This window comes from Oncorhynchus keta, chromosome 19 (assembly GCF_023373465.1).
Source record: "Oncorhynchus keta strain PuntledgeMale-10-30-2019 chromosome 19, Oket_V2, whole genome shotgun sequence".
Classification (NCBI taxonomy): domain Eukaryota; kingdom Metazoa; phylum Chordata; class Actinopteri; order Salmoniformes; family Salmonidae; genus Oncorhynchus; species Oncorhynchus keta.
In genome coordinates, this window is record NC_068439.1 from 47,234,876 (window position 1) to 47,361,572 (window position 126,697).

Here is a 126,697-nt window from a genome sequence, read left to right on the forward strand (position 1 = left end):
CCTCTGACGAAGAGGTAGAACAAGTATCGGACCAAAATGCAGCGTGATGATGATTCATGATATTTTAATGAAGGAAAAACTATACATACAGAAACTACAAAAATAACGAAATGAAAATAACGAAAACCGAAACAGCCCTATCTGGTGCAAACACAAAGACAGGGACAATCACCCACGAAACACTCACAGAATATGGCTGCCTAAATATAGCTCCCAATCAGAGACAACGATAATCACCTGACTCTGATTGAGAACCGCCTCAGGTAGCCATAGACTACGTAGACACCCCACAAAACCCCAGGCCAAAAAACACACCACAATAACCCATGTCACACCCTGGCCTGACCAAATAAATAAAGAAAACACAAAATACTAAGACCAAGGCGTGACAGCCCAGGTGGAAATTCTGTCAGAGTAATATATATGTTCATTATTTGATGGTCTGACTGTAATTCTATCCCCAATCAACACTTTTAAAACTTTTGGTGCCAGAGAGAATGACATAAAAAAGCAGCCAAGATGACTAGCTTGATTGAGCCTCCACCATGTATACCTCACTAGGTCAGGATATTTAAGCCTCCATATATCCCCCAGGTCCAATATATCCATGAAATTCGTGATTTCCTTAAGTGTGATTTCCCTTAAGGTCCATAGATGTATTTCAAACTGTATTATTGTTGCTTGTAGAATTGATCAATTATTAGATATATTTTCAAAGATGAGTAGATCATAGTTATTTGGACCATATAGGTTAACAAGCCATATCTTTTTATGGTCCAATAACACATTTAAAATCATCCATCTACTGTACCTTGAGGATCTGTTTGACCATTTGACCACATTCTGATAAAATGACTGTTTATTAATATCATCACCCCTTTTGAATTTCTTTGCCCATGGGAGCAATTTATTTCCCCCCCCCCCCAGTCCTTTTTCCACACAACTTCATCTAAAATAGTTGAGTTTCCTGTAAACAATATATATTATATCCATTCTCTTTTAGCCAGGTAAATACTGATCGTCTTTTCTTATCATCTGCTATGCCATTACAATTACAACTGGCTATACTTATTTCACCATTTACGTTAAATCCTCTTAGGGCTAGGGGGCAGTATTCTTAATTCAGGATGACTGACGTGCCCAAAGTAAACTGCCTGTTACTCAGGCCCAGAAGCTAGGATATGCATATTGGTAGCATTGGATAGAAAACACTCTGAAGTTTCTAAAAATGTTAGAATAATGTTAGAACTAATAACAGAACTGATATGGCAGGCACAAATCAGAGGAAAATCCATCCAGAATGATTTTTCTTGAGGTCACAGACCATTTCAATGGAAGCCTATGGGATATACAAAAAAATAGGACCCAGATTGCAGTTCCTATGGCTTCCACTAGATGTCAATAGTCTTTAGATAGGGTTTCAGGCTTGTTTCTTGAAAAACGAGTTGTAGTTTATCCAAGGTGTCCCTCATTAGAAAAGTGGTCTTTTGCCCCTGTGAATGAGGTGCACGCTCTTCGTTATTTATCTTCCCTATTGTACATACTATTCTCCGTTTTAAATATTACAATTTATTTAGATATTGGAGTACCTGAGGATTAATTAGAAACATCGTTTGACTTGTTTGGATGAACTTTAACGGAAACTTTTTGATTCCTTTGTATGCATGTTGAACGAGTGGATTACTGAAATCAATGGCGCCAACTAAACTAACTTTTTGGATATAAAGGACTTTCTCGAAACATAACGACCATTCATTGTGAGGCTGCATCCCTTGGGATTGCAAACAGAGGAAGATCTTCAAAGGTAAGTGATGTATTTTAGCGCTATATCAATTGTTCACCTAACACCACACTTTTACTTAAACATTTCACTGTTGGTTAGGGCCTGTAAATAAGTATTTCACTGTAAGGTCTACACCTGTTTTATTCAGGGAATGTGACAAATTAACTTTGATTTCACCCTCAGCAGGGACACTGCAGCGAGAGAGTGAGAGTCGCACCCGATGCGTGGATTCTCCATCACTTATTCCTGCTTGCTATATTATTGCTGGTCAAGTTGATTATTCACAGCAGGCCAAAACGACCCTCAGGCCACCGGGAAATGTCCCTACGGCCAGTCCGACACCTTTTGCTTGTGTGTGTGATCAGCACGGGTGTGTAGAGGGAAAAGTCCTAATGCAGTTGAGGGAGTGAGACACAGAGGGGAAAGGGAATCTAGGGAGAATAACTGTGTGATGCTTGGCTTCTTTTTTTGTTGTGCCCTGCAAATGCACATGTAAAAATGGAACACTAGAGCCAAAGAAAATTAATGTATTCCTCAAGACAAAAATATAGTTTTACAGTATTTGAAAAATATATATTTTTGGTTAAAGATACTCGATGACTCATTATTCCCTTCCCTATTCTTAAAGCTGCAATATGTTTATTTTTGGGGGGACCTGACCAAATCCACATAGAAATGTAAGATATAGATTTGTCATTGAAATTAACTCTTAGAAGTGGTTCACTTTTTGTATGCTTCCTGTGCTTAAGTTTAATTTTTGCGTCTTTTACTTTCAGTTTTGTACACCAGCTGAAATGGAAAAGATATTTCACAGCAGTTTAGATGGTACTCTACACTATACTTGCTTGTTTTTTCAAATAAACTATTTGAACTATTAGCAACCAGGCTGAGAGATTTCTGCATAGTGCACCTTTTAACGTATACTACTTCCCATCTATAACTCTGATGTTGACTCCAGACCCCTTCTCTCCTCTCCTCTCTCTCTACAGAGTCACTGAGGCTGGTTTCGTGACAGACAAGTTCTTCAACATCAAGTGCAGGGCCTCCGTGCCTCGGCCCAACATGATCATCCTGTGGATAGCTATACTTTGTCTGAATAAAAAGTATAATAGTAATATTTAAAATTACAAAATCGGTTAATTATGTATTAATTAATTAAAATTAGCATTGTGCTGCTTCTGGGGGATTCTAGTAAGATCCCGTCAAAGTCGTCTGAATTCCGATAGATGGAAAGGGCCCGATGTACTTGGGCCGATTCTGGGCAGTCATTCATTTTGATCCCGGGCCCAGTCCGACACCCGATTCCAGGCCGATTCAATCAGTTCTGGGGGGCTGCTTCTGGGCCGATTTGTCATTGCTAGCTGGGTTTGATACTGTTGATCATGCTATTTTATTGAATAAGTTGTCTACGATAGGCCAGAGTTCTCAATCCTGTTCATGGTTTCATGATTATCTTAGTGACAGAAATCAGGACATCGTGATTCATGGGGTTAAGTCTGAATTTCTTGAAATACATAAAGGAGCCACCACAGGGGTCGATTTTGGGACCTGTTCTCTTCACCATCTGTTAAAATCTACAGGTTTACATAATTTCTAGCTGCAGACTAGTAATTAGTATCTAAGATTTGCTCTTATTCCGTCGGTTCAACTCTGAGACTATTGATCCAATTTCCACCTGTGTAGCCAATGCTCTATGTGGTATGGTTAGGAATTCAACAACCATACCAACCTTAGCTTACGCTGAGGTTTTTGTGGTCTAAACTCAACCTGTGCCCCCTCGGTGTCCATCGAGGTATGCGGGGTCTGAAGAGGATTTCCTCAGGAGGTAGTTTATTTATAACAGTAGAAAAGGGCTGTTCCATGACGCCAGATCATGTCTCTGCTCACAGGGGCGGACCAAAGACTTAGTTCAACTTTAATAGCGAATACAATTCTTACACATTTAAAGATTAACATCATATTTCATCATTTCACAAAGAGTTCTTCACAAAGAGATATCTTTACTAATTAATTTTATACAACAAATTGCAAACCCCATAATTGAGAAATGTACATATTCAGAGATATAGTCATGTGTGTTTTCTGTCCTCTCTGAGGTCACCAATTGAAGCACACTCATCATACCCGTCCCTTAAGTGTCCACGGACAATCCCCACCTTCTCACAAGACATTTTGAGGATTTAGGAGTTCACCATGTGAAATCCTTTGTTCTCTCTATGTGTCTCTTTCTGCATGGCCAGGGGGAGAGCATCTCCTCCGTGAATGTACGACCTGAGATAACAGAACCTGGGTGTAGGAGAGAGAGAGAGAGAGGGGGAAGCCACTAGCTATACCCAAAAAGGGCCACGCCAGGACACAGGGCAAATAGAACCTTGGCCTGGGTCAAGGAGGGGGGTTAAATGGAGACGAAGGAAGGTGGGGTGTATGTTCAAACCCGACTCCTGGTTTAAATCACTGCCCTCTCAGACAGCTCCTCAGCTGAGCAAATAATGAAGTGGGTTAGCTAAGTTAATTGTGAGGGCTGTGACGAGAAGCAGAAGGGCGGGGGAGAATAGCCATCTCTTGCATACAAACACACACACCGTGTCATACTGTATGAGTAAGAATTCCTGAGTCATTGGTCAAGCTTCTTGTAATCAGTGTAATCAGGTAGTTAGCTTCCCCTTGTTGAAATGATACAGATGAATACCTACCCATTCTCTGTGCCTGACATCCAACAACACTGCATTTCTGACCATGATGAGTTAATTTACATTTAGCATTGAGTTTCACATTGACTTACTATGTTTCCATTAGGTTGGAATGAATCTCTATCTCTCTCTCTGTCTCTTTCCCTTGAGTATCGTAGAACCTGAGTATGGTGGCGGAGGGCTCCATCAGTAACCTGAAGAAGCAGATCTATATAGCCCACCTGTTTGGAGTCCTTGTGGTCGTGGCTCTCAACATCTTCAAGTAAGAATTTCAGTCTGAGCAGCTCAACAGCTGTATCCTCAGCTGGACTGGGTCTCTTCCTCTCTCTCTCTGACCCCAGATTTCTTAAAAGCATGCAATGCACTTATGTAGACACAACATGTATGGTCTTAGAATTTAGATCAGTTTGCGACAAAGATACACAAACACATATGAGCGTCCGTGACCACACACACGTGTAATGTAGTTGAGGTCAGTGTTCAGAGAGCTGAATTTGTTTGACCTAGCATTAGTCTGTCAGTGTAACTGAGGAGTTTACACAGGAACTGTGGCCTGTCAGCAGCTATTAGAGTGTGGTTACATTTCTCCAGGTCCATCCCTCAGCTTTTTACCAAAAGAAATGCGGGGAGATGGTTTTGTTTCAATGAAGGATTCAAGCTTTAAATACCTCAAGGTCGCCCTCTCATTTAAATACATCATGTGTCCCAATGGCTGTGTCACACCACACCATTCATTGCTCTACGTTTGTTCCTCTGGTTGCCTCTAAGGTTACGGTATTCTTGGTTACTCCACAGGACAAATACCCAGGCAGAGATTGACCTGGTGTGCAAGATCGCCAACGAGTCTGAGGCGTCGGATGCCATGCTATATCATCATGGAAGTATGTGAAAGGAAGTAGGCTAAATAGACGGGCTTGTCACGTTTCTGCAAAGCCTTCTGGCTTGTGATGTGAGAGTGTGCAGGAATTAGGTTGCTATGTCCGGTCATTATAAAATTCCCCAATATAACACACTTTGTTTATACACCAGTTGGAGAAGTTATTCATTTCTCCAACAATTCTAGCATTACAGTATATGGGGTTTTATGTGAACCTATGGCAATGAGACACAGTGCTATCTTATTTATGTGTAAGCACTTGGTGGTTGTTAGCATTAGCATGGTGTAGTACTGGCCTGTGACATTGTTTGGAGCAGGCCAAGACTGGGCCTGCTTTGGGCCAACCATACAGCTAGTAGAGAGGTGGCTACTCAAGTGATGATTAACCTTGCCTGGCACTTGAAGACTTGAGCTCCCCTAGTCAGTCCCACGATGATAACTGAGGTTCTCAGTCATAGACATTTACGTTCAGCCTGTGCACATTGTCCCTGTAATACCTTTATAGCGGTACAGTGTGAAATATGTTGACCCAGAGTTAAAGTCTTAAAACTAATCTAGGCTCATGTGGATGAAGCCTCTTCTAACCACAAGATTATTAAAGATCAGTGACTGGTGACTAACTGGACAGATACAGACAAACAGCCAACGGTCTGATTCACAGTCGATGCTTTTGCAGACTCTGCCATTCAGATTTGCCACATAGGTGTGTTCAGTATGGAGTAAAAAATACATAGCTGACTAAAGTATAGATCTGGGGAGCCACCATCATGCTTCTTCATTATAACCATGCTGCTTACAATTTTCAAGTCATTTTAAGATCGGTGAGACATAGTTATTGTGGGCAGGGCTGTTTAGGTATAAGGTCATTACAGTAATGGATGGAAGGAAAGAGTGAATTAGATTAACACTGAGCTGGAGCCTGGGATGGGTCAAAGTCACAGCAGTGGGAAATGGTATCTGGTACCACAGGAACCTACATAGAATAAGATCCAACAAGACATGACTGGTTGATTGCAGATCTCATCCAGATGGAATAGGAACACAACAACAATATCTGCTTGTTTTTATCAAATTTTAATGCAATTATTTGTTTGTGGGAATTTTATAAAACAAAACATCAACAATATCCAAGGTCTGAGGAATCATTTATTTAATTGACCCTAATAAATCTGATTAGAATTAAAGACAAAGCAAATATTGATGAGATTGTGTAGCTTTGAGAGAAGGAGTGGGCATTCTCTCCATGGCTGAGGAGACTGTTTTGCAAGCCTGTTCTATAATAGCATTTTGTGGGGGAGAGAAAATCAAGATGATTATGTCCGTGTCTGCTTTGGAGGGCAAGGGTTGACTGTTATTTGTAGTTTTTGGAGGTGCAATTATATTACCTACCTGAGAGACTGGATTGCTCACGTGCATGCGCTGGTGTGTGTAGGTCAATGGAGCCATTGCTTGTCTGTTTGATTAGCGGTGGTATCATGTAGCTGTCCTCAGATGTCTGGCCAGGCATGGTTTACAACCCGAGCTAAGGACTGTCAACAAGCACAAGACATACTGCAATCCATAGGTTGTTTAACTTTTGTCTCCTGAGTAAATGTGACAGACACCTCATCTTTTGAGATTAAACATTTAGATTAGAATCAGAATCACTTTCATTTGTCATGTACATTTACATACGTGTCTTCACTGACATTTTCAACCTTTCCCTGACCGAGTCTGTAATTCCCTACATGTTTCAAGCAGATCACCATAATCCCTGTGCCCAAGAAAGTGGAGGTAACCTCCCCATGTGATAAGGGTAGGCAACAACACATCTGGCACACTGATCCTCAACATGGGGGTGGGTGATTAGTCCCCTCCTGTACTCCCTGTTCACCCACGACTGTGTGGCCAAGCACGACTTCAACATCATTAATTTTGCTGATGACACAACGGTCAACTGATCTCCGACAAGGATGAGCCTACAGGGAGATGTCAGAGACATGGCATTTTGGTGCCAGGACAACAACCTCTCCCTCAATGTGAGCAAGACAAATAAGATGCTCATGAACAACAGAAAAAGGATAGCTGAACACCCCCCCCCCCCATTCACATCGATGGGGCTGTAGTGGAGCGGGTCGTGAGTTTCAAGTTTCTTGGTGTCCACATCACCAACAAACTATCATGGTCCAGGCACACCAAGAAAGTTGTGAAGAGGACACAAGACTAAAAAGATTTGGCATGGGACCCCAGATCCTCAAAAATGTATTCAGCTGCACCAACAAAAGCATCCTGACCCTTTGCATCACCGCCTGGCATGGCAACTGCTCAGCATCCGAACATAAGACGCTACAGAGGGTAGTTCGTATGGCCCACTGCATCACTGGGGCCAAGCGTCCTGCCATCCAGGACCTACATGCTAGGCGGTGTCAGAGGAATGCCATCATGCTGCTGCTCGCTGTTTGTTGTCTATGTATAGTCACCTCAAAAACTACCTGGACTAACCTTTACCCCTGCGCATTGACTTTATTTGATTTCTTTACTTTAGTTTATTTCTGAAATATTTTCTTAACTCTATCTCTTGAACTGCATTGTTGGTTAATTAAGGGCTTAGAAGTAAGCATTTTACTGCAAGGTCTGACCCTGTGGTTTTCGACGCATGTGACAAATAAAGTTTGATTTGACTTGAACCTGATCGAACGTCTTTGGAGAGACCTGAAAATAGCATTCAATGCATTTTAGAATAAGCCTGTAACATAACAAAATGTGGAAAAAGTAAAGGGGTCTGAATACTTTCCGAAGGCTGCAGACCACGAAGACACTTCTCTTATAAATGCCTACAGACAGCTGTCAGCAGGGTTTTCCATGGTACCGTTATGCCCTCACTCTAGTCTTCTCATAAGACTAGTGAATAGCCTTCTCCTATAAGACTATGGATACCATTTTATGCGTTACTTTACTTAATTCTATTGGTTTTATCATTTATTTTTTATACCAATGAATTTAATTGACTTCCTGAAATTGAGAAGACATGTCCCTCAATTGTTCACAGATGATGTGTCTCCTCCTGGGCAGCTCACAGTGAGTGTTTGGTCTGAGTGGGTCCTCGTCCTCTTTTGGTCAGATGAGAATTTCCCTCACGCTTCATAAAATACGCCACCCGTTTTCCTCGCAGACCCCCACTGGATAGCTCCGCAGACAGATTCAATAATCCTGTTTGTTGATGCCAAATTGTTGTGGAAATTCTACACATGGGACAGTCGAAGTCAATCTAATAGCCTCTACAGGATCGGAGGGTCCCCCGTGGGATGGTTGAGCTAATGTAACATAATGTGATGTAAGTATGTAAGTAATGTAAGTAACAAAAACAATTCCCAGGACATAGACATGTCTGATATTGGCAGAAAGCTTAAAATCTTGTTAATCTAACTGCACAGTCCAATTTACAGTAGCTATTACAGTGAAATAATACCATGCTATTGTTTGAGGAGAGTACACAGTTAATAACTTGGAAATGTATTAATAAAAAGATTAGGCACATTTATACAGTCTTGATACAACATTTTGATCAGAAATGCAACGTTCATTGGATCAGATCCAACTTTGCACATACACTGCTGCCATCTAGTGGCCAAAATCTAAATTGCGCCTGGGCTGGAATAATAAATTATGGTCTTTCTCTTGCATTTCAAAGATGGTGTTACAAAAAAATTGAGGACACACAAACAGACACACACACCCACCCCTCTGCGCGTTGCTCCTAATCTGCAGCTTTTTCAGTGAGAATGTGCAGGGAGGTATTTTGCCACATAAAACACATTTAAACACTTCAGTTTTTCCCGATCACGAGCATCATCTGATCCGACTATCAACTGTCAATTTACGGATACGATCGCGAGCATGGCCATGTCAGCACAAATCTTGTTTACATGACACATCTAAAATCAGGCTGCCTGATGAGATTTTGATAAACGCACAAAATCACCAATCAAAATAAACGTTCTACCATGTTCTTTTGGGGAAGCCTATTTGATTCTGTTCGGACATAAAAAATGTGTATGTGAAAACTATTTCTAAGATGCATAGACCTACTTTCAGTTTTTCTGAACTTCACTCACACATAGCATTGAGAAAGGCTTGCGCTGCTGGTGCAGTCACAAGCCCAGATCAAATACACTGCTGCAGTTAATGTAGCCTAAGTCAGTTGACGTAGCCCTGCAAACCAATTACAGAATGTGACGACAAAACTGAAGCTAATTGTATAATCTGCTGGGTTGATATTCAAGATTGTAATTTAGTACAGTCTGCAAAGTTCCTTAGCATCACTAACATTGAGTTGTACTGTAGAATAAGGTCATAATGACAGATGACATGCTTACTTACCTCTATTGTGCCTTGCTGTGCCTCTAATCTTTGTAAAAAAAAAATATATGTTCTGGTTCCTACTGCTGAAAGAAAGATTTTATTGGACTCCATTGAACAGCAAGGCAGACCGGTCTTTTATATTTCCCTCCAGTAGTTTCTAATAATATTCACATATTTGTACCATACACTACTGTCATACAGTCTGCTATATGAGTTTGAAACACTGTTCACTACATTAGACAAACTAACATAGGGGCTGGAATCATCCCATATTAGAGTACACTCCATTAGGCCCCATTAACTGCCATTAGCCCGCCATGTGTGTGTTGCACCTGGAACTGAGGCTGGTCTGTGGGTATTCTTCCATCAGCACAGTTTGTCCCACTCATTGATGGCCATGAGCGCATTGTGGAGCTCATTATGCACAGTCTTCACACTGGGAGAGAGGAGAGAGGGAGAAAAGGGGAAAGAGAAGGATAGAAATGGGAGGGAGAAAGGGGAAATGAGAGATCAGGGCATGACAGAAAGTATCCGTGAGAGATGTGATAAAGAAAAAACAATCCCAATCTCTACACACCCTCCTCGTAACAGTCTGACTGCAGGTGTAGCCATCCTCTCATTGTTGATGACGTTCATTGTGGATCATTGCTGATCCTCTTCCTCTCCTCCTCCTGGGATTGGTCAAAGATAGAATCCATCTCCTCCATGTAGCGGGTCACCTCCTCCAGACCCTTCTCAAAGCAGGGATCGCATCTAGGGGTGTTACATTTGCGGGAGATATAGACATTGTTACACACACCCACTTACATATGCAGTATATAGGCAAGTTTCCAGTAGAACATCTTGTAATTACAATATTACAATATTGAGCAAAGGGTAACTGTAAAAGAAAAGTATTCTGTACTTAATTGGGGTTGTACTGTATTTTCAAATGTGTTGGTGGATTACAGGTGGATATCCTTGATGTAGACTGTTTTTTTTTTGTTTTTTTTTTACATCATATCAGGTATGACTGCCAGAAACAAATAAAGCTTTGTAAATTATAGGTATTTAAATGGACTAGATGGTTTCAAATAATAACATTGATTAGCTAGTTATTCTACTCATCAAGGCCTTTTAAAATAGGAAGTCAACTCGGCTGTTTACAGCTAGCATTAGACATCTAGCTAGGAATCGTAGCTAGGTAATACCTGAATGTATCTCTGGTTAATAACATTAACTAGATAGCTAGATCAAGACAATGCATAGCCAGATTATTTGTATTTCTGGAATAGTCATAAATAGCTAGCAAAATAACTGGCTAGGTAGCTAACATTCAGGAGCTATCAATGTTCAAATGTTACTTAACCTAGCTAGATATCTAGCTAATGTAGCTAGCTAACGTTAGCAAGCTGGGTGGCTAGCTAGTACCTATGTTCAACATCTAACGTTGTGATACACAAACAGAACAATGCATGGAATAATCTGCAGAAAAAGGCACATATAAGAACTTTTAACCAAGCTAACTAGCTAACCCCCATTGGTTTGTTTTAACTAATGTTAACTAGCAAGCTGTTTGGGCTCCTTGTGGTCAATTTACAGTGTACAAATTGCTAAACAACCAACCCGTCTGCCGCAACATGACCAACAGAGCTAACAACCAGATTTTTGTCTGGACTATATTTTCTGGTGGAAGAATTGAATTGTATGAAGCGATGTTTGCAATATGCAAAATTTGAATAGTTCACCGAACTTTGGTTTATGTGACAAATCAAGCAATGTATAGTGTAGGGAATCATCATTGTCACGTAAATTGATGTGAAATTGTATTTTCAGCTGTTTGAAGATGGTGTACAAAAAAAGGTTATTAACAGGAAGCATGGCAATTGCTCAAAAACCAACAACTTCTTAGATTTGCTTCAATGAGAATGACAGACCTATAACTCACATTTCTATTTGAATTTGGTCAGGTGGCCAAAAAAGGTACATATTTCAGCTTTACTTTAATATGTTGGTAACTGTTTAATAAAATCAAGGCATGTGAAGCAGTCACATTTACCTGTGACTATTCAGAAAATACATAATGTGGAAGTTATGTACTGTGGTAAATGTTTTCCTTTCATGCAAATGTGGGCACTTTTAAATCATTGTAATCGTAAGACCTTTTTACAGTTGATCTAGTGTCTGTAGCTTAAACTGTTAAAGAGCTGTAAACATTTTGAAAATCAACAACAATTTCAACTTCCTGCTACTCATGCCAAGAATATAAGATATGCATATTATTCATAGATTTGGATAGAAAACACTCTGAAGTTTCTAAACTGTTTGAATCATGTCTGTGAGTATAACAGAACTTATGTACCAGGGGACTAACTGTTCAGAATTATTTAAAAAAAATTCCCCATCTCTCTTCCCTATATTGTCTTTGCCATTGGACATTTAATAGGAACATACTTTTAGTTCCTACATCTTACACACGATGTCGCCAGTGTTTGGAATATGGCTGAGTTGCACAGGAGTTGCTGAGTTGCACAAGTCTACAATTTGATTGATTATTAACATTTAAAAATACCTAACGTAGCATTACAAAAGTATTTTGAAATATTTTTGGCAATGTTTATAGGCAACTTTTTAAATATTTTGTAGTGAATTTGCGTTTTTCTAAGCTGTTTTTTTATGGATCAAACGGGCTTTATAAATGGACATTTTCAATATATATGGACGGAATTAATCGTACAAAATGGCTGGATTCACAACGAGTTTCTTACATGTGTGATTTAATGAAAGTTTGAATTTTATAGCATTTTTTTTTATCTGGCGCGCTGCATTTCCCCTGGAAATTGGCCAGTTGAGACGCTAGTAATATGGCTACAGGTTCACCTGCCTCACCTGAAGCCCTTTCTTGTGGAGAGTTGCTATAGACCACCAAGTGCTAACAGTCAGTCTGGATAATATTTGTGAAATGATAATGTATGTGATATCAACAGAGAGATATACACAGATAGTGACCTTAATATTTCCTTTGACCTCATGGCTTGGTTTTTGCTCTGACATGCAAAGTCAAATGTGGAACCTTATAAATACAGGAGTGTGCCTTTCTAAATCATGTCCAATCAATTGAATTTCCTACAGGTGGACTCCAATCAAGTTGCAGAAACATCTCAAGGATGATCAATGGAAACAGGATGCACCTGAGCTCAATTTCGAGTCTCATAGCAAAGGGTCTGTTTTTTATTTTTAATACATTTGCAAACATTTCTAAAACCTGTTTTTGCTTTGTCATTATGTGCTATTGTGTGTAGATTGATGAGGACATTTTATTTTATTTAATCCATTTCAGAATAAGGCTGTAACATAACAAAATGTGGAAAAAGTAATGGGGTCTGAATGCTTTCCGAATGCACTGTATATTTAGCAATAACAAACAAGAAAAAACATTTCTAGAATAATAACGTTAGAAAACCAGAGATTCTCTGAAGCTGACCTTGGGAGTTAGGCTAATTAACACTGCAAGCTCGTGCTAGCTGTGACGTCATCAGTCACTCTTAAAGGAACATGCTTTCTTACAGGTAAATTGATACAGATTGGGGGGCTGGAGATAGGGATGTGAGCAGGTGGGCCTGGGCAAGGTTGATGTTGTGGATGTTTGAATATGTTGACGTTTATATGTGTATGTTTTGTATTGTTGCGACAAAAATAATAAAAAATTAAATAACCATAAGATTCAATCAAATTACTTTGATTTCCAGTAGGAACAAAAGTAGTCCTATAGGAGTCTGATATAGGTGATACAAAATCCTATCATATATGGAACAATATAATTACTTTTGATTTCCAATCGGGGGAGAAAGTTGTCAAATATGATACCATTTGGATTCTGATACATGTGACACAAAATACTTTAGGACTGCGAGAATCCTATAGGCAGTGGCAACCTTTCATTCAGGGCAGGTGGGGCTTTCCTGTTTTGCATTTTATTTAGGTATTAATACATGTCACATATCAGTTTGCAAACAATGTAAATAATATATATGTATATTTAATTGAGTTAAGAAAGTAATTTTCTTGAATAAAGCAGCTCCAAAATGCAGGTGTTTCAGCCTAGCTCAGTGTTTTCTGTGGTGGTGGGGAAAGCCAGCAGAAAATATTGAGTTGCGCCGTGATTGGCTCAGTGTTCTATCACTCGTGGGGACACTAAATCACCGCCACGTCTAAGGGTAGAGCTAGAAAATTCAAGCTCCTTGGGTGCTGCCATAGAGTTACATTAGAAGTGCCCATTCAAGAAGGGCCAAGGTCAGTGGCCACAGATAACATTACGTCAAATCACATATCTACAGTAGCTTTGATTGGACTGATCATGTCAACATCATACTTTCAAAATCTTAGCTCACAGTCATCATCATGAATGAAGTCGACAATCTACTGGCAAATCCTTTTTAATCCTTGTATATGAAGAGTATTAATGAAGATAAATTATAGATAAAATGTATCGGTGCCCATCGTCCATTGGACATAAACATTACAGTGGAATCAGTGTGGCTAACTGCAAGCATTGCAAAGCAACCATTAGCCTGCTATTCAGTGGAGTGGCTGTGTGGTCCCAAGTCTAAGATTAAGGCTCTCTTTAACTATTTTAAAATGATAACACATTCAACATTGGCCAAGGTGTCAATAAAGCATGATTTGTTCAGCGCTCAGAACAACTGTTAACTCGTAACTGCAGACTTTAGTGAGTTCAAGACTACTGGGAACTAGGGAAAAAATGAGCTACGACTGGGAAAATACGTTTGTCTATGGACAGACGCTGGGAGATGCGAAGCAAGCACAGGGAGGGAATATTTAATAAATAACAGACATGAAACAAAACCCGGACAGCTTCTGGACAAGGGAAACATAACATTAATGCTGACACAGGGATCAAACTGAGGAATAGACAAATATACTCTGGAGGAGGCAATCAACAAAGTAATGGAGTCCAGGTGAGTCCAATGAAGCGCTGATGCAAGTAATTATGGTGACAGTTTTGCGTAATGATGGGCGGCCTTCGAGCGTAAGAGAGGGGGAGCGGGAGCAGGCGTGACAGTTTGGAACTTTCATCCAACTCGGAATTGTACATTCGGAACTCGGGCCTCTTTCTCGATCTACGCCCTGAAGATCACTGATGTCATCATGATTCAACTGTTTTTTCCCCCCAGTTGTCTTGAAAGCACCATAAATCCAGAGAATGCCAGACTTTGATGGCAAAGTTTGCCTACGTATTGCCGCCACGCCACCTTCCTGTTCAAGTGAGCACAGCACAACAAGGTGAGTCCAAAAATGTGTTGTATGCTGCTGCATAAATGATGTCATATGCCAAGGGGATATGTATACTGTAGCTAAGAAAGTAATACTAAGTGTATGTTGTGTAGCCCAGGTGCCTCACTCTAATAATTTGGTCTATTTTGACCTCTTAATTTCGCCTACTGTTCTGACTTGATGGTGCACATGTAGCCTAAAACCTGTTTTTGAGAAATGTAATCATTGAATATTGTAAGTGCTTTCATTGTCTGCTTATATGCAGCATTTATTTATCCTACCGTTCTGACTTTGTGTACAGGGAGAGCACTGTAAGAACGGCCCATGTTCTGAATTCTGTCACTGTACATTTCAAAAGTGCTGAACAAATAGTTATTGACTAAGTCCGTCCTAGATTGCTTATTGTCTTAATTGAAATTACGGATGGCCTCTTATCCGCTTGTCGTCCCCTTATGCCATAGTTTCTACATCTCAATTGTCAGTAGAAACCACATTTGTTTAAGCAAGTCAGCCATGTCAGCAATGTTTTTTTTAAAGGCCGTAAATGAGGCTGAATGAACTGTTTTGCTGCCAACAAGGCTCCGCTGATCACCAGGTGTCGCAGTGGTAAGGTGTTGAGCCTGCTGTTGGGACAGCTTTATGTAGGCCCTAACAGTTTGTGGGCAGCGTTTGTCACCATTATAGTGCAATTCATGCATTGTTTAGTTTTGTGTTGTGTAGTGGCTTTGCTGGCATGTTGTTTTTTTTGCCTGTCAAGATGTACATGCCAAAATCGACACTGCCTATAGGATCCAAATTATATGTATTTTTTCAAATACTTGAAAATGTAGGCATAAACAATTACATATGGTACAGTACAATAGGGAAAATAGAATAAAGATGCTCCTCCCCTTTGATCTGAAAACAACACGCTCTGTGTAGCAGGTAGAAAGTCACAGTGAAACGACGCTGCTACCAAATTAAGTTATTATGCAACGCTTGCTATTGCACACTGGCCTTGGCCATGTTGTAGGGAGGGGAGGAGCGGGGTCCTAAAAGAGTTCGCTGCCTCTCACGTTTCATCACTTGAGCGCTCGACTACCCGGTCTCGGTCCTAGGACGCATTTTAGGTGCGTGGATGCATACTTGCTATCACTGACTACCTTTTTTTATTGCTTTTATCGCATTTGCTGTGGTTTCCGGACGAGCAGGAGCCAAAAAGGTGAAATAAGTGCGGTTTTCGCGATGGGAGCACAGACCTCATCGCATCGGGACGGGAAGAGCCAAGAGGATGCTTCAGCCAAGAATCTGAGATCAGCGGTGAACGCGATTTTGGAGGTAGATAGCGTCGTCGAAACCAAGGTAAAACAACGGTACCCAGTAATGGCCACTTTACAGCTGACAATGTCAATATCTACTACCCTCGGGCTTAGCCTACACCCCATGTTTATAAACATATTTTAGTTTATTTTGATAGAAAAACAAAGTATAAAATATTGGGCATCAATGTTGAATATTTTTAAGAAATTATAAACTCACGATGCTGCGATGCAGTGCAACTTATTTTTGCTGAGTAATGCTATGAGGTGCCTGTGGTCGCTGCAGTTAGCCTGTCTGTAGTAGGCTGTAGTAGCGGACTAAACTCTACTCCCGCAGTAATAAAAACGCCAACTGTGGTCTGCGTGGTCACGATTTACGGCTCAATACCATGGGCTCACGGCATCAACAGTTCCTGTGTGCGTTTCAATAGCCTATAGCAGCCTAACATGGATCTGTTGCTGCTGATGATGGAGAATGATAAGAAGAAGAATAAAACAGAGATGTATTAAACATTTATATTCATAACACACATGCAGGCACAATACAGGCTGCAATATTTTGTAGTTTGTAATCAATGGCACTCCCCACATTGATTGACAGCCGCATGTCTTGGTCTTCAGATTTAGCCTCCACATCTAGATAGTTTCCTGCACTTTTTGAAACATATTCAAAGATACCCTAGATAATGATGAAAATCATAAAAAAGGCATTGGCCAGTAATAACCTTTTAGCTTTTTGTGTCACATGATAATTCCATGTTTTGATTCCAATGTGCTTGTCCCAGCTCATACATAGCTGTCAAATCAAACAATTTGCTGGTCCCATGTTAGTATGTAGGGTACATAACTGCCACATCTGTGTTATATTATGAACAATGAACCATGTTGACAACAAGGTCCATATGACTGACACGGATTCTGCTGTGGTGGACAGTGCAGTGCCCCGAGACTCAGCAGCGCTGGGAAGGCATGTCTCAATTTGCACCATGTGAAAAGAAAAATAACAAGAGCCTGGGGGTGCCTGGCTGGTTCTGACTTAAGATCCAGACGCACTGACACACACACACACACACACACACACACACACACACACACACACACACACACACACACACACACACACACACACACACACACACACACACACACACACACACACACACACACACACACACACACACACACACAGTGGGTGTCCAACACGATACACTCTGCAGCTGGGAGCTGTGGATAGGCATCAGTGATGTTTTTGTTCTACTGTAAGATAAGAGGAGATAGGCCCACTGACTCCAGATGGGTTATGGATATATTGCCTCTGTGTGAACGCTTCTGTAGGTTATGCGTGAATAATTCAGCTTTAGGAGGACTTCAGTTAATGGCTTGGTACATTTGGCCACCTGCTGTTTTTGAAGCACCATTAAACATAATGCATTTCTTGTCCTTTTAGTAGCCAGAAGGTGTAAAATCTAGTTGATCTTTATTTCGTTGTATTTTAAAGGTCAACAGCTACATCAAAGAGTATTTTAATATTACCATTCTATGCTGAACAGCAAATGAATAGTAAATATTAGAGACTTTCAAATATCCATTTCCCTTGTATTTTGATGCAGCTGTATAGCACAAACTAAGCATTCCCTCAAGCTTGTTTTTCTGTGTGCTGTGTTTGCTCCTGATGTCATGGTGTGTAATAGTGAGGGTATTGTGATTTGTGATTTGAGCAAGAACAGAGAAATAGGCATGTATGTATTTTAGATGACAATATGTTCCCCACTGTAGCAGCTTTGTAGGACTATTCAAGCAACTTGCTACTTTGCTACTTCAAACATTTTTGCTTTCTCACCAATCTCAAATTTTAGTAACTTCTTGCATTTTTACCCAACTAAGTTGGAGGATTGGATACAGGAGCCAACTTTATGCAATGACGATGAAGGTCGTGATTTTGATGGTTTCCAATCTAAAATGTTTCCCATCTGATTGGTTTAATATCCACCTATCGAACTGGAGAGCATTCTAAACTTGATAAGACCAGGAAGAGATCAAATCCTCACTGAAGTAGCTATGAGTTGCATACACACCTATTCAATGCATGTTTATGGCAGAGTCTTTGTCATTTGGACTAGGACCTTCTCTCTCAGGGCCATCATGTGTTAAGAGTTTTGGTCGGGATGCAAATCCAGCCAGCTTTAGACGTTTGCCGTTGTCTTTAAGCCTACCTTATGGTTTGAGATTTTGCTTACCTCATATGTCATATAATCCAGCCCATCTGACTGATTAGACCCCCATGAACTGTTATAACATAGTTATACCATCTTTATGATATTGAAATGTAGGATTGTCACCCAGTGGCAATGAGAAGCCAGACCATCTCAGGAATGATGGGGTTACAGCTCTAACAGATCCACAGATGATGCAATCTCTATTGCACTCCACACTGTCCTTTCCCACCTGGACAAAAGGAACACCTACGTGGTCACTGACAACAAAGAGACAGCCCATAGGGAGGAGGTCAGAGACCTGGCCGGGTGGTGCCAGAATAACAATATCCCTCAATATAATCAAGACAGAGGAGATGATTGTGGACTACAGGAAAAGAAGGACCGAGCATGCCCCCATTCTCTTCGACGGGGCTGTAGTGGAGCAGGTTGAGAGCTTCAGGTTCCTTGGTGTTCACATCACCAACAAACTAGAATGGTCCAAACACACCAAGACAGTCGTGAAGGGCGCAAGACAAAACCTATTCCCCCTCAGGAGACTGAAAATATTTGGCATGGGTCCTCAGAACCTCATAAGGTTCTACAGCTGCAACATCGAGAGCATCCTTGTCACGCCTTGGTCATTGTATTTTGTGTTTTTGGTATATGTTTGGGTAGGCCAGGGTGTGACATGGGTTTATATGTTGGGTTTCGTATTGGGGTTTGTATTAATTGGGATTGTGTATGATTAGGGGTGTGTCTAGTTAGGCTTGGCTGCCTGAAGCGATTCTCAATTGGAGTCAGGTGATTCTCGTTGTCTCGGATTGGGAACCGTATTTAGGTAGCCTGAGTTCGCGTTGTATTTTGTGGGTGTTTGTTCCTGTCTCTGTGTTGTAGTCACCAGATAGGCTGTAATTCGTTTCACGTTTCGTTTGTTGTTATCAGTTATTTCATGTACCGCGATACTTTCATTAAAGTCATGAGTAACCTACACGCTGCATTTCGGTCTGACTCTCTTCATTCAACAGACGAACGACGTTACAATCCTGACTGGTTGCATCGCTGCCTGTTACGGCATCTGCTTAGTTTAGAGTGTTGTAGAGTGTTCAAGCAGAGGAGTTGTTGCCTTCATCGACTCGGAAATTAGTGACTAATACGTGCACCCCTTCTACGGGCATGTGAGGAGGGTTCTTGAAATGTAACATCCATCAAAATGTAGCTGCTGGAATCCAGCGGTCCGTTCTAGCCGTTTCAAAAGGAGGCGTGACAACATCGTGATTTTGATATATGGTTACGTGAGAATAGGCAGGATCCTAAATACTAGTAATTGGGGGGGGATCTATATTTACTTATCACAATATTATTTTTGGAAGAATATCGATATTTGACTCCTAGTATCGATTTGTAAAAAGGCGACTAGCCAATATAGCTACCGCTAGTCGGCACTACTTGCACCAAAACTCGGTTATTTTTCATCCTATAGCTTGTTCTCCATCTTCTTTTTAAGTAATGAGCCAACATGTTTTCAGTACTTTTATTTCCTGACTGATAAAAACGTATTTTCTCATGCTCTCTCATCTCTCTGTAGCAGACATATAGTGAGCAATATGTTTGGACCATCAAATTGCAAAAGAATCGCCGTATCGTCTCGCAATACATTTCGATTTGTGAGAATCGCAATACATATCGTATTGGCACCTAAGAATTGTGACAATATTGTATCGTGAGGTCGCTGGCAATTCCCAGCCCTACTAAATACATCGTTTTGCTCCTGACACACAATACCTGTGTCAATCAAGAAATGTATGTAACATTAACACCATCCATCCATAAGCACATACGGCACATGCATTCATACAAACACTGTTTACACATGCCTGTGTCATGCTACATGCAGTTCACAATAGAGGGCCATTCACTTGCTGTAAGCAGAACACAGTAACGGGTGATTATAAACATTGACATGGGTAATGTAATGTAATGAGTAGATCGCTTAAAGGCCCATACATTCTTTTATAATGAGCTTTGGCTGGTCTAGCTCCATTATGACTCTTATTATCCTGTTTAGGACTGAAGGACGAGGCAGGCATAGAGGGATGGGAGTGGGTGAGGGGGGGGGAGGAGGGGAGGGCGTAAAGCCAAATTGAGGAGCCATTGAGGATTGGCTGAGGGAGACAGGCTTGAGTGTGCACAAGCCCAAAACAGCCAGGAAGGAGAGTGTTTTGGGGGGATGGAGGGATGAGAGACAGAGAGTGGGAGAGAGAGGGGAGGAGAGAGGTAGAGAGAGAGCCCGAGAGGTGGAGTGAAATGGGGACCTGCCAGGGTGACATAAAGACTGATGAATCGGGTGATTGTTCTTGGTCCCCTTGGTTAAAAGGACCCTGATGACAGCAGGGGTAGAGAGTGAAACGGACTCAGGTAAAGAAAGAGTCTAATGGGGAGATCTAGGCAGCCAGGCAACCCGTGATACAAGTGAGTATTCGACGTCCATCCATGTCTGAACAAGTTGGAAGATGACGTGGAAACTGGCCACTAGGGGCAACAATGAGCGGTGTTACCTTCAAGTAGATTTTAATTTTTGATAATAGATGGGGTTGGCAGATGGGCATAAGCATCTGCCTCTGATTCCAAAAGTTGCAGGTTCAAATCCAGCAATAGAAAGTTGTTTTTTAAATTTTCTGTTCTAAGCATATCCCAAACCTTAACCCTTACCTTGACCATTTGGAGTTAATGCCTAAACTTTATATTTATTTAACAAGGCAAGTCAGTTAAGAACAAATTCTTATTTACAATGACGGCCTACCCTGGCGGCGCTGGGCCACTTGTGACTAGGGGACACCCAATCACGGCCGGTTGTGATTCAGCCTAGAGTCGTACCAGGATCTGTAGTGATGCCTCTAGCGTTGAGATGCAGTGCCTTAGACCGCTGCATCACTTGCGAGCCCGAACTTAACCCTTACAATTTCAGAGTTATTGCCTTAACTTAAATACTTCAAAATGTTTGAGAAACATAGATGAACGTCTAATTCTGACATGAGACTGAGAGAGCTAATTGGATCGAGTACCTCTTCTCTCATCTGCAGCTATGGGTTAATGGGAGAGTTTGGACTAAGTAGGAGTCTGTAGCTAGGTCCCAATACTCTCACAAGGCCTCCCTCCGTTCCCCAACTTCTTCTCTTCATGACAACTGAGGGGTGGAAGGACTGGATAGGATGCAACAATATAGCATTAACCTATCCAGTCCTGTCAGATCTTTGATCACAAAGGAAAGACAATGAGAGTTTGCTATTGAAGACTGGGACATGCATGCCTTAGATTCAGACCTTTCATTGACTAGGTTCATGTTATAGGAGCCTCACCTGATTACATAATTCAGTTAAACAATAATGGAAGAGGCTTCTGGAGGTCAATCACATTTATTTATAAAGCCCTTTTTTACATCAGCCGATGTCAAAGTTCTGTACAGAAACCCAGACTAAAACCCCAAACAATGCAGATGTAGAAGCACAGTGGCTAGGAAAAACTCCCTAGAGAAGGCAGGAACCTAGGAAGAAACAAAGAGGCTCTGAGGAGTGGCCAGTTCTCTTCTGGCTCTGCTGGGTGGAGATAACAGAAGATGTTCAAATGTTCATAGATGACCAGCAGGATCAAATAATAATAATCATAGTGGTTGTAGAGGGTGCCAAAAGGTCAGAACCTTAGGACTAAATGCCAGTTGACAACAGGTGCGGTAGAGAGAGGGAGAGAGAGAGAAAGTCGAAAACAGCAGGTCCGGGACATGTAGCATGTCTGGTGAACAGGTCAGGGATCCATAGCCGCAGGCAGAAAAGCTGAAACTGGAGCAGCAGCACGAGCAGGTGAACTGGGGACAGCAAGGAGTCATCAGGCCAGGTAGTTCTGAGGCATGGTCCTCCGAGAGAGGGAGAACAATAATTAGATGGAGGATACTTAAATTCATACAGGACACCGAATAAGACAGAAATACTCGATATACTATACTGTCTACTGATATGGACAGCTCCATCAAGAGGATCCTCCTGGATGATGTATTTTGGGAGAGGTAAGCAGCCTGAAACTCCTGAAATCTAAATAGCAGTAGCCATTGCACAGATTGAGGGAGAAAATGCCATCCTGTCTGATGTTCAGACTCTGCTTGCAGATGTAAGAGAATAAATATTTACTACCCTGCCCACTTCCCTGTTGCGCCAAGCAGAGGAAACTGCAGTTCTGAAATAAATAAAAAAGCGTGAAGACTTCTGCCTGAAGCCCATACACGCCACAGCGTCCATGTTGGACCCCAAGTATACTAGCAAGAGCATCCTGTCTGGTGCAGAGATCAACAAGGCCTATGGTGTCATCACTACCGTGTCTCGCCAACTTGGCTTGGATGAGGGAAAGGTTCTTGGTTGTCTGGCGAAGTACATTTCCAAGCAAGGGCTTTGGGTTGGAGATGCAATATGGCAGTTGTGCCAACATATCTCATCAGCCACCTGGTGGAAGGGACTTCGTGGATCTGAGGCCTTTTCTCATTTTCCTCCATCATCCTCCAATTCCCACCAACAGACACCAAAACCCGCAACAGGCGCAACAGACAAGGGTTAAAAAACTGGTGGCCATCCGGGCAAATGTGAGGCTTTTTGAACCTGACAACCTGCCTTCCACAACAAGGTTGGAAAGTGACAGTGAAGATGAGGACTCAGAGTCTGATGTTCAAGTGGTGGACATTGTTGTGGTCCAGGGAGAAGACATGAATGCCTGAGAGGAAGACAACCAAAGCGATAGTTTCTAGACTATCATTTTACAGAATTGAATAATTCTGTCTTCTTATGATAAGGTCAAATGTTTATGTTTTTCTCTCCATGTGATATGGCAAATATATCCAATGCAAAAAAATCTACATTGAAATGGGATTCATATTCATTTGCATATATTTCCGTTAATTCCCACGGATGTTTCCACCTCTGAATATAACCCAAAATATGCAACCCTACTAGTAACGCTACAATGTTCTCTTCCCAGAGTGTGTACTTTGTTTGTTGTTTTGGTCTTTATGTCTCACTGCTCTGTACGAGCTCTCTTCTCCTGCCTCTCTTTCTCTCTTAATGGAGGAGAAATGGGAAGAAGCTTGTGTGTAATTAGAGTTTGTCCTCCATCCCCCCATTTCGGCCATGTCAGATCCACCGCCAGCTCAGCTCTGAAAATAATGGACTTGTGTATTTGGGCTTTTAAAAAGGAGAGGAGGCTCTTGTTCTTTTGTAAGTTTCTCACCCCTCGATCCCTCTGACGGGGAGTTCAATCCCGTTACATGATAATGAGTTTCAGGGAATTACATAAATTATATTATGATTATCTTAAAATGTTCCTGAAATAGGCTTACCCCCTCTTTGGAGGCCATCCTTGAGACAGCATTAGTGTCTGTCTGTGTTTCTCTGTTAGTTATTTTGCGTTATAGGGATAAGGGAAACATCACATGGAGAGCCGTCTGGTCTGTGGCTCTCTAATCTAACAGGTTGTCTTTTATTCTAGTCCTGTTATATTTTACACACAGCACCGGACAGGTTTATTCCACTGTGTCTGTGGATTCTCCAGTTCAGATGTCTGGTTATTCATCTGGTTATTATTGACAGATTAATCAGAATATTTTAAATTGTTGTATTGTCACTGTGATAAACGTGCATTAGAAAGTGTGGCATGACCCAACATAGTTACAATAAACGGCTTTGACTTGAAGTAGGCCTAAAGATTGGCTTGTAATGAATTATTATTTTATGTACAGTAGTACCATTTTCAAGTAGGCCTTAGGGACAAGTGCACCTCTGGATCGGCACTCAGAGCTGGTTTTTCCACCGGACGCTGGAACGCTTTCTATTAAAATCCTATGGAAAACAAACACATTGCTATCTGCTTTCATTCTTGGGAAAAGGGAATTTAGGTGGGTGCTGGTTTTTTCTATCTTGGCAGCAGAATCCTGTTAACTCATGCAATGTTCCCACATTTATGTCTGTATGGAAAATACCCTGTCCCCCATTCCATCAGTCATGCCATTGTTATTTAGTTTACATTAATTTGATTATAATATACCCCAGCTAGATATGGTATACCCTAACCTTTGGGGTTTAACATACAGTATTGGAAAACAGCCATTTACAGCCATATATCTCATGCATAAATGGTATCCCAGTGAACACATAGATGCAGAATGACACAGCAGAAGCAGCATGCCCGCATGAAGAGAGTCATACTGGAGAGACATGCTCATCATCTCTATTTTGCCGGAAGGATGTGTGTGGGATCTGATGGGAAAATGTTTCCCTCCGCCCAGCTATGGTTCCAGTCAACTTAATGCTGTAAGTAGGAAGATTTCTTTGGATTGATACACTTAAACACACATTCAAATATGAATCTACTCCCTCCTCCTCCCCAACACACGTGCATTCTCTACCTCTCTTTTCAAATGACGGATGGCATCCCTTCGAAGAATCGAATTGATTTGTCTCCCATGTTTTAATCTCAAAAGTAATGAGACCAGATGCTGAGGTATTGGGCAGTGGGGGCGATTTGCCTGCTCTGGACCTTTGGGAGACATTGTCCTGTGATGAGGATGCGCACAGGTCTGGCCAGCAAGGGGTGCACCCTTTGCTGTTTCCTGAAGTCCACGATCATCTCCTTTGTTTTGTTGACGTTGAGTGAGAGGTTGTTTTCCAGGCACCACATTCCCAGAGCCCTCACCTCCTCCCTGTAGGCTGTCTCGTCATTGTTGGTATTCAAGCCTACTACTGTTGTGTCGTCTGCAAACGTGATGATTGAGTTCGAGACGTGCTTGGCCACGCAGTCATGGGTGAACAGGGAGTACAGGAGGGGGCTTAGAACGCACCCTTTTGTGGCCCCAGTGTTGACAATCAGCGGAGTGGAGGTGATGTTTCCTACCTTCACCACCTGAGGGCTGCCCATCAGGAAGTCCAGGACCCAGTTGCACAGGGCTCAGACACAGGGCCTCGAGCTTAATGATGAGCTTGGAGGGTACTATGGTGTTGAATGCTGAGCTATAGTTAATAAACAGCATTCTTACATAGGTATTCCACTTGCTCAGATGGGATAGGGCAGTGTGCAGAGCGATGGCGCTTGCAACATCTGTGGATCTATTGGGGCAGTAAGCAAATTGAAGTGGGTCTAGGGTGACAGGTGAGGTAGAGGTGATATGATCCTTGACTAGTCTCAAAGCACTTCATGATGCCAGAGGTGAGTGCTACTGGGCTATAGTCATTTACCTGTGCCTTCTTGGGTACAGGAATAATGGTGGCCATCTTGAAACATGTGGGGACAGCAGACGGGGATAGGGAGATATTAAAGATGCCCGTAAACACACCAGCAAGCTGGTCTGCGCATGCTTTGAGGACGAGGCTAGGGGTGCCGTCTTTACCTTGTAGCCTTGTGTGGGTTAACACGTTTACATTTTTTCTCACATCGGACAGGGAGAAGCAGAGCCCACAGTCCTTGGTAGCGGGCCGCGTTGGTTGCACTGTGCTATCCTCACAGCGTGTGAAGAATGTGTTTAGCCTGTCCGGAAGCAAGACATCGGTCTCGGCGACGTGGCTGGTTTTCCTTTTATAGTCCATGATTGTCTGTTGTCCCTGCCACAAACGACTCGTGTCTGAGCCGTTGAATTGCGACTCCATTTAGAGATATTCATCTTTAAGTAAAACACATACATTTGTTTCCAACTTTTGTCTACAACCAAACTCGATCGTATAGCTAGTGGAAAGAGGAGGAAGGGAAGCGCTACTAAGGTACACAATAGTGCATTTTGGTAGATAGGTGTTCTTTGGTAAAAGGGGTAAATTGGTCATCAAAAAGAAAGGAGGCCCAAAGCACTCTTCATATAATTGATTAAAATGCCTTTATTTTTTATTTACCTTTATTTAACTAGGCAAGTCAGTTATGAACAAATTCTTATTTTCAATGGCGGCCTAAGAACAGTTCAGGGGCAGACGGACAGATTTGTACCTTGTCAACTCAGGGGTTTTGAACTTGTAACCTTCCGGTTACTAGTCCAACGCTCTAACCACTAAGCTACCCTGCCGCATGTTCAATAGAAACAAAGTTTTTAAAAACCGACATGTTTCGGTTGCATGGCCTTCGTCAGGGAGCCCAAAAAAAGGAATACAATGTCCTCTTTTGAACAGCTTTTCAATTAGCCCTAATTGGAAGAGGGAGTGGTTACACAATTGATTGGACGCGCCTAGTAAGCAGTACTATACACATTAAAAGGTGAAATACTGTAGCTATGCTATCATAAAAATACAACTACAAGATAGAAGTATCAGAACACTAAACGGTACTTCTAACCTTAAATATGACTAGGAGAAGTGTCAATAATAAGAAAGCAATATATTTCATAGTACACTAGAACACAGCAAAACATTAACAACAGTCTAACCATAGCTGAGGGCAATTGAGCAAAATGTCCACTAGATGACAGCAAATGGACCCATCACGACCCTACAGGAAGGGTGAGAAATCCATATCTTCATTTATACCAGGGTATTTAGTGGCCTGTAGTTTGTAAATCCAAAAACTTTCCCTTTGGTTTAACTGTTTAAGACAAGTCTCCTTTTCTAATAGAGGCCGGAATATGATCAATACCCATAGCTTGTAGGGAGGTGTAGGGACTTTAGTGCCTTGCCATGGGGTAGTCTTCATTGCCTACCCGCTAAGCGCAACATGAAGGCGTCTCTTTGTCCATCCAATGTAGAACACCTTGCACTGTGGACATTCCAATCTATAGATAACATGAGTGGTTTTGCAGTTAATGAAATGCTTGACTTAAAACTCAATTTTGGAAGCTGTGTCAACAAAATACTACTTCTGTGCAATATTTCTGCAATGGTTGCAATGGTTACATTTAAAAGAGCCCTTGGGTTTGTGGTCAAGCCAAGTTTTTTTTGAGAGTCACCCGGAAGATAACTGTGGACTAATTTGTCATTTAGGGTCAGACATCTCTTAAAGCTTATGACTAGTGGCTCAGTAAAGACTTGGCGTAGTAGCGTATCACTTTGTATGATTCCCCAATTATTTTTAATGATTCTTTTAATGTTCTCTGCTTCAGTGCTGTATTTTGTAACAAAATACACTCTCTCCGATGTGTCACGAGGCACTCCCCTTCGCAACAAGTTCTCTCTGTCAAGTAATCCAGCCCTGATACCGGCATCTTCAGGACCTGAACGCTGTAGCCCCGATTCAAGAAGCGATTCTCAAATTAACCAGATTTGACACTGTAGTCTGTTTCCTGATCACAAATTCTGCGGACTGTTTGTAATTGGCCATATGGAATATTCTCTTTTGACTTTTGGGGTGAAAGCAGTCTGCCCTCAGAATGGTATTCCCACCTGTAGGCTTTCCTAAAGATTGAAGTGTGCAAACAACATTCGTCATTTTTACTCATGTCGAGATCCATAAAATGAATGACATCCTTGCTGTACTCCATAGTTAGTTTGATGTTAGGGTTAATGTTGTTAAGGTATTGGTGGAAGGAAATAAGTTCATCTTCTGAGCCGGACCAAAACAGGCAAACATCATCAGTATAACGTATAACTGTTGGGATTGGCTGAAAACATGCCCTCTTTTCCAGCCATGTCTTTAATACATAAAATGCTGCTTGTCCAGTAGATTGGTCAGACCATCGTTTAATAGTAAGAAGCACGGGCACTTCCTGTTTGAGTTTCTTCGTATAGGATGGGAAGAGCAAGATGGAGTCGTGGTTAGATTTGCCTAAAGGATGACTCGGAAGGCCTTGTAAGCATCCCGGAAGTATGAATAGCAATGTTCGAGAGTCTTAGTAGACCGAGTAGGTCAGTCAATATGTTGATCGAATTTCGGCAGCCTAGTCCTCAGATTTGCTTTGTTAAAATCCCCAGATACAATAAATGCAGTCTCAGGATATGTGGTTTCCAGTTTGCATAAATCCAGTGTTCTTTGAGGGCCATTGAGGTTTTGGCTATAGATGGGATGTAAATGGCCGTGGCGATGACGGAGGAGGATTCTCTTGGGAGATAATATGGTCGCCATTTAATAGTGAGGTATTCTAGGTCAGGTGAACAAAATTACTTTAGTTCCTGCATGTTCCCAGAATTACACCATGAGTCGTTAATCATGAAACCCCCACCCCTGCCCTTCTGCTTCCCGGAGAGACATTGTTTCCTGTCTAAACGAATCCTGCTGGCTTTACCGACTCCTACAGAGTATTAAGAGAGAGCCATATTTCCGTGAAACAAAGTACATTACAGGCCCTCCTGGATACCTACAGCACCCGATGTCACAAGAAGGCCAAAAAGATCATCAAGGACAACGACCACCCGAGCCACTGCCTGTTCACCCTGCCGAGGTCAGAACAGCTGCATCAAAGCTGGGCCCGAGAGACTAAAATCAGCTTCTGTCTCAAGGCCATCAGACTGTTAAAGAAGAAGTTACAGGTCTGTAGGAGCCAGAAATCTTGCTTGTTTGTAGGTGACCAAATACTTATTTTCCACCATAATTTGCAAATAAATTGAAAGTTGAAAGTCCGTGTTGCCCAGAAACAGCCCCAAAACATCACTGCTCTAGAGGAGATCTGCATGGAGGAATGGGCCAAAATACCAGCAACAGTGTGTGAAAACCTTGTGAAGACTTACAGACCTCTGTTTGACCTCTGTCATTTGCCAACAAAGGTTATATAACAAAGTATTGAGAAACTTTTGTTATTCACCAAATACTTATTTTCCAACATAATTTGCAAATAAATTCATTAAAAATCCTACAATGTGATTTTCTGGATTTATTTTCCCATTTTGACTGTCATAGTTGAAGTGTACTTATGATGAAAATAACAGGCCTCTCTCATCTTTTTTAAGTGGGAGAACATGCACAATTGGTGGCTGACTAAATACTTTTTTGCCCCACTGTTTGCATATTCTAGCATCTGGTCCTGAGAAATAGGCGGTTTACTTTGAGAACGTTATTTTTCCAAAAATGAAAATAGTGCCCCTAGTTTCAAGAGGTTAAGACACTCCTCGTCTACAATCCAATCCTTACATTTTATGGTTCTAGAGGAAGCTAATAAAGAGGGTAACAGGATACCAAACCTTTATTGCTCATTTAAGTGAATCTGTCCTCACCTCAAATCCTCCTTCATCTAATCCACAGAGGTCCATCTGTCTCTCCTGTTTCACACGTTGCTCTCCTGTCATAGGACACATTCCACAGCTATGTCTTTCTACAGAGACCCAGTCTCTTTCACTCCTTCTAATATACTATGCGTCTGATCTATCATGTCTTTAATATCCCAGTGTTCCAAATGTCGAACCCAACAGTCCCTCCTCTTGAACAATAGCATCCTAATGTTCAATTCATATAAACATGGACATTACTAATACATGTATAAACAATGAAAATAAAACATAAAAACTAACAAACAAACAAATGAACCAATTCAGACACTTATGGCCTCCAGCTTATGGCCTCCAGACACTTATGGCCTCCAAATGCCATTCCAGCTGAATCTGCGGTCTCATTCAATGGCACATGGAGCAGCTTCCCTTTCTGGTTCCTAAGAGAGTGATGGCACAAGACTTGGAAAGCAATAAAAGACACACAAATCATAACATTATTAACGATGTGATAAGCAAATGCATAAATATATATGCATGACAACCAAAGTCTAAGACCATGACAATTCCCGCCTCTCTTCACCTGACTCTATGCCTCCAGGATACTTTCCTGCTGGGTTCCACAGAAATGAAAGCTCTAAAAGCTTCCTCATGCTTTTGCCCTGTCTTTAGGACCCAGGTCCCAAGAGGTGTTCCCAAGTCATGTTGCCACTTTGTTGCCCATCTTCTCGATTTCACCTGATAGGCACAACACCTGATATGCAAGTGCGTATCCGTAATCCATGTTCCATCCTCTTGAGGTAAAACACCATTGTATATGCTTTCACATCAATGCCTTCAACATTTTGTTCACAGTACAATGGACAATCCTCTATCATATGATGCGTTAACCCATAAAGCAGTTAAACCCCAAACCAACTATGATTTTTATAGTAGTTCCCAGAACTAATCTATTCATATGTCTTACAGTGGAATCTCTCTCTCGCTCCACTTCCTCTGTCATGGTGTCTTCACTCACCCATTATGCAGTTGGACCTCACTTCATGTGAGAACTATGCACCCCAAGGAGAGACATGACGATCTTAACCACTGCAGGTACTATTCGCAGTAGTGTGTCTCTCAAACCAAGGCTGTTCCAACAACCCCGCCTGGTGTCTCTTGATGAAGTTGATCATTCTTCATTAGAATTTTTCATATTCAGGGCTTTCGACCCCATTAAGATGTTTCCGTTCCCTTTCTTTCCTGTCCTTCGGAAACCCATTGAAATACCTCTTCAAAACAGTTCATCCTCTTCTCTGTAACCATCATACCACATAAAAAAATAAAGTTCATTTTAGGTTTGGTAACCCCAATGCTATTTCCTCGTGACGCTCCACCCTTTCGTCCATTCTAGAATCCCATTCCAGAATAAGACGACATCAAACATGAATGTATTTAAAAATAAAACCACACAAAATGCCTAATGACTTAAACCAACCCTAAAAACTTCTGAATTTGCAAGGAGTGTTTGGCCATTTAATTTAAATGTGTTCCTTTAGAATCCATTCCCCTGGCATTTCGCCTAAAATCTTCAACCCATAATAAGTTTTCGTGTGGCAAATTTAGCCAATTTCTCATTGTAGGAATAGGCACGTTCTATAACACTTTCTCTCACCAAGGCAGCCGCCTTAACCATTTTGTCTGCTTTACGATTGCCGATGGCGATTGTATCTGTACGACTGTCACATTTCACCACTGCTAATTTACTGGTTAACTGACATTCTTCTGTCGCTGTTAACATGCCCCGTGATGGCCACAATGTACCGAAATCATGAACTACTCCAAATGCATACCACACACAGCCTACCCCGTTACTCTATTCTCATCCGTGTTCATGTAACTAGAGCCATCTTTATACAATATTTTTCCCTCTTGCAAATCAGGTCTAGGTTTTGGAGTAATTTGATCTGGGTCATGCTGTTCACTATGGTTGCTACTGCGTGTGGTATATACATATCTACTTTTTGACCCATTGTCATGGAAGCCGTGTTATGCAACACCATTTCAGTCACCTGTATCGCTCTAAGGCACAGTGTGACATTATTTTGCCACCGAGTCTAGCGATTTACTCCAGTACATTACTGGTCTTTCTCTACCCCCATGATTTTGCATAACCACCGCTCTACAATGTCCCTCTTGTTCATGAACACATTTTTTAAAATGTCATTTTAGGTTTAGCAATCCTAATGCTGGCGCTTGACACAATTGCTTCTTTACCTCGACCAACACTTCATCTTCTCATGTGGACCCTTCCCTTACGTCAACTCTGTAAGCGGCTCCGCAATTTCAGAGAATGATGGAATAAAATTTTGAACAAAATTGAAAACTCCTAAAGTTTTCCTGAGAAAAATGGAAAACCCCAAAATATGTTACCTTTTAATTTGGTAGTTGTGCTTTGTCATACGATGCTTTATGACCCCGTTCCACCAAATTGTCTACCAATGTCGTGCGGTCTCGCATGTGAGTTTCTTTCATCCACATATTATACCAACACAGAACCTACAATTGACACCCTTTAACGATTGTTTCAATGCAAAATGATACCACGTGGGACTGTTTTTAAATCTCATCAGTACTCTACTAAAAATGAGGTAAAACATGATCTTATAAGTCTTCCATCACATAGAAACCGTAATCTCTAATCTCTTTGAAAAAGATGCAAACTCTTGTATAGCTGCATTTCCTGCTAATGCCAATGCCTGATTGTCCCACATCTAAAACAGGGAGCCATCTCCTTACACTTTGTTTTTTTCGCTACGTTTCTTAGTTTTATCCTGGCCATTGAAACTATAGTTAGTGATTTCCTCTATGGCTCTACTAACCCTTCACATGTCTGTGAGGCGAGTGGAGTCATATTCCACTCTCAAAACATTGTCTCTAATTAAATTTACTACCCCGCAATTATCGTTTTGATCACAGGGTTCAACCCCGTCATTAAAGCAGAAGCGCAAATTCTATTCAATTCACTCCCGTTCCCACTTTCTGGGTTTATCACTATGCATTTTCTGTTAATAGAATGCTGACATTAAAACTCTGGTATATTGAGTTTTTGATTCTGGTTTTATGTCCTTGTGCCAAGTCATAATTTCTTCCCAGAATTCTTTATTTGATTTTGAATTCACCGTCAGCAGGAAAATATTGTCCAATTTTATCTAATTTGCTAAATTTCTCCCATATTCCAGCCGAAATGGTATAATGCTCGTGCACTTCTTTTAGCGCTCCATGGATTTATTACATTTCGCTATTGTAACGGGTGTCGTCGCCGGATGAGGAGGAATCGGACCAAAGCGCAGCGTGGTAAGTGTTCTTGACTTTATTTAACTGAACACTGAAACAAAAAGAACAAAGTGCAAAACGAAACCGAAACAGTGCTGTCAGGTGCAGAAAATACTAAACAGAAAACTTCCCACAAAACATAGGTGGGAAAAAGTTTAAGTATGGTTCCCAATCAGAGACAACGATAGTCAGCTGTCCCTGATTGAGAACCATACCCGGCCAAAACAAAGAAATACAAAACATAGAAAAAGGAACATAGAATGCCCACCCAAATCACACCCTAACCAAACCAAAATAGAGATATAAAAGCTCTCTAAGGTCAGGGCGTGACAGCTATCTCTATATTACAGGGAGAAACAAGTTTGTTTGTCGCCATATCAATAGTTATTATTCCGTGAACACGCCCGACGGTGTTCAGGGTATTTTAGATTTCTTCACTCCCGTCTATAATACCCACCTTCTATTAACTATTTTCTAAGATAGCACAAGACACTTCTCCGGATAATAATTAGTTGCTCACGGCACTTAATACCTTGTATTATAACCGATACCACAGTTTCTGCAACTTTATTATTGAGAACACGGACAATACTTTGTCCTATTCCAGTACTTCCTCAAATATCACTATTGATAACACACATCATCAAAATGATTCACAATTGTCTTCCTATTTCCACATACTCTGCCATGGTTCATCACCCCAACAGGGCTATGCAGGGAACCAACCCCACTGGTATTTACCCCTAGGGACTCACCCTTCGCAGGTTCCAGCCTGCTCGGGTTTACCTTCCGGGACTCACCATTTACTATAAAGCTAGGACCGGTCGTCACACAATGGGCCTATAGAATTAAATTTAGGCTCTCCAGGTCCAAATCCCATAATTAGTTCAGCCAACGATTCTCATCTACCCAAGATGTCAAAATGAGTGGAAACAGATATAGGAACTAGCCTACCTTGCTTGTTGCCAGCTCTGCTCCACTGATCTGGACTCTTTGGTTTGACTACAAATTGTGGTGAACTCCTGGCTAGCTGTTAGCCATCTGTTAGATTCTTATTTTTCAGAGCTGATAACCCACGGACTCTAGAGAAGCTTGAACCAAGTTTAATTCTTCCCAACGGTTCTGTACAGCTCTAATCAGACAACCCAACATTTGTCACATCCAGATATTTATATCCCACTTAAGGCACTCCTTCTCTCCAATCCTTACATGTTATGGCTCTACAGGAAGATAATAAAGAAGGTAACAGGATACCAAACCTTTATTGCTCCTTTACACATTCCACAGCTATCTGTCTTTCTACAGAGACCCAGTCTCTTTCACTCATTAATATACTATGTGTCTGATCTATCAAGTCTTTAACCTTTCTGGCGCAGGCGTTCAGCTAGCGACCCACCTCGACAACATCCGGTGAAATTGCAGCACGCGAAATTCAAAATACAATAAACGCAATATTAAACATTCATGATAATACAAGTGTCATACATGATTCTTTAGCTTAGAATCTTGGCAATCTTACCGCATCATCTGATTGCAAAAAGGCTTTACGGCGAAAGCACAGCATTCGATTATCTGAGGTCAGCACCCCACAACATCATAATATCCAAACAGGCATCACAAAATCCCATATATCGACAAAATAAGTCACTTCCCTTTGAAGACCTTCCTCTGATCGCGATCACAAGAGTCCCAGGAACACAATGAATGGTAATTTTGTTCGATAAATTCCTTCTTTATATCCCAAACAGTCCGTTTAGTAGGCGTCATTGAGTTCAGTAATCCACCCGTTCAGAATGCAGACATAGGAGTTCCAAAAGTTACCTGTAAAGTTAGTCCAAACAAATGAAACAAAGTTTCTAATCCATTATTAGGTACTCTAATATCTAAATAAACAATATTTAATACGAAGCAAACTATTTTCAAGAGGAAAGGAAAAGAACGGAGCGCGCTCCCTCGGTCACGCGCGCAATGAGACTAGTTTTGCCATAGGACTCCCTGAGGATAAACAACTATTCTTCGTTGGTTTTTCAGAATACAAGTCAGAAACCATATATAATGACTGTTGACATCTAGTGAAAGCCATAGGAACTGCAATTTGGGCAAATTGCTTAGAGTTACAACCAACCACATATTCACCCCAATTCTAATTGGTGCTTGGTGTGTGGATGTGCCCAGAAATCTGGAAAGAGTTAAAGGTCATTCCACTACCAAAGGAAAACAAATCTGCCTTCACAGCATGCTGCCTGTGTTAAGATGTGTTAGGATTCGGCATGGGCCTTCAGATCCTCAAAAGTTCTACAGCTGCACCATTGAGAGCATCTTGAATGGCTGCATTGCCGCTAATTGAGGGCCTGATGATTAGTTGACAAGTTGAATGACGTATGCTTCAATAAAACTGTGTACTGTTGGGGGTACTGAGGACCAGTTGGTAAGCACTGGCCTAAAGTATGATGGCATTAGCATTATGGGCATTTGCAAGGCACATTGTTTACATATTGTTGAACCTCCAAAGACTTAAATGTAAATGAGTAACGGACATTCCTTCATCGATAAACTCGAAGCTGACCATCACCCCTGGTGAGACAAAACCGCAACTCGTCAGTGAAGGGCAGCGATGGTGGGTTTGTTGTTGCCGGTGATGTCTGGTGAGGACCTGCCTTACAACAGGCCTATCAGTCCTCAATTCAGCCTCTCTCAGCCTATTGCAGACAGTCACAGCACTGATTGAGGGATTGTGCGTTCCTGGTGTAACTCGGGCAATAGTTGTTGCCATCCTGTACCTGTCCCACAGGTGTGATGTTCAGCTGTACCGATCCCGTGCAGGTGTTGTTACACGTGATCTGCCACTGCGAGGACGATCAGCGGTCCGTCCTGTCTCCCTGTAGCGCTGTCTTAGGCGTCTCACATTGCAATCTATTGCCCTGGCCACATCCGCAGTCCTCTTGCTTCCTTGCAGCAAGCCTAAGACATGTTCACGCAGATGAGCAGGGACCCTGGTCATCTTTCTTTTGCTGTTTTTCCAGATTCAGTAGAAAGGACTCTTTAATGTCCTAAGGTTTCTTAACTGTGACCTTAATTGCCTAATTCCCTATCGTCTGTAAGCTGTTAGTGTCTCTAAGACCGTTCCACAGGTGCATGTTCGTTAATTGTTTATGGTTCATTGAACAAGCACATGAAACAGTGTTTAAACCCTTTACAATGAAGGTCTGTGAAGTTATTTGGATTTTTACGAATTATTTTGAACGACAGAGTCCTGAAAAGGGAAGTTTATTTTTTTGCTGAGTTTTTATATCCCGAAGTATTCAGACTCCTTGACTTTTCCCACATTTTGTTACGTTACAGCCTTATTCTAAAATGGATTATATTAGTGTTTCTCCTCATCAATCTATATATAATACACCATAATGACGAAGCGAAAACAGGTTTAACACTTTTTTTTGCAGATGTATCAAAAACAGAAGTACCTTATTGACATAAGTATTCAGACCATATGCTATGAGATCTCAGGTGCATCCTGTTTCCACTGATCATCCTTGAGATGTTTCCATAACTTGATACACCGGTGGTAAATTCTATTGATTGGACATGATTTGGAAAGTGTCACGTTCGTCGTATTGATGATACCAAGGCACAGCGTGATTTCAATACATACTTCTTTTAATAAAGAAAGAACACTAAACAAAATAACCGTGACGCTATATAACCCGAGTGCTGACAGGCAACTACACAGACAATAACCCACCAAACCAAATGGGAAATGGCAACCTAAATAGGATCCCCAATCAGAGACAACGATAAACAGCTGCCTCTGATTGGGAACCAATTCAGGCCACCATAGACCTACATTTACCTAGACAAACCAAAACCCCATAGATGTACAAAAACCCTAGACAAGATGAAAACACACATACCACCCTTGTCACACCCTGACCTAACCAAAATAATAAATAAAACAAAGATACCTAAGGTCAAGGGCGTGACAGAAAGGCACAAACCTGTCTTTACAAGGTCCCACAGTTACATTTACATTACATTTAAGTCATTTAGCAGAAGCTCTTATCCAGAGCGACTTACAAATTGGTGCATACACCTTATGACATCCAGTGGAGCAGCCACTTACAATAGTGCATCTAAATCTTTTTAGGGGGGTGAGAAGGATTACTTACCCTATCCTAGGTATTCCTTGAAGAGGGGTTTCAGGTGTCTCCGGAAGGTGGTGATTGACTCCGCTGTCCTGGCGTCGTGAGGGAGTTTGTTCCACCATTGGGGGCCAGAGCAGCGAACAGTTTTGACTGGGCTGAGCGGGAACTGTACTTCCTCAGTGGTAGGGAGGCGAGCAGGCCAGAGGTGGATGAACGCAGTGCCCTTGTTTGGGTGTAGGGCCTGATCAGAGCCTGGAGGTACTGAGGTGCCGTTCCCCTCACAGCTCCGTAGGCAAGCACCATGGTCTTGTAGCGGATGCGAGCTTCAACTGGAAGCCAGTGGAGAGAGCGGAGGAGCGGGGTGACGTGAGAGAACTTGGGAAGGTTGAACACCAGACGGGCTGCGGCGTTCTGGATGAGTTGTAGGGGTTTAATGGCACAGGCAGGGAGCCCAGCCAACAGCGAGTTGCAGTAATCAAGACGGGAGATGACAAGTGCCTGGATTAGGACCTGCGCCGCTTCCTGTGTGAGGCAGGGTCGTACTCTGCAGATGTTGTAGAGCATGAACCTACAGGAACGGGACACCGCCTTGATGTTAGTTGAGAACGACAGGGTGTTGTCCAGGATCACGCCAAGGTTCTTAGCGCTCTGGGAGGAGGACACAATGGAGTTGTCAACCGTGATGGCGAGATCATGGAACGGGCAGTCCTTCCCCGGGAGGAAGAGGAGCTCCGTCTTGCTGAGGTTCAGCTTGAGGTGGTGATCCGTCATCCACACTGATATGTCTGCCAGACATGCAGAGATGCGATTCGCCACCTGGTCATCAGAAGGGGGAAAGGAGAAGATTAATTGTGTGTCGTCTGCATAGCAATGATAGGAGAGACCATGTGAGGTTATGACAGAGCCAAGTGACTTGGTGTATAGCGAGAATAAGAGAGGGCCTAGAACAGAGCCCTGGGGGACACCAGTGGTGAGAGCGCGTGGTGAGGAGACAGATTCTCGCCACGCCACCTGGTAGGAGCGACCTGTCAGGTAGGACGCAATCCAAGTGTGGGCCGCGCCGGAGATGCCCAACTCGGAGAGGGTGGAGAGGAGGATCTGATGGTTCACAGTATCGAAGGCAGCCATTAGGTCTAGAAGGATGAGAGCAGAGGAGAGAGAGTTAGCTTTAGCAGTGCGGAGCGCCTCCGTGATACAGAGAAGAGCAGTCTCAGTTGAATGACTAGTCTTGAAACCTGACTGATTTGGATCAAGAAGGTCATTCTGAGAGAGATAGCGGTAGAGCTGGCCAAGGACGGCACGCTCAAGAGTTTTGGAGAGAAAAGAGAGAAGGGATACTGGTCTGTAGTTGTTGACATCGGAGGGATCGAGTGTAGGTTTTTTCAGAAGGGGTGCAACTCTCGCTCTCTTGAAGACGGGAGGGACGTAGCCAGCGGTCAGGGATGAGTTGATGAGCGAGGTATGACAGTGCATGTCAGAGCAAAAACCAAGCCATGGCTTGGACAAAAATATTTGTCCGTAGAGCGCCAAGACAGGATTGTGTCGTGGCACAGGTATTATTACTGCACTGTTTTAAGTCTGAGATGGCACTTACCCTTGTGCACCCTATGGGCATGACACCTCTGGGAGGTGTATAGCTACTTTGTTATGAATTTGACATTATATGTCATTGTTGGATGGAGGAATATTATTATGATACATGTTTCTTTATTTTGAAACCTTGTTGAAAACCATTAGTTTTTTCTGCTCTCTTGACATGACAATTTGTGGATTGAATACTGTGCAGATGCTGTGCTTTTACTGATGAGTATCTCTGCTGTGTTGTTGAAGTTATCTTTCAGTGCTCTCTCTCTCTCTCCTCTCCTCTCCCCCCTTCCTCATCAGTTCCAGCAGAAGAATGGACAGATCTCCATCACCAGTCTGAATGGGAAGGCAGATGAACAGACAGAGCTCAATGACCACTCAGAGGACAACACCCTAGCAGAGGAAGGTTAGAGAGACAGTTGTTTATTTATCTATATGATTGTGATTGTCTGTGAGCTTGTGTTTATGTATGGATGTGTCTGTTTGAGTTTGTCCCTGATCGTATTTGTGCATTCGATGTGCAGGTGGGTGGGGGGGGTGTGAGAGAGTGTGTGTGTGTGAGTGTGGTATGGCCCCTGACTGACACAAAATACAATGCCACCCATGTTCAGCCTCTGGTCCTTTGTGTGTGGGTGTGGGTGTCTGTGTGATCTGTAGATCCCTGCAACTATGTCCCTCGAGAGCCTCTTGATCCTTCACTAATCTTTCTGTCAACGCTGAAGGGACACCTACAGTTTCCTATTGGAGCTTTGAAACAGGTCCCTCACACGGTGACCAGACCGTCCATGTGCAACATCGCGCACATAATTTTGTTCACCCACACCAGACGCAATCAGGACACGCAGGTTGAAATTTCAAAATTAAATCTGAACCAACTATATTAATTTGGGGACAGGTCAAAAAGCATTAAACATAAATGGAAATGTAGCTTGCTAGCTTGCTGTTGCTAGCTAATTTGTCCTTGGATATAAACATTGGGTTGTTATTTTACCTGAAATGCACAAGGTCCTCTACTCCGACAATAATCCACAGATTATAATCCACAGAAACCGAGGTTGATTCTAGTAATCTCTCCTCTTTCAGCATTCTTCTTCTTCTCTGGACTTTATATGGCGGTTAGCAACCAACTTTAAGGTGCATTACCAACTGGACTGGAGTGAAGAACTCAGTTCACCTTTCAATCACCCACATGGGTATATGCTCCTAAAAACGAATGAGGAGATGGGAGAGGCGGGACTTGCAGTGCGTCAAGCGTCACAAATAGATCCAAGTTCTATTTTAGCGCCTGGCTACGCAGACGCTTGTTGACGCGCGCTAGCAGTGTGGTGCAATGATTGAATAACATTTATGTGTACATTTATTTTGCATCCCTCGTGCATGCGAGCCATGTGGTCAGCATGTCACACACTCACATAGCCAACACACACCTGGACTGCATGGAGGCTTAGTTGTTCTAGGTAATCGGGTGTAAGACTGTGTGTAGACACCTGCCCATTAACTTGAACTAACTTGAAAGTACTTTGTTTGTGGGGTCTTAACTAAAGCCAGGTAGAATTCCTTACGACCCTGCCCACTCTGTGTATGCGTGTTTGTTTATTTACATTAACGTTCCTAACAGGGTCTCCATCTTGGGAGGAAAGTGCCCGTGCAGCCCTCCCAGATAAATATTTAGCAGGCTGCGACCCGACTCGAACAAAAGTGACCATCGCCGTTTAATAACTCTGTTCTGCCAGGGGAAGGAGTAACGCTATACTTCTTTAAACAGAGGGATATGTCACATACTACACTGTCAAAAAGCCTATTTAATGAAGTGATGCACTGTATGTAGAGAAAGATCTGGTGAGATTAGACATACAGTACATTAGGAAAGTATTCAGACCCTTTCACTTTTTTTCACATTTTGTTACGTTACAGCCTTATTCTAAAATGGATTAAATAAATAAAAAATCTGAGAAAGCGAAAACAAGTTTTTGCAAATTTTAAATCAGAAATAACTTATTTATATAAGTATTCAGACCCTTTGCTCTGGGCCTCAAAATTGAGCTGAGGTGCATCCTGTTTCCATTGATCGCCCTTGAGATGTTTCTACAACTTGAATGGAGTCCACCTGTGGTAAATTCAATTGATTGTACGTGATTTGGAAAGGCACACTCCTGTCTATATAAGGTCAAAGGAATTGTCCGTAGAGCTCAGTGAGAGGATGGTGTCGAGGCACAGATCTGAGGAAGGGTAGCAAAACACTTCTGCAGCATTGAAGGTCCCCAAGAACACAGTGGCCTCCATCATTCTTAAAAGGAAGAAGTTTGGAACCAACAAGACTTTTCCTTGAGCTGGTCGCCCGGCCAAACTGAGCAATCGGGGGAGAAGGGCCATGGTCATGAAGGTGACCAAGAACCCGATGGTCACTCTGACAGAGCTCTAGAGTTCGTCTGTGGAGATGGGAGAACCTTCCAGAAGGACAACCATCTCTGCAGCACTGCACCAATCATCAAACATAGACTTGGAATCACTTGCCACTTTAATAATTGGAACGCTAGTCACTTTACTCATCTCATATGTATATACTGTATTCTATTGTACTCTATTTTAGTCAATGCCACTCCGACATTGATGAATCTTAATATTTATATAATTCCATTTCTTTACTTTTAGATGTGTGAATTGTTAGATAATACTGCACTGTTGGAGCTAGGAACACAAGCATTTCACTACACCTTCAATAACATGTTAAATATGTGTATGTAACCAATACAATTTATTTAATATTGTAGAGTGGCCAGACAGAAGCCACTCCTCAGTAAAAGGCACATGACCGCTGGCTTGGAGTTTGCCTAAAGGACTCTCAGAACTTGAGAAACTAGATTCTCTGTTCTGATGAAACCAAAATTGAACTATTTTTGGCCTGACTGCCAAGCGTCACATCTGGAGGAAACCTGGCACCATCCCTAAGGTGAAACATGGTGGTGGCAGCATCATTCTGTGGAGATGTTTTTCAGACTAGTCCAGAGCGCTCAGGACCTCAGACTGGGGTGACGGTTCACCTTCCAACAGGAAAATGGTCCTCAGCTTCGGGACAAGTCTCTGAATGTCCTTGAGTGGCCCAGCCAGAGCCCGGATTTGAACCTGATCGAATATATCTGGAGAGACCTGAAAATAGTTGTGCATGGGCCGCAGGATCTCGTCATGGTTTCTATGTGCATTCAAATTGCCATCGATGAAAGGCAATTGTGTTGCCAATACCATAACCCCACCGCCACCATGGGGGACTCGGTTCACAACGTTGACATCAGCAAACCAATCGCCAACACGGCACCACACATGCTGTCTGCCATCTGCCCGTTAACAGTTGATGCCATACACGTGGTCTGCAGTTGTGAGACCATTTGGACTTACTGCTCTATCAACCCCATCACCCTCTTGTGTTAAAATCCCCACTTCAACATTCCAGTATTAAATTGGCAGTGCAAATAAAGTGATTTTCCAGTTTTTTTAAATACTGGACAAAAATATAAACGCAACATGTGAAGTTTTGGTCTCATGTTTCATGAGCTGAAGTAAAAGATCCCAGAAATGTTCCATACCCACAAAAAGCTTATTTCTCTCAAACGTTGTGGACAAATGTATTTACACCCCTGTTAGTGAGCGTTTCTCCTTTGCCAAGATAATTAATCCACATGACAGGTGTGGCATTTCAAGAAGCTGGTTAAACAGAATGATCATTACACAGGTGCAGCTTGTGCTGGTGACAATAAAAGGCCACTCTAAAATGTGCAGTTTTGTCACACAACACAATGCCACAGATGTCTCAAGTTTTGAGGGAGCGTGCAATTGGCATGCTGACTACAGGAATGTCAAACAGAGCGGTTGCCAAATATTTGAATCCGAATTTCTCTACCATAAGCAGCCTCCAATGTCGTTTGAGAGAATTTGGCAGTATGTCCAACCAGGCTCACAACCGCAGATCACTTGTGACCACGCCAGCCCAGGACCTCCACATCCGGTTTCTTCACCTGCAGGATTGTCTGAGGAGGGCGGGGGTGGTGCTGAGGAGTATTTCTGTCTGTATTAAAGCCCTTTTGTGGGGGAAAACTCTGATTGGCTGGGCCTGGCTCCCCAGTGGGTGGGCCTGGCTCCTCAGCCCATTCAAGTGAAGTCCATAAATTAGGGCCTAATTTATTGATTTCAATTGACTGATTTCCTTCTATGAACTGTAAATCAAATCAAATGTATTTATAAAGCCCTTCTTACATCAGCTGATATCTCAAAGTGCTGTACAGAAACGCAGCCTAAAACCCCAAAAAGTAAGCAATGCAGGTATAGAAGCACTGTGGCTAGGAAAAACTCCCTAGAAAGGCCAGAACCTAGGAAGAAACCTAGAGAGGAACCAGGCTATGAGGGGTGGCCAGTCCTCTTCTGGCTGTGCTGGGTGGAGATTATAACAGAACATGGCCAAGATGTTTAAATGTTCATAGGTGACCAGCAGGGTCAAATAATAATAATCACAGTGGATGTCGAGGGTGCAACTGAAACGGCGTTCTTCGTTTGTCGAAAGAGAGGCGGACCGAAATGCAGCGTGGTTGTTACTCATGATCTTTAATGAAGGAAAACGGAACGATACATGAAATAACTCAATACAAAAACAACAAACGGAACGTGAAACCTATTACAGCCTATCTGGTGAAACTACACAGAGACAGGAACAATCACCCACGAAATACAAAGCGAAACCAGGCTACCTAAATACGGTTCCCAATCAGAGACAACGAGAATCACCTGACTCTGATTGAGAACCGCCTCAGGCAGCCAAGCCCATACAACACCCCTACTCAGCCGCAATCCCAATAATACAAAAACCCCAATACGAAATACAACAACATAAACCCATGTCACACCCTGGCCTGACCAAATAATTAAAGAAAACACAAAATACTAAGACCAAGGCGTGACAGCAACAAGTCAGCACCTCAGGAGTAAATGTCAGTTGGATTTTCATAGCTGATCATTCAGAGTATCTCTGCTGCTCCTGCTGTCTCTAGAGGTAGCCGCAGGCAGAACAGTTGAAACTGGAGCAGCAGCGCGGCCAGGTGGACTGGGGACAGCAAGGAGTCATCAGGCCAGATAGTCCTGAGGTATGGTCCTAGGGCTCAGGTCCTCCGAGAGAGAGAAAGAAAGAGTTAGAGAGAGCATACTTAAATTCATACAGGACACCGGATAAGACAGGAGAAATACTCCAGATATAACAGACTGGCCCCCTGACACAAAATACTGCAGCATAGAGACAGGAGTGGTCGTGAGACACTGTGGCCCCATCCGACGAGACCCCCGGACAAGGCCAAACAGGCAGGATATAACCCCACCCACTTTGCCAAAGCACAGCCCCCACACCACTAGAGGGATATCTTCAACCACCAACGTACAATCCTGAGACAAGGCTGAGTATAGCCCACAAAGATCTCCACCACAGCACGACTCAAGGGGGGGCGCCAACCCAGACAGGAAGATCACGTCTATGACTCAACCCACTCAAGTAACACACCCCTCCAAGGAACGGCATGGAAGAGCACCAGTAAGCCAGTGACTCAGCCCCTATAACAGGGTTAGAGGCAGCGAATTCCTGTGGAGAGAGGGGAACCGGCCAGGCAGAGACAGCAAGGATGGTTCGTTGCTCCAGTGCCTTTCCGTTCACCTTTACACTCCTGGGCAAGACTACACTCTATCATAGGACCTACTGAAGAGATGAGTCTTCAATAAAGACTTAAATGTTGAGACCGAGTCTGCGTTTCTCACATGGGTAGGCAGACCATTCCATAAAAATGGAGCTCTATAGGAGAAAGCCCTGCCTTCAGCTGTTTGTTTAGAAATTTTAGGGACAGTAAAGAGGCCTGCGTCTTGTGACCTTAGCGTATGTGTAGATATGAACAGCAGGACCAAATCGGAAAGATAGGTAGGAGCAAGCCCATGTAATGCTTTGTAGGTTAGCGGTAAAACCTTGAAATCAGCCCTTGCCTTAACAGGAAGCCAGTGTAGAGAGTCTAGTCCTGGAGTAATATGATCAAGTTTTGGGGTTCTAGTCAAGATTCTAGCAGCTGTGTTTAGCACTAACTGAAGTTTACTTAGTGCTTTATCCGAGTAGCCGGAAAGTAGAGCATTGCAGTCTAACCTAGAAGTAACAAAAGCATGGATACATTTTTATGCATCATTTTTGGACAGAAAGTTTCAGATTTTTGCAATGTTACGTAGATGGAAAAAAGCTGTCTTTGAAACAGTCTTGATATGTTCGTCAAAAGAGAGATCAGGGTCCAGAGTAACGCCGATGTCCGTCACAGTTTAATTTAGAGACGACTGTACAACCATCAAGATTAAATGTCAGAAGATCTCTTTGTTTCTTGGGACCTAGAACAAGCATCTCCGTTTTGTCCGAGTTTAAAAGTAAAACATTATCAGCCATCCACTTCCTTATGTCTGAAACAAAGGCTTCCACAGCGAGGGCAATTTTGGGGCTTCACCATGTTTCATCGAAATGTACAGCTGTGTCATCCGCATAATAGTGAAAGTTAACATTATGTTTCCGAATTACATCACCAAGAGGTAAAATATATAGTGAAAATAATAGTGGTCCTAAAACGGGACCTTGAGGAACACCGAAATTTACAGTTGATTTGTCAGAGGACAAACCATCCACAGAGACAAACTGATATCTTTCCAACAGATAAGATCTAAACCAGGCCAGAACTTGTCTGTGTAGATTTGACGTTTCCAATCTCTCCAAAAGAATGTGGTGATCGATGTTATCAAAAGCAGCACTAAGGTCTATGAACACGAGGACAGATGCAGAGCCTCGGTCTGACGCCATTAAAATGTCATTTACCACCTTCATAAGTGCAGTCTCAGTGCTATAATGGGGCCTAAAACCAGACTGAAGCATTTCATATACATTGTTTGTTTTCAGGAAGGCAGTGAGTTGCTGTGCAACAGCTTTTTCTAATATTTTTGAGAGGAATGGGAGATTCGATATAGGCCGATAGTTCTTCATATTTTCTGGGTCAAGGTTTGGCTTTATCAAGAGAGGCTTTATTACTGCCACTTTTAGTGAGTTTGGTACACATCCGGTGGATAGAGAGCCGTTTATTATGTTCAACATAGGAGGGCCAAGCACAGGAAGCAGCTTTTTCAGTAGTTTAGTTGGAATTAGGGTCCAGTATGCAGCTTGAAGGTTTAGAGGCCATGATTATTTTCATCATTGTTTCAAGAGATATAGTACTAAAACACTTGAGTGTCTCCCTTGATCCTAGGTCCTGGCAGTTGTTTAGACTCTGGGCAACTGAGGTTTGGAGGAATACGCAGATTTAAAGAGGAGTCCGTAATTTGCTTTCTAATGATCATGATCTTTTCCTCAAAGAAGTTCATGAATTTATCACTGCTGAAGTGAAAGCCATCCTCTCTTGGGGAATCCAGCTTTTTAGGTAGCTGTGCGACAGTTCTTATTTTCCTCAATTAAGTTGGAACAATAGGATGATCGAGCAGCAGTGAGAGCTCTTCGATACTGCACGGTACTGTCTTTCCAAGCTAGTCGGAAGACTTCTAGTTTGGCGTGGCGCCATTTCCGTTCCAATTTTCTGGAGGCTTGCTTCAGAGCTCGTGACTTTTCTGTATACCAGAGAGCTAGTTTCTTATGACAAATGTTTTTAGGGGTGTGACTGCATCTAGGGTATTGTGCAAGGTTAAATTGAGTTCACCAGTTAGGTGGTTAACTGATTTTTGTACTTTGACGTCCTTGGGTCGGCGGAGGGAATCTGGTAGGGCTTTGGGTTGTCCAAGAATTTATAGCTTGGACAACCCAAAGCCCTTTTTTTTATAACTTTTGATGATCCTTGGTTTGGATCTGAGCAGATTATTTGTTTCGATTGCATACGTAATTAAATGGTGGTCTGGTGGTCCAGGATTATGAGGAAAAACATTAAGATCCACAACATTGATTCCACGGGACAAAACTAGGTCCAGAGTATGACTGGGTAGTGAGTAGGTCCGGAGACATTCTGGACAAAACCCACTGAGTCGATGTCGTCGATGATGGCTCCAAAAAATTAAAATATTATCTGCCATGACTACAAGGTCCAATAGCAATTCAGGGAACTCCGTGAGGAAATCTGTATATGGCCCAGGAGGCCTGTAAACAGTAGCTATAAAAAGTGATTGAGTTGGCTGCATAGATTTCATGACTAGAAGCTTTTTTGGTCAATTGAAATTTGCTTTCATAAATGTTAGCAACACCTCTGCCTTTGCAGGATGTACAGGGGATATGGTCACTAGTGTAACCAGGAGGTGAGGCCTCATTTAACACAGTAAATTCATCAGGCTTAAGCCATGTTTCAGTCAGCCCAATCACATTAAGATTATGATCAGTTATTAGTTCATTGACCATAACTGCCTTGGAAGTCAGGGATCTAACATTAAGTAGCCCTATTTTGAAATGTGAGGTATCCCAATCTCTTTCAATAATGGCAGATATGGAGGTCTTTATTCCAGTGAGATTGCTAAGGCGAACACCGCCATGTTTAGTTTTGCCCAACCTAAGTCGAGGCACAGACACGGTCTCAATGGGGATAGCTGAGCTGACTACACTGACTGTGCAAATGGCAGCTGGCAGGCTGGCTAATAGCCTGCTGCCTGGCCTGCACTCTATTTCATTGTGGAGCTAGGGGAGTTAAAGCCCTGTCTATGTTCGTAGATCAGATGAGAGCACCCCTCCAGCTAGGATGGAGTCCGTCACTCCTCAACAGGCCAGGCTTGGTCCTGTTTGTGGGCGAGTCCCAGAAAGAGGGCCAATTATCTACAAATTCTATATTTTGGGAGGGGCAGAAAACAGTTTTCAACCAGCGATTGAGTTGTGAGACTCTGCTGTAGAGCTCATCAAACTTTGAGGGGCCCAAACTTCGATGCCGACACATCTTTCTAGCTGATTTACACGTTGAAGCTATGTTGAGCTTGGTGACCTCTGACTGTTTCATCCTAACATTGTTGGTGCCAACGTGGATAACAATATCCCAATACTCTACACTCGCCAGTTTTAGTTTTAGCCAGAACCATCTTCAGATTAGCACTAAAGTCAGTAGCCCTGCACCCTGGTAAACAGTATGATCGCTGAATTATTCATTTTAAGTCTAATACTACGTGTAATGGAGTCGCCAATGACTAGGGTTTTGAAGGTGTCAGAGCTAATGGTGCGAGGCTTCGGCGTCTCAGAGCCCGTAACGGGAAGAGTAGAGACCCGGGAAGGCTCGGCCTCTGTGGAGAGAACCGTTTGAAAGTTTATGTCGGATGAATGAGCGACACAGGTTGAGCATTCCTACAGCATTTCCCTCCAGAAGCCATGAGAAATTTGTCCAGCTGCAGGGACTGTGCGAGGGGATTTATACTACTATCTGTACTTACTGGTGGCACAGACGCTATTTTATCCTTTCCTACTCTGAAATTACCCTTGCCTAACGATTGCGTCTGAAGCACAGCTATCCTCGCCGTAAGGCAATCGTTCTCCAGTATATTATTAGTACAATGACTGAAATTAGAAGGCATCATGTTAATGTTACTACTTAGCTTCGGCTAGTGGATGTCCTGACGAACCACGTCCAGATAAAGCGTCCGGAGTGAAAAGGTTTAATGAAAAAAAAAAGTTGAGCGAGGGATAAACTAAAAATATAAACGTAATTAAAAAGTAAAAACCGTCAAATTGTCAGGTAGCAAAGTAAGGTTAGCAACAAAACGCACAGCAGCACATAAACAGGTCTGGAAGTTGTGACCGGAAGTGACACACACTAACAGTCCGTTGAGGTCGGTGTAACTCTAGAGATGCGCCTGACAATTATCGTCCGAACCCTTTTTCATGATGAAGTGGGGAAAACTATTAGGCATCGTCCCATCATTTATGGGAGTACCATCTACGACCTGCACATCTGCTCTGGCTTGTTGCAGGGTTAGATCCTGGTTTTGGGCCGTCCCGAAATTAGTCAAGGACCCTGCCAGATCTGCTGGTTCTAGATAGTTGTCCTCTGGATTGAGATCGACCCCAGCCCCACTAGTACCGGCAGTTCGTTATCATCAAGGTCTGCCATTTCATCCTCATCCTCCCCTACTGGTACCTGTGACGTTGGCCCCTGGGAGACCTCTTTTCTTGGCTTTGGTTAAAGGCCCCATGCTTCTTCCTGCTTGGTCAGGGTTGTTGACTTCTCAAATTAATCCTACAGACGAAGAATCATATATGTGACATAAAAAATATATATTTTTAAATATATATATATATATATATATATATCATTATTGGACACCCTTTTTCTACAGTGAACCGGTTTCACAAGCTTTCCACACGCTAATTAACAATCATTTTAAATTTAAAGATAGGCTCTCGTGGAATAACCATTTATGCGCTCCACTCAGAATGGACGGACAAGCACACAACTTTTCTGTTGCTGATGATAATCGCCAAAATGTAGGAAAGAAACGTAAAACAAAACTAAAAGAATGGAAAGACAGGCAAAGGAAGATCTTACGGGATATGGGAAAACCCTATACACATCGTGGGTCAAGTAAAAAAACAATCAAGCTAGCTAGGTATAGAGTACAGTAACTAAAATGTACAGTGGGGCAAAAAAGTATTTTGCAAATAAATTCATTAAAAATCTTACAATTTGATTTTCTGGATTTTTTTTTCTCATTTTGTCTGTCATAGTTGAATGGTACTTATGATGAAAATTACAGGCCTCTCATCTTTTTAAGTGGGAGAACTTGCACAATTGGTGGCTGACTAAATACCTTTTTGCCCCACTGTAATACTTATTTACTGCCGTCCCCTCAGTACAGAAGGACATTTCTTGCCTTTAGCATGAGTTTAACGCGATTCAAAACTTAATTGCTGATCATAGTGTTAAAGGCAAAGAGAATGGTTTTCTGAACGTTTTATAATGTTGACCTTAGGGACCTGCATAATGGACATGCATATTGGTACATCACATTGATCCATATTTGATATGTACAAGTTGTGCTTGTTTTGATCAAATTAATTGAATTGTATTCTATTTTTGTAGTTATTCTATGGTATGTTCACATTGAGGGCTTAATTTTAAATGTGACTAAGATTTCATAACTCAACTTTTAAGAAAAGTCATCAGTGCTACAGTTGATAGACCACCTTTAAATGAACCCCCATAGAAATGAATTAACTACATATTGCATTTAAGTTATTTACATGCAGGGCATCTGTACTTGAAAGTACTTAAAACATCATATCAGGTGTTAAAAAAGGACATCTTACAAGAGTCATGCAAAATGTCACATATACTGTTCTTCCACAAACGGAAATCATCACTAGAGATATACGGTTCTTCCACATTCTAAAAATTAAAACGGCAATAAAAAAAATACCTAATGTGGTAACACACAATTAATAATATAAAAAGAACTGATTATCTTAAAAAATTGAAAAATTGTCACATAAATGGTTCTTCGTCTGTATGATTCAAATATGCAATTTCTTTTAACTTTGCAAAGGATCTACCCAATATTACATCATATGGTATCTTTGGGACCACGCCGACCTCATAATCCAGCAGACCGTCCTCGGTTTGTATGCTCACTAAGGCTGTGGGGTACAGATGGGTATCCCCATAAATGCATGTAACACTGATATCCTGACTTGTATCCAGTTTATGAGTCGGCATTAGGTTTGCAACGACCAGGGTTAGCATACTGCCGGAATCCAGCAGTGCTTCAACCTCTTTCCCTTCAACCTTCCCCCTGCACATACGTTTGTTTCTTGATCTTTCAACTACAGTGGGTACCACAGGACATGCATACCATATATCATCTTCTTCTTCACCGAGGTTACATTGCATTCACCCTTCTTTTATAGGGCAGGAGGCTGCAATATGTCCCGGGCGATTACAATTGTAACAGAGAATATTTTTTTTTTTTTTTTGGGGGGGGTGAGACCCCCTTGACCCCCGGTCCCGGTTTTCAGTTTTTTCCTTAGTGTCTTGGCCCGATACTGATTCTTTCCTCATGGCCCACCGCTGCTCTCTTCCCCCTCCACATGTTGGGACAGTTTTACCCTGTCCGCTGGTTTGCCTGGGGAATGGGAATCTTTCCTCCTGTGCCTGCTCAACTGTTCCTGCCGTACAATACCATTGAAAAAGGCCCACAAGATGGTCGGCAGAAAGTACCTTGTTCTGGCCAACCCATCGTTGCACTTCATGGGGTAGACCTCGCTGAAACTGGTCGAGTACGATGGCCTCGACGATCTCGGCGGATGAACGGATCTCCAGTCGCAACCATTTCCGTGCCAGGTGAATCAAGTCAAACATCTATATTCGGGGGGTTGGCCAGGTCAGTACGAACTCTGGTGGAAGCGGTGTGCCCTCACGGTATCGGTCACTCCCAGTCTAGTCAGAATGTCTCCCTTTAGTTTATCATAATCCTGTGCATCTTTCAACTCCATGTCGAAATACGCTTTTTGAGCATCCCCTGACAGGTATGGTGCCAGAAGTCCTGCCCATTCTTCTTTCACTTCTCCCTCTCTGCCGTCCTTTCAAAGGTGGTAAGATATGCTTCCACATCCTGCTTTGTCATTTTTTTTAAAGAAAATGATTAGCACGCCTATGGCTATTTGCAGCTGGTAACTGAGCCCCAATTTGGTCCGCTAGCTCCTTTAGGCCTTCTCTTAACTTCCGGGTGTTTCTCTTTTGCTCTTCTCTGAGCAGCTGGTTGGTGCGGTGCTGGATCTGTAACGTGTCCTGATACATTCGCATTGCATCCTGATGAACTATTTGTTGAGCTCTAGTTGCCTCTTGTTGGGTGGACACCGCTTGTAACAGGGCCTGTATGGCTCTCTCAATACTCATTTTCCTGAGAAACGGTCCTAACCAAACAAAGCCACAAAAAAAAACCTAACTCCCCTTTGGAGTGCTAACTGAACAATTTTTTTCTTCTACCTAACCAGCGGTATGGTTAGTCCATTGCCCGCATTCTCCACCACGTGTGAAAAACCTCTTCAATGTTAGGAGTGTTTATAATAATAATAATAATAATAATATAAGTGTTTGTCGCAAATTAAGTAGGAAACTGTCACCAAAATCACCCCAGAATGAGAGTTTTCCCAAACAGGACAGTACCTGTGTGTTTGTTTCTCAATCCGGGTCCACCCAGGCCGCAGGCAAGATTAAGGATAGCAGGGTTCGGTACACGAATCGTGTTCTCAGAGGGTCCAGTTCCAAATTCCAACAGTTAAATCCAAAACAGTCTAGCTCATACACGGTAAATCCAGCCAATAAATATTGTCTCTTTCTCTATGGTTCACAGATCCTCTCTCTCTCTCTTCCTGGTTTGTCTTGACCCTTTACCTGTGAGCCGGACCCACCTTCTGAGGGTTCCCCTTGCTTCTGGGATTTGTAGTTTTGGCAGTCAGCCATTTTGTGATTTGTAGTTCTGATCAGGGTGGCCATTTTAGTGATCGGGAAGAGCCCGTTTATTAGTTCTGCTCTCAAATATCTGCCATTTATCACTCGACCCCCTTCTTTGCCACAATATATACCTATATATACACACACACACACACACACACACACACACACACACACACACACACACACACACACACACACACACACACAGTCATGGCCAAAAGTTTTGAGAATGACACAAATATTAATTTCCACAAAGTTTGCTGCTTCAGATGTTACTATGGAATAATGAAGTATAATTACAAGCATTTCATATGTGTCAAAGACTTTTATTGACAATTACATGAAGTTGATGCAAAGAGTCAATATTTGCAGGGTTGACCCCTTTTCAAGACCTCTGCAATCCGCCCTGGCATGCTGTCAATTAACTTCTGGGCCACATCCTGACTGATGGCAGCCCATTCTTGCATAATCAATGCTTGGAGTTTGTCAGCATTTGTGGGGTTTTGTTTGTACACCCGCCTCTTGAGGATTGACCACAAGTTCTCAATGGGATTAAGGTCTGGGGAGTTTCCTGGCCATGGACCCAACATATCGATGTTTGTTCCCCGAGCCACTTAGTTATCATGTTTGCCTTATGGCAAGGAGCCCCATCATGCTGGAAAAGGCATTGTTCATCACCAAACTGTTCCTGGACGGTTGGGAGAAGTTGCTCTCGGAGGATGTGTTTGTACCATTCTTTATTCATGTCTGTGTTCTTAGACAAAATTGTGAGTGAGCCCACTCCCTTGGCTAAGAAGCAACCCCACACATGAATGGTCTCAGGATGCTTTACTGTTGGCATGACACAGGACTGATGGTATCGTTCACCTTGTCTTCTCCAGACAAGCTTTTTTCCAAGGTCCCCAAACAATCGGAAAGGGGATTCATCAGAGAAAATTACTTTACCCCAGTCCTCAGCTTTGCAGAATATCAGTCTGTCCCTGGTGTTTGTCCTGGAGAGAAGTGGCTTCTTTGCTGCCCTTTTTGACGCCAGGCCATCCTCCAAAAGTCTTCGCCTCACTGTGCGTGCAGATGCACTCACACCTGCCTGCTGCCATTCCTGAGCAAGCTCTGTACTGGTGGTGCCCCGATCCCGCAGCTGAATCAACTTTAGGAGACGGTCCTGGCGCTTGCTGGACTCCTGAAGCATTCGCCACAACAATTGACCCGCTCTCCTTGAAGTTCTTGATGATCCAATAAATGGTTGATTTAGGTGCAATCTTACTGGCAGCAATATCCTTGCCTGTGAAGCCCTTTTTTTGCAAATCAATGATGACGGCACATGTTTCCTTGCAGGTAAACATGGTGACAGAGGAAGAACAATGATTCCAAGCACCACCCTCCTTTTGAAGCTTCCAGTCTGTTATTTGAACTCAATCAGTATGACAGAGTGATCTCCAGCCTTGTCCTCGTAAACACTCACACCTGTGTTAACGAGAGTATCACTGACATGATGTCAGCTGGTCCTTTTGTGGCAGGGCTGAAATGCAGTGGAAATGTTTTTGGGGGATTCAGCTCATTTGCATGGCAAAGAGGGACTTTGCAATGAATTGCAATTCATCTGATCAGTTTTCATAAAATTCTGGAGTATATGCAAATTGCAATCATACAAACTGAGGCAGCAGACTTTGTGAAAATTAATATTTGTGTCATTCTCAAAACTTTTGGCCACGACTGTATACACTACCGTTCAAATGTTTGGGGTCAGTTAGAAATGTCCTTGCTTTTGAAAGAAAAGCATTGTTTTTTTGTCCATTAAAATAACATCAAATTGATCAGAAATAGTGTGGACATTGTTCATTTTGAAAATGACTATTGTAGCTGGAAACGGCGTACAGAGGCCCATTATCAGTAACCATCGCTCCTGTGTTCCAATGGCACCTTGTGTGAGCTAATCCAAGTTAATCATTTTAAAAGGCTAATTGATCATTAGAAAACCCTTTTGCAATTGTGTTAGCACAGATGAAAACTTGTGCTGGTTAAAGAAGAAATAAACTGGGCATTCTTTAGACGAGTTGAGTATCTCGATCATCAGCGTCTGTGGGTTCAATTACAGACTCAAAAAAAAAATACCTTTCTTATGAAACTCGTCAGTCTATTCTTGTCCTGAGAAATTAAGGCTATTCCACACAAGAAATTGCCAAGACACTGAAGATCTCGTACAACGCTGTGTACTACTCTCTTCACAGAACATCGCAAACTGCCTCTAACTAGAATAGAAAGAGGAGTGGGAGGCCCGGGTAGACAACTGAGCAAGGGGACAAGTACATTAGTGTTTAGTTTGAGAAACAGACGCCTCACAAGTCTTCAACTGCCAGATTCATTAAATAGTACCCGCAAAACACCAGTCTCAACGTCAACAGTGAAGAGGCTACTCCGAGATGCTGGCCTTCTAAGCAGAGTTGCAAAGAAAAAGCCATATATCAGACTGGCCAATAAAAATAAAAGATCAAGATGGGCAAAAGAACACAGACAAACCGTAGCAAGTATTCAACCACAGGAGGTTGGTGGCACCTTAATTGGGGAGAGCAGGCTTGTAGTATTGGCTGGAGCGGAATAGGTGGAATCGTATCAAGTATATCACAAGGTTTCCTCCGCTGTTTTGTCTCCACTCAGGCCACTGACTGGAGCAAGTTCCTCGTCTGGTGAGCAAGATGCTCACAACACAATGCCGAACTCGTCCACTGGAATGTCTCCATTCAAGTGTCAGTTCGGGTTCATTGTGTTTTTTGTTTTCACAAACTTTGTACCTTCTGTGGCAGACCCGGAGGTTTGGTCAAGATGTTTACATAGATCAGACATGGATAGAGTATGATTAGCTCAGTTTGAAGGGTGTTTATTAAATAATAAATAAAAAATAAAAGAACAGGTCTCCCCCATGGGACCCTCTCCGGGATACCTTCTCCTGGGCTCTGGTCTTCCTGTATCCTGTCGGGCACACAAACTCAACTCCCTCGTCTTAGCTCGGGTAACCGTATCCAACCACATGGAAGTCGCCTCACTTCCCCCAGTCCTCCTGTGTGCTGCCCTTCTGGCAGCTTTATGGACCTTGCACAGCTGATGAGCAATCCACCCTTGATTACTCACTAGCTCCCAATCAGCCCCAATTAGTCCTGGCTGGAGAACCCGTCGAGACCTGGCATGTCCAGCGGATGGAGCCATCGTCTCGTGATGTATACACCATCTGTTACCAGGCCTCGACGAGTCTCCCCATCATGGCTGACCTCCTGTACGCCACACTACTGTTGAACTTTTTCCCAGTAAAGTGTTTATGTCTATCCTAACCACTGGTTACTCGTCTGGTCTCTTCTCAGATTCAAACACAAAGACCAGGGAGATTTTCCAATGCCTCTCAAAGGACACCTATTTGTAGATGGGTAAAACAATGAAATAAACAGTCATTGAATATCCCTTTGAGCATGGTGGAGTTATTATTTAGACTTCGGGTGGTGTATCAATACACCCATTCACTACAAATATACAGGCGTCCTTCCTAACCCAGTTACCGGAAGTGGAAGGAAACCGCTCAGGGATTTCACCATGAGGCAAATGGGGACTCTACAACAGTTAGTTTAACCTTTTTGGGATAGGGGGCAGCATTTTCACTTTTTTTAATTAAGTTTTATGTTAAAAACATCCTAAAGATTGATTCCATACGTAGTTTGGCATGTTTCTACGGGCTGTAATGGAACTTTTTGAACTTTTCGTCCGACGTTCAGCGCGACTTGATCGCGCTTTTGGATTTGTTACCAAACGCCCTAACAAAAGAAGATATTTGGACATAACTGATGGACATTATCGAACAAATTAAACATTTATGGTGGAACTGGGATTCATGGGAGTGCATTCTGATGAAGATCATCAAAGGTAAGTGAATATTTAAAATGCTATTTCTGAGTAATGTTGACTACCCAATATGGCGGGTATCTTTTTGGCTGCTTTGTTGTCTAAAGGCTGTACTCAGATTATTGCATGGTTTGCTTTCTCTGTAAAGTTTTTTTGAAATCTGAAGTTTATCTAAAGTTCCATGTATAATAGTCGTATCTTTATCAATGTTTATTATGAGTATTTCTGTAAATTGATGTGGCTCTCTGCACAATCACCGCATGTTTTAGAACTACTGAACGTAACGTGCCAATGTAAACTCAGATTTTTTGATATAAATATGAACTTTATCAAACAAAACATACATATTTTGTGTAACATGAAGTCCTATGAGTGTCATCTGATGAAGATCATCAAAGGTTAGTGATTAATTTTATCTCTATTTTTGCTTTTTGTGACTCCTTCCTCTCTTTGGCTGGAAACATGTTTTTCTGTGGCTTGGTGGTGACCTAACATAATCGTTTGTGGTGCTTTCGCTGTAAATCCTTTTTGAAATAAGACACTGTGGCTGCATTAACCTATTATTGCTGCGATCCCTTTACAGGGAACAACATCAGGGGAAATTTCAGAGTGACAACTAAAAATACAACGTTGTAACATTAACCTGTTGATCCTACCCCCTACTTTTTCGAACATTCTGTTAAAAATTGCGCAACATTTCAGCGCCCTGCTACTCATACCAGGAATATAGTATATGCATATGATTAGTATGTGTGGATAGAAAACACTCAATACGTTTCTAAAACTGGTTAAATCACGGCTGTGACTATAACAGAACGGGCGTTTCATCGAAAAGCGCAGGAAAATCTGATAACTGAAAATTGGAAAATATATCAATGCGCCACTTGAATGTATTGTTGAATGGGATCCACATTACCTGGAGCCGAGATTGCAATTCCTACAGCTTCCACACGATGTCACCAGTCTTGTCAATTGCCTAGGCTTTGTTTCTTGGTCAAACGAAGAAGAGACAGCCCATTTCTTCCGGTCTCCGACCGGATATTTTGGTTGAGATTTATCCGGACATTATTTCAAGACGTAGAGCTATAGAATATACATCGCCCCGTGATCAATTTGATCGATATTAACGTTTACTAATACCTAAAGTTGCATTACAAAAGTATTTCGAAGTGTTTTGTGAAAGTTTATCGTCAACTTTTTTAATTTAAAAAAAATGACGTTGCGTTATAAAACGCTGTTTTTTTCCTTGATCACACAGTCTTCATAGATCGATATCTAGGCTATATATGGACCGATTTAATCGAAAAAAAGACCCAATAGTGATGTTTATGGGACATCTAGGAGTGCCAACAAAGAAGCTCGTCGAAGGGAATGAATGGTTTATATTTTATTTCTGCGTTGTGTAGTGCCGGCTATGCTAATTATTTTGTTTACGTCCCCTTCAGGTATTTCGGGGTGTTGCATGCTATCAGATAATAGCTTCTCATGCTTTTGCCAAAAAGCATTTTTAAAAATCTGACTTGTTGGCTGGATTCACAATGAGTGTAGCTTTAATTCAGGCCCTGCATGTGTGTTTTAATGAACGTTTGAGTTTTAACGAGTGCTATTAGCATTTAGCGTAGCGCATTTGCATTTCCAGATGTCTAGATGAGACGCCTGCGTGTCGGGTCGACCTAAGAGGTTAAACATTCTTGAAAATGCAAGTGTCTTACATCCTTCAAAATATTAGAATCTTGGTAATCAAACTACGTTTTCCGATTTAAAATAGCTATTACAGAGAACAAATACCATGCTTTTGTTTGAGAAGAGCAATCAACAACAGAAACATTTTCCACCATGACAGTTTTTACACATTCACATCTGAAGGTAAGATTATGACATACATTCTGATATCCTGCTCTTATTTGTCTTCCTGAGGGTCCCAGTGATCAAATGAAGTGCTGTTTTCTTTGATAAAATACATTTTTATAGCCAAAATCTAAACATTTTGTAAACCGTTTGTGCCGTGAATTCCATCTCTATCAATTTTTTACAGAGCATTAGATGTGATTACACACCGTAAACAATCGTTTATCTAGTCATGGTTGGTTTCAGTGCATTCCTCTGGATGTTTGCACCACAGCCAAACGTCATTGTTTTTTTTGCCGTGAGTATTGACCGAAGTGAACTGATTTGAAGACAACGAGCAATTACTTCCTTGCTCACCAATCATTTTTGCGAATCTTCATTGAATGACTGTATTTCTGCCCAATGACTACTGATCTTTTTGAAATCTAGCTGGGTAGATAGCCAATGAGCTGAGGTAAACGCCAGTATGTAATGGTTTTGGGTTGGACCACCATTCCTTGTTTGTAAATACACGTGTAAGGAACTCCATTCTCGCCTTGACTATCACAGGACTTGCTGTGATGCTTGTTACGCGCAGCAGTATTTCGGAAAGTTGTATTTTCAACGATTTCATTGAAGATATCATGGCAAATAAATCAGGAAAAGCGAAGTCCAAGTCTAAAGTGAAAGTGAAAAAGTGGAAGTGAGACAAACAGGAACTGAGGAGCTGTTTCTGCAAGGACAAGACGTACTTCTGGACGGGTAAGTGCTAATGCCGTTTTATGAAAAAAAATATATATATATATTTTGCAATGAAGTGTGTGTGTGTGTGTATATATGTATGTTTGTGTGTGTGTGTGTGTGTGTGTCTGTGTGTGTGTCTGTGTGTGTATGTGTATATATATATATATATATATATATATATTCCATGTCAGATTATATTTTCCATTTTTTTATTCAAATGATATGGAGTAGAACAGAAAACACACACATGGCCACTGTGCCTGCTACTCCTCTCCATTTCCATATGAAATAGCCATTGAGTGCTGTTCAGGGGAAGGCAGGCCCACAACAATGGCCGGAGTTGAATGGAACAGCACTTCACCTTAGTGACTGTTCCCTCTGCTCTATACAATACATATCTGTTTATTTTATGTGATGATAAAAGGCTCATACAATACAAATATTTGTTTTATGTTTTCTTTCAGAGTGATAGCGACTCCGACTGTGCCAAGCTGCCCGCTCTACCTCTGCCCCCAGTTCATTACTGCAGGCATGACTGTGCCTCAGGGCCAAAAGGGCACAGCATGGCGGCGTCGTTGTGTTCTGTGTCGCATGAACTGCACCACTTGTTCAGTTTGCCTCTGCTTTACATCAGAAAGAGACTGCTATGGGACATGGCACAGGCAGCAAAATATTGTGTAGAGGACTTCCAAAGGGTGTACTGTTTTTTTTTTAAATATTTATTTTCTAATATTTTTTTAAACATCCGCTAGCAGTCCTAGGCAGGTTAATAGCTGTAATGGGAGAAAACTGAGGATGGATCAACATTGTAGTTACTCAACAATACTAACCTAAATGACAGAGTGAAAAGAAGGAAGCCTGTACAGAATACAAATATTCCAAAATGTATCCTGTTTGCAATAAGGCACTAAAGTGAGACTGCAAAAAATGTCAAAGAAATGGTTTGAGGCAAAACCACATAATACATCACTGAGTATCATTCTTCATATGTTCAAGCATTTTGAACAATTTCATAAAAACATGTTTCCATTGAGATATTGTGTGTAGATTGGTGAGAGACATTTTCTAATTCAGGCCAACACATCAATGTGGAATAAGTCAAGGGTTATGAAAGACACAACGCAGCACTCCGGGTCACATTAGGCATGGATTTGTTTAGGGTGCATTACGGCCACGAAGGGGATGCCGCCGAGAAACTCGAGGCATTATCAAGTGCTTGTCAAATTGTGAATGAGAGACTATTCACAAACAAAGCAGAGCTCATGCCTTTCAAGCAACTTTTTTAATATCAACAGTCTCATCATGCAGCCTAATCCAAACATATAACCCAATTTTTGTAGAACAATTAAAGCTACATTAATAACTCTAAATTAAGCATATACGTAGGAGTACCGATTTCTTAACCGCTCAAGACAGAATAGCCGTTTAGAGGAAATTTATATTTTATTCAGCTTTGTTTAATTGTATTCTTCATACTATAAAATAATGCACGGAATATTAAACAAATATTGTCTGCTAAATTAACCAGTGGAGCCCACAGCCATTTGGCATAGCCACATCAGGATCTAACATAAGGACAGCTCAGCTCAGTATGTTGGGTTCTGAGAATAGGAAATATACTTATTCACGTCACTAAGGTAGAGAGGGTAATGGATAATGCTTATATTATGTCAGGATATGTTATTGCTAGCCATCAGGGATACTCTGGGAGTAGACGAGATATTGTCTGGTACCAGTCCCTTTGAGCATGGTGAAGTTATTATTTACACTTCGAATGGTGTATCAATACACCCATTCACTACAGGTATACAGGCATCCTTCATGTGAGTTGGGGAGGAGTGAGCACTTTGGAGCAGAGGTCAGGTCAGATGAAGTGAGGAAGAACAGATATCACTACAGGTTCTGTCTAGCAACAGAGATGTATTGGCTGTTCAGATGTGTACGGGGAGACTCGGCATACGAGAAAGGGTTAAATACAAGTGCTCGTGTGAATATGTTTTCGTCGATTCAGCTGATTGATCCTTTGGGAAGAATAAACTTGCTTTAAGCTTTCAGTGTCCGAGTTCTTAATATAATAATTAGAACCTCACAATATGCTTTAATTTTTTTCTAAAATGGACTACATTTTCTACATATCATGCTTCTTTTAGACCGGTCTAAAATAAATAATGGATTTATTGTGAAGGTGTAGGCTATATTACATGAATTTATTAGACTTTTTAACATGGTTTGTAGGCTGTGTGGAAGCCAGGAGATGATACATGTGTTTGTTAATTAACGGTCAATTACTGTGAGACCGACAGTTAATTGTTTGACAATCACCAGCTGATGACATTTCATATCTCTCTTAAAATATAAATGTTTTTAGGGATATACGGTGCATTCTGAAAAGTATTCAGATCTCTTCCCCTTTTCCATATTTTGTTATTATTATTCTAAAATTGATTAACAGGTTTTTGGGATTTTTTAAATGTATTACTAATAAAAAACAAATACCTTATTTTCATGAGGTTGAAGGAGTTGTACGTAGAGCTCAGATCTGGGGAAGGGTTCTAAAAAAATGTCTGCAGCATTGAAGGTCCCCAAGAACACAGTGGCCTCCATCATTCTTAAATGGACATAGATTGGAAACACCAAGCGCTGGGCGCCTGGCCAAACATAGCAATCGAGGAAACACTACACTCGATCCCTCCGATGTCAATAACTACAGACCAGTATCCCTTCTTTCTTTTCTCTCCAAAACTCTTGAACGTGCCGTCCTTGGCCAGCTCTCCCGCTATCTCTCTCAGAATGACCTTCTTGATCCAAATCAGTCAGGTTTCAAGACTAGTCATTCAACTGAGACTGCTCTTCTCTGTATCACGGAGGCGCTCCGCACTGCTAAAGCTAACTCTCTCTCCTCTGCTCTCATCCTTCTAGACCTATCGGCTGCCTTCGATACTGTGAACCATCAGATCCTCCTCTCCACCCTCTCCGAGTTGGGCATCTCCGGCGCGGCCCACGCTTGGATTGCGTCCTACCTGACAGGTCGCTCCTACCAGGTGGCGTGGCGAGAATCTGTCTCCTCACCACGCGCTCTCACCACTGGTGTCCCCCAGGGCTCTGTTCTAGGCCCTCTCCTATTCTCGCTATACACCAAGTCACTTGGCTCTGTCATAACCTCACATGGTCTCTCCTATCATTGCTATGCAGACGACACACAATTAATCTTCTCCTTTCCCCCTTCTGATGACCAGGTGGCGAATCGCATCTCTGCATGTCTGGCAGACATATCAGTGTGGATGACGGATCACCACCTCAAGCTGAACCTCGGCAAGACGGAGCTGCTCTTCCTCCCGGGGAAGGACTGCCCGTTCCATGATCTCGCCATCACGGTTGACAACTCCATTGTGTCCTCCTCCCAGAGCGCTAAGAACCTTGGCGTGATCCTGGACAACACCCTGTCGTTCTCAACTAACATCAAGGCGGTGGCCCGTTCCTGTAGGTTCATGCTCTACAACATCCGCAGAGTACGACCCTGCCTCACACAGGAAGCGGCGCAGGTCCTAATCCAGGCACTTGTCATCTCCCGTCTGGATTACTGCAACTCGCTGTTGGCTGGGCTCCCTGCCTGTGCCATTAAACCCCTACAACTCATCCAGAACGCCGCAGCCCGTCTGGTGTTCAACCTTCCCAAGTTCTCTCACGTCACCCCGCTCCTCCGCTCTCTCCACTGGCTTCCAGTTGAAGCTCGCATCCGCTACAAGACCATGGTGCTTGCCTACGGAGCTGTGAGGGGAACGGCACCTCAGTACCTCCAGGCTCTGATCAGGCCCTACACCCAAACAAGGGCACTGCGTTCATCCACCTCTTGCCTGCTCGCCTCCCTACCACTGAGGAAGTACAGTTCCCGCTCAGCCCAGTCAAAACTGTTCGCTGCTCTGGCTCCCCAATGGTGGAACACACTCCCTCACGACGCCAGGACTGCGGAGTCAATCACCACCTTCCGGAGACACCTGAAACCCCACCTCTTTAAGGAATACCTAGGATAGGATAAAGTAATCCTTCTCACCCCCCGCCTTAAAATATTTAGATGCACTATTGTAAAGTGGCTGTTCCACTGGATGTCATAAGATGAATGCACCAATTTGTAAGTCGCTCTGGATAAGAGCGTCTGCTAAATGACTTAAATGTAAATGTAAATGAGGAAAAGGGCCTTTGTCATGGAGGTGACCAAGAACCTGATGGTCACTGACAGAGCTCCAGAGTTCCTCTGTGGAGATGGGAGCACTCCACCAATCTGCAGCACTCCACCAATCAGGCCTTTTTGGTAGAGTGGCCAGACGGAAGCCACTACTCAGTAAAAGGCACATGACACACCACTTAGAATTTGACAAAAGGCACCTAAAGGACTCTGACCATGAGAAAAGAGATTCTCTGATCTGATGAAACCAAGATTAAACTCTTTGGCTTGAATGCCAAGCGTCAAATCTGAAGGAAACCAAGCACTATCCCTACGGTGAAGCATGGTGATGGCTGCATCATGCTGTATGGATGTTTTTCAGCGGCAGGGACTGGGAGGAGGGAAAGGTACTTGATGAAAACCTGCTCCAGAGCGCTCAGAACCTCAGACTGGAGTGAAGGTTCACCTTCCAACAGGAAAATGACCGTAAGCACACAGCCAAGACAACGAAGGAGTAGCTTCAGGATAAGTCTCTGAATGTCCTTGAGTGGCCCAGCCAGAGCCTGGACTTGAACCCGATCGAACATCTCTGGAGAGACCTGAAAATAGCTGTGCAGAAACACTCCCCATCCAACCAGACAGAGCTTGAGAGGATCTGCAGAGAAGAATGGGAGAAACTCTCCAAATATATGTGTGCCAATCTTGTAGCGTCATACCCAAGAACACTTCGAGGATGTACTGAGTAAAGAGTGTGAATACTTTATTTATTTATACATTTGCAAAACATTTATAAACCTGTTTTTTCTTTGTCATGATGGGGTATTGTGTAGAGATTGAGAAAAATATTTTATTAATTTTAGAATAAGGCTATAACATAACAAAATGTGGAAAAAGTCAAGGGGTCTGAATACTTTCTGAATGCACGGTATATACTTTGTTTGTTCAATGTAAATTGAAACTTTATGCTCCAATGTCTTATGTCTTAGTTTAACGTTTCTTTTGAGATATTACATTGTGTATTTCACATTCTTTAATTGAATTGATGAGATTTTTCATTAGTTGGCTCTAAAAAGATAGGATTATCTGTGTATTAAAAACTAAAATTAGCAGGGTTGTCAGAGGGATAATTATTCATATTGAACTGTATTCTAATACTGTTGTTTTATGGGTAAATTGCGTGTGTGTGTGTGGTGGGGGGTTAGGGGCCTGTGTGTGTGAGTGTTGATCTGGCAGATAGACAGTCAGAAGAGAGAGTGACATGGTCACCATGAGGATATGAGCATGTTTGTCTGATTAAGAGACTGTGTGTGTCTCCCAGTCTGGGTGTGTATCTAGGTAAGGTGATATCCATTAATTAAAAATGCTGGGAGTTTGTTTTGAGAGTCCCAGCACCAGATGTGAGCTTTCCCCTGCTGTAGGGGGATGTCACAGGAAAGAGGGCCTCAGAGGTTTACAGAACCTGTGAACTTATTCCACCGCCAGCCCACTACCTCCACCCCACTTCTGTCAAAACACAGATACACATGGCAGGAATTTCAGGCAGCGTGTGTGTATGTTTCTTTTTATCTCACTTGTCACTAGTTCAACAGCCACATTTTCTTCCTGTCAAATCAAAGTTTATTTGTCGCATGCGCAGAATATAACAGGTGTAGACCTTACAATGAAATGCTTACTTACAGGCTCTAACCAATAGTGCAGAAAATGTATTAGGTGAACAATAGGTAAGTAAAGAAATAAAAACAACAACATGTTGATAGAAATTAGGTAGAACTGATTTAAGTTTCCCTGCATTAAAGGGAAACTTTCCGGCCACTAGGAGCGCCGCCTCTGGGTGAGTGGTTTCCTGTTTACTTGTTTCCTTATACAGCTGACTCAGTGCAGTCTTAGTGCCAGCATCTGTCTGTGGTGGTAAATAAACAGCCGCGAAAAGTATAGCTCTCTAGGCAAGTAGTACGGCCTGCAATGTATCACAATATACTCTACTTCAGGCAAGCAAAATCTAGAGACTTCCTTAGTTTTCGTGCACCAGCTGTTGTTTACAAATATGCACAGACCAATTTTTTGCTGTAAGATACGGTTGCAGAAACACGTTGTCAAAATAAGTTACAAATAACGCAAAAAAACAAAAACATTGGTGAGACGCCCGTAAGACTGCTGCCTTTTCTTTTGGCGTCATTTTATAACCTAAACAATAGAGAAAATATGTCTTACGGTAGATGCATGAGTGGATGAAGTCAGCTATAGTTTTGGAAAAAGCAACACAGCCGAGAGGTTTACAGTATACCCTTGTCTGTAAGCTTTCTTTGTTTTGAGACTGAATCTTTGTTCAAGCGATGGCAATGGAATTGCTTTCATTGTGAAACATGCTGCAGTCTCCTCCAGGGCTTGTTGTTGGCTGGTGTCAATGATCAAACCATTCTTTTTTTTACTTAATCTGACTGCTGGTCTGGTTCATCCTTGGGAGAAATTTCCAAATGCCTGAAGGTACCTCATTCATCTGTACAAACAATAGTACGAAAGTATAAACACCATGGGACCACGCAGCCATCATACCACTCAGGAAGGAGACACGTTCTGTCTCCTAGAGATGAACGTACTTTGTTGCGAAAAGTGCAAATCAATCCCAGAACAACAGCAAAGGACCTTGTGAAGATGCTGGATGAATTAGTTACAAAATAATCTATATCCACAGTAAAACGAGTCCTATATCGACATAACCTAAAAGGCCGCTCAGCAAGGAAGAAGCCACTGCACCAAAACCACCATAAATAGCCAGACTACTGTTTGCAACTGCACATGGGGACAAATATCATATTTTTGTGAGAAATGTCCTCTGGTCTGATGAAACAAAAATAGAACTGTTTGGCGATAATGACCATCATTATGTTTGGAGGAAAAAGGGGGATGCTTGCAAGCCGAAGAACACCATCCCAACCATGAAGAACAGGTGTGGCAGCATCATGTTGTGGGGGTGCTTTGCTGCAGGAGGGACTGGTGCACTTCACAAAATAGATGGCATCACGAGGCAGGAAAATTATGTGGAGATATTGACGCAACATCTCAAGACATCAGTCAGGAAGTTAAAGCTTGGTCGCAAATGCGTCTTCCAAATGGACAATGGCCCCAAGCATGCTTCCAAAGTTGTGGCAAAATGGTTTAAGGACAACAAAGTCAAGGTATTGGAGAGGCCATCATAAAGCCCTGACCTCAACCCTATAGAAAATGTGTGGGCAGAACTGAAAGTGTGTGTGTGAGCATTGAGGCCTACAAACCTGACTCAGTTACACCAGCTCTGTCAGGAGAAATGGGCCAAAATTCACCCAACTTATTGTGGGATGCTTGTGCAAGGCTACCTGAAATGTTTGACCCAAGTTATACAGTTTAAAGGCAATGCTACCAAATACTAATTGAGTGTATGTAAACTTCTGACCCACTGGGAATGTTGAAATAAATCGTTATCTTTTTGTTTGTGGGAATGTGTATTACCTCAACCTAAAGATGAATACTTATCTCTGTCATTTCAGTTGATGGCGTGTCCGTGTCTCGGAAGGAGGAGGTTCTTGAGACGATGGACTCCCTCCAGGCTGTGGTGGCCTCTCAGGTGAACAGAGAGGAGGAGGAGAACGAGTCTTCTGATGCCAACAACATCACCAAGCCTGAAGAGAAGGTTGTTGAGGAGAAACCGGGCGAGGCCAATGAGGTGGGCTTCAAGAAGATCTTCAATTTCATCGGCTTCAAGTTCACTCTGAAGAAGGACAAGAATGAGAAGACTGACCCGGTGCAGATGCTGAAGTTGATGGACAAGGAAGTGGAAGGAGGGACAAAGGGGTCTGAGGAAACTAAGGAGGAAGCCGCCACTGCAGAGGAGGGGAAGGCAGCGGAGCCAGAGACCGCCACTGTTGAGGCTGACTTCTCTGAAACCACAACTGAGGCTGCAACTCCAATGGATTCCCCATCTCAGACTGTGGATGGAGAGGCTGCAGAAAAAGTGCCCTCGGACCCAGCTGCAGCTGCAACTACCCCACATGGCCAGGAGGCCCCCCTATCCCCCTTCAGAAGGTTCTTTACACAGGGAATCTTCTCCAATCAGCGCAAGAAGGCAAGTATCAAAAGTGCCAAAGAGAAGGAACCAAAAGAGAAAGCTGCTGAGGAGATGATAAAGGAGGGAGAGGAGAAAGCAGAGGCTGGGGTGGAGGAGGAGCGAGAGAAAGCAAAGGAAGGGGTGAAGGAGGTGGAGCCAGTGACAACACCAGAAACTAAGACACCTGAAGTATCTGCGGAAGAGATCAAAGAGGAGATCCAAGCCGAATTTGCCATGGAAACCTCAGAAGCTGCTGTTACTGATGATGCCAAACAAGCGGAGGAGAATGTTGAAGAAGCTGTGGAATCAGACAAGGCCCCAGTTGAGGTCACCACCGAGGCTGAGCTTTTCTCATCCCAGAAGAAGGTCAAGGCCCAGGGTAGCCCACTGAAAAAGCTGTTTACAGGGGCTGGCCTGAAGAAGCACTCTACCAAGAAACAGAAGAAAGACAAGAAAGATACGGAGACCAAGCTGACTGAGTCTGGGGAACAGGCGGCTGAACAGCTCCAGTCCTCTACAGAGTCGGCAGAGGTCCAGAAACCTGACAGTGGGGCATCATCTCCAGAGGAGTCTGGTGAGCATGCCATCGGGGTGAAAGCCACCCAAGCTGAGGCCAGCCAAGAGGCTGATGAGGAGGTAACATGCTCAGACGAAGGGAAGAAGAAAGAAGGTATAATGCCCTGGTCCTCCTTCAAGAAGCTGGTGACACCCAAGAAACGAGTCAAGAGGCCCTCTGAGAGCGAGGACGAGGCAACTGTTGAGAAGGCCATGTCGGCCACCCTGTTCTCCACTGACAGTGGCGTGTTTGTGGAGAAAAAGAAAGAGGAGCCGGAACTCCCTGAAGAGGAGCCAAAAGCCGAAACCACAGAGGACCTGGAAGGCACCACAGAGGACCCCAAAAAGATGAAGATGGACACCTCACTCTCCTGGGAGGCCCTGATGTGTATGGGCGGAAACAAGAAGAGGACCAGGAAGACCTCTGACTCTGAAGATGAGGAGACCAAAATCGAAGAGGAGGCACCATCAACTGGGGAAGAGCAGGTTAAGACAGCAGTCTCTCCTTTTGGCAGCTCTGGAGAGGCAGATCAGGAAAACACAGTGTCATCCCCCGAACCATCCACTAGCCCCGCCGCAGGAGACTCCACATGGGATACTCTCAAGCGTCTTGTCACCCATAGAAAGAAGCCCAAAAATGAGGAGAGGACAGATGAATCTGGTGGCGAACAGGTAATCTCAGACAGTGAAATTCCCAAAGAAGATTCCTCCTTCTCTCTGAGGAAACTCATTCCCGGACGCAGAAAGAAGAAGCTGCTTTCCTCCAATCTGGGGTCTGGTGAGGAAGATTCCGACACACCAGCCGTGGTCCCTCTCTCAGAGTACGACAATGAGCACGCCGAGAGTAAAGAAGAGGCTGAAGCCGAAATGACAGTAGAGACAAAGGACTCTGAGGAAGCAGCACCAATCACTCAGGTCCAATTGTCCATTGAAGAGAGATCCCCCTCTTGGATCTCAGCCAGGGCTGTCATGGAAAACCTCCAGGAGATCCCACATGATCATCTGAGTGACATCCCAGAAGAGGGTGCCGCCACCCCCAAATCTGCTGACACCACCATCGCAGAGGACATTGCAGAACAGACCTTAGAGGCAGTCCCATGCCAAGAGCAGGAACCTGAGTTGTCTGTTGCCGAGGTGACTGCAAATTCTGATGCCAAGAACATTTTAGAGCAGATCCCAGAAACAGTCACTTGCCAGGAGCCTGAGCTGTCTGTTTTTGAGGTAACTGAAGAGATGATCCCAGCCACGTATGGCGAAAGCACCCCTCTGCCCAATGAGCCTGAGACAGAGTCTTTGGAGGTCCCGCAGGAGGCTGTGGAGCTGCTCAGTGATCTTCCAAGCCTGACTTCTATGGAAATCATAGAGATCCAACTGGAGGAGGCTGCTTCCATCCCAGAACCCACACCGCCGATCAAGTTCACCGAAACCAAATCAAAGGTTGTCTTGATGGTGCATGAAGAAATTGAGGGTTCTGCCATCTGCACTGACCTGGGCACCAAGGAGATCACCAAGGTGGCTGTGGAGAAGCTTGTAATTCCCAACATGGAATGTCTACCTGAGATCAGCAATGGTCTGTCCGCTGAGATGCCGGTGGAAGATAAGGCTGATCCAACTGAGGTGGCTGACGCTAATGAAGACCCAATATTCAAGGCTCAAGTGGAGCAGGTCAAAAGCATATTCCTGGAGCCGCCCCTAGAGGAAACTATTGAAGACATCCCAGATCCTGATATATCCACTGAGGGTAAAGAGCATGAAGATGAAAAGGTCGCCACGATCAATAATATCAAGATGGAGGTTGAAATTGTTGAGGCCCCTGCGGTGAATGAGAATATCGTGGACCCCATTGTACCAACTGTTGAAGACTCCATTGCTGCTAACATTGTGGATGGCTCTGAGGCACCTGTCATTGAGGTCAAAAGTAAAGAAGAGATGGCCGCTGTCGAAGAGATTGCTGCTGTAGAGGAGGTGAATGAGCCTGCTGCCCAAGAAATGGTCACTTCACTAACTGATGCCAACCAGCCCACAGTCACTGAAGTGTGCGAGGCAGCCAGTGTTGCCCCTGCTTTAGAGTTTGCCATTGTAAAGAAGACCACGTACCTCGTCTGCCCACTGTCCGAGTCCTTGGAAACCCAGCAAGTGGAGGTTACAGAGGCTGTGGCAGTGGAAAAGCTCTCAGTGGCAGTTGCAGAGCCCACTGGCGATGACCAAATTCAAGTGCAGGTGACTGAGGTTGGCATTACAGAGGCTGAAGAGACAAAGGAGTCAGAGGCCATGGAGGAGACGGGCTTGGTCATCACTCAGGTGGTTATCCAGAGTGCTGTGAAGAAAGTGTCTGAAGCAGAGTTTGAACCCAAAGCGCCTGCCTCTGCCACTGCTACCATCACAACTGAAGATGCACTACCAGTCCAGGCGGTAGCAACGATAGAGAAAGAGATTGAACTAGTAGCAGAGGAGAAACCTGTCATTGCTGAAACACCTGTAGTCCAAGTTGAGGAACCAGCACCAGAAACCCCAGCAGAGGTGTCTACTACTCCAGAGGCACCAGCCGAGGCTGAAAAACCACCAAAGGAAGTCCACGAGGCTGTCCAGGTCATTGAGACCATTCCAGTCACAATTGAAATCACAAAGAGTATCATGGAAGAGTTTACCAAGGAGGTGGAGTATGTTCTCAAAGAGGAAGTAGAGGAAATTAAACATGAAGTGGAATTAAAGCAAGCAATGGAGGTCAATGTAAGTGTGGAGAAAGTTGTTGAAGTTGTAACAGAGGTGGAACAGACAGAGAGTGAGACAGATGGAAAGGCAGAGGAGGAGATCAAAGAGGTAGAGGGCAACATTGAGGCATTAGAGGTTCAGGAAGTTCCACAATCTGAGGTAGAGGAAGTAGTTAAGGAATTCCAACTTGAGGTTCAACAAGCTGAGGTAATAACAGTGGTTCAGGAAGTGTTAGCAGATGTTCCCACTCCAGAGACAGCTGAAGAGAAGTCAGAAGCAACAATTGTGACAGAAGAGACCCCAGTCCCAGATGCCCCCACAGATACTGCTGAAGTCCCAGCCCAGCCAGAGGGGACAACTGCAGAGGTCGTAGTCCCACATACCACACAGGTGGTCATACAGGCAACAGAGATCATTGAAGAGGCAGAGGAGGAAATCATGGTGGAGGTGGTAGAAAAAGATGCCATTGTAAGCTCACCAGAGACAAAGGAAGCTCCGGCCAAAGAAGACACAACAGACCCTGAACAAATGCCAGACATCCCCACCCCTGAACCCACCCCAGATACCCCCGCCCCTGCTCCAACTGTTGCCGATGTTGTCGAAACAAACATGAAATACGACAGTGCCGCAGTTCTGGGACAGGTATCGGATGGCCCCCAGACAGCACTGGAAGAGCATCAAATGTATGTTTCAATAGAGGCTGTGGCTACCATCCAAGATGCCCCCGTTAACAGCATGGAAGAGGAGGTTGCTGTTGCCATGGCTGTGACAGTTGCCAGCCCAGTGGAGGCAGCGGCAGAGAAGGCGACGTCGGTGAAGTGTGCGGAGGTGATGGTGCAGGTGATTGAGGAGGTGGTGAAGGAGATCAAACCTGTCTCCTAAGAGCTTAAGGCAGCATTGTGAGCAGGTGAGCAGTCTATATTATACAATTACCTGTTTTAAGCAATGAGTGGATGTTGTCAAATAGTTCCAAAAATATTTCCCCATAATTACTGTAAATGCATTTAGTTAATGTTAGTCATCTGATCATACCCTCTGCCTTGTCTTCTACCACAAGAAAGTGAAAGAAAGCGTTTTCTTGTGTTTTACCAAGATATCAATTCTAGATATGTTATTATGGTTATTTCATTCCACTAGCAAAGAAAGAGTGATAGAAAAGAGTACCCACATTTATTTTGTTGTTTCCAGAATTCCTTTGTCGGGTATTACACAATATTCTCATGGTGGCTTTTTAAAAATAACAATGGGCCCTATTTTTATTAGGGGGAAGGGAGAGTGAGAGAGAGAGCGAGAGATGTAATCTACAATATATCCCAAAAAACATTCTCCACTCAGACACGAGTCATAAAGTTATTCTGTTTTGAACTACTCAAAGAGTGCTCAAAGTATAACATCTTAGAAAGATCTATTAGAAGAAAATTCAATCACTGAATGGACTTTTCTAGATAACTCAATTGCCTAATTGCTATCCACAGGATGGGAGATGGATACCAGTTCCCTTTCAGTCAGCACTCTCGGTACAACACAACTTTGGGGAGTCAGACTCTCACGACTTTGACAAGTGTAAGCGTTGGGCTCAAATTCATTAGTAGAATTGTCCCACTCTTCACCTCGATGTGAGCAATAACGGTTCACTCTACTAAAAACTACATTTTTGGGAACACAAGACTATCTAACTTTGCGCCATCCAAACTAGCCATCCAAAAAGTATTGTGTATCCCACATGTGATTTCAATCATTCATGTCCCTCCTCTACATTCAGACAGTTGTCTTCCGTGTCTTGTCACATAAACTGAAATTAGGTGAACTATTAAAATTTTTGCAACCAGGAAATGGCGGAGCGATTTCTGCATAGTGCATCCTTCAGGGATGGTTCTTCTGTCGGAGGCCCAGAACGACTGGTACCGTCAATATTCTGAAAAGGGAAGGGTCTACGTTCCATTCTAGACCTTCGTACCCTAAACAAGCAACTCCGGGTTTGCACATTCAGGATGCTCACAAACCGGAGGCTGTTATGGTCCATGCGTCCCGGCGATTGGATCACCACAATCAACCTGAAGGAGGCATATTTTAATGTGCCCATGTACCCCAGTCACAGGAAATGTTGGAGGTTCCATTATGAGGCAATAGCCTACGGGTTTTTGGTCCTGTTGTGCGGTCTGTCCCTCTCGCTTCGTTCCTTTTTAAAGGTAGTGGAGGCAGCTCTGGCACCCATGAGGGGCCAGGGGCTGAGTGTGTTGGCCTATCTGGACGATTGGCTGATAGCAGCAGAGTCAAGGGAACAAGCGATGTTGCACACATCCAGGCTAGTGTTCCATATTCAGTCTCTAGGTTTTATTGTAAACCAGAAAAAGAGCTGTCGGACCCCATTGCAGTGCATTCTGTTCCTGGGTCTCGAGTTAGACTTGCACGTGAATCACAATTTTTATATCCATGCAGAGGCCTTCCTCACCTGGCATAATACAGGTATGGAAGGCTCTTAGAGATTTACCCAGAAAGACTCACAGCTGTAATCTCTGCCAAAGGGGATTCTAACATGTAATGATTTAGGGGGTTGAATACTTATCTAATCAAGACCTGTTTTTTGTGTGTTTTTTTAATCTTCTACAAATGTTACTATTTTTCTAAGGGGTTGATTACTTTCGGAACGCACTGGAGCATCAACAAATCAACATAATTTAGTTGAGAGGGCCGGGCCCAGACTATTCAGTCTGCAAGGGCACCCTCCATGAGAGGGCTGTATGTGTATAAGTGACAGGCGTTTGAGCTCTGGTGCCAAGATAAAGGACTTGTTCATTTTCAGTTCTTTGTGAGAGACATCCTAGTGTTCCTACAGGAGCTCGGTCGGGCATTCTCCACACTGGGGGCCCAACCCCTGGTTGTTAGGTTCCTTAAAGGTGTGTGCTGTCTCAGAGCGGTCTCTGAACCTATTGCGCCAACATGGGATTTGGCTATGGTTTTGGAGGCGCCTTTTGAGACTCTGAAGTCGGTGGATCTTAAGATTCTCTCCTACATGACCTTTCAGCTCATGGCTTTGGCCTCAGCTAAATGTGTTGGGGACCTGCACACGTCACCCATATACCCTTCCTGTACTCAGTTCGCCCCTGGCAACGGTAAGGGGACGTTGCATCCGAATGCTGCCTTCTTCCTGAAAGTCATGGTTGTCCCACAGGTCTTTAGATTGAGCAATTTCCCTTTGCGCACGTACATTGAGCGGACCTGGGACTTCCGGTTAGGTGACCAGCTTTTTTTCTGTTTTACCAGCTCACGGCAGGGCACTCTCTAAGCGTCTCTCCCACTGTATTGTGGAGGCTATCTCCCTGGCAAATTCCAGAAAGGGCCAAGGGTTACATAGCGGTGTTTTGCGCCCACTCCACCAGGTGTCTGGCAGCGTCTTGGACATTATTTAAAGGGTTGACTGTGGGGCATATTTGTGCTGAGGTGAGCATCACCACTCACATTTGTGAGGTTTTATTGCTTGGATGTCACTGCTCCCAGCGTAGCCCACAGCATGTATACAGCTAGGACAGGAGAGGGTCATTAGGCAGCATGTCCCATGTGCACAATACCCAACTACTGCATCTTGAGGGGTGGAGGTCTGGGTGGTCTGCCATGGGCCATTTTATTTGGTATCCGTTGGGGCCAGCTTGGGGCGGGATTCTAGTTCCCCATAGTTGTGTTGTACCACGAGTACTGACTGAAAGGGAACGTAATGTTATGAATATAACTACTGTTCCCTGAAGGAGGGAAATGAGGTACAACACCTGTTTGGCCCCGCACCGCCCATTCCTAGGCTCTGTGAAGTGCAGTACTGAATTGAAGGAATGAATCCGAGCATCACGCTTATCACCTGTGGGTTTTTTTATCACCCATGATTTTTGTTCTTCAATCGAAGTCGCTAGAGTGCAACTGCCCATAGTTGTGTTGAACCTTGTTTCCCACCTTCAGGGAACAGTAGTTATAGTTATAACGTGTGTTTCCAAGGATAATGGTATCCATTTACTAATAACATGTATTTCTCTCTACCTCAGCTGTAGATGCAAGATGGTTGACTGGAAGACCGACTGTCCTGACCAGGAAGGGAGTGATAGTGAAAAAGGGAGCGAATGCTCTATGGAGAAACACACTGAGACTCAGCTCCAACAAACCCTGCCAAGAGTGACAACTTCACCCCTCTCCTTCCCCCCTGCCCCCTTCACCCCCTGTCCTGCAGCACTAGCCCCTTCACACAGAGGTGACCCCTCCCCACCCCTGGGGTGAAGCATCAATCCCCCTAAACACACACTAAGCCACTGTCCTAGTCCCACACATCTGAAGCTTCCCACCTGGCTGATTATCAATGTGATGTACGCTTCCTGTCTTGATGAGCTTCCATCGCCCTTGCTGCAACTCGGGAGTATGCTGTCCCATGAAGAGTGGTGTGTGTGTGTGTGTGTGTGTGTGTGTGTGTGTGTGTGTGTGTGTGTGTGTGTGTGTGTGTGTGTGTGTGTGTGTGTGTGTGTGTGTGTGTATAAAGTGAGTTCGAGGATTATTATCTTGTTTATTGTATTTATATTTTGTGAGTATTTTCTCATTCTCCCCATCCTTTATCTTTGCTATTTCTGATTGTATAGAATATGTTCCCTATTTTCTCATATATATGTAAAACAAAGTCTACCTTAACAATGGTACAGATGTGATTTCAATGGCAGGGTCCGGTATCATTGACTACAGAGGATGACTTAATGTGAATAGACAGGGCGTGAGGTGAAAGCCTATAGAAGTGCAACAATCTTAAACTTTAACCTTTGACATTGTACTTACCTTCAGCTTTCAGCCTGACAATATATTGTCTGCTCCTACTGTAGATAAAACATACTTCACTGTCTGACTGACTGTGAAAAAAGTATTGTTACTTTCTGAAATATATGGTGTGTAGAAATACAATAAAACACTATAATACACTGTAATGCAAATTTTGCTGAGATAACAAGGCCTAGGAGGATGTAAAGGCCATGTACTCTCATGCAATGCCATGCCAATTGGCCACAAAGTGGCGCTATAACAAGCGATTGAAAAGGGAAACTCCCCTCACCCCATGTGACCTAAAGTCCTGAAATTCAGTACATAGGTCCCTCCCCTCACAAGGAACAAATTTGCCTCAAGAACACATAATGGGTTCCATGATGAATTATTCCCTATTTTTAATTTTGTGGAAAAACACTCGATACTCCTCTGGCACTGAATGATCGATCTCCACAGAACTTGGTACATGGCATCTACAAACAAATTTAGGAAAAAACAAAGGCTAACATTTCTTCCATGAAGGGTATCTATATTATTATGAAGGTAAGTTAATGTTTTCGTTATGAAGATTGCATTTACACTGATTTGTCTATCTAAATAACTAGGGTTTTGAAATGTCATCCTAAGGCTTGCTTGATACAGTATACAGTACAAGTACGCCAATAGTTTTTGCAATAATGTGTTTTAAGAACAAGTACTAATGCATGCGCTGTGTAACGTTGATATAGTCCATCGGAAAGGTTATTTCTCAACAGGTTACATCTGACACAAACATTTCTAAACTATCTTGAGTGGCGTAGCGGTCTAAGGCACTGCATCTCAGTGCTAGAGGCATCACCACAGACCCCTTGGTTTGAATCCAGGCTGTTTCACAACTGGCCGTGATTCTGAGTCCCATAGGGCGGCGCACAATTGGCCCAGCGTCATCCAGGTTTGGCCGGTGTAGGCCATCATTGTAAATTAGATTTGTTCTTAACTGCTTTGCCTAGTTAAAGGTTAGTAAAATAACAACAGTTATCTTATAAATGAGCAAAGTAGGCAATAAATGAGCAAAGTAGGCAATGCATCTGAAGTTATGTTAAACTACATTTTTAGCTATTTCAAGAATGTTTATATGAGGCGAAGTAGTGTGAAATTCTGTCATAAGCAAAATATAAATCGGTGTTTTTTTTCCTGGTGCCACACCAGTAATGCTTTCTTGACCTTAAGTAAACAATGTAGTAAATTAGGCCAAATTTTACCAGAACGAATATCGACAAAGGGTCTTGGAGTATGTGTTCATGTAGGATAACTTTTGAGAATGAATGGTGATATACCACACATTTTCTTTGTTTGATGGCAATGTCAATAAATAACATAGTTAGGTGGCGACCTTTGTTTCCAAGTGTGCATGTAGCAGTTAAACTGTTATGGTTGTTACTGTCATTCCAAAAGCATTACCAACATTTTCTATCTTCAGAATGTTGCCAAGTATGGTACTATGTTGCAGAAAAAAGGAAGGGAAGCACTGCTATGGTACACAATAGTAGGGTTTGGTCGACATAAAGGCACACTTTCGTAGAAGGGGAACACTGGTAATCAAAAATAAAGGAGGACCAGGGCACTCTTCATATAATTAAGTAAAATGCCTTCATTTCTAAGACATGTTCAAGGAAAACAAAGGTGAAAAACGACAACGCGTTTTGGCTGCTTGGCTTTGGCCGGGAGTACAAAGATATGATAAAACCATGTCCTCTTTTGAACAGCTTTTTCCAATCAACCCCGATTTGAAGGGGGAGAGGTTACATAATTCATTGGACAATACCTAGTAAGCAATACTATACTCATTAAAAAGTGAAATACTGTAGATATGTTATCAAAACGCAAATAAAATGACATAACCAAATCATCTGCCTGTAGCTCAGGACCTGAATCAAGGATATGCATATTTCTGAAACTATTTGAAAGGAACAACTTTAAAGTTTGTGGAAATGTGAAAAGTATGTAGGAGAATAACACATTAGATATGGTTCAAGATAAAACAAACAAAATAACAAATTTTCTTTGAAATGCAAAAAAAAGGCCATACATTAGGAATATGGGTGTAATTTAGATGTTGTCCAGAAGATGGCGGCAGTGTGTGCATCAGACTGATTCTACATAATATTTTTTATCCCTGGTGTCCCTCAAGAGTTTGCCCAAATATACCCAAGTGTCTGAATTGGTCAATTGATAAATTCCCAAGTACGTAACTATAGAGAACATGCAAAAATATTATGGTAATAAATGTGTCATACATGATGGATCATTAGCTTCCCTACATAAAAGACACTAACCTTCACACATCTAGATGTCCGGACGGGGTTAGTGTGGAGCCAGAGACAGCCGAATGGTCAGACTGAAGGATCCAGATCAGTTAGAACTCAAGTTTACTATTACTTATTTGATTTAACCTTTATTTTAGCAGGAGATTAGCATCAACCATTTTACAGATGAGCCCTGCATCAATACATCAAATAAACAAATAAACATATTATATAGAGTATGGGGAAGAACTATTGAGCTATGCATAATGCAAACTCCTCTTCGACCAGTTTATTTTCAATGGAGAATGAATCCCGTTGCGCGTGGGCTTAGCACAATGGCCTTTACTCATACAAAGGGCCATCACATACTCATGTAAAGCCCAGCTCATTGGCTAGCTAGTTATATTTCAAAAACGATTGGACCAAAATACAGTCAATCAAGTGAACACCACCTGTCTTATTGGTGCGTAATGTCTATCCTTCATGGGCTAAAAGAGGTGTTGTGTAGCCAATACCTAATGTAGAATGGTGAAACAAAGTTTGGTTGCCTTCTAGAGTGTCTGAGGATTGCACAGGAATCGAACTTGACTGGATAAAGCATGGTATAGTGTTTATATTTCATCAATTGTTTTGATGGAAGTTGAGTCGGAATTCATGAGAAACGCTGTATACAACATGGATCATGATAGGATATAAAAATGTATTTTATCAAACAAAACTATGCCACATTTTATCTCGGGGACCCTCAGGATGACAAATCAGAGCAAGACTACTGAATGGAAGTACATGATTTACCTTCAGAGGTGAATGTAATCAAACCACTTGATAAGTGTTTTGTTGTTGTGCACTATCCTCAAACAACAGCATGGTATTTTTTTCGCTGTAATAGCTACTGTAAATTGAACACTGCAGTCAGATCAGCAATAATTTAAGCGTCCTGCCCATAAAATAATTGTCTTTGTCCCGGAAAGTTGGCTAGTGTTTACAATGTCAATTCTAGTCACATGATTGAATATTGATTAACAAAAACTGTCCCGATTTTGGGACACTGCTCCAGAGCGAGCTAGGACGGACGTAGTTAATATAACTATATGTTTAGCACTTTAAGTTTAAAGCGTCAGAATTCAGAACATAGGCCGTTCTTACAGTATTCTCCCTGTACACCAAGTCAGAACCGTAGGACAAATACAGGTGGCATATAATGGTGAAAAGAAAATGAGCAGACAATGAAAGCTCTTAAAATATTTGACATTTCTCTAAAACAAGCTACAGGCTACATGTGCACCACAAGGTCAGAATAGTCAGGCTAAATTATGAGGGGGAAAAGGGACCACATTATTAGGGTGAGTCACATAGGCTACAAACAGCTTACTACACAACATACACTTAGTATTACTTTCCTAGCTACAGTATACATATCTCCCTGGCATATTACATAATTTATGCAGTAGCATACAATACATTTTGAACTCCTAGTTGTGCTGTGCACTATTGAACAGGAAGGTGGTGCAGTGGTCCTTCGTGGGCAAATTATGTCATCAGTCTGGCATTCTCTGGATTATTTTTTTTTCAAGATAACTGGGAACTCTGGGTGGGGACGAGTTCAAATCATGACATTAGTTATCTTCAGTTTGAGACTTGGAATTCCAAGTTTCCTAGTCTGAGCTATCCCCCCCCAGAGTTCCCAGTTCTCTTGAACTCCAGCTGTTTCCAGTTGTTTTGAACACGGCAAAAGTCATGCTGGATTGACCAATGCTGAATCTTTAACCTTTTAAACTTGTAAAAGAGACCACTAAACCCGGACTTGGACCACACATCCACTCCACTGAATAGCAGGCCAGTGATTGTTTGCAATGCTTGCAGTTCGGCACTGATTCCTTCCAAATCACTCATTGTTGAATTTGCGATTTCCAACTTTGTTGTGTAATGTTTATGGCCGATGCACACTGATACTTTATCTATAATTTCTCTTCATATGACAAGTATTGATTAGCCAGTAGGTTGTCGACTTGATTCATGATGATGACTGCTAGCTTGCGAGCTAAGATTTTAAAATTACCTCCACCCTTCTTGGAAGGTTACTTCCTATGTAACTCTATGGCAGCTTGAATTTTCGAGCTCTCCCTGTAGATTTTTCGGTGACGTAGTGTCCCCATGAGTGACAGAACACGGATCCAACCACGGCGCAACTAGAGAACATTACCAACCCCTAGGCTCTGTATTTTCTGCTGGCTGCCCCACCACCACAGAAAACACTGAGCTCGGCTGAAACACCTGCATTTGGTAGCTGCCTTACTCAAGAAAGCAAAAAAAAGAGTCCACGTTTGTATACGGCTTTATTAACTCAATTATAATTTTTTTCAAATGTTGACATTGTCTGCAAACTTAATTAATTAATTAAATTTGACACGTATTCATGCCAAAATAACATGCAAAACAGGCAACAACAACAAAACCAAAAAAACGGTAGGGCTTTTCCCTGAACGACGGGTCGCCACTGCAAAGTGGTAAGAACTGGCAGTGGTGTAAAGTACTTACCCCAAAAAACTACTTAAGTACTACTGTTATCTGTGCTTTACTTTATTATTTATATTCTTCACAACTTTTACTTCACTACATTCCTAAAGAAAATAATGTACTTTTTACTCCATACATTTTCCCGGACACCCAAAAGTACTCGTTACATTTTGTATTTTTAGCAGGAGAGGAAAATGTTCCAGTTCACACACTTGTCAAGACAACATGCCAACTGCCTCTGATCTGGCGGGCTCACTAAACACAAATGCTTTGTTTGTAAATTATGTGAGTGTTGGATTGTGCCTCTGTACATTTTAAAAATAATACATTATTGTGCCATCAGGCTTTCTTAATATAAGCAATTTGAAATGATTTAAACTTTTAGTAAAGTATATTTTTGCAATTACATTAACTTTTGATACTTAAGTAGATTTTAAACCAAATACTTTTAGACTACTGGGTGACTCATTTTTACTTTTTATATTAAGGTATCTTTACTTCTACTCGAGTATGACAATTTGGTACTCTTCCACAACTGAGAATAGGAGAGCCATGTATTTTTATAGTACACTAGATAACAGCGAACATGGGCCGCGGCAGTCTAAACATACCTGGAGGGCAATACAGCAGTATGTACACTAGGTGACGGCAAAGGGAACTCTCTCAACCCTACAGGAAAAGTGAGAAATCCATATCTTAATTTAAACTAGGACACTTAGTGGCCTGTAGTTTGTAAATCCCAAAACCTTCCCTTTGGTTTAGTTGTTTAAGACGGTCCCCTTTTCTAATTGAGGCCGGAACATGATCAATACCTAAAACTTGAAGGAAGGCATGGTCGCCATGGTGTAAGAACTTGTAGTGCCTTGCCATGGAGTAGTCTTCAATGCCTACCCTTATGGCGTACTTGTGTTCCACTAAGCGGTCTTGAAGGTGTCTCTTGCTCATGGACGTTCAGTCCAACCGTTATAATCAGGGCTGCAGTGCTGCGGGTGCACAGCGGAGCGGCTCTACGCCTCTTCTTAGAATGGTGCTTTGTCTTGCAAGATCACTTCATTATTAATTATATTCTTCATAACAAACCAAATATAATAGCATGATAATATCAGGCTACTGTTATACCAAAAACACCATGTAACTTCTTATGACAATTTAGGATGATTGTGCTCAAATGCTGCATTTTGTTCCTCATGCGGTGGCTGTGTTTTGACTTCATCTTCTCTAAAATTTGATTAGTTAGGCTAGTTAGTCAACTTTCCTTACATCATTCAAGAAGATCGACATGTATATTCCCATGAAACGGATTGGGATAAAATGGTTAGCATGTATGCAGCATGGATGTTATCATTCACGATCGACCATGATGATGTCATAATCTATAATAAAATGGGCGTAATTTGGTGTTTTAGGATTTAAAAAATATAAAAACTTCCTCTTGCATTATTTCCTATGCCTTTATATAATGTAAGTTGGATGATGCATTGTATGTAACCTACATTCTAAAATGATTTAATACAATAAACCTCATGTTGGTACTAACTTTCATTCAGAAATTATGGCTTAATAATACATAATGGTGCTCCGGTAGGCGACCAAAAAATACCACTAGACCACCGGTTAAAATGAATGTAAAGAAATTTACATGTGTGGTCAGCTGATAATTCCAGCATCATTTTGTTTGGGAAATCGTCATGGCGAAGCATGGGAACTCATCTTGATAAATCTACACACATTAGGCCTGTAGCCTACCTGATGAGCTTCCCTGATGTTTTCCTGAACTTTCCAATACTTTTCCGATGCATTTCAGTCACTTAGCCTATTGACGTGAAAACACATTTGACACCTTTCCAATAGACTATTCAAGTCATTTGACATATTTTATTGTTTAAAAAGTTAATGAGGCCTACATCGTTTCAATAGCAATATAGTTGAAACCACTATTGGCTTCATTCATTTACTGAATCTATTCTCGTAATTTCATTCTGATAGATTATTAAGTATTATTGTAACAGTAGGCCTACCTACACAATAACCTCATGTGGGGTTACTGACCACAATCGATTGAATTAATGATAGTAAGTGTTGATACATTAATTTGGCCTTGGCGGCACAGCACATGGAAGAAAACAGCGCTGCAGGAAGGGGTGCTGAAAGGGCTGCAGAAAAATTAAAATACATTTGCGTGACCCGAAACACTGGAGGCCACTCGGAACCCATCTGTCCTCTTACGACGACATTCCCAAAGCCGGTTGTCAATCCGGATGGCCAGAACGATGAGCTCATCCAGAGTGTCAGGGTTGTCCCGGGAAGCCAGTTCACCATTGAACGTCACCGAGTCTGTTCAGAATGGCTGAGTGAAGTGCCTCTGTATTAAAGGTCCACCAATTAATCGGAATGGTCGATTAATTAGGGTCGATTTCAATAACAATCGATTTTTCATAGCAGTCGGAAATCAGTATTTTTGGACGCCGATTTCCAATTTTTTATTATTATTATTTTACACCTTTATTTAACTAGGCAAGTCGGTTAAGAACACATTCTTATTTTCAATGACGGTTAACTAGTCTAACGCTCTAACCACCTGCCTCTCATTGCACTCCACGAGGAGCCTGCCTGTTACGCGAATGCAGTAAGCCAATGTAAGTTGCGAGCTAGCATTAAACTTATCTTATAAAAAACAATCAATCAATCACTAGTTAACTACACATGGTTGATATTACTAGTTTATCTAGCGTGTCCTGCGTTGCATATAATTGATGCAATGCTGGGGGGTTATTTAACAAAAGTGCATTTGCAAAAAAAGCACAATCGTTGCACGACTAACCATAAACACCCATGCCTTTCTTAAAATCAATACACAGAAGTATATATTTTTAAACCTGCATATTTAGCTAAAAGAAATCCAGGTTAGCAAGCAAAATTAACCAGGTGAAATTGTGTCACTTCTCTTGCGTTCATTGTAATATGCAAGTTTGGGCAGCCTGGCTCATTGTGAACTAATTTGCCAGACTTTTACGTAATTATGACGTAACATTGAAGGTTGTACAATGTAACAAGAATATTTAGACTTAGAGATGCCACCCGTTAGATAAAACACCGAATGGTTCCGTATTTCACTGAAATAAAACATTTTGCTTTCGAAATGATCGTTTCCGGATTCAACCATATTAATGACCAAAGGCTCGTATTTCTGTGTGTTATATTATAATTAAGTCTATGATTTGATATTTGATAGAGCAGTCTGACTGAGAAATGGTAGACAGCAGCAGGCTCATAAGCATTTTTGTGCGTTTTGCCAGCAGCTCTTCGCAAGCACAGCGCTGTTTATGACTTCAAGCCTATCAGCCTAATGGCTGGTGTAACCGATGTGAAATGGCTAGCTAGTTAGCGGGGTGCACGCTAATAGCGTTTCAAATGTCACTCTCTCTGAGACTTGGAGTAGTTATTCCCCTTGCTCTGCAAGGGCCGCGGATTTTGTGGAGTGATGGGTAACGCTGCTTCGAGTGTGGCTGTTGTCCATGTGTTCCTGGTTCGAGCCCAGGTAGGGAGAGGAGAGGGACGGAAGCTATACTGTTACACTGGCAATACTAAAGTGCCTATAAGAACATCCAATTGTCAAAGGTACATGAAATACAAATGGTAGAGTCCTATAATTCCTATATTAGCTATATCCTAAAACTTCTTACATGGGAATATTGAAGTCTCATGTTAAAAGGAACCACCAGCTTACCAACATATGTTCTCATGTTCTGAGCAAGGAACTCAAACGTTAGCTTTTTTACACGGCACATATTGCACTTTTACTTTCTTCTCCAACACTTTGTTTTTGCATTATTTAAACCAAATGGAACATGTTTTCATATTTATTTGAGGTGTTCATTCAGTATTGTTGTAATTGTCATTGTTACAAATAAAATTAAAAATTGACAGATTAATCGGTATCGGCTTTTTTGGGTCCTCCAATAATCGGTATCGGCATTGAAAAATCATAATCGGTCAACCTCTACTCTCTATTTCAACCTCTCTCAGCCGCGAGCGTCCGAAAGTCAATGGCGTAATCGGCTAAGCTCCGGCTTCCCTGCTGAAGCAGTCTTTGAGCAGCATTCCTGCCACTGATGGGGTGATCAGAAACCCTCATCTCCTAGGTAAAGCTTTGCCAATTAAAACAAATGTCTGATTGTTGCTCCCATATGGCCGTGGCCCAGGCCACAGCCCGTCCTGAGTGCAAGGAGATGCCACTCTGGAACGCTCTGTGGGAAACGATGCCTGCAGCTCGAAGACCAGAGAGCATTGGAACAGGAACCCACAACACCTCTCAGGATGCCCCTCAAAGCCCTCTGGTGCTGGGAGATGAGGCTCCCGTAGTGAGGAAGGAGCTGAGCTGGTAGGGAGTGGAGGATTAGGAACAGCCACAGGTGCAGCAGCCGTTGCTCCAGTCTGTCCTGTCTGCAGAGCGGACACAAGTTCTTAAATCATCCGACAATGCAGCCACGCCTCATGGTGGCCAATCACAGTTCTGGAAGGTTCTCCCATCCCCACAGAGGAACTCTGGAGCTGTCAGTGACCATCGGGTTCTTGGTCACCTCCCTGACCAAGATCCTCCTCCCCTGATTGCTCAGTTTGGCTGGGCGGCCAGCTCTAGGAAAAGAGTCTTGGTGGTTCCAATCTTCTTCCATTTAAGAATGATTGAGGGCACTGTGTTCTTGGGGACCTTCAATGCTGCAGACATTTTTTGGTACTCTTCCCCAGATCTGTGCCTCAACACAATCTTGTCTTGGAGCGCTATGAACAATTCCTTCGACCTCATGGCTTGGTTTATGCTCTGACATGCACTGTCAAATGTGGTACATTATATAGACAGGAGTGTGCCTTTCCAAATCTAGTCCAATCAATTGAATTTACCAAAGCTCAACTCAAATCAAGTTATAGAAAAATCTCAAGGATGATCAATGGAAACAGGATGTACCTGACCTCAATTTTGAGTCTTTTTTAAAAAATTATTAAACATTTCTATAAACCTGTTTTCGCTTTCTCATTATGGGGTATTGTGTGTAGATTGTGTGGGACAAAAAATATTAAATCAATTTTAGTATAAGGCTATAACGTAACAAAATGTGGAAAAAGGGAAGTGGTCTGAATATTTTCCAAACACACTGTATATCTAGCAATAAACATAATCTGCCATAACAATACAGTGACTCAAAAATGACAGAAATTGCAACAATTTAGCAAGCTAGTCAACTGATAGGGAAAATGTGGCTAACAGTAGTTTCTTAGCTAGCTAGCATAAAAATGAGTGCATAAAATGCTGTACAATGACAAAATGTGGTCAGGAAACATAAGAAAACAAATACTATTCTCACAGTTCTTGCATTCATGCACAGTGAAGGACAAAACATAATAATAATGTTAGAAAACCAGAGATTCTCTGCACAGCCACAGGTGGCAAGCTGAGCTTGGGTGTTAGGCTAATTAACACTGTGAGCCCATGCTAGCTGTGAAGTTGTCACTCTTAAAGCGACAGGCCGCAATTTAGCTGCAGGAACACCTCTTTATACTTCTATTGGTACATTTTTAAGCTGTGACACAGTACATAGATGGATGGCGAGGGTGCTCCAGGACAGTGGATGGCAGGGCTGCTCCAGAACAGTAGATGGCGGTAATGCACCATGACGTTGGATGCCAACCACTGACAAACACCACAGAAGAAGAAGAGGCGGGGTTAACAAATAGCTAGTACATACTGGTAGAGTGTCCTTCACCCCTGATGGACAGGCATGCAGGGACGAAGGACACTGTGTGCTAGCTTAGCTAGCTAGTCCTAAGGAGGACTCCGGTGAACAGAAACAGAACCTTGAACGGAAGTGATCCATGCTGTTCCGGAACAGAACTGTTACTTTAAAAGCATGGCACCGGTTAAAAATCGTATTTTACGTTTGTCTTTATCTGCCCCTTCCCCCTCCAAAGCATAGGCTACTGCACTGATGTTACAAGCTTGACACAAGATGGGGATAGAAACTCTTAAGCTAGAAGAATGGATTCACTTGTCCAATGCTAGTTAAGGATACTATAGGCCTTGTTATCATGTTTGACTTATTAACTACAAAAATGTGTGTTTTAATTCTGATGCTGCTCTGCATACATAAGCATGTTAGCTAGCTAGCTCAAGCTTATTAGCTAGCTAGCTCAAAGGATATTCGGCGTTACTCCACAGAAGCCGCTCCTCCTAGGTATAATTCCGATAATGTATGTAATACGATGCCCAGTGCTTAAAGCCTCCTCAACCCTCTCTCGCTCTCTCTTGCTCTCTCCCACTCGCAAAATTTCAGCTGCATCTTACACCATGGGCTACACTTGATGTCCATCACAACCAAAAACAACTAGCTTGCCTGCTCTATCCGCACTGATTGTTGAAGTATTTTAATGAGCTAAATGTAAAAAAAAACTGTTTTTCACAGGTTAAAAAGAAACAGAAAGGAACAATATAAACTGGTACTTTTTGGGGGTTTGAACCGGTTCAGAACTTTATTTTACTGGTCGAAACAATAGGGAACGAATCCCCCCAAAATTGTGGTTCTATTCACAAAACGATTTTCGGTTCCAACCCCTCTGGTAAAGACATACCGCTTGCATAAATACACATTTTATAATAGACACAGCGAAAAACAAGTAAACTAAAAAGCTTAACATCTTCTCACCTATGTGAGAATGCTGTTCATCGACTACAGCTCTGCATTTAACACCATAGTACCCTCCAAACTCGTCATCAAGCTCGAGACCCTGGGTCTCAACACCACCCTGTGCAACTGGGTACTGGACTTCCTGACGGGCCGCCCCCAGGTGGTGAGGGTAGGTAACAAAATCTCCACCCCGCTGATCCTCAACACTTGGGCCCCGCAAGGGTGCGTTCTAAGCCCTCTCCTGTACTCCCTGTTCACCCACAACTAAGTGGCCATGCACGCCACCAACTCAATCATCAAGTTTGCGGATGACACTACAGTGTTAGGCTTCATTACCAACAACGACGAGATGGCCTACAGGGAGGAGGTGAGGGCCCACGGAGTGTGGTGTCAGGAAAATAACCTCACACTCAACGTCAACAAAACAAAGGAGATGATTGTGGACTTCAGGAAACAGCAGAGGGAGCACCCCCCTATCCACATACACAGGACAGTAGTGGAGAGGGTAGTATTCCTCTGCGTACACATCACGGACAAACTGAAATGGTCCACCCACACAGACAGCGTTGTGAAGAAGGCGCAGCAGCGCCTCTTCAACCTCAGGAGGCTGAAGAAATTTGGCTTGTCACCAAAAGCACTCACAAACTTCTACAGATGCAGAATCGAGAGCATCCTGTCGGGCTGTATCACCGCCTGGTACGTCAACTGCTCTGCCCACAACCGTAAGGCTCTCCAGAGGGTAGTGAGGTCTGCACAACGCATCACTGGGGGCAAACTACCTACCCTCCAGGACACCTACACCACCCGATGTCACAGGAAGGCCATAAAGATCATCAAGGACAACAACCACCCGAGCCACTGCCTGTTCACCTTTGTTTGCTATCATCCAGAAGTCGAGGTCAGTACACGTGCATCAAAGCAGGGACCGAGAGACTGAAAAACAGCTTCTATCTCAAGGCCATCAGACTGTTAAACAGCCACCACAAACATTGAGTGGCTGCTGCCAACATAGTGACTCAACTCCAGCTCACTTTCATAAAGGAAATTGATGTAAAAAATGTATCACTAGCCACTTTAAACAATGCAACATCATATAATGTTTACATACCCTACATTACTCATCTCATATGTATATACTGTACTCTATAATCTACTGCATCTTTATGTAATACATGTATCACTTGCCACTTTAAACTACCCACTTTCTTTACATAACCTACATTACTCATCTCATATGTATATACTGTACTCGATACCTACTGCATCTTTCTTTTGCCGTTCTGTACCATCACTCATTCATATATTTATGTACATATTCGGTATCCCTTTACACCTGTGTGTATAAGGTAGTAGTTGTGGGGAATTGTTAGGTTAGATTACTCATTAGTTATTACTGCATTGTCGGAACTAGAAGCACAAGCATTAACATCTGCTAACCATGTGTATGTGACAAATAACATTTGATTTGATTTGACAAGCAAAGCGTCAATACAGGATTAAGATTGAATCCTAATACACCGGCTCTGACACTCGTTGGATGTGGCAGGGCTTGCAAACTATTATGGACTACAAAAGGAAACCCAGATGTGAGGTGCCCAGTGACGCGAGCCTACCAGACTAGCTAAATGTCTTTTTATGCTTGCTTCGAGGCAAGCAACACTGAAGCATGCACGAGAGCACCAGATGTTCTGGATGACTGTGTGATAACTCTCTCAGTCGCCGATGTGAACAAAACCTTTAAACAGGTCAACATTCACAAAGCCGCAGGGCCAGACTGATTACCAGGGAGTGTACTCAAAGCATGCACAGACCAACTCAAGTGTCTTCACTGACATTTTCAATGTCTTCCTGACCGAGTCTGTAATACCTACATGTTTCAAGCAGACCACCATAGTCCCTGTGCCCAAGGAAGCAAAGGAAACCTGCCTAAATGATTACCGCCCAGTGGCACTCACGTCGGTAGCCATGAAGTGCTTTGAAAGGCTGGTCATGGCTCACATCAACAGCATCCTCCCAGACACCCTAGACCCACTCCAATTCGCATACCGCCCCAACAGATCCACAGATGACGCAATCTCAATCGTTCTCCAAACTGCCCTTTCTCACCTGGACAAAAGGAACACCTATGTGAGAATACTGTTCATCGACTACAGTGCCCACGAAGCTCATCACTAAGCTAAGGACTCTGGGAACTACGTCTGCCACGCTGATCCTTAACACTGGGGCCCCTCTGGGGTGTGTGCCTAGTCAACCTCCTCTATTCCCTGTTCACCCACGACTGCATGGCCAAACATGACTCCAACACCATCAAGTTTGCTGACGACACAGCCGTGGTTAGCCTGATCACTGACAATGATGAGACTGCCTTTAGGGAGGAGGTCAGAGAACTGGCAGTGTGGTGGCAGGACATCAAACTCCCTCAATGTGAGCAAGACAAAGGAGCTGATCATGGACCACAGGAAAGGGCAATTTGAACAATAAATAAAAATTGCTACCGTACCCCCCCCTCCCCCCCACCCCATAAACTGCTGCTGCTACCCGCTGTTGGTTTGTTACTGATGCATAATCACTTCGCCCCAACCAACATGTACAGATTACCTCAAGTGGCCTGTACCCCTGCACACTGACTCGGTACCGGTGCCCCCTGTATATAGCCTCATTATTGTTATTCTTATTGTGTTACTTATTGTGTTTTTATTTTAGCCTACTTCTTGAACTGCACTGTTGGTCAAGGGCTTGTAAGTAAGCATTTCATGGTAAAGTCTACATTTGCTGTATATTTTGCACATGCGGCAAATGAAGTTAGATTTGATTTATATATACTGGGCATACTGGGCAATATGGATGCACATCTCTCAGTAAATAACAACTGTCATCTATTCAGCCAAGCCATATTATACATTTTATTTTATATTTGAAAATGTATAAAAGGAAATCTGGGGGAGTCAGTTTGACTGGGCCTGATGCAGCTGATAAAATTAATTATAGTGTTATCTATAATTTACAGGTAGTATGTTTAAGTTTGTCAGTGTAGGAGATGCTGGATCATCAGCCAGTACAAGCACAGACTCATTTGATCCACATCCAGCCTCAGCAAGTACTAACACAGACCCAGTACTGGCAGCTTCAACAAGTAAGATCACAGACCCAGGTGTAGCACAGGCAGCCTCAGCCGGTACTAGCACAACCAGAGGTGTACAGTCAGCATCAGATACAAGCAGCTCAGACCCTAATAGAACAGTTGCTACTCCACCAAACTGCCCAGCATATTGGCCCCAGATCTTAACAACCTTTCTGAGGATTGGGTTCCATTCAGGCTTATTACAGAGACAGCTGTCAAATGGGGAAAATATTACCAGGAGCTGTCTTTCATACTCAATCAAAAACAACACTGTGTATTGCTTTTGCTGCAAGCTATTTTCTACAAAATACTATAAAATAATAAAGGAAGGTGTGAATGACTGGTCAAATATCAACTTATTCTAAAACACCATGAGGGTAGTCCTGAACACACAAACAATATGATTAAGTGGAGAGAACTTGATCTGCGCCTAAGTCAGGGACAGACTCTTGACCAGATACAAATGTCAGTTTTGGAGGCTTAGTCACCAGGAGCAAATATCCATTATTCTGAGAAGCGTGGCTTTAAAGGGAGAGCCAGAGATCAAGGAGTACTTCCTCGGCTTTTGAATGTTGAGGTTACAACAGGCTTGAATCTGTCCACTGTCATCTTAGATAAGCTGAAAAGGCTAAAGATTCCATTTGAAGATTTTAGAGGGCAAGCTTATGATAACAGGGCCAACATGAAGGGCAAGCACAAAGGAGTACAAGCCAGACTTTCCATCTACGGACTGAACATACTCTCCTGCATCCTGCCTCACCCAATGTGGTACGGATCTGCTATTTTTATACTTTAGAACCGGAACCCCAATCAGAGGCTAGCCAGCTAACTAACCAACAGATTGTAGTCAGTTAGCCACTGCTAGTGGTCTTCACCGTTAACTCGGACACCAGCCAGCCTCAACTCGGTCAATAATTGCCAGTCTGCACAAAGCGATATCAACTCAGAGCTTATCGGACCGCTTTTTCTCTACCACATCTGCGGATTCCTAACGCAGAATCTGAACCTTTACACCAGAACATAGGAGCTAGCTAGCTGCAATCCGAGTGGCTATTCCTTGCTAAAGTCTTTGTCCTCCAGCTAATTCTTGGGCTACCATACCTCTCTTGCCAATTGCCTGGACCCTTTACTGCTGACACGGAGCCCCGCCGATCCATCACGACTGGTCTGCCGACATAATCGTCCAAGGTGGTTTCAACAGGCTATCCCGTTGCGACGTCACCGAAGGCCTATCTGCTATCCCCGGCCCGCCAGCTGTCTGAATCGCCATGTCTCCAGCTCGCCTAGTGTATTAGCGACGACTGAATCGGCTCCTTCACTCACCTATTCCTACTCATTGGACTCTTTTGATCACTCAGCTACACATGCTAATGTCAATATGCCTTGTCTATTGCTGTTTTGGTTAGTGATTGTCTTATTTCACTGTAGAGCCCCCAGCCCTGCCCACTATTCCTTAGATAGCCCTTTCGTCCAACCCACATGCGGTGACGTCACCTGGCTTAACTGGTGCCTCTAGAGACAAAACCTCTCATCGTCATTCAATGCCTAGGTTTACCTCCACTGTACTCACATCCTACCATACACTTGTCTGTACATTATGCCTTGAATCTTTTCTTCCACACCCAGAAATCTGCTCCTTTTACTCTCTGTTCCAAACGCTCTAGACAACCAGTTCTTATAGTCGTACCCTTATCCAACTCCTCCTCTGTTCCTCTGGTGATGTAGATGTTAACCCAGGCCTTGCAGCCCCCAGCACCACTGCCATTCCCAGGCGCTCTCATTTGTTGACATCTGTAACCGTAAAAGCCTTGGTTTCATGCATGTTAATATCAGAAGCCTCCTCCCTAAGTTTGTTTTATTCACTGCTTTAGCACACTCCGCCAAACCTGATGTCCCAGCTGTGTCTGAATCCTGGCTTTGGAAGGCCACCAAAAATCCTGAAATCTCCATCCCCATCTACAACTTTTTTCGACAAGCTAGAACTGCCAAAGGGGGCGGAGTTGAAATCTACTGTAGAGAGAGCCTGCAGAGTTCTGTCATACTATCCAAGTCTGTGCCCAAATAATTTGAGCTTCTACTTTTAAAAATGTACCTTTCCAAAAACAAGTCTCTCAATGTTGCAGCTTGTGATAGACCCTACCTCAGCCCCCAGCTGTGCCCTGGACACCATATGTGAATTGATTGCCCCCCATCTATCTTCAGAGTTCGTACTGTTAGGTGTTCTAAACTGGGATATTTTTAGTACCCCGGCCGTCCTACAATCTAAGCAAGATGCCCTCAATCTCACACAAATCATCAAGGAACCTACCAGGTACAAACCTAAATCCGTGACCATGGGAACCTCATATCCTCCTGACCAATTTGCCCTCTAAATACACCTCTGCTGTCTTCAACCAGGATCGCCGTGATCACTGCCTCATTGCCTGCGTCGGCAATGGGTCTGCGGTCAAACGACCACACCTCATCACTGTCAATAGCTTACTAAAACACTTCCGGCCTGGCCCAGGTATCCTGGAAGGATAATGACCTCATCCCGTCAGTATTGGATGCCTGGTTACTCTTTCAAAGTGCTTTCTTCAACATCTCAAATAAACATTCCCCATTCAAAAAATGTAGAACAGACATAGGCCTTGGTTCACCCCAGACTTGACTGCCCTTGACCAGCACGATAACATCCTGTGGCATTCTGCATTAGCATCGAATAGCCCCCGCGATATTAAACTTTTCAGGGTCAGGAACCAATATACACACAGTCAGTTAGGAAAGCTAAGGCTAGCTTTCTCAAAGAAATTTGCATCCTGTAGCACTAATTCCAATAGGTTCCGGGACACTGTAGTCCATGGAGAATAAGAGCACCTCCTCCCAGCTGCCCAATGCACTGAGGATAGGAAAAATCTACAATAATCGCTAATTTCAATAAGCAGTTTAAAGGCTGGCCATGCTTCCCACCTGGCTACCCCTACCCCGGCCAACAGCTCTGCACCCCCTGCAGCAACTTGCCCAAGCCCCCCCTCTCCTTCACCCAAATCCAGACTGCTAATGTTCTGAAAGTGCTGCAAAATCTGGATCCCTACAAATCAGCTGGGCGAGACAATCTGAACCCTCTTTCTAAAATGTTCAGTCGAAATTGTTGCAACCCCTATTACTAGCCTGTTCAACTGCGCTTTCATATCGTCTGAGATCCCTAAAGATTGGAAAGCTGCCGCGATCATCCCCCTCTTCAAAGGGGGAGACACTCGAGAGCCAGACTGCTACACACCTATATCTATCCTACCCTTGCCTTTCTGAAATCTTCGAAAGCTAAGTTAACAAACAGATCACTGACCATTTCGAATCCCACCGTACCTTCTCCGCTATGCAATCTGGTTTCTGAGCTGGTCATGGGTGCACCTCAGCCATGCTCAAGATCCTAAATTATATCATAACCACCATTGATAAAAGACGGTACTGTGCAGCCGTCTTCATCGACCTGGCCAAAGCTTTTGACTCTGTCAATTACTGCCTCACCTGGTTTACCAACTACTTCTCAGATAGAGTTTAGTTTGTCAAATTGGAGGGCCTGTTGTCCAGACCTCTGGCGGTCTCTATGGGGGTGCCACAGGGTTCATTTCTCGGGCCGACTCTTTTCTCTGTGTATATATCAATGATGTTGCTCTTGCTGCTGGTGATTCTCTGATCCACCTCTACACAAACAACGGCATTCTGTATACATCTGGCCCTTCTTTAGACACTGTTAACAAACCTCCAAACAAGCTTCAATGCCAATTGACACTCCTTCCGTGGCCACTAACTGCTTTTAAATGATAGTAAAACTAAATGCAGCTCTTCAACCTATTGCTGCCCGCACCCGCCCACCCAACGAGCATCACTACTCTGGACGGTTCCGACTTAGGTATTTGTGGTTGTCCACATATTCTAGGTGTCTGGTTAGACTGTAAACTCTCCTTCCAGACTCACATTAAGCATCTCCAATCCAAAATTAAATCTGGAATCTGCATCCTATTTCGCAACAAAGCCTCCTTCACTCATGCTGCCAAACATACCCTCGTATCCTACCGATCGTTGACTTGCAATGTAATTGATGAAATAGCCTCCAACACTCTACTCAGGAAACTGGACGTAGTCTTATCAGTGCCATCCGTTTTTTCCCCAAAGCCAAATATACTACCCACCACTTCGACCTGTATGCTCTCGTTGGCTGGCCCTTGCTACATATTCATCGCCAAACCCACTGGCTCCAGGTCATCGATAAGTATTTGCTATGTAAAGCTCCGCCTTATCTCAGCTCACTGGTCACCATAGCAACACCCATCTGAAGCACTGACTCCAGCGGGTATACAGTGGGGCAAAAAAGTATTTAGTCAGCCACCAATTGTGCAAGTTCTCGCACTTAAAAAGAAGAGGCCTGTAATTTATCATAGGTACACTTCAACTATGACAGAAAAAATTAGAAAGAAAATCCAGAATCACATTGTAGGATTTTTTCTGGATTTATTTGCAAATTATGGTGGAAAATAAGTATTTGGTCACCTACAAACAAGCAAGATTTCTGCCTCTCACAGACCTGTAACTTCTTCTTCAAGAGGCTCCTCTGTCCTCCATGCGTTACCTGTATTAATGGCACCTGTTTGAACTTGTTATCAGTATAAAAGACACCTGTCCACAACCTCAAACAGTCAGACTCCAAACTCCACTATGGCCTAGACCAAAGAGCTGTCAAAGGACACCAGAAACAAAATTGTAGACCTGCACCAGGCTGGGAAGACTGAATCTGCACCTGTCTCCAGCCCCCTCGAGGTGGCGCCCATCTCCGCCATTATCCCCTGTGTATTTATACCTTTGTTCTGTCTGTTGTCAGTTCGTCTTATATGTAAAGTCAACCAGCGCTTGTGTCTCAGCTCCTGCTTTTCCCAGTCTCTCGCTTTCTCGCCCTCCTGGTTTTGACCCTCTGAGCCTGCCAGCCTGATCACTCTGCCTGCCAACCTGTACCTTTGCCCCGTCTCTGGATTATGGAACTCTGCCTACCCTGAGCCTGCCTGCCGTCCGGTACTGTTGCATCACCTCTGGTTTACTGACCCCTGCCTGCCATTACCTGTCTATTGCCTGCCCCTGTTGGATTATGAAACCATTGTTAATTCAATGTTGTCTGCATTTGGGTCTTACCTTCATACCTGATACAAGTTTCTATTGAAATTCATTTATATATTTTCTGATATGAATACCAAGTAGGTCTACTTCACCGTCAGCCCATGTTATAGGTAAACTGCAGGGTAATGTAAAAGTTGTATTATTTTTTTTAAATATCCAGTACATACAGTAATATTGTACACTTATCATAATTTGGTTTTAGTCCAGAAAAGTTATCGAGAGCTTCGATGAGCCATTGCAGGGATCTAGCTTGCGGACTAAATATAAAACTTGAGTCATCAGCACACATGGACGCCTTTGTTTTTAAGCCTTGGATTTCGAATCCACTAATGTTGTTGGATCTGATTTTAAAAGCTAGCATTTCGATGGCCATAACGCATAGATATGGTGACAGTGGACATCCTTGTTTAACACCTCTTGACAATTCAAAACTCTGGGGTTGCTATTCATTACTTTTAATGAATAGCAACCCCAGGCATTTATAAATAAAATCCCATCTTAATTTATCAAATGCCTTTTCAAAGTCTGATAGAAATACCAGGCCTGGCTTAGATGTTTCAAGTTTTCTAGAAGTTCTTGTATATTATATCCAATGTATTATCCATGTAAAAAAGAAACCTGTCTGATCAGGATGAACAACATCTGGTAAAACCTTTTTTAATTCTGAGTGCTACAGTGCCTTGCAAAAGTATTCGGTCCCCTTGAACTTTGTGACCTTTTGCCACATTTCAGGCTTCAAACAAAGATATAAAACTGTATTTTTTTGTGAAGAATCAACAACAAGTGGGACACAATCATGAAGTGGAACGACATTTATTGGATATTTCAAACTTTTTTAACAAATCAAAAACTGAAAAATTGGGCTGTCTCCTGGTAGTGCCTCCATGCTCTGGATATGACGTTGACAGACACAGCAAACCTTCTTGCCACAGCTCGCATTGATGTGGTATCCTGGATGAGCTGCACTACCTGAGCCACTTGTGTGGGTTGTAGACTCCGTCTCATGCTACCACTAGAGTGACAGCACCGCCAGCATTCAAAAGTGACCAAAACATCAGCCAGGAAGCATAGGAACTGAAAAGTGGTCTGTGGTCACCACCTGCAGAACCACTCCTTTATTGGGGGTGTCTTGCTAATTGCCTATAATTTCCACCTGTTGTCTATTCCATTATCACAACAGCATGTGAAATGTATTGTCAATCAGCGTTGCTTCCTCTGTGGACAGTTTGATTTCACAGAAGTGTGATTGACTTGGAGTTACTTTGTGTTGTTTAAGTGTTCCCTTTATTTTTTTGAGCAGTGTATATTCACCCTCTTTGCTGTGAAGCCGCTAAATAAGGTCTGGCTCAACCAATTACCTGGTGCAACCAATTAAATAGTTAGATTACACACAGGTGGACTTTATTTAAGTGTCACATGATCTCATTGTGTATATATATATATATTATATATATATATACCTGTTCTGAAAGGCCACAATGTCTGCAACTCCACTAAGCAAGGGGCACCATAAAGACCAAGGAGCTCTCCAAACAGGTCAGGGTTCAGTTCTAAAAGAATATTAGGAACTTTGAACATCCCATGAAGCACCATTAAATACGTTATTAAAAAATGGAAAGAATATGTCACCACAACAAACCTGCCCAAGAGAAGTGTCACGAGTCCGACCGAGGGTGTTTCCCCTTCCCGGGCGGGTGGCGCTCGGCGGTCGTCATCACCGGCCTATTAGCTGCCACTGATTGTTTTTCCTCTCCCTCCTTGTATGTTTAGTGGTAGCACCTGTTCATGTTTAATTAGTTTGTCTTTATTAGACAGCCGGCCCGCCTGGTTGTTGTGCGGGATTATTTTCATTGTAACCTTCGGCTCTGTTGTAGAGGTACGTGTTTAGTGCCTAGTGGTGTATTTTTCCATTGTATTTTTTCCCCTGTGTTTGGGAACGTTACTTTTGTGAGCACCCTGTGGTGCGTTGGTGCTAGTAAAAGACGCACAGCATTGAACTCTGTCTCCTGCATTTTGACTCCACACCCACGACACCCGGAGCATTACAGAATCCCGCACCTATCAGATTGATGGAGTCAGCAGGAGCAGCAGCCAACCCTCTCCCATCGATGGAGGAACGGGTTCTCCAACACACCACCGTCCTCCATCGGATCGGATCCGCGATGGATCAAGTGATGGAGAGAATGGAAAGATGGGAGAGGAGTGGTCTCCTCTCTCCACCTTCGGCACCCACGGTTCCGGACTCCCCATCTCCCGACTCCAGCACCCTCCGTCTGACGCTACCGAGGGCTTATGATGGAGCGGCGGCGGGTTGCCAGGGGTTTCTGCTTCAGCTGGAGCTATACCTGGCCACCATCAGACCCACTCCCTCAGGAGCAGAGAGGGTGAGTGTCCTCATCTCCTGCCTCACGGGTCGTGCTCTGGAGTGGGCGAACGCAGTCTGGAATGGCCAAGACTCAGCGCGGAGCACTACACAGAGTTTTCCTGCCGTTTCCGTGCCGTGTTTGATCACCCTCTAGACGGCCGAGCGGTGGGAGAACGACTATTTCATCTTAGGCAGGAGAAGAGGAGCGCCCAGGATTACGCGCTGGAGTTCCGGACCTTGGCAGCCGGATCTGGGTGGAACGACAGGGCCCTTATGGACCACTACAGGTGTAGTCTCCGAGAGGACGTCCGCCGGGAGTTAGCGTGTCGGGACACCACTCTGTCACTGGATCAGCTGATCGACATGTCCATTCGACTGGATAATCTGCTGGCTGCCCGCGGCGTTCAGAGAGGGTTCTGTGCGTTCCACCACCCAGCCCCTCCGCTCCCATTCCCATGGAGTTGGGAGGGGCTACGCCGAGGGGTACCGGAGGAGGTGGCCTTCCCTGCACCAACTGTGGTCGGAGAGGGCACACGTCTGATCGGTGCTGGGGGGGTCCGTCTGGGAGTAGAGATGGCAGGCGGAACGCTTCTCGGTCACCCCAGGTGAGTCAGCATCAGACTCACCCAGAACCCCTTGTTGGCCATATGTTTGTCTTAATCTCTTTCCTTCACTTTTTTCCCTCTTCCCAGCATAGGGCGCTAGTCGATTCAGGCGCAGCTGGGAACTTTATGGATCGCGGACTCGCCCTTAATTTAGGGGTTCCGCTGGTGCCGATAGATTCTCCTTTCCCCGTGCACTCCCTAGATAGCCGGCCATTAGGGTCAGGGATGGTCAGGGAGACCACGGTCCCACTGGACATGGTGACGCAGGGGAATCATAGGGAGCATATCAGTTTTTTTATTATTGATTCGCCTGCGTTTCCAGTGGTGCTGGGGACTCCCTGGCTGGCCCGGCACAATCCTAAAATTTTGTGGAGACAGGGGGTTCTCCAGGGGTGGTCAGAGGAGTGTTCTGGAAGGTGTTTGGGAGTTTCCATCGGTGCCACGTCGGTGGAGAGTCCAGACCAGGGTTCCACGGTGTGCATTCCCCCCCGAGTATGCCGATTTGGCAATCGCTTTCAGTAAAGTGAAAGCGACTAAATTACCACCTTATCGACCGGGAAGGGATTGTACGATAGATCTCCAGGTAGACGCTGCGCTTCCCAAGAGTCACGTGTACCCACTGTCCCAGGAGGAGACGTTGGCAACATTCGGCCCTCCATTTCACCCGTCTCCTCGAGTTTCTTTTTTGTGAGGAAAAAGGAGGGAGGTTTGCGTCCGTGTATCGATTATAGAGGTCTAAACGCCATCACAGTGGGGTATAGTTTCCCTCTACCTCTCATAGCTACGGCGGTGGAATCGTTCCACGGAGCGCAGTTCTTCACAAAACTGGATTTCAGGAGCGCGTATAGTCTGGTGCGTATTCGGAAGGGAGACGAGTGGAAAACCACATTTAGTACTACATCCGGCCACTATGAGTACCTCGTCATGCCGTATGGGTTAAAGAATGCTCCAGCCGTTTTCCAATCCTTTGTAGACGAGATTCTCAGGGACCTGTGCGGGCAGGGAGTGGTTGTTAATATCGATGACATTCTGATCTACTCGGCCACTCACACCGCGCATGTGTCTCTGGTGCGCAAAGTGCTTGGTAGACTGCTGGAGCATGACCTATACGTCAAGGCTGAGAAATGTGTGTTCTCTAAACGAGCCATCTCTTTTCTGGGATATCGCATTTCCACCTCGGGGGTGGTGATGGAGGGTGACCGCATTAGGGCCGTGCGTAATTGGCCGACTCCAACCACGGTAAAGGAGGTTCAGCGGTTTTTGGGTTTTTCCAACTACTATCGGAGGTTTATCCGGGGTTTTGGCCAGATAGCGGCTCCCATTACCTCACTGCTGTTGGGGGCCCCGATGCGATTGCAGTGGTCAGCACAGGCGGACAGAGCATTCAACAAGTTGAAGGCGCTGTTCACTGATGCGCCCGTGTTGGCGCATCCGGACCCCTCTCTAGCATTCATAGTGGAGGTGGACGCGTCCGAGGCTGGGGTGGGTGCCGTGCTATCACAACGCTCGGGTACGCCACCAAAACTCCGCCCCTGCGCTTTCTTCTCAAGGAAGCTCAGCCCAGCGGAGCGTAACTATGATGTGGGGACCGGGAGTTGCTAGCGGTGGTTAGAGCTCTGAAGGTGTGGAGACACTGGCTTGAGGGGGCTAAGCACCCTTTTCTCATTTGGACCGACCACCAGAATCTGGAGTATATTCGGGCAGCTAGGAGACTTAACCCACGTCAGGCAAGGTGGGCCATATTCTTCACCCGGTTCCGGTTTACTTTGTCTTATAGACCGGGCTCCCAGAACGTGAAGGCTGACGCACTGTCCCGCCTTTACGACACCGAGGATGGGTCCACCGAACCTACTCCCATCCTTCCCGCCTCAAAGCTGGTAGCCCCAGTGGTATGGGAGGTGGACTCGGACATCGAGCGGGCGTTACGGGCTGAACCCGCGCCTCCTCAGTATCCAGCGGGGCGAAGGTACGTGCCGCTTGATGTTCGGGACAAGCTGATTCGGTGGGCTCACGTCCTACCCTCCTCGCGTCACCCTGGGGTGACGAGGACAGTGGGGAGCCTTCAGGGGAGGTATTGGTGGCCTACGTTGGTTAAGGACGTTAAGGGTTATGTCTCCTCTTGCTCAGTGTGCGCTCAGAGTAAGGCTCCTAGGCACCTTCCTAGAGGGAAGCTACAACCCCTCCCCGTTCCACAGCGGCCATGGTCACATCTGTCCATAGATTTCCTGACTGATCTGCCGCCGTCTCAGGGGAACACTGCGGTTCTAGTGATTGTGGATCGGTTTTCTAAGTCCTGCCGTCTCCTCCCGTTGCCCGGTATCCCTACAGCCCTGCAGACTGCGGAGGCATTATTTACCCATGTCTTTCGGCACTACGGGGTGCCGGAGGACATTGTTTCTGATCGGGGCCCCCAATTCACGTCTCGGGTATGGAGAGCGTTCATGGAACGCTTGGGGGTCTCTGTCAGCCTGACCTCCGGTTATCACCCCGAGAGTAATGGGCAGGTGGAGAGAATGAACCAGGAGGTGGGTAGGTTTCTGCGGTCGTATTGCCAGGATCGGCCAGGGGAGTGGGCACGATACATTCCCTGGGCTGAAATGGCTCAGAACTCAGTACGCCACTCCTCTACTAACGTGTCCCCTTTTCAGTGTGTGTTGGGATACCAGCCGGTCCTGGCACCATGGCATCCGAGCCAGACCGAGGCTCCTGCGGTGGAGGAATGGGTACAGCGCTCCAAGGAGACCTGGAGGGCCGTCCAGGAATCTCTACGACAAGCGAGTGGACGGCAGAAGAGGAGTGCTGACCGCCACCGCAGTGAGGCCCCCGTGTTTGTACCGGGGACAGGGTCTGGCTCTCGACCCGAAACCTACCTCTCCGCTTGCCCTGCCGGAAGCTGGGTCCGCAGTGTGTAGGGCCCTTTAAAGTCCTGAGGAGAATAAACGAGGTGTGTTATCGATTACAACTCCCTTCCTATTATCGTATTAACCCCTCGTTTCATGTGTCTCTCCTCAGGCCGGTGGTAGCTGGTCCCCTGCAGGACAGTGAGGTACCGGAGGTCCCCCCTCTGGACATCGAGGGGACCCCGGCGTACACGATCCGGGCCATTCTGGACTCAAGACGCCGGGTGAGGGGCCTGCAGTACCTCGTGGACTGGGAGGGGTACGGTCCGGAGGAGAGGTGCTGGGTACCGGTGGGGGACATCTTGGATCCATCCATGTTGAGGGATTTCCATCGCCTCCATCCGGATCGCCCTGCACCTCGTCCTCCGGGGCGACCTCGAGGCCGGTGTTGGCGCGCTGCGGGAGCCGCGCTTCAGGAGGGGGTACTGTCACGAGTCCGACCGAGGGTGTTTCCCCTTCCCGGGCGGGTGGCGCTCGGCGGTCGTCATCACCGGCCTATTAGCTGCCACTGATTGTTTTTCCTCTCCCTCCTTGTATGTTTAGTGGTAGCACCTGTTCATGTTTAATTAGTTTGTCTTTATTAGACAGCCGGCCCGCCTGGTTGTTGTGCGGGATTATTTTCATTGTAACCTTCGGTTCTGTTGTAGAGGTATGTGTTTAGTGCCTAGTGGTGTATTTTTCCATTGTATTTTTTCCCCTGTGTTTGGGAACGTTACTTTTGTGAGCACCCTGTGGTGCGTTGGTGCTAGTAAAAGACGCACAGCATTGAACTCTGTCTCCTGCATTTTGACTCCACACCCACGACACCCGGAGCATTACAAGAAGGCCGCCCACCAAAACTCACGGACCAGGCAAGGAGGGCATTAATCAGAGAAGCAACAAAGAGACCAAAGATAACCCTGAAGGAGCTGCGGAGCACCACAGTGGAAATTGGAGTATCTGTCCATAGGACCACTTTAAGCCGTACACTCCACAGAGCTGGGCTTTACAGAAGAGTGGCCAGAAAAAAGCCATAGCTTGAAGAAAAAAAATAAGCTAACACGATTGGTGTTCACCAAAAGACATGTGGGAGACTCCCTAAACATATATGGAAGAAGGTACTCTGGTCAGATGAGACTTTCCTTGATGGCTTTTTGGCCATCAAGGAAAACGCTATGTCTGGCGGAAACCCAACACCTCTCATCACCCCGAGAATACCATCCCTACAGTGAAGCATGGTGGTGGCAGCATCATGCTTTGGGGATGTTTTACATCGGCTCTTGCCAAAACTGGTCAGGACTGAAGGAATGATGGATGGCGCTAAGTACAGGGAAATGCTTGAGGGGAAACCTGTTTCAGTCTTCCAGAGATTTGAGACTGGGACGGAGGTTCACCTCCCAGCAAAATAATGACCCTAATCATACTGCTAAAGCAACACTCGAGTGGTTTAAGGGTGAACATTTGAATGTATTGGAATGGCTTAGTCGAAGCCCAGACCTCAATCCAATTGAGAATTTGTGGTGTGACTTAAAGATTGCTGTACACCAGCAGAACCCATCCAACTTGAATGAGCTGGAGCAGTTTTACCTTGAAGAAAATCCCAGTGGCTAGCTTATAGAGACATACCCCAAGAGACTTGCAGCTGTAATTGCTGCAAAAGGTGGCTCTACAAAGTATTGACTTTGGGGGGGGGGGGTGAATAGTTATTTATGTATGCTCAACTGTTCAGTTTTATTTCTTGTTCGTTTTACAATAGAAGATATTTCGTATCTTCAAAATGGTAGGCATGTTGTGTAAATCAAATTATACAAACCCCCCAAAATACAAATTTAATTCCAGGTTGTAAGTCATCAAAATACTTTTTTGAAGCCACTGTAGGTTGAAGGTCAGCTGTTTTCCTTGTATGCCCTGAAACCTGCCTAAGGGAATGGAGGAGTCATTGAAAAACAATTACTTTTTAAGCATTGGTTTAATTTCAATGTGCAGGGTTATCCCTGTGATGCAGCATGTGCGTAAAACCCCTGTTTGTTGCTTTGGCTGGTTGATCGTTTATATTTGCTCAGTAGCAATCAGTTTTAAGGTATCCCTGTGGAAAGGCCCTATAATAGCAAAAAATATACTTCAAATATATCTTCTTGAGCACAGTAGGGCTTGTTTTAGTGTAGTTTGGTGTAATCTGCAATGCTGCTGTATGTTTATCTGTAAAAAAAAAAAAACTATAAAAAGATGGAACATTCGTTGCCTGATTTGTCTATCTACTTATCGTTTCACCACTGAGTTGCATAATGTTGGCATCAGGAGAGAGTGTTGACCTCCCATTCTGTTTGCTGTGTTATGGTGACCTGCTCTAGAGACACACCATCAATATCGTACTGGCTGCATCTTTACTTTGGTTCTCTTATTTTATTCTCATTGTGGAACAACGGCAGATCTCAGAAAGACAGGAGAAAGTGAGATGAGAAAGGGAAAGAACAGTCCCTACACAACAATGCTCATGATTAGACCCAAAGGAAGAGCTGAAAATTGATCCATAATGACATGAAGGTTAATATATATATATATATATATACACACACATCTTTGTAATTTGTTCCTATTTTATAGCTTCCTACTTGTGGATTAGTTTTGTGTCATTTTGCCTTGAGTATATTTCTCAGATTTGCAAGTAAGTCAGTCCCGTGATAGGCACATTCAATAATGATTTGACTTGAAGTCAGTGTCAGAAAGGAGTGGTATTCTGTGCGACTGCAGTACCTACATATACAAAAGTATGTGGACACCCCGTCAAATTAGTGGATTTGGCTATTTTAGCCACACCTGTTGCTACAGGTGTATACAATTAAGCACATGGACATGCAATCTCCATAGACAAATATTGGCAGTAGAATGGGCTCAGTGACTTTCTACGTGGCACAGTTATAGGATGCCACCTTTCCAACAAGTCAGCCCACCAGGGTTGCCCCTGTCAACTGTAAGGGATGTTATTGTTAAGTAGAAGCATCTTGGAGCAACAACGGCTCAGTGGTAGACCACACAATCTCACAGAACGGGACTGACGAGTGCTGAAGCACGTAATGTGTAAAAAATCGCCTGTCCTTGGTTGCAACACGCACTATTGAGTTCCAAACTGCCTCTGGAAGCAACATCAGCAGAAGAACTGTTCATCGGGAGCTGAATGAAATGAGTTTCCATGGCCGAGCAGCCGCACACAAGCCTAAGATTACCATGTGCAATGCCAAGTGTTGGCTGGAGTGGTGTAAAGCTATCCTCCATTGGACGCTGGAGCAGTTGAAACACAATCTCTGATGCCAGGAGAACACCACCTGGAATGAGATGTTTGACGAGCAGGCGTCCACATACTTGTGTCTATATAGTGTAAAAACTAACTGACTTAAGCATTCAAAGAGGAAATCACACCAGGGTGAAAGCTGTCTGCTAAAATATTTTCAGGGAAAATAAGCTGGCATGTTAGAAAAAAATTAAGAAAGGATAGGGGAGTTCTTGGAATGACTGCCTGTTTCTTTCCTTCTTATACTCTCTCCCTCTGTCATTCTTTTTTTCTCCTTTCCTCTATCCCTCTTAGTTAAGGGAATAGAGCAAAAAGCTCTCGATGGAAGGAACGAGGTAGGAATTTTTGGGGGTCGGTGTGTCTAGCCGGAAGCTGGGCAAGAAAGAGAAAGAGTGGGGTAGAGAGAGAACACAGTGAACCCCACTCCCAAACCTTTTCAGCGTAACAGCCTGTATTAAGTTGTTTGGCACACATTGAAGAACAGGGCAAGAGACAGAGAGAGAAGAGGAAAAAAGAGGCAAAACAGAGCACCTCTCCCCTCCCACCCCTTAGTGAGACAGTCTAAATCATACTGGTTATAAGTGCTGTTGTTCTGTGAGTGTGATGCTGGTCAGACAGACCCAGGCGCAGACCTTCAAACCTTGCAGAGCTCCTCTCAGATCCTAAGCAACCCTGGAGAGCCTAGCCATCTACCCCCAGAAACTCTCGCCGCAGCCACCGCTCACTCCCTACAGTGACATGTACCCTGAGGAGACCCGTGGGGGTGGAGGGGCAGCCTCCATTGACTACCTGGAGGGAGTGGATGACTACATTGCCCATGCCCCTGGCCTCGTTCCCTTCTACAGTTCCTCCACCACGTCCCTGGATGCCCATGGACCCCCCTCGGACGGCAGCCTGCAATCACTTCTGTTTGTGCCCTCCACTCCCCAGCTCAGCCCCTTCCTCCACCACACCAGCCTCCCCAGCCAGTCTATCTACCTGGAGATCTCCTCCACACCCATAAAAAGGTGAGCGATATAACTGTCTTTGACCCTTATGGGGGGGCCAAGAGTTAATTATCTGGCTGAATGTGTGCGGCCTCAGATAGCTGTACTGTACCGAGGTGATCAAATCACATTTTATGTATAAAATAGCTTTATTTATACAGGTTTTTCTCATTGAGAACATCTCTTTTCCAAGAGAGACCTGGTCCAATAGCAGCAGGGGGAACAACGTTTCAGACAGAACAACTTACATACACTAACACAACATTAAACAAAATTATAAACACACATACAGTACAACAAACATTTAACGTTAAAAACAAGTTTGACTAAAAATAGCTGGCCAAAAGACAGCTGGCCTAAAGACTCTTCTATGATTATATACATCGATCAAGTGTTTAAACTCCACCAACAAAACTAGATCATCGAATTTTAAAATGTTCAGGAGAGAATTCCAGGCCCACGGAGCTAAGTAACTGAAACTATTTCTACCATGACTTGTTCTAATTTTTGGTACTGTTAGAAGCAAATGAGAATGGGACCGTAATTGATATTTATTTACCGACCGGACTAAAAAAAACAGAGATAAAATAGCATTTTACCCCATATGGCCTTATAAACCAGTGTATACCCGCGTTTAAGCCTACGACAGGTCAACGACGACCATCCAACAGCGCTGTAGAGATCACAGTGATGTGTTGGACGTACTTACAAGCCCTTGTAAGTAATGTGTAAGAGAGTGAGATCAGTGTCCCTATTCCACTCCATTTGATCGAAATGTTCGTTAGAGTTAGTGTTAATGCTTGTGATGTTAGTTTTAGCAGTGCTGTTTGGACAATGTGCTGACTATGTAGTGTTGTTCAACAGCTGCTGTTTCCCTGTTTTTCTTCTTCACCAGACCTCTGATTATGTAATTTGTCACAGAGCATTTCAATAGACATGTCATATTTTGCTCCATATGATTGCTTGGAGAGAAATGGAGGGATAGTCTACATTGATTGACATAGTTTAGGTTTAGTCTTTTTCTAATTGTACGCTTCAATTGACTGTCGTTACTCCACATTAACAATATGTATTTGTCTTCCTGTGATCACATTTTGTTATTTGGCTCAGTGTACTTTTGTTTCTCTAGCATCCTCTAAGTAGTCTGACAAACAATGACAGTCAGACAAAATAAATACTTTAAAACTAAACATGTACTCAGGACTTAGTTTCATAACACCTTTCTAATAATGTTTTGTCCTCAAAGTGGGGTATTATGCTCATTATATGTGACGTTACTAGGTGAGTTTCATTATAAAGTAAAACATTCATTATCAGAAGGGAAATATTTAGGCTGTTGAAAAGCCTTAGTTACGGAGCTCTAATTCCTCAGATTAGCGACTTTGCTAGAGACCTTGAGAAAAGAACAATATGTAAGAACAACAAAATGCACACGTACAGTTCATTTCCTGAATGAGGTGGAGACCGAGCTAGTTCCTGGGGGGATAATAGATGAGTCCAAGTTGCTGCTGTTAGCCATAATTGGCTTGAGGGATTGAGGGGCTCAATGGTGTTGTCGACCTCAACAAGACGAAGCTGCTATTCCTCCTGGGGAAGGCCTGCCCGGTCCAAGACCTCTATCACAGTTGACAACTTTACGATGTCAACTTTCCAGAGTGCAAAAAACTTTAGTGACCCTGGACAACACCCTGTTATTCTTTGAAAACATCAAAGCAGTGACTCGCTTATGGAAGTTCATGCTCTTCAACATCCATAGAGTACGAACTTTCTTCAAACCGGAAGCGGTACTTGTAATCTCCCGTCTGGTCTACTGCATCTCTGTTGGCTGAGCTCCCTGCTTGTGCCATCAAACCCCTGGAATTTATCCAGAACGCCGCAGCCCACTTAGTGTTCAACTCCACTGGTTCCCAGTCAAAGCTTGCATCCACGACAAGACCATGGTGCTTGCCTACGGAGCAGCAAGGGGAACTGCCCCTCCCTACCTTCAGGCTATGCTCAAACCCTACACCCCAACCCCAAGCACTCCGTTCTTCCACCTTTGGTCTCCGGGCCGTCCCACCCCTACAGGGGGTCAGTGCCCTCTTAGACCCGTCGAACGTCTTCTCTGTCCTGGCACCCCAAAGGTGGAATGAGCTTCCCCCTGAATCTAGGACTGTAGGTCCGAAACCCTACCTCTTCAAATAGTATCTTAAATAAGACATCCCTTATCCCCACCCCCATTGTATGAATTAAACATGTACTTCTGTTTTTGCTGAACTTATTACGTGTGGAAAAATGTACATTAACACGACTGATGTAGTTGTCTCACCTAGCTACGGTATCTCAAGATGAATGCTCTAACTGTAAGTCACTCTGGATAACAGCGCCTACTAAATTACTCAAATTAAATGTAGTCACCTCTTACAGCTCTCTTTATTGAATGAGAAAATATATTTGTTTGACTGATGTGAGATTTCTATCGGAGAAACTGATGTTGGTAATTTCAAGTTTTGAACGCACTTAAATTGAAACGGAGGCAGAGGTCATTGGAGGAGTATGTTTTCAAAGAGAACCAGCACATTTGTGTAGCCCATTTTGAATGAATGAGTTTGCAAAAGTGTTGTGATGTCATCTTGAAAATAAATTCAAAGAACAACTCCAGGTTGATTCGTCCCAGAAAAGCCAATCATCTGACCATCCTGACCAACCCTGTGTTGCAGGTCGAGTGTGGTAGCCAATCAGCAGTCAGTGTCCCAGGAGGAGCTCAGCAGTGCCTCCGACACTGCGGTGGAGTCAGGGTCAGGTTCAGGGCCAGGGGTCGGTGTGTTAGAGATGGCCAAGGAGACTAGGTACTGTGTGGTCTGCAGTGACTATGCCTCTGGGTATCACTACGGAGTTTGGTCCTGCGAGGGCTGCAAAGCCTTCTTCAAAAGGAGCATCCAAGGTAAGCCTCTCATCCCTACTATTATATCCCACTTTACTTCAAAACATTTAACTCCTTCTATTCACTGAATCAGAAGATGCACTCACGACCAAACTTTTTAAATTCATATCTAAGCCCTCTTCGCAATAAGGGTGCCACAAAAATACCACGTAATTCCCCATTCAGCACTGTACTCTATTAAAAGTAACTCATCTGACTGGCACCCAATGTTCCCTCTAAGCTGCATGCGAGCAGTAGCCCCACGAAGCTCTCCCAGCACTGCCATGCAGAAATATCAGCCCACAGAGAGAAGCACGTTATTGAACTTCACTGAGATTTCTAGAGCAGTGGTCACGTTGATCTCCAAGGCATTCCTAGTCGATTGCCAAACATTTCTGTAAAACATATATTTTTTAAATGGTTTCAGGCTGTTGCTAGTAGGTGTACCCGATTCAGCTGCCCTGTGTGCCGGCAAACTGTTGCCATTTTTGAACCATTTCATGTGTTTGAAGGTACAAACCCTGCCTTCCTGGTGGGCCCAGAGAGAAAATCAAGTGTACTATAGGACTACCGCTTGCCAACTAGATGGCTCAGATGACCGTGTCTGCAGTAATGTAGCAGACATAAGAAAGCTACAGCAACATTGATACTGTGAGATTTAAATACATTAAAAAAACATGATGACAGAGAGATTATTAACGAATACAGTGAAGAGCTGCTGTTTTTATGAGTGAGTTCCAGTGCAGGCTGAGGTGAGGACGGCTAGAAGTAATGACTGGAACGGAGTTAATTGAATGACAACCATGTATTTGATACCATTCCAAGAATTCTGCTCCAACCATTACAATGAGCCCAATTAAGATGCCACCAACCTCCTGTGGTGAGTTCATGTTTAAATTCTTACTCAGCACTGTCAACACTTTGATAAGTCATAAAATGTGCATTATTCCTATATACAGGGCTACAACAAGCACTGCATCAGTAATATATTAGTAGGAAAGTGAAACTACAGGCTTGCGTTGTAATTATTAGCCGCTTGGGTCTTTTTTAACATCGAGGAATATACTTTTTTCCCCCCCATAGGAGTAACAACATGAATTTGTGCAAGAGACAAAAATAATGCGGTGCGACTCGAGTTTCAGGTCCCATTTTGGTCAGTGTCAAGTGGAGGAAAGGAAGAGGGGAGGGATGTTGAGAGGTGGACCCTGAGTCTGCTGCTCTCTCCCTCCCCTGAGACTGACCATGAGATGGAGGCACCAGCAGCCCAGTAAAATAAAAATAAAAAGCAAATGCTCACTCAGCTGTGCCTCACAAGTAATACAACAACAGATCTAGTACCAGTTTGATCATATACAGTGGGGCAAAACAGTATTTAGTCAGCCACCAATTTTGCAAGTTTAAAAAGATGAGAGGCCTGTAATTTTCATCATAGGTACACTTCAACTATGACAGAAAAAATGAGAAAAAAAAATCCAGAAAATCACATTGTAGGATTTTTAATGAATTTATTTGCAAATGATGGTGGAAAATAAGTATTTGGTCACCTACAAACAAGCAAGATTTCTGGCTCTCACAGACCTGTAACTTCTTCTTTAAGAGGCTCCTCTGTCCTCCACTCGTTACCTATATTATTGGCACCTGTTTGAACTTGTTATCAGTATAAAAGACACCTGTCCAGAACCTCAAATTGTCACACTCCAAACTCCACTATGGCCAAGACCAAAGAGCTGTCAAAGGACACCAGAAACAAAATTGTAGACCTGCACCAGGCTGGGAAGACTGAATCAACAGGTAAGCAGCTTGGTTTGAAGAAATCAACTGTGGGAGCAATTTTTAGGAAATGGAAGACATACAAGACCACTGATAATCTCCCTTGATCTGGGTTCCACGCAAGATCTCACCCCGTGGGGTCAAAATTATCACAAGAATGGTGAGCAAAAATCCCATAACCACACGGGGGGACCTAGTGAATGACCTGCAGAGAGCTGGGACCAAAGTAACAAAGCCTACCATCAGTAACACACTACGCCGCCAGGGACTCAAATCCTGCAGTGCCAGACGTGTCCCCCTGCTTAAGCCAGTACATGTCCAGGCCCATCTGAATTTTGCTAGAGAGCATTTGGATGATCCAGAAGAAGATTGGGAGAATGTCATATGGTCAGATGAAACCCAAATAGAACTTTTTGGTAAAAACTCAACTCGTCGTGTTTGGAGGACAAAGAATGCTGAGTTGCATCCAAAGAACACCATACCTACTGTGAAGCATGGGGTTGGAAACATCATGCTTTGGGGCTGTTTTTCTGCAAAGGGACCAGGATGACTGATCCGTGTAAAGGGAAGAATGAATGGGGCCATGTATCGTGAGATTGAGTGAAAACCTCCTTCCATCAGCAAGGGCATTGAAGATGAAATGTGGCTGGGTCTTTCAGCATGACAATGACGAAGGAGTGGCTTCGTAAGAAGCATTTCAAGGTCCTGGAATGGCCTAGCCAGTCTCCAGATCTCAACCCCATAGAAAATCTTTGGAGGGAGTTGAAAGTCCGTGTTGCCCAGCAACAACCCCAGAACATCACTGCTCTAGAGGAGATCTGCATGGAGGAATGGGCCAAAATACAAGCAACCGTGTTTGAAAACCTTGTGAAGACTTGTGAAAACGTCTGACCTCTGTCATTGCCAACAAAGGGTATATAACAAAGTATTGAGAAACTTTTGTTATTGCCCAAATACTTATTTTCCACCATAACTTGAAAATAAATTCATTAAAAATCCTATAATGTGATTTTCTGGATTTTTCTTTCTCATTTTGTCTGTCATGGTTGAAGTGTACCTATGATGAAAATTACAGGCCTCATCTTTTTAAATTTGGAGAACTTGCACAATTGGTGGCTGACTAAATACTTTTTTGCCCCACTGTAGCCTAGCTCAAGATTTTAAATATCATTTTAAAAAATGTCCCGAAAAACAATCCGTTGGCAAGGCAAATCAAGCAAAGCTAATATGCGTTGATAATGTATTGGGCCTATAGCTTACTGCACAAACTTCATTGCTACAGTACTGTTTTTAATTGGTTAATGTTGCATAGGCTTATGTTTTTTAAGTAATGTTAAAAATAATCTTACCGTTAGATCGCTGCTTGTATTTTGACTCAGTGATCTTACCTCAAAAGGTCGGTGATCACTGTTTTGAGTTTCCTGTTAACATTATAAATGTTTCCCTTTACTGTGGCACGTGATCAAATCAAAGCAATATTAGCCACTTTCAATGCAACGTACGGAAACAAAATGAACTATGCAACAGATTTTGTTGTAGGCAGAACACATCGGAGTAGGATTCTATTGCATTGACATGCACTACTCAACCCGTACTCTACACAGACCAGTGTTCAGTCAGTTGCAATCAGTTGCAGTAGTCCTATATGCAAATGTTAATTACCATATATGGATCTGTGCCATTTACGTTGAACTGGATTGTGTTTACAGCATAAGCGGTCGTGACTAGATGTGCTTGTTTTGAGATCAAGACGAGAGCTGCGTGTAGCCACGTGTGCACATTTTGTTCATGTCTTTGCTAGTTAGTGAGTTATTAGCCCAGTTATAGATAATTTGTAGTCAATAATAGGGGGTGGATTGCTTCCTACAAGAGCACAAAATGTGTACATTTCTAGACACCTTTAAAAAGCAAGTCAGGTAAAGAGCTATTAATAAGCTAAATAGGCAGAGGGTAGCATAATTTGTCTGATTCTCTGTAATAATGGTATGAGAATAATAATGCATTTTCTTTTGTAAAGTGCTTTCTTGCATCAAACAACAATAGATTTTAAGTCACTTGTCTCAAGGACAAGTGGGAAACAGGTTAATGTCAAGCCCTGCATGTTTTTTTCAAAAGTCTTATGAAATGTACGCCTACATTGAACACCACACATTGGCTGCTACTGTAGGCTGAATGATAGAACAGCTATTTCCCTGTTAAAATTGAATGGAATGCATTTTCTTCATTGTTTTTGATGGTAGTCCACTCTGGTAGGCCTACATTATGATCAAATAGCCAGAGTAGCCTACATGGCCACTGTTAAAACTGTAGGGGGTACAGCCTAAGTGTTAACAGTAAACGCATGCTCTAAGTTTTCACAACGGTCAAGTTTGCACTCAGCAGACCTGACATTTGTTCAGCGCTGGGAAAAAATGAGAGGGAACATTGCTGGCACCCACTGTGGGCACATGAATATTATTGAGAAATCAACCTTGACATTGGCTGTTAATTGTTCCTGGTTCCTAGCCAGCTTCAAACCTCTTACAGAGAGAAGACCATCGAAGTTTAACTGTCATTTACCAGGGCCACTTTAGTGACATTGCTAAAGGTACATTGGGTGTAGCGAAGGAACTAATCAAAGAGATCAGAACGTCCTGAATTAAGGGAAAATATAATGTTTCTTTCACATCTGAATGAGAGTGTAGCTTTTTTTGCAAGTGTCTTGTATAGTAGGTATTATGCCATAGACAGTTTTCATTATTACTGAAATAGAACATGTTGTAAAACCATATTCTAATGTGCTTTCAAAGTTGAATAGGCTACCCTAGGTAGCGGAGTTAATTTTACCTTGTACGGCAGAGGAATCTTAAATTACATTTCATGACGTTCCGAGGGGGTGGACATCACACAACAAAAGACACACAATCAGAACACAGTAGTCTCATGGTAATAAAACAATGTAGATACTACAGTTGAATTCACTCTATGCCAGAGAAATATGAAAAAGCGGTATAGTGTTCCTCTCTGTCAAATAACCTCAAACTGTGTGCCAGTCCCCGTGATTGGATCACAATAAAGTTTTCTTCCAGGTCACAATGACTACATGTGCCCTGCGACCAACCAGTGTACCATCGACAGGAACCGTAGGAAGAGCTGCCAGGCATGCCGCCTCAGAAAGTGTTACGAAGTGGGCATGATGAAAGGAGGTGAGCACAATAGTGCTCACGTGTGTGCCCGCACACACACACACAACTTACGGTTTGGCTTGCCTCAGTAGTGTGAAAAGGGTAGTATTAGTTAAGACTGCTTGATGCTGAAACGACAGGCGGTGTGTGGCTAAGCATTGTGTGTGCAGATAAAATAGAGACATATTTTACCATGGTGTAACGGTCATCGTTGTGTGAAGAAGGATCGGACCAAATCGCAGCATGGTAAGTGTTCCTGATTTTTATTAACACTAGAACAAAATAACAGAGTGAGAAATGAAACCGTCCTGTCAGGTGCAGAACACTAAACAGAAAACAACTACCCACAAAACACAGGTGAGAAAAGGCTACCTAAGTATGGTTCCCAATCAGAGACCACAATAGACAGCTGTCCCTGATTGAGAACCATACCCGGCCAAAACAAAGAAATACAAAAACATAGAAAGCTGAACATAGAATGCCCACCCAAATCACACCCTGACCAAACCAAGAAAGAGACATAAAAAGCTCTCTAAGGTCAGGGCGTGACACATGGCCCTGAACCACTTTTCTCTGATGGATGTAAAGGATTGATTAGTAGCCTACACACCCACAGTTTTGTTTTCATACTTCATGAATACACACACATCCATCCATACACATACACACAGTGAAATTCTACAGCAAGGAAAAGATATGAAGTTATATGTGGGAGTAAGAGTGTAAATAGCGAGATAGGTGTGTGTATGCTTGGGTGTGTGTGTGTGTTCGTTACCAACTCTACTCTAAACTCCAGGCCCGCGGTGGACCGGGTTCCGCGGTGGGCGGGTTCTCCAGAGGGATAAGCGGCGTGGTGGCACTGCTGGTGGCACTGCTGGTGACAACAGTGTCCTGGAGCACAGCAAAGCGTCCACTCAGGATAGTAGCAAGAACAGCAGCTTCGGTGGTGGAGGAGGAGGAGAAGGGCGGCTCAAGATCACCATGCCTCCTGAACAGGTCTGAACATTTTCACTGGCTTCCTACATTTCATATATCTCCAATGTAGCCACTTTCATTTAGCAACAGTCCTAAACAATTCAGTTAATACAAATGAATATGTAAGTGGAAACACAAAGTAACAAACAAAGTACCAGGATTATTATCTTCCTCGCTAGCAATCATAACCAAGGGTAAAATTGGAATTAAATGCACAGTGCCAGACTTCCTGCTCTCCTCTCCCAGGTGCTGTTCCTGCTGCAGGGTGCGGAGCCTCCAGCCCTGTGTTCTAGTCAGCAGTTGGGCCGTCCCTACACAGAGATCACCATGATGACCCTGCTCACCAGCATGGCTGACAAGGAGCTGGTACACATGATCGCCTGGGCTAAGAAAATACCAGGCAAGAACCTAACACGGCACAGAAATTATACAGTGCCTTCGGAAAGTATTCAGACACCTTGACTTTTTCTACATTGTTATGTTACAGATTTATTCTGAAATGGATTAAGTGACCAGTTTTCCTCAGCAATCTACACACAATAGCCCATAATGAGAAAACAAAAGCAGGTTTTTAGATAATTTTGCAAATGTAAATAAAAATAAATGTTATTTACATAAGTATTCAGAACCTTTGATATGAGACTCGAAATTGAGTTCAGGTGCGTCCTGTTTCCATTGATCATCCATTTAGATGTTTCTACAGCTTCATTGGAATCCACCTGTGGTCAATTCAATTGATTGGACATGATTTGGAAAGGCACACACCTGTCTATTTAAGGTCCCACAGTTGACCGTGCATGTCAGAGTAAAAACCAAGCCATGAGTTTGAAGGAATTGTCCGTAGAGCTCCGAGACAGGATTGTGTCGAGGCACAGATCTGGGGAAGGGTACCAGTGGTCCTTCTGTGGCTCAGTTGGTAGAGCATGGCGCTTGTAACGCCAGGGTAGTGGGTTCGATTCCCGGGACCACCCATACGTAGAATGTATGCACACATGACTGTAAGTCGCTTTGGATAAAAGCGTCAGCTAAATGGCATATATTATTATTATTATTATTATTATTATTACCAAATTCCACAAGAACACAGTGGCCTCCATCATTCTTAAATGGAAGATGATTGGAACCACCAAGACTCTTCCAATAGAACCTTCTAGAAGGACAACCATCTCTGCAGCACTCCACCAATAAGGCCTTTACTGTAGAGAGCCAGACGGAAGCCACTCCTCAGTAAAAGGCACATGACAGCCCCAAAAAGGCACCTAAAGACTCTCATGCCATGAGAAACAATATTCTCTGGTCTGATGAAACCAAGATTGAACTCTTTGGCCTGAATACCAAGTGACACATATGGAGAAAACCTGGCACCATTCCTATGGTGAAGCATGGTGGTGGCAGCGTCATGCTGTGGGGAAGTTTTTCAGTGGCAGGGACTGGGAGACTAGTCAGGATCGAATAAAATATTAACATAGCAAAGTACAGACAGATTCTTGATGAAAACCTGCTCCAGAGCACTCAGGACATGGAAGGTTCACCTTCCAACAGGACAACGACTCTAAGCACACCGTCAAGACAACGCAGGAGTGGCTTCGGGACAAGTCTCTGAATGTCCTTGTGTGGCCCAGCCAGAGCCCGGACTTGAACCTGATCAAACATCTCTGAAGAGATCTGGGAGCAACACTCCCCATCCAACCTGACAGAGCTTGACAGGATCTGCAGAGAAGAATGGGAGAAACTCCCTAAATACAGGTGTGCCAAGCTTGTAGTGTCATACCCAAGAAGACCAGATGCTGTAATCACTGCCAACGGGGCTTCAACAAAGTACTGAGGGTCTGAATACTTATGTAAATGTGATATTTGTTTTGATAAATTAGCAACATTTCTAAAAACCTGTTTTTGCTTTGTCATTATGGGTGGGGTGTTTTGTGTAGATTGATGAGGGGGAAAAAACGATTTAATACATTTTAGAATAAGGCTGTAACGCAACAAAGTAAAAAAAGGCAAGGTGTTTGAATACTTTCCAAAGGTACTGTATATGATGTTGTAACATGGCTTCTATAGTACTCATTATCTCTCTCTTTCTCTCTCACACACACAGACACACACAGAAAATACACACACACACAGAGTAGACCCCCACACAATCCTAGACTTCAGCCTTCATATGACTGCTTACGCAACCACTTTCCTCCTGTATTGGCCGGCCTTGGTAGTGGCAGTGGCCAGCTGCTGAGGTTGCACACACACACACACTGGGACATTACAGGCATTAGGTTGATGATTACAGTCACCATCTCAAAGGGTCGTTTGGGCATAACCACTGCTACCCAATGGAGCCACACACACACACACAACCTCCCCGTGACATTGTCTAAGTAAAAACTGATGTTATTATGTCCCAGTGTGCGTCACTAAGAACCCAAAAGCACACCCGTTTTAGGAGTCTTTAGCCATGTACAGAGAGGAAAAATGGAAGGGAATGGGATGTAATTGGATATGAATTAGGACAGCTGAGTTGTGCTGATAAGGACCCATGCCAGGCCAGCAAAGGGTTTGCAGATAGGACAATTCACAATGGCTGTTATGTGGCAAGGTTGTAATAAGTTTAATGCATAGCATTTATCTTTACCTAAGAATTCAGATCAGAGAAAAAACATTATCCTGGAAAAATACAACCATCACATGATAATATACATATTGATCTGATTCAACTAGAGGCTTCGTCCAGTCAACCACAGATTAAAGGAAATCAGCACTTTCATTACTTTGCATTTGCACTGTGTGGGGGAGCTTCTATCCTTTGAATGACAATTTGACTATTAAATGAGTAATGTGACCATCTTAAAGTGGTTGAATGGACTAGTGGTTAATGTATGGTTGATAGTGGGTTTATATATGGTTTGACCCCAGTGTGACTGTGTCTCCTGTACTGGTAGGTTTCCAGGAGCTGTCTCTCCATGGCCAGGTGCAGTTGCTTGAGAGTTCCTGGCTGGAGGTGCTGATGATCGGACTCATTTGGAGGTCCATCCCCAGCCCTGGGAAACTAATCTTCGCCAAGGACCTCATACTTGACAGGTGGGTACACACACACATGAAATATATTGTATAAGAAACCAATCTAAATTGTAGATGTCCATTTCGCATATTGTCTGTGTACGTCTACTGAAGGCCATGTCACAATGAGCCTAATTATGATAGTCCCATGGAGAAAGAAACACACTGTTTCACCTGCACAAGTCCCCATCATTACACTTTAACATTGGCAGAGGGGAGTGAAATGTCATCAAAATGGTGACTCTTGGGTAAGATGGAAACATCATGCAAGACGGCATGAGAGAAAGGGGGGAAAGACCGAGAGATGGAAAGAGAGGGAGAGGAGGCCAAGAGGGCGTATTTTTCACGCACAGCCTGTTCCCTTCATTTACCCCCACCATGTTCAAAGTAAACAAGTTTCACAGAGCTGCAGGCCCTTCCTAAAGGGAAAGAGGGAGAGGGTGACATGAAATAAGGAGAGAGGAAGAAGGGCTGTTACTCTCTCGTTAATGTCTATGATGTTCTCATTTGATCTGAGTTTTATTATAGAGCATTACTTCTGACACCAGGTCCATAGCTAGCCACTTTGACATGATGAGTAAAATGGTGCAGGAGAGGTGGGAAGGCTCGTTGAGTTAGGGGGCAACTATCAAACTTATTCTAGATGGCTGCTCTTCAGAAATACTGTATGATTATTGTTCTTACCCTGACCACCATCTCTGGTCCAGTGCTGCAGTCGCTCAGAGTTTCACTGTACTTTACTTATGTCTCATCCCGACTCATATGGAAAATAAGAATTAAAAATGAAGATTATTTGTACAAAAATCTGATAGGCTCCTAATTAGATTACGTATCTGAGAAGGTTTTTATGTTTTACCTTGTATGTCAGTAATGCATTTGTATATGTGTTAACTTACACTGAATATACAAAACATTAGGAACACCTGCTCTTTCCATAAGACTGATCAGGTGAAAGCTATGATCTCTTATTGATTTCACTTGGTACATCCACTTCAAACAGTGTAGATGAAAGGGAGGAGACCGGTTAAAGAAGGAATGTTTCATTAGTTTTACCCTTTTTCATGATATCCAATTGGTAGTTATAGTCTTGTCCCATCGCTGCAACTCCCGTACGGACACAGGAGAGGTGAAGGTCGAGAGCCATGCGTCCCCCGAAACACGTAAAATGCAATTGTGTTCGTTGTCCGTAGTTTATGCCTGCCCATACCATAACCCCACCGCCACCACATCAGCAAACCGCTTGCCAACACAAAGCCATACACATGGTCTGCCAAATTCTCTAAAACAACGTTGGAGGAGGCTTATGGCGGCTCAATTCTCTGGCAACAGGTCTGTTGGACATTCCTGCGGTCAGAATGCCAATTGCACTGTCCCTCAAAACTTCAGACATCTATGGCATTGTGTTGTGACAAAACTGCACATTTTAGAGTGGCCTTTTATTATCTCTAGCACAAGGTGCACCTGTATATTGATCATAATGTTTAATCAGCTTCTTAATTTGCCACACCTGTCAGGTGGATGGATTATCTTGGCAAAATATAAATGCTCACTAACAGGGATGTAAACAAATTTGTGCACATCATTTGAGAAAAATAAGCTTTTTGTGCATATGGAGCATAATCTGGGAACTTTTATTCCAGCTCATGAAACACAGGACTAACACTTTACATGTTGCATTGATATTTTGTTCAGTGTATAAGAAAAGTGTATGTTCTGACAATGTGACCTCTACAAAATAAATGCTTTTCTTATAGGTTTTGTTTTTGTAAGTCAACGCATAACAAAAAAAACATGACAATTACTATATTTGTATATACATTTTCAGGAATGAATTTCCATTGTTATGGCATGTGGATGTTTCTACAACTGTGCCTTTGGTCTCCCACCCAGGCTTTTAACCAAGCCCCCAGCCCTGTTTAGCTTTGATATTTGTCACTTACTATTACCAATGTGCTATTGTTGAGGGATCTCCACTTAATAATGAAAGAGATTCACTGCTTCTTTCAAAGTTGTTCCTATCCTTCTCCCTCCTCCTTCGCATCCCCCTCTCCTCCTCCTCCCCTTCTTCCTCCTTCTGCTTTCACCCTTTCCTCCTGCTCTTCCTCGTGGCAGACTTGGCTTCTTTCTTCAATAAGTGTAACGTTGCGTGCGACTCACTTCAGACAGTGCTATGCAATTGCTTTGAAATGTGTGTATCTCATGTATGGGAGACCTTAGAAGGCTTAACTTACATGTCTTTTGCATGTTATTATACAACTGGAACATGTATTTTATGTCTAAATGTTACCCATCCTTTTAAGTCAGATATTACAAGAATCTAATATGAACCTTGTATGTGTATTTGCTGCCATATGTATTACTTACAAGTTCTAGGTGGAACATACAGGAATCTTGTTAAATTATTCTGTATCTTTCCATATGGGGGATCTTTGACCTCCAGGAGTGAAGGGGACTGTGTGGAGGGCATGGCTGAGATCTTTGACATGCTCCTGGCCACTGTGTCTCGCTTCCGCATGCTCAAACTAAAGCCTGAGGAGTTTGTGTGTCTCAAAGCCATCATCTTGCTTAACTCTGGTGAGTGTGTTATTCTAAGCTATTAAAGATGCTTTGCTTAGTATGTTTTGTTGTTGTGAGTGTGACCTGACTTCAATCCTGGGTTAGCCTTGGCTGTGATTGAACATGAAGTGTGTATGATAGAAAAACATCTCCATTAAGATTTTTTTTGGTCCAATCACAAATGTTTTTTTCTGTTTGAGGCAGATTCCGACCCAAGTGAAGCGCACGTAAATGGAACGAAATTCACTATTTATGCACATTTCTCTCTTTGCATATTCTGACCTTGAATTTAAGCATGGGAATAGCATGCTATTCACCCGCTATTCATTTGGGGTGGAGATCAAAGAAATGAAGATGTGGTGGTGTCTACACATACTCCGTATTCTGACCAAAAAGACAGTAACTGCTCATAGTGTGGAACTGACAGAAATCACCGTTACTTTATGCAGTTACTGCTTACTTGACCCCCATTTTCTCCAAAACACAATACAATAGAGGCAGGATACTTGTCCACATGATTAAGCATGTATTTCATGTAGCAAAAATGACCAACTCATTTTTTACCAAATGAGCAGTTACTGCCTTTTTGCTTGGTAGGGCAGTATACCCACATAGGCCTACATAACTGTCACTTTAGTGTTAGTTTCCTTACATTTTGCATCATTCCATTACATAGTTTACCTTTCTTTCCTCTGTCACATTTGTGTGTTTGTCCTGAGGATCGCTGGCAATAGTGGATCATATGTCACCACCTCCACCGAAGTCGGTTTCTCTCCTTTTTCGGTCTGTGTTCAGCGGTCTTCTAGCCATCATCGATCCACTTTTCATTTTCCATTTGTTTTGTCTTCCCACACACCTGGTTTCAATTCCCTCAATATATATGTTGTGTGTTTAACCCTCTGCCCCCCCATGTCCTTGTCCGGAATTGTTTTATTGTAAGTGCATGTGCACGTTATTCTGGTGCGCGACAGGTTTTGTACCCATTGATTGTTTGTTCTGGATGCCGGTGGTTTTATGTATTAAACTGCTCCGTTGTGAACCCAGTTCTTGCTCTCCTGCACCTGACTTCCCTGCCGCCAGTACGCACCACTTACATCATATTAAGCTAACATATTATAATTTGAGACACATAGCCTATTTTTATCATTATGGAACACAGGCCATAGGTAGCAGTTTAAACATGGAGCCTGGCGCACAGTTCACAACAACTGGAATGTTATCACAGTTCTATGATCAGTGAGAATTATTAGGGTAGATTTGTGGGACTACTGTTCAATTGTAAACTTTTGTCATCTTCCAATATTTAATGGATTGAACAATTGACTATGGCAACTTTCAGGATGAATCAAGCCACTGTATTTTTGGTTCACCAATATTTTGTGCTTAAAGACTTGCAAACACCATTTTTTTCCCCCCTTCATTATTTATAAGTACTTTCCTAACCCTAAATTATATACAAGATCAGAATATTTTTAAATCTACCAATTGTTGCTGAAAAGGAGACTAATGTCTGTATTTAGGCCTACATGGCTTTATTTAATTGATCCCTAATATTCTGAACTGTTTTTGTCCATTATACTCTGAGTCTGTAAAGAAAATTCTAACGGTACACCAAATTTAAATGGTTGGCTTTAGATAAATGTACTGAAAACGCTATTGAATGAAAACTCCACTAAAATCTGTGGGCCAGCAAGTGGAAGAGTTTTCAGTAGGTGAATTACATTAATTCAGCGCAAGGGAACCACACCTGCAAAGCCTGCTAAATGTCTGAATAGCAACTACTCATAAGTGCGTAAGAATGGCGGAGTTTCCTAAGTCTGAATCGGCCACTTTCTGAACATGGTGTAGAACTAATGCATTCTGTTGCCCTTTAGTAAAAGGATGAACTCTGCTTTTATGCCACTCAAGAGCATTTGCTGTGAACAGAATTTGTTATTTCTCAATGTACCCTATAACTGTTACCATGACAACTGGGCCAGCTGTTCTATGTGTGTTGACTGAGAGAAAATTCTGTGTTTGTTTTGAGACTGACTAGTATGTAAGAGACAGACATACCTTAGCAATGGGTGTTGTTGCAGGTTTCTGATCTTATTAATTGATGAGTTAGCAGTTGCTGCATTGAGAACATCACCCTTTTCCCTGTCTTTGTCTAATTTTTTCTTTACTTAAAACCCTTGTAGGTACAATAACCTCTCCTCTGTCTCTATCCTCATTCCCTCTAGGTGCCTTCTCCTTCTGTTATTACTCTGTGGAGTCCCTGCACAACAGCCCAGAGGTGCAAAGCATGTTGGACAACATCACTGACGCCCTCATTCACCACATCAGCCAATCAGGAGCCTCGGTGCAGCAGCAGTCCCGACGGCAGGCCCAGCTCCTGCTCCTGCTCTCACACATCAGACATATGAGGTGAGGAGGGCACTCTATCTAGCGGAGGAGCACTAAGGAGAGGGGGGGGGATTAGGGGAGTTTGGTTAGGAGACTGCTGTTTTTCTTACACATCAGACACATTATATGAGGAGTTCAAACTACACGAGGGGACACATGCTCCTGATGATGTAAATTCAGATTCTGAAAGTCGAGGCGCAGTTTAGACCTAGGCAAAGGGAATGTTCATATTATCTGTCAGTTATATACAGTATGATCATCATTTATTTGGTTATACCCATAGATTATATTTCTGTGGTTATCAATATCCCCTCTCACTCCTCTTATTTTCTCCTCTCTGTAGCAACAAAGGCATGCAGCACCTGTACAGCATGAAGTGTAAGAACAAAGTGCCTCTGTACGACCTGCTCCTGGAGATGCTGGACGCTCACAGGATCCACTCCCCAGGCAAGGTGGCCCAAGCCTGGGGACAGGCCAAGGGGGAGCCCCTCTCTACCAAAGGCTCCAGCATAGGACCCAAGCAAGGCAACCAAGATACCCAGCTCAGAAGCCCCGGTCCTGGGGTACTCGAGTATGGCACTCCACACTCTGACCGGAGCCCCATTCCATGATGAGATGTAGAAATAGGTATTTGTAGATATGGAAGATGTAAAAGTCCTTCCATGCGATATAGTATATGTAGAGAAATATTTTGACATTTGTGGAGGTGAGAGTAAGTTAAAAAATATATACATGAATTTGTTATTTGTAATATTTGTTTATAATTTATGTGAATCATTTAATAGATAGTTAAAATGATTTAGCAGAGATCCGTTGAATGTTTAGAAACGTTCGCATTTTGTACTGGCTCACGACAGACTGCAATGTGCTCCGTCTCACCAGATGTTGCCTTTCACAACATTTAGAAACATTTGAGTGAAGTGTTTTCTGTGGCTTTAGCAGCATAGATCTTGATAGAGAGCAGCTAGTCAATGTTGATCAATGCATTATACCCTGTGAACATGAGCTTTGTGTGCCTTGACCAAATTTCCCTGTAACCTAAGCTAACATATGGAATTGTTTTAAGATGGCCATACCAAGGATCATTTAGCTATTTGATTTTGAATTTTAGAACCCCTTAAAGTATCAAAACATAGATAAAGAATTATTGGATGAAACATTGAATTTGGCATTACTACTATTAGCCAACAGAAATGCATTGTATAACAGATTCACTACATGGAACAACATGTATTTATCCCCTTGAAACAATTGACGAAATTGGATATTTAAGGTATTACTGCATTCGTAATTTATATTGTACAGCACTCTTACAGCATTTCAGTTGATGGACAGAAAATAATGTTTTTTGGACCATTTTATATGGTTCAAAAACAGAAGTAATGTAATAGCCCTACAGTTAGAGGTGTCATAACAACCATAAAACCTAGCGGCCAAACAGGGAAATGGTTCCAATCGTTTTTCCACCATTCATTTTTCCCATAGGGGATTTTAGAAACACTTCAAATAAAGACAGTTCACAGAATTGTCCATTTTAAAGAAACGTAGCCAATTGATTCATTACTACATTTAGCCAACAGTAGATAGTTAATCCAGAGATTCTTGCCTTTGCCTCAGTTTGGCAGTAACGTTCGGATCATCATGGCATTGGTAGTTCTTCATGATAGGCACATTAGCAGCTAATTTGCATGTCATTTTTGGGAGGTAAATACAGGCAAATATATTGATAAGTTACCTTGTCCTAGAGGGATTTACAAGGTTATCAAAACGTCACGCCAGGGTAAGTGTACTCAGAATAGAGCCCTTCTTTTAAGTGATTCTAAAATCCCATATGGGACAAATGTATGGTGGAAAAACTATTGGAACTGTTTCCCTGTTTGCCCACTATGTTTTATGGGTATTATGACTCATACTGCGGTACTCTATTTAGCCTTTTTTTGCAGCTGTTCTGTTAATATTTAATTGCTTACTCTAACAGATTGTTTTGTTAATTTAATCTAATTATGTAATGTTTGTGGAAATGAGAGAGCGAGATATAGAAATGACTTGCTTGTTTCTCGAGATTAAATACGTAGATCATTAATTTGTTCTGCCAGATATGAGAGCCACTGCTGATTTACTTAGTCTGCTCTACGGAAGTCTACACCCACCACATATACAATAAATGTAGACGTTGACTTGGATGCTACGGTCATCAAGTGCACACTTTTCAACTGACTATCATGTATTGCTGTGAATAGACCAAGGATAAGACTTTAATAAATGTGGTAGATATGTTGCATTATTATATATAAATTACTGTCTGGCATTTTGTTAATGAAGCAATGCAAACTCAAAGCAATACAAAAACACAGGGAACTAATATTTAGAGGGGGAGGAGGGAAAACAGACAGAGAAATTAGAGTAAACCGGAGGAAGAGCTTGAGACAGTTTATTAGAGGAGACAGCTAGTTTGCTATGAAGAGAATGTGAGAGAAATAGAGGGAGGTTAAGTGAAGAAAGAAAGAAGGCAAAGTCAGTCAGCAGAGGGGATGATACACAAATATTAGGATAATGCCATCTAGTGGCTGATAAATAAAATACAGGGATTAGTGGTTCTTCAGATAAGTGAGCAGCAAAAAGATGAAAGACAAGCACTTGGAAGCATCATTCAGACAGCAGTGCATAGTAGCCGAGAGCAATAAAACAGAAAACTTTCCACTTTCATTTAAAGGAAGAAAGGAATCCCCTCAAATAGTTGATTCCCAAATCGGTTTTGGTTACGTCGCTTCTAGAAGGAAGGAGGATCATGGTACTCATATGGGCCAACGTTGGGGAAGTTTGGAGGGGTAAAAAGGACACATAATTTCTCAACAGATGAGAGAAGCAAAAGAGGCCCTGAGGATCTGGTTTGGGTTTGGTTTCCTTTCCAGTATTCCAACTGCGTTATTATGAGTTGAAAGGTATTGGACCATTTGCTATTCTAACTTCCGCGATGCATATAAGGCCCTCCCCCTCCCTCCTTTTCGGAAAAGCTGACCACGACTCCATTTTGTTGCTGCCTGCCTACAGACAGAAGCTAAAACAAGAAGCTCCCACGCTGAGGTCTGTTCAATGCTGGTCCGACCAATCTGATTCCACGCTCCAAGACATGCTTCCATCACGTGGACTGGGATATGTTTCGTATTGCGTCAAACAACAACATTGACGAATACGCTGATTCGGTGAGAGAGTTCATTAGAATGTGCGTTGAAGATGTCGTTCTCATAGCAACGATTAAAACATTCCCAAACCAGAAACCGTGGATTGATGGCAGTATTCGCATGAAACTGAAAGCACGAACCACTGCTTTTAATCAGGGCGGAAACATGACAGAATACAAACAGTGTAGCTATTCCCTCCGCAAGGCAATCAAACAAGCTAAGCGTTAGTTTAGAGACAAAGTAGAATCGCAATTCAACGGCTCAGACACAAGAGGTATGTGGCAGGGTCTACAGTCAATCACGGATAACAAAAAGAAAACCAGCCCAGTCACGGACCAGAATGTCTTGCTCCCAGGCAGACTAAATAACTTTTTTTGCCCGCTTTGAGGACAATACAGTGCCACTGACACTGCCCGCAACCAAAACATGCGGACTCTCCTTCACTGCAGCCAAGGTGAGTAAAACATTTAAATGTGTTAACCCTCGCAAGGCTGCAGGCCCAGACGGCATCCCCAGCCGCGCCCTCAGAGCATGCGCAGACCAGCTACCAGCTAGCTGGTGTGTTTACGGACATATTAAATCAATCCGTATCCCAGTCTGCTGTTCCCACATGCTTCAAGAGGGCCACCATTGTTTCTGTTCCCAAGAAAGCTAAGGTAACTGAGCTAAATGACTACCGCCCCGTAGCACTCACTTCCGTCATCATGAAGTGCTTTGAGAGACTAGTCAAGGACCATATCACCTCCACCCTACCTGACACCCTAGACTCACTCCAATTTGCTTACCGCCCAAATAGGTCCACAGACGATGCAATCTCAACCACACTGCACACTGCACACTGCCCTAACCCATCTGGACAAGAGGAATACCTATGTGTGAATGCTGTTCATCGACTACAGCTCAGCATTTAACACCATAGTACCCTCCAAACTTGCCATCAAGCTCGAGACCCTGGGTCTCGACCTCGCCCTGTGCAACTGGGTACTGGACTTCCTGACTGGCCGCCCCCAGGTGGTGAGGGTAGGTAAAAACATCTCCACCCCGCTGATCCCCAACACTGAGCCCTCTCCTGTACTCCCTGTTCACCCACGACTGCGTGGCCACGCACGCTTCCAACTCAATCATCAAGTTTGCGGACGACACAACAGTGGTAGGCTTGATTACCAACAACGACGAGACGGCCTACAGGGGTGAGGGCCCTCGGAGTGTGGTGTCAGGAAAATAACCTCACACTCAACGTCAACAAAACTAAGGAGATGATTGTGGACTTCAGACAACAGCAGAGGGAACACCCCCCTATCCACATCGATGGGACAGTAGTGGAGAGGGTAGTAAGTTTTAAGTTCCTCGGCGTACACATCACAGACAAACTGAATTGGTCCACGCACACAGACAGCCTCGTGAAGAAGGCGCAGCAGCGCTTCTTCAACCTCAGGAGGCTGAAGAAATTCGGCTTGTCACCAAAAGCACTCACAAACTTCTACAGATGCACAATCGAGAGTATCCTGTCGGGCTGTATCACCGCCTGGTATGGCAACTGCTCCGCCAACAACCGTAAGGCTCTCCAGGGGGTAGTGAGGTCTGCACAACGCATCACCGGGGGCAAACTACCTGCCCTCCAGGACACCTACACCACTCGATGTCACAGGAAGGCCATAAAGATCATCAAGGACAACAACCACCCGAGCCACTGCCTGTTCACCCCGCTATCATCCAGAAGGCGAGGTCAGTACAGGTGCATCAAAGCAGGGACCGAAAGACTGAAATAACAGCTTCTATCTCAAGGCCATCAGACTGTTAAACAGCCACCACTAACATTGAGTGGCTGCTGCCAACACACTGACTCAACTCCAGCCACTTTAATAATGGGAATTGATGTAAAATATATCACTAGCCACCTTAAACAATGCTACTTAATATAATGTTTACATACCCTACATTATTCATGCTCATATGTATACGTATATACTGTACTCTATATCATCTACTGCATCTTTATGT

At 43.3% G+C, this 126,697-nt stretch overlaps 1 protein-coding gene and 1 pseudogene across 1 annotated transcript; both read left to right on the forward strand.

Annotated features, from left to right (window-relative positions):
- The first annotated feature begins 15,914 nt into the window (after positions 1-15,914).
- Positions 15,915-76,210, forward strand: LOC118398380 (A-kinase anchor protein 12-like). The gene is made up of 4 exons (XM_035793654.2): positions 15,915-16,306; positions 38,938-39,043; positions 66,231-70,961; positions 74,086-76,210. Exons 1-3 carry the CDS (start codon positions 16,190-16,192, stop codon positions 70,934-70,936), a joined length of 4,929 nt encoding a protein of 1,642 aa, XP_035649547.1. The 5' UTR covers positions 15,915-16,189; the 3' UTR covers positions 70,937-70,961; positions 74,086-76,210.
- A 27,816-nt stretch (positions 76,211-104,026) lies between these two features.
- LOC118398381 (estrogen receptor-like) lies at positions 104,027-122,973 on the forward strand (annotated as a pseudogene).
- Positions 122,974-126,697: the final 3,724 nt, after the last annotated feature.

Excerpts from the sequence above, each read along its gene's own strand:
- LOC118398380 (XM_035793654.2), top strand. The coding sequence starts at position 16,190 with ATGGGAGCACAGACCTCATCGCATCGGGACGGGAAGAGCCAAGAGGAT. Across the intron at positions 16,307-38,937 it reads ATAGCGTCGTCGAAACCAAG|TTCCAGCAGAAGAATGGACA; the intron begins GTAAAACAACGG and ends CTTCCTCATCAG. Across the intron at positions 39,044-66,230 it reads CAACACCCTAGCAGAGGAAG|TTGATGGCGTGTCCGTGTCT; the intron begins GTTAGAGAGACA and ends CTGTCATTTCAG.